Genomic DNA, 115,500 nt, shown 5'->3' with positions numbered 1-115,500 from the left:
TTTGTTTTTGTTTGGCTCCTTTAGATTTGTTTGTGTTCGCTAATGGCTAGTTCGAAATTTTATATGAGTCGAATTCGAGCAAATATTTTGGCCCGATAAATAATCGAAAAGAACACGAGTTCCTTCACGAACATGGGTTAATTGTTATTTTACAAAATTTAGGATTAGTATTGTATTTCTTAACGAGTCAAATATAAACATAGACGGAAAGTTCAAATACTACTGAATGAACGTGAAACTTATTCAAGTAACTTAACAAACAGAATTCAAACATTAGACATTCGGCTCGACTTGGCTCGTTTATAATGCTAATAAGGAACCAAATTCCAAATTCAATAAATTATTAAGCTGAAGGTGACCAAATGAGTATTCCACTATTGAGTAGTTTATTTTCGGCCATAACTATTGCCAAAACCCCGATCCTCTGCCATGGAGCTAAGAAGTGGGGGACTGGATTTAAAAGACTAAAAGAGAGACCGGGTGGGAGACAGGGGACTCATCCTTCCGATGGAAAAGATTCTGAAAAGCGAAAAGGCAGAATCTAACAACCGCCTCTTCTCCTTCCTTTCAAGTAGAAGTAGTAGTATCACTGTTTATTAACTGACAATATTCAAATGTCTGTTGTTACAATTTCTTCTTCCATTCCGGTTTTGCTGCCATTACTATGTTCAACGCCGATACCCTCATCTCGCTCGGTGCTCCACCACCGTATCCGGAATATCCATTTCAACACTAGTTGTGTGCTACCACTAGAATCCAACAACCAGAGTTACTTAACCCGCCACCCACTCGGTGTCGCCGCCAATATTTATCCTACCGGATTACGTTTGATGCCAACTGGTTTATGCTGTTGCTCCTCCTCCTCAGGCGCAATGCCTCTTCAGGCCCCCACCACTTCATTATCTCCTCCTCTTCCTCAGGTCTATCTTCATCTTTTTAACATATATGCAAATACACAGATTCTTTTTAGCTATTCATTGTCGTCGGATGTGATAGTGGAGACTAAGGCTAGTTTATCGTTTTGCCCAATCTTAAACATCGGAACAAGCTTAATACTACTGGTACAATCTTTGCATGAGTTGCCATGGATTGTACGATATCGAGTTTCAGAAGTATGTATATTTGCCTAAAATTTGCTTTCCGCATGAAGAATTTGATTTTCATCAAAATTTCAATTTGAATGAAATTCTTGATGTTAATATAAAATAGGTGTTTTCAAGGTTCAAGTTGTTCATGGCTGGCTGCTCAACATGCTACCTAAATGCATAGACTTTTTTACGGTGCAGGATAGCTTATTGTACTCGAGGGCTTTTTGGGTCAGTAAATCTCTTATTGCCTGGAATGTGGAAGCTGGAAATGGTCCGTGTTATTTGTATGCCAGCGTAACTGCTGATTTATTTGTTGCGGATAATGACATTCAAGGTCTGCACTCTGTAAATGCTTTCTCCTGGTATTTGTAGGTGATTAGCTTTCAGGATTCTAGACTTAATTAATCAATTTAATGAAGCGTTTACATAAGATTCTGATATTTCCATATGCACAGGTTATGATTCAAAAATTGAGCTCCAAGGAGGAGATATTGGGCTTCCACAATGCGTAAGATATATTTGGTTCACTTGGTTGAATGACTTGAACTTCTTTCATCTGTTAGGTTATTCTGATACATTTTATGGTGGTCGGAGTCTAGTCTTTGCATGCATGTATGCTGATGATGTTCTGGTAACTCGCATTCACCAATTCCAGGTGATCGAAAAATTTCCTCATATTCGACATTATAAAGCTTTCAACCTCCCTCCAGATTTAGATGTGGAAAGTCTACTCAAATGCCAACTGGCTGTTGCCATATTTAGCTGTAAGTAGTCAACATTATGGACTTATCTCACAATCTTGATTACTTTGTTAAGGATCAGATTGCCTCCTCGTTGGTAGAAATCTGTAGTTATGCATCTCCTTGCCATAGACTTCTTTGATCACTTAACAAAACTATGTTTTTTTAAGGACAGAACATGAATAACAATATCCAAATTTACTAGGAGTACAGTATTTTTTTCTACTCTTAACTTTTCAATCATCTTATGTCACATCTCCAAATTGTTATGTGTCTTACAATAGTACATCACACCTTCGGGATCAGTGGTTATAGGATCTCTGATATTTCTGCAAATTTTGAACTCATTCAGCTGATGGAAAATGCAGCAGTGCCACTGGTTTGCAGCTACCTGGTGTCCTTGATGATTTATTCTCTTATTGTGGACCTCTGGGCGCTGTTTTCTCAAGTGAGACTATCTCTCTTCACCTGTGGGCCCCTACTGCACAGGTGTATATTATTCTGTTAGTTATTCTGTCGTCTTCACTGAACTGTTTTGGCTCCAGTCTCTTGTCTGAATCTCAATTGGCTTTGTTCTTGTCTTCTTTATTTTGTACGCCTCAAAACAGGGTGTGCATGCATTCATATATAAGGACCTGTCTTTGAGTGATCCCTCAGAAATTGTCCAGCTCAAGGGGCAGAATGGTGTTTGGAGTGCCAAGGTGCCAAGAGACTGGGAGGGTTACTATTATGTTTATGAAGTCTCTGTATACCATCCAAGCACCTTGCAGATCGAAAAATGCATTGTCAATGACCCATATGCAAGAGGGTATGCTATCTCTATTCTAGCTTACTATTATTTGAAATACATAAGGTGTTATTCGTCAAGCATAATTTGTCATTCTTGGATCGCTTTATTTCACATGCTATTGCAACCTTGTCAAGGCACTGTATTCACATAACTGTTGTTGTTTGAATAGGCTTTCAGCTGATGGTCAACGGACATTGCTAGTTGATCTTGATTCTGATTTGTTTAAACCTGAAGGATGGGATGACTTGGCAGATGAGAAACCCCATCTTCTTTCTTTTGCTGACATCAGTATATATGAGTTGCATATAAGAGATTTCAGGTGAAGGTTCAATTGAAACATGTGTTTTTGAGCTCTCTTAGCATTGGTCCTGATTGATGCAGTAGGTCTAGTGGTATCAATTTTCTGGGGACTGTGGGAAGTAGTACACTTTAAACAGTTTTAGAATAAGTGAATACCTTGCCTATCTTTCTTGGGTGGGCGCCGAAAAGCATAAGTCATGAACCACAGCAAAAGATCACTTGTGTATTGTCTGCAATTCTCCTGCTATTCAATGATTGTTTTCTCAATCTTTTGCTGCAGTGCCAATGACTTCACCGTGCATCCAGAGTTGCGTGGTGGTTATCTAGCTTTTACTCTTCAGGTAGTTTGGCTTCATAATAACTATCCCTTGGAGATATCCTACTAATTCCTCAACTTAAATGTCTATACTTGTCATAAATTATGAACCTTGTCTGTCAGAGTCTGATCTTTTACTCTTTAACTACTTGCCAGGTAGAATAACATACTTTTGATTGATTCAGATAATTTTCATATTTGTTATGTGGAAGCCAAAAGACAAATAGATACCATTTGATATTCTGTGGTATTTGATTAGGAAAACATGTACAAAAGCCTTAGAACCAGTAAAACATTGGCATGTATCAATTTTATGGCAAAAAATATTTTTTCGGGGCTGACAGTTAATGAAGTCGCTAGCCCCTTGTTTTTGGTAGGACTCAGCAGGTATGCTTCATCTGAAGAGGTTAGCTAGTGCTGGTCTCACACACGTGCACCTGTTGCCCACCTTTCATTTTGGTGGTGTTGATGATGAAAGACATAAATGGAAGGATGTGGGTAAGTATAGTATTCTGTTGTATTTGTATAAATTTTTAGAAATTGCTGTCTCCTTTGTGGGTAAGTATGCTATTCTAAGTTTGTTAGAATCTACTGCTGCAGATTGGACTTGCTAAATTATAAAGCCATCGATAGGTCAAATATCATTTATGTGTTATTCTCATTCTTTCGTTGCAGTTATTCCCCTTTCTCATATATTGTGTGTTTTTCTGAATTGCATGAAACTTTTGAAGATAGAGAGCTGCTTGAATCATTACCACCAGACTCTGATCAGCAACAGGCTCATATCACAGCAATCCAAGATGAGGATGGGTACAATTGGGGGTAAGATGCTAGCTTTGCGTGTGAGTTCAACTAAGACCTGATATTTTTGTTACACCTTTCTTGCAGATTTCTAACAATTTTTTGGTGGATTTTTTTTTATTTTTTATTTTCATGGAAAAGTTACAATCCTGTTCTTTGGGGAGTCCCTAAGGGAAGCTATGCAAGTGATGCAAATGGCTCATGCCGTACTTTGGAGTTTCGGAAAATGGTCCAGGTAGAACGGTTCCTTTTGCATGCCAAGAGTTGAAAATTTCATATTTTTTCCATAGTTCGGATAAGAGATGGAATAGATTTTGTTGTATATTCTAAACTCTTCAAATTTATGATTTTGTTTTCAGGCTCTAAACCGTGTTGGCTTACGTGTTGTGTTGGATGTTGTTTATAATCATTTGCATGCAAGTGGGCCCTTTGACAAGAACTCTGTTCTAGACAAGGTTGTGAGTTAATTCTTAAGTCTAGTATTGCTAGTTGTTAGATTATCTTTGTGCTCCTATCATCTCCTAGTGAATGTGCATGTCTTGTATTTTAGGCATACAAGTGTTTTCCAGAATCCAAATCTTATGCTTATCACTTAGGCTTTTTGTAAATATATTGGAAAACCATCTCAAGATACTCTGTGCAAAATCTTTAACTCTTAAATATAAGTTGTATGTTGTCAAAAGCACAGTTCGATTAAAAGTGTGTACATCCATTTTGGGACTGAAGCAATCATTTTTGTCCCCTCTTGGGCCAGTAACTCAAAAGCTCAATTAGAAAGAAAAAGAGAAATAGATAAAAAAGAATTATGACTGAAAAGTTATCTGCAGATTGTACCTGGTTACTATCTTCGAAGTGATATTGATGGTTTTATTGAGCACAGCACCTGCACTAACAATACAGCAAGTGAGCATTTCATGGTTGAACGTTTGATTCTCGATGATCTCCTATGCTGGGCAGTTCATGATAAGGTAATCATCTGAGTGGTACTTGTTATTACACTTTGAGTGGAATAGAAACCTATGAAAGGCTAAAATCTTTTTTTTCCCTTTCTTTTTTGTACTTTTCTTAGATGTTTTCGTTGAAAGAGCAGTGGGGACCTATGTTGTTAAAATGATCATATCAGTTTTAAGCTTTTTGTATGTTAAGCTGTATACTGTTTGAATTTTGTATCTGTCAGCTCTAGTACTAGACCTTCTTTGTTATCTTCATACCTGATGCATTTTTGAGTTTAACAGTTTTGTAAGGAGTAAAAGGTGAGACTAAATCTATGAGTGTTTTCTCAGATTATTCTTGTAAGGATTTCATAGATTATCTTGATTAACACAGAATCTTGCAGGTTGATGGATTCCGCTTTGACCTGATGGGTCATATAATGAAACGTACTATGGTAAGTTGCTCTAAAATTGTTTCTATCAGAGAACCGAAAAAAAGGAACTGTTGTTGTCTCCTATGTTAGTTGCTCTTAGAAGTTCTAGTTTCATGCTTGTTTTGTACTGCTTTGTTAGGTGGTTCTAGTACTTATAACTAATGCAGTAATTTTGGGCCATTTCTAATATCTCCTTTTGGTTTGAGTTACAATGTTGATGACAGCGCAACAGCTAATGTTGGACATTGGATAGTTTTAGTTTATGGCTGGACTAGCCCACCTAAATGTTCACTGAGTCTTCGGCCTTTGGATATACTTTTTTCATTTTCTTTGTAAATGTTGCATTGCTTATTATAAGTTGATACCTATAAAGGAAGTCAATTCATGGTGTTAAATCTATCTATCTCAGGGAATAATAGGTTTGTCAGGTGCTTTAGGATATGTTAGTGTATTGGCTTAAAATGGGATGAAACTTGTGTTGGGTTCTACCTTTATTTATTGTCTTTTAGATCTACAAGGTATTTCATTTCTGATTGTTGAATCCTAATATCTTGACCTGCATCACATTTTTTCTTCAAACTAGTAGTGCCTTTGCACTGTTGTTAACTAAAAATTTATCCTTCATAGATCTTCCATCAGTTGGGCTCTTAACAAGATCACGTAAGAAATTAAAATGTCAAAAGGCAAGAAAGAGAGAGACAATTAAGCATGGAAAATAAAGCATCATGTAAAAGAAACAAGAAGTGTTTGATACTTCTAGTTTATTCTTTGACTAGGTACCTTAGTCATTCTACTAATATGGGTACTGCATGCAGGTGAAGGCCAAGTCCATGCTGCAGAGTTTGTCAATGGAGAAAAATGGAGTTGATGGCTCAAAAATCTACATGTAAGAGTTGTTGTTTGTAATTTTGGCCTTCAGTAAATAAATGACTGCAACCTCCTTTATTTTAGTTTGGAAATTGCTAATCATTTTCTTCTTAGTGATTATTGTTGGTTGAAGTCCTTTATCATCTAACACGTACTTCAACAGAACAATCAGAACCCATGGCACTCTTAAGGAGATATATTTAAAAAATTAATTTTATCATATGAAGAGCTTTTATATGTTCTTATGTGTAGATATGGTGAAGGATGGGACTTTGGTGAAGTTGCAAAAAATGGACGTGGGATAAATGCATCACAGTTTAACCTTTCTGGAACTGGAATTGGGAGGTATTACATAATTCCTCATTACTGGCAAGCAACTCTTTGTCCCTCTACCATAGCAACCAAATCCTAGTTCTTCTTAATGTAAAAGCATGAACCTAGAACTTTGAGAAGGATGCATATGTTTGAACGCATTTGTTTCAATTTGGTAAGACAGATGGGAGCATTATTTTTGTAATACTTTTGAATTTCTGGAGGAAATATCTTCATCTTGAAACAGACGCTAATATGACCCATTGTCTTTCAAAATTATAACTTATTGTTTGAGATACTTGGTGCGATTATCATTCTGTTTCAGTTTTGTTTGTTGGTCACTGTAATTTTCATCAGAGGCCAACTTATTGTTGGCTGAAAGTTGGCTATGAGAATATTACCAGGTGAACATGGTTTTCTTTCCTAAGAGGAACAACATAAACTGACGGCATCTCTGGAGTATTAAGTAGAGTTAGTTAACGCAAAATAAATGTAAATGCTCTTGAAATGACATTTGCTCTGAGTTTTGATGTTAGGTTCCGAATTTTGTTCTGTTCCTTACCATTTCTTGACCTGCAGTTTTTTCCTACTGTTTTCCTGCTTATGGAAATTTATCTGTTTTAGTATCAGTAGCTCTGTTTTCCAGACAAATTATATTATCTGAATCTACAGCATGCCAGAAATAAGCAAAGCAATAGCTGCTTTGCAATTTAAGCATCCATGTAGTCAGTGGTGGAGCCACATAGAATTGAGGGTGGGCAGTTGCCCCCACCCCCTCAAATTTTGATAAAATTATACAATGGTTTTGAAATTTTTAAGATTTTTAAGTTTGCCCCATATTTGCAACCCCGGAATTTTATCAAATTCTTTCTTTTAGTTATATTGCCCGCCTTAAACTTAAGAAAATCCCTTTCTTTATGTAGATTATCCTTTGAAGTTTTGGGTATTCCCCTTATTCTGCATTTACACCCCTCCCCCCCCAACAAAAAAAAGATTTTTTATTGATTACCTCTAACAAAGAATTTGAATCTATTCTAAATTAAACATTAACGACACTCTAATGGGAAAAAAGGATTTGGCTTTTTAAATCAAAGTACATCGTATATTTCTTATATAAATCTAAAAGCATGATTTACGGAGAAGTTGACCGTTGCATCCCCTCACCACGGTTTCCTAGCTCTGCCACTGCATGTAGTCTAATAATTGCTTTTACGTATTCAGCTTTAATGATAGGATTCGAGATGCAATGCTTGGGGGATCTCCATTTGGCCATCCTCTTCAACAGGGATTTGTCACTGGTCTCTCTTTGGAGGTATTTGTAATTTTGTTGTTTTGTGTTTTCAGTTGTTTTGAGTTGTTATTATTGCAATCCGATTGTAATATTTCTGGATATGAAATTTGTTTTTGTAGCTTGAGTTATTTATTGCTCCAATCTTTCTTCTTTTTCAGCCAAATGGTCATGACCATGGTGATAAATCTGCTGCAGAGCTTATGCTTGCTGTGTCAAAGGATCACATACAGGTCAAATAGATAAGACTATATCTTGTTTCTGATTATTGACGCGTATGCTATGCATGAATCCTTGGCTTCCCATTTCTGATCCTGGTTTTTGATCTATTCTTTTTAATGATACATGTTTCCCCTAATAGGATTATACAACTTTCTTTTTAGGTTGGAATGGCTGCAAACTTAAGAGACTTTGTTCTGACAAGTTTTGATGGTCAAGAGGTAATATTAACCTTTCCATGGACAAATTTGGAAGAGGCTTTAATGTGCAACATCTTGAATTTTGCACTATTTTCATGTATAGACATGTTTTTACAAGCCTAACTTGTCCCAGAGGGAAACGTGATATTGTCTGTATTTGTTTTGATTTACTTTGTTTTTCTATAGGGAAAATGGTAAATGGATTTTATTTCTCTTTCTTACATTCATGATCAAAATAAACCCACACTGTATACCTACTTTTGAACAGTTTGATATCTCCTGCCAGATATTTGTCAGAAATAAAGGCAAAGAGTTAAATCTCAATTCTCGGTCATTCTCTTTCAGTTCCCAAGGAACAGAAACATCTTTAGAAACATTGTCATCTCCTTTTTTACTTTATTATAAAGATGCCAAAGTTCCAACCTGACTGCATTCTGAAAGAAGTAAGGAAAATTAGTTTTGTGATAGCATGCATATCTAACAGCTACGGAGACTTAACTGGGTTGAAAATTGTTGATGAACAGCATCTAAACTTCGAGTTTATATATAAGGGCAGACAGAATTATTAGGGAAATAGTTTTGTAACTTAACACTACCTGTTATAGCATTTTGAATTAATTATAGTATGTTACATCAATTGTAAACTACTTGGTCTGCAATAGAAAAATATTTCCAGCCCAAGCATGTGTGAATTCCTTGCATGCTTGCATAAAATATTATCTATGTACTACCAGTTAAAATGGATTTTGTTATATATTGTTTACTGGGTTACATTTGCATGATGATTCTGGTGTTTATTTGTTTATGTTGAAGATATGTAATCTGATATTATGGAAAGATTTGATATTGTAAATATTAGGAAAGATTAGATTTGATTGATTATAGTATCATATGATTATAGTATCATGTGATTATAGTATCATATATTAATTAGGTAATAGTATGATTATAGTATCATATGATTATAGTATCCACTTGTGTATATATATTTGTATATTGTGTAGTCCAAGAATGAGATGAAGAAGAGTATTTTTTGTCTCCCTTTTTTTTTTAGTTTACATGGTATCAGAGCCAGGTTCTGTTATCAGTTTGTCTTTTGACGTGACCCTATTGAGTCACTTTTAGGTCGTGACCCTATTGAGTCACTTTTGAGAAGAAGGTGGGACAAGATTACCGTGTTCGTGATTTTTAACCCGTTGGGATCTGTTGAACCTTTTGTGGGATTTGACCCGTTGGGACCTGTTGAGCCTTTGCATCTTGGTTCGTTGGTGGCTCGTTGTGGTTCGTTGGGACTTTTGTGGTTCGTTGAGATCCGTTGGGACTTTTACGGAGAAGGTGGAGCTTGTTTGATATTTGTCTACTATTTACCGATGTTGGATACACGTCAAGGTGGAGATTTGTTGAGTATGTCATTGTATCCCACATCAAAACTTTTATAAAGAAATATCTCATTTTGGTGGTTATAAATATAGTGGAGTTAAGTGAGTTTAATTGTGCTAAGGGCACCAGCCCAAGTGCCATGTGCACCAGTCCAAGAGAGTTTTGGGGGCCTGTGCCCCAATCTGAGAGGAGTTTTGGTTTGGCATTAAACCAAAAGAGCAAGTCATGGGCTTTTGGGCCATTAAGCATCTAGTGCTATACCCACCCGTTGATGGGGAAGAGAAGACGGTTTGGCTAAGGGAAGATACAAAATTATTTTTGCACCAGTCATGTGAGAACTGGAGAACAGTTAGCTGATATCTTCACTAAGCCTCTAAATGGTCCGAGAATTTATTACATTTGTGGCAAGATGGGCATGATTAATATCTATGCTCCATCTTGAGGGGGAGTGTTGAAGATATGTAATCTGATATTATGGAAAGATTTGATATTGTAAATATTAGGAAAGATTAGATTTGATTGATTATAGTATCATATGATTATAGTATCATGTGATTATAGTATCATATATTAATTAGGTAATAGTATGATTATAGTATCATATGATTATAGTATCCACTTGTGTATATATATTTGTATATTGTGTAGTCCAAGAATGAGATGAAGAAGAGTATTTTTCTCTCCCTTTTTTTTAGTTTACAGTTTACTTTCTGGTTTAGGAATCCCCTAGATCACAGGCTATATTGATTTTGATGGTTGAACAAGACATACTATTGATCAGACATATTTGTCTTGAAAGTTATTGCGACATACTTTGCTAATGAAGTAATTCATGGTTCTGATTTGAGGCAATTGTTTTTGCAAAAAAATCATAGGTTGTGTTGAATCCTACCTCAGTCTCTTACCGCTTTAAGTGTGGTAGGGACCCCTAAAGACTTGGAAAATTATAATAAATGACTGTAGAACATGTTGCCATGCTCACAAGACAAGTCATCTCTCTGTTTTTTCTTGGTCTTTGCTGTAGCGAAGTGTAGTATTGAGTATTCTGTTTTGATTATTTAGCTGATAAAAATTGAGATTGTAGGTGTGCAGTGATGGATGAAAAGGACAATTCCAACTGATAATGCCTACTAGCATTTGATTATTCTTTTCAAATCCATATGTTTTGTATATACTATTGGCAGAGCAGAACTAACGATATTGTCAAATGCTTGACACCTAAAATACATTGATTTGCTTTTTCTGTTCCCCCTTTATCTTTTTAGTATGAAGTTTTCTATGCTAATCCAAAATTTGCTTGAAGTCCATTTCATCTGTAGTAGCTAAGGTTGGCAATTCCCTTTGACCTCAGGTTAAAGGATCTGAAGTTTTAACACATGATGGGGTTCCTGTTGCATATGCATTATGCCCCACCGAAACAGTAAGATTTCTAATGCCTCTTTTAGTGAAGCAGATGACTATCCTCTTATAAATTAGATATTCGTTTCTTATTTTTGCTCATTGTGTCTCTGTGAGTTTGTGTGTAGTATGTTTCTGGACATGTCTGTGTGCAATGCATACATGCGATGGCCACCATTAAAATTCCCTTATCTTGTCCAATCTAAACCTTGAGTGTCTTATTTTTCAGATGAATTATGTTTCTGCTCACGACAATGAGACACTTTTTGACATCGTGAGTTTGAAGGTACATCCTTTCTTTGATTTGAAAAGGTACAGATCGTGGAAGTTATTTTCATTTAGTGTCTGACTCTAGTCCTTTGCTTTAATAGACTCCAAAGGATATTTCTTTGGATGATAGGTGCAGGATGAACCATTTGGCAACTAGCATGGTGGCACTATCACAGGTTGAACCAGATATTTATATGATTTGCATTTTCTTGGAACTTAATTTTTTGGACTTGTTATCTTTAGGTTTAAAATTAATGATAAAGAATTTTAATGCTTCTCTAATAACCAAAATTTCAAGTTTAATGTTCTTTTTTTGTTGAGTTTATGAATGTTTTGTATGTTAGAACAATGTTTTGGCCTTTCATTTAGAATTTTGTGCCACACTGCATGATGTCACATGCAAAGCCAGGTTTACAAGGATATATTGTGCATATCTGCGAATTCTGCCAATATGAACTGCTGAACTGCGCATAGCTGGAAGAATGTGGTCCTAAGTTGCAGTTGTCGCATATGCACCATATAAATCTTTACATTTTCACCATGTTAGGAAAAATTTTGTTTACTAAACATTAAAGTGGAGAGCTAGTTTTCTATGGGTGAGCATGTTCGTAAAGTATTCGTATTTTAATTGAAGCTCTTGAATGATGTGGAAATATAACACCTCCAACCAAAGAAGTGGGCTAGATTGGCTAGTTTTTCCTTCTTGTCATACTAAAGGAATTTGAATGGATGAGTGGTGCACAGTTAGCTTGTTCCATCCAGGTCCTCGTGCTCTTACCATTATGCTGCCTCATGTGCGTGCCTTTCATAATGATTCCATGCTACTTATGCGTGATCTGGGATCTAGGTTATGTATTCTGCAAATCATTGGAGTGGAAAACTAGTTATGAGGCTTAGGAAGTGTAATCACCTGTTCCACTAGTGAGTAAGACATAATGCAAAAACAGTAGTGACATATGTGAAATCTAGATTCTTCGACTATAATACAGTTGTGGAATCATTGATGTTCAAGTGCAAATTTATCTTTATCTCACAGGGCATACCATTTTTCCATGCTGGTGATGAAATGCTGCGCTCAAAATCACTTGACCGTGATTCATATAACTCTGGTGATTGGTTCAACAGGTTCACCACAAAGCTCTCTGTTTTGCTTTTTGTTACTTAGCAATCTGAAGACAGTTTCTTCCATTTATTTCTCTATGAAGCCAAAGTGACAGCTGGCTTCTGGAGTTAGGACGATAAACTCGTAACTAAAGGGCATTATTACCATCAGTTATTTGCCAGAAATTTGATCTTTTTATTGGAAATTGGAGAGATATTATGGCTTTATTTGGGTTCCCAAAATACAGAAATCGATTTACAAATAGACCTTATAGTCGATCTTATTGGCGTCGAATTTAAAGTTGATTACTTAGGAATGGACTTGTTTTTATCTTGTTCTTCTTCTCCACTATTTGCTCTCCTCATCAACTGTATTCTTCAGTTCTTCCAACCAGGAACCCCATTCTATTGATGCAAAACCCCCATGCAATACTAGTAGTACTAGTTCTATTATTAAATCTTCCACTTCCACAGTTTGTTGATTTGAGTTATCCATCTTCTTCTGCTGCTTGTGGATTTCTATTGCTCCTGACGACAATGACAAGGATGAGTAGGGATTCTGTTTTTGTTGCTGCTGCATTTTGGATTTGAAGGCAGTCAGGGACAGCCTGACCCAACAACACCAACATTATTCTGCCTGCACTCTACTTAACATCTTTATCATGGCAATTGCAGGCTTCTGGGATGTGGTTGACAAAGCAAATGAAAGAAGGCACCTCTGCTGTGGTAGTTTGAGTTCTGATCATGGTTGTCGTGGTTGTTGTGGAGGGAATTATTGGGCGTGAAAGATGCTGGTGGAGGCGCGGCTTACATGGTGTGCTTTTGTGGCTGCTCTACTACTCTATTCTTCTATTCTTGTATGTGGACATAGAAATTTTGGAGAAGGAGAAGAGCGGAAGGTGAGGGAGAAGTTTGATAAGAAAAAGAACGACAGTAGTACAAGGAGTAGAAGATATGGAGAAAGAAGAAGAAAGACGTCTGACTTTAAAGTCTATTTTTCACAAGTCAATTTCTCTATTTTGGGAACCCTAATAATACCAACCAATCAATATGTGTATAAATAACCTGCAGTCTCATAGTTCTTCCCCCCTGACTTGAGTTTTTCAGTTTCAGCATCTTTCCTGCAAAATGTGATTCTCTACTGCTATTTTCAGGTTAGATTTTAGCTACAATAGTAATAACTGGGGCATTGGTCTTCCTCCAAGAGAAAAAAATGAAAGGAACTGGCCATTGTAAGCATCCAGCTAAGTTTAGCTGTCCATGGAAATTTCTCATTGTTTCACATCTGCTATAAAAATGCTTTTCAAAATTGTTTCTCATGTCCTGTTTCAGGATTCAACCAAGACTTGCCGATCCAGACTTCAAGCCGCATAAGAGTGAGATTGTTGCTGCTGTTGAAAGTTTTTTGACTTTCTTACAAATAAGATACTCTTCACCACTCTTTCGTTTGAGAACAGCAAATGCTATCCAGGTTAGAGGAAAATGCAGCTCAAGAAGAATTACCTTTGATAATTATTCTGTTCTTTGAGACAATAAGTTTTTGAACGAGTGTGGGTGTGCAGAAAAGCATTATTCATCAGATTGAGTCTTGTGTCTGGTTTAGCAAGCCAACACTTCCTAGAGACGTATTGTAGCACCCAGCAGTTAGAAACTGATAGTCCTACCCTTGTTAACTTGAATCTTGATGGTTGACACAGTTTTAATAACTAATAATGCTCCAGTCATCCCATATTTGGCTAATATGATTTGATAAGTTCCTTTTGAGCATAGCAAAATTTTTCTCCTCGTTAATGTTGTTTTTGGATGGTCGATACCTCATGTCTGTTGTCATTAGTAGCAGGTTTTCCCCCTGGTTCATTTAAGACATCTCCTTTCCCTTAGCAAAAGGAAATTAGACAGAAGAATATCTTTCTTCAATCTCTCCCTCCCTTCTCCCTCTCTGTCTGTCTTTGTCTAGCTTAACTTTAAATCAGGTAATGTCAATTATGCTATAGCAAAATATTTGCGCCATTTGGTGGTTCCTAACCTCTCCAATGTCTTTTTTCGTTTTATCTACATGTCAGGTCTAATCATTTACTTGATTTGATCAGTTTTATTTGTTAGTCCCCCCCCCCCCCCCCCCCCCCAAAATAAATATGTTGAAAGTACAATGTGATCTCCACTTAAAATATCTAAGCCACTCAAGAAGAGTGGCAAACTCATTACTTTTAGAATTTGGCTTATGCTCTAGCCTTGCTTGCTAAGAGCAACTTGATTCCCTCTCTCAATCTTGTTAGATGGGAAGCAATTACTTGCCATTATTTTTTGATTATCTTATAAATCCTTTCTGAAATACATTTATTGTTCAGCATCCTTCCATTTTCTTCTCATTTAACTGTATGAGAAAAGGTCAAAAAAGGATTTGGTCTCATAAGTGGTGCTTTCATACAGGAGCGAGTGAAGTTTCACAATACTGGTCCATCATGGATTCCTGGTGTCGTAGTAATGAGCATTGAAGATGGTTATGAAGGGGTTCCAGGGCTAACCCAAATGGATGAATGGTGCGTAAGAACGAAGTTTGTGAATTTTTTTTCTTCAACTATTCTATGCTTTAATGCAATAATTGTGGTTCATTTTTCGTTCTGAACAGCTACTCATTTGTTGTTGTAATCTTCAATGCTTGCCCCACTGAAGTTTTGTTTAGTAGCCCTGTTTTACGGGCAAGAGCTCTTCAATTGCATCCAATGCAGGTATGTTTACTGTTCATGATACATCCAAATGAGTCGTCTCCCTGTTCTTCTGTTGCTTCAATTTAGAAATTCCGTGACGACACGTACATATTTTTTTAGAATAGAGAATTCAGGTTAATTAGATTTTAAAGCAGGCTTAGTGTCTTTTTTAATGGGAAAAAATCGATTTGACTACTTCTGAACAAAAAATGAGTTCTTTTTATGGGTTTGATATGGCTATGAAGGCATCTATGTTCCAAATGTCCTGCTGTAAATGTGTCCCAGTTTCTTTTCCTGGTCATTTCAGTTTTCCTTGTGTCAAATCAGAATTGTTGACCAATGTCGTAGAAAATGAATACGGTATTACTAATTGATTATCAAACTTCTGAGCTTCGAGTCCACGGAGATTTTGCTGTGCCTGCTGACAATGTTTTGTGTCATGCAACCATATGATTCAGCTGAGGTCAAGCGATGATATTGTCAAGAAGTCAAAATATGAAGCATCCTCGGGTTGTTTCACGGTTCCTGCTAGAACATCATCTGTGTTTGTTGAGTCTCGAGATGCCTGAGTATTTTGTCTCTAAAAATGTATATAGTTGCTTGGTTCATATAAACATAAACATGAGTACTTTGCCGCGTCCTCCCTGCCATGCAAATGCTCGTGTACTCAAATACTCATAATAGAAGAAAAGTCTTTTTGGGTTAAGGTCATTAGCCTTTGGAATACTCTGCTAGTTGATGATAGTAATGGATGGTATTGTTGGTATACAAGTGCTTCCTTAAAAGAAATAAACAGTCTATTTAAGTAGTGTAGTCCTATAGTTGTAACTAGTGGGAAATCCACACCCCATGTATGTGCAGATTAGAAGAAAAATTTATAAGGAAAAATATGAGCTGTTATTAAAAGGTTTTATTAGGTTGTGTAACATGATTTTTTTTTGGTGTTGTTAAACAAAAAACGAAAATAAGTTAGTGGCGCTGTTGTAACTAGTGGGAAATGCACACACATAGATAGTAAGATGGGATATTAGAATGACAGAAAAACCCAATTGCACCTGTAGGGGCGGTCGGTCATGCTCTTTTGTTCGAGTTCTTGATGGTAATTTGGCCAAAGTAATGAATGGTATGATATAAATAACGAGGCTTTAACTTATTTGGCCTTAAATGAAAAATTCAAGTAGTTTTGTCCGACACAGATTTGGACAACTTCATTCTGGTTTGTTTTCGTGTAAATAACGAGGCTGATTGTAGTTCACAGTGGAAACTCCACTCTGGAATCTAAATTGGTTTGTCTTATATTTTCTTTCGTAATACAGGCTTTTTTTTTTTTTTTGGTTTTTCCCCCCTTCACAAATAGTACACCTGTTTAAAATTCATACCACTTCAATCTATTCACAGATTTCACTGATTGTGCTTCCTTTAAGCATTAATGTAATCGTAGTTGACTTGAAGAGTGAACGTAACTCCATGGATTCCCCTAAGCACATTCTATAATCTTAACCGGGTGGCTTCCATTATTCTTTGATTCGGTTGCATTTGCCTTAGTTGCAGCTCGCAGCTAACAAGTCAGTCTCATCTCCACTTGCTCTCAAGTTTTTTCTTTTCTTTTTTTGGGTTTTGCCCCCGTCCCTTCTCCCACACCCTTTCTATCCGCAACTGTCAAGTACGGAATTCGAATCCTGAACATGATAGTAGAAAAACCTTAGAAGACCTTTTCTAACCTTACTCTTAATCATGTAACCGATACACAAAAATTAACAATCATAATAATGTAAGCACCCCCCCGCCCAAAAAAAAAAAAAAGAGTCTGCTCTAAGAATTTCTCTTCTCTCTCTCTCTGTCATTGATGATCTGTGAAGCGAATACTACAGTATTTTAAGTTCTAAATTTTTAAAGACTAGAAGGCGGGTTGCATATATGTACACTCGCACTACTACTCTCAAGCTGGAAGTGGACACAATCACTTTCAAGCATTGGCCAAAAAAAATAATTGGGTTAATCGTAGAGATGAGGATTAAGGAAAGGATCCCATGACGTGAGATGATGCCTTGCTTGTCCAAGACCTACCGGGCTGCTACTACTATATTACGTGCAGCACACAACCAAGATCCTTAATAATTCCTTCACTCTTTCTCGTGGCAACAACTTGCCCGCCTTACCTTGACCTTTCCATTTCTGATGATTCTGATCGGCTGCTCAATTATCAACACTCTCCTCACCACACTGGCAACCCACTAACTCACCACCATTTCCTTGTGGAGATGATAAATCTGCACTTTGCATGCATCAGCAACAATTCAATTAACTAGGAGCTCCAACACAATCATTTAGATTTAGATTTAGAGAGGCTCCCTTTGTTCTTGGGACAATTGATTCCTCACGAGATGAATTTTTGTAATCTTTTTCCATCTTAGTAGATTCAGTTGTTATTTGGGGTAAACTATGGTACTAAGCACATGATTCAAAGAAACAAGAAGGTATACTACACATAAACTCGAAATTGTGATACGCACAATACTATAGTTGCAAAGTACTACAAATAGACATTTCAGACAATGATTGAACCATTGTAACCTACCATACTGGTAGGTGATGATAGTTTCTTTCGTGTATTTAATTACTATGTTGAAAGAAGTAATTAGTTATGATTACATTAGGCTCAATTATGCATGGAGTTGCGACCCATGCCAGGGTGAACCTGCAAGTAGATAGAAATATGGGTTATTATTACTTTACCCCCTTAACGTTCGATGTCACTATCAATTTCCCCCTTAACGTTATCTTTTAGTCACTTTACCTCCAACACTAACGGTCAAACTTAACGGAGTTTGTTAATTAAAGTGAAAAGACAAGTTTAGCCCTTAAAGTTATTATCACTTTACCCCCATAAACTATGGTCTCATTATCAATTTACCCATAAAATTATTTTTTAGATAATTTATCCCACCATCAAACTAATTTAGCAAGTTAAAAAAACTTTAGAAGAAAGTACTCTCCTCTTTGTATAATAAAAAAAATAAAAAATTTAGAATGACTCTTCTCGTCATTAGTATCAAGAAAAAAAGTCAAAGTATTAATTTTTTTCTTCTTGACAATCTTATTAATATTAAAAAAAAGAAAAATGGTGAGGGGGAGGGAGAGAGAGATAGAGAGAGAGCTCAATTCTTTTTTTTAAAAAATACAAATAAGAAAGAATTAAATACTTTTATTATTTTAAAATTATTTCACTTTATTGTTTACTACTAGATTTTAATTTTAATCCCAATAATCTTAAATTAATACAATATTATTAGACTTTTCTTTATTTTTTCTTTGCAAAATCTAATTTTCTGCCTCCTTCTTTCCTATCTCTTTTTCTTTTCCTAGTATTAATAAGTGTGAAAAAAGAAATTTGAGAAAATCTTTTTATTTTTATATTTTTGGATCTCTTAAAGTGAAAAAAAAGAAGAATAATCATTCCAACTTTTTTGTTTTTTATTATATATATAAGGGTAAATATATTTAAAAATTTTTGAACATACTAGTTAGATTAACGATAAAGTAAAATGCCTAGAAATAATGTTAAGAATTAAAGCAATTATATCACTATAATTTAAAGAAATAAAGTAATAATAACAATGTAGTAATGCTATAGAATAAAAGGGTATTTTTGTCCAAAATTTCTTAACATGTTGAATTGAATTACTTATGGGGGTGAAATGACTAAAAGATAACGTTAGGGGGTAAACTGACAGTAGTAATATAGTTTAAGGGGGTAAAGTGATAATAACCCTAGAAATATTGAATAAGATAAAAATACTTTAGACCTCTATTATCAACAAGTTGAGCAGGCCAATACTAAAAATTAGTGTTGGAACCCTAAACAAACTACGTATCTCTGTGGGATGACAGATAGATAAGTGGATTTGCATACACTTTGGATTGAAATGGCACCATATGTGGGACAGTTTTGATGTCCATTGAAAAAAAAAAACATAATCTAATCTTTGATCAAATTAATTAGTTGCCATTAAGGTAGTGTCCTATTCCTCCTGGCTGTTCATTAATATTTTCTCTCCCATCAATTGACAGTGGTTAAGTAAGTAATTGATAGCGTTATTGACCTGTGGTGAGATTTATCATTTTATCCTGCTGTACCTATGTTTCCTATTCACAGTTTTTCCTGTAGTTAGATAATATTTATCTCACGGATGGTTACATTTCCTTGAAAAGACCCTGATTTTTCTTCAGAAATTTTTAGAGTTTAAACATGTCCCTTCCTTCTTCCTCCGCTTCTTAAATCTCACCCCGCTGCTCCTGTGCCAGAAAATAAATTTAAAAAGAATATCAGTAATAAAAATGATGTCCCAAGACAAGAAACTAACCAAAATGCTCGAATTAGTTTACATGATCAAAGAAAATGAAGAAATATCAAGTAAAGAGGAATCATGTGTAGCTAAAATATTGACTAGCTTCTTGCAGTATCTACAAAGCAACCTATCACATGTTAAACCTTTGGATTTTGTTTTTGTCCTTTTCATCAAGGAAGTATGCCTAAAGATCTGCTACTAGAGTAAAAGGAAAATAAATAGCATTTCCTGGGAAGAAAAAATGGGCGAGCTTACTACTATACATCAAATGCAAAACCAAGAAAATATTGCTGAAATACGGTTCGGGATCTGCTGTGCAGTCCTGACTTCTAATGGTGATTCAGAAAATCTTCTTCTGAGAAGAGGCATAAGAGGGTAGTCCACATTTCTCAATTTTTTTTTCTTTTTTTGCCTGATAATCTTTTCCAAGACTTAACATCATGTAAGTTACTAAAATTGTTGTTCTTTCTTTCCAAAAAACTGAACAATGACTGGAAAAAAAAAAACATGGCTGACACAAATGAGAATACTATTTACATGCGGGCCCTAGACATCTAGTTTATTTATTTAAATTGGGAGAGCGTGTATCGTAAAAATTTGGAAAATGGGGATGCATCCTAATTAATCAAAGATGTGAGGGGTGGAAAGGCAAAAGCGTATAATTACACAAGGGTCCGCCGCAGATTCCGTAGTTCCAGGCTTGCGCGCCAATCATCTTCCCACTTCACTAGAGGTAGTTCGCTTATACAGGGAATGTGTCGTTGCCCCAAAGTAATGGTTCTTTCTTGCTGTACCCAAGCCTCTATTCTCACTTTATTTGCCCCTTAAGATTTACTAATTCTAGGAAACTTGACAACTCCTCGTGGAACAAATACCTCTCTCATAGAACCTCCAAGTGCCCCCTTTTTCTCGACTCCCAAATTAAAATAGATGGAATAAAAAAGAGAAGCATAATGTACCAAGCACGTAGAATAAGTTTTGAGTTCAAATCTTATCAACTGTATTTCTCATCTCACAAAATGCTATACAAATCACATCCGACAATGTTGTCACGAGAGTTCATTAGTCTTATCATATATATATATATATAATCATATACTTTAGAAGGAAAATGACCTGCATACCTTTTTGGACAACGTGTTAAAACTAATGCTAATATGATATAGATTTTACGTTTCATGTGATGGGTAATATGTTAAAAAAACAGGAAAATTAAAGAGCTCAAGAGAAGAGAAGAGAAGAGTAAGAAAAGAACTATTCTTCCATTCACTCAAACAAAACTTCAGTTTTCTATCAAAGCACTTTGATACAAAAGGGTTACTTAAAAAAAATGTAACTAACCATACCAAGCTTAAACAAATAAAGCTAGTTGGCAAATGTGAGGAAAGTGTGTTTGAAAATTGAAACGGACTTGGTAATTACAACCACAAGGTCCCCAACCCAACCTCCCAAGTGTATTTACTCTAGCTGTGTTAGCAGCAGTTCAGCATTAACAGTCCTTATTTGTCAGTTACAACTTTACAAAAGTCACCTGTGGGTTCTCATCTCGTCTGATTTGTGCGTTCCCTCTTTCCAGTCTATTCCACTTTACTCTCGTGCTCACTATTTTTTGATGTGCACTTTCTAAAAATAGGCCTTTTCATTCGTTTGTCACATACATAACCTTTTCTTGCAAATATTTGGGGCACCAGTCCGGAGTTACTATCCCATCTCCTCCTCCTCCTAATGTGGTGTCTTTTTGACTCCTCCAACTCTCCAGAACCTCTCTTCTTGGCTAGTTATAAATATGCAACCACTACTCTTTTGTCAAGCTTCGTTCAACCGCCTGTTTCTAAAATTTTTGTCCCTCCCACGTTCCATTCCCTCGACTCCCTCTCCCTAAGTATCTTTGGTGTTTTGGTGGTGGCAGAGGCAGCGGAGGAGGCGGTGGCCGTGGTGGTCGTGTGATGGTGGAGGCCGTGGAGGAGGTGGCAGGTCCTCAAGACCTTCCCCACATCGTAAAGGGTAAAAGGACCAAGCGCCAAAGGCCTCAATCTCCAATTCCCTTCACCATCACTACACAATATTCATCAAGCGGAGAGGGAGGATATGTTAGCAATGGAGATAATTGCATCAACAATGTCAACAACAATACCAATACCAATAACAATCACAACAATTCCAGCTCTTCATCAGCTGAAGAAGCCCGCCCCGATGATCATGCTAGCAACGAGGAAGACGAGTACACCGCCAAATGCCTTATCCTTTTAGCCCAGGGCGGCGATGTCATTAAAGAACCACCAGCGATAAACAAGTTTGATCAAGCTCAGGAATTTGGAACCGAGAAATTTAACAGCAAGAGATACATTGAGGCACCTATCTCCGGTAATGGCAAGGCTGGGATGTACGTTTACGAGTGCAAGACTTGTGGCCGCACCTTTCCTTCATTCCAGGCACTTGGAGGTCACAGGGCAAGCCACAAGAAGCCTAAGAACATGGCGGCAGCCGAAGAAAAGAAATTATTTTTTGACATGTCTGATGATGAAGAGGAGACAATAATATTCAAGAACGGCAAGAATAAATCCAATTACAACAATTCTTCTCCACTCTCTCTTGAACTCATTAACAATAACAACAGGGGAACGTCCAGCAATAGCAATTTGTACAAGTCTGCTTCTTTTCCTAAGATCCATGAGTGTTCCCATTGTGGCGCTGAGTTTCCGTCTGGACAGGCCTTAGGAGGGCACATGAGGCGCCACCGCGGGGCACCTGCTATGACCAGCACAACCTTGTCTCTAGGCCAATTAAGTCCGGAGACCACGGATCAAGACTCTGATGAAGCTGAAGCTAATAAGAGGACAAGCAACGGTTTGTCTTTGGATCTCAACCTTCCAGCTCCAGAAGATGATCATCATAATAAAGACCCCAATAAGTTTAGTTTGGCATCAAAGCATCAACAAATTCCATACCAACACCAACAGCAGAACCAAAAAGAAGAAGAAGAAAAAGAAGCAGAAGCAAAACCGGCCCTTGTTTTATCCTCCACCCCCAAATTAGTCCGTTGCCACTACTGATAAGGTGCAACTGATACAGTATATTTTTTTTTACTACATCCATCTTCTCGAAATACTTTAGAAGGGCAAGATGTGAATCGACGACACTCATTCTTTCATTCCTTACCCTCTCCTAAGACTGTCAAACAATCAATTCTTTAAATAGTGTTTACATCCTAATAATGCACAAATTGATAATGAAATTCTTTGAATTTTTTCATTGGTGACACTCGTGGTGCTCTGACTGTCAATAATTTATAATTACTACATGACTGCAATCGTTGTCGAATTTCTATGCCTTCCATTTGGGAATTTCTTGAGGTACCTACTATACATAGCAAATGAGGTATTTCTGCTCAAAAGTACTAACTGATTTTAGCCCTTTTAGGTAAAAAAGAAAAAAATACTTAACAAATTTTGTAGCCCTTAAGAGTTGAGTTGAGACAGAGAGGTTAGAAGGGGAGTAAGGAACAGAGAAGAGACATTGACATGGAGGGTGTCACCACCATGGCACCATCACCTCCTTTATGTTTAAATTGTGTCAACAACAAGATTAATCTGTTCTGGCTTATCATTGATGACAATGTTTTAGCTAATGCAGTCCTGCAACTTACTTCCCTTGCCCAATATTTGTCTCCTTTTTTTTTTTTTTTGGTGGCATGGTCACCAATTCTTTCAATTCCTGAAGTTCTATTCTACTATAATAATTTGCTCAGGGCTTTCACCACCATTTGCTCAAGGCAGATTTACAATCGAGACATTGCACTTGGATTTTTTATGAAACACGTTGTAAAATGAACATGTAACTGGTGAATAATCAGTAAATTGTTTAAGCTAATTAGTTAGCTTTAGGACCAAATTTATGTACAGGAAAGTTTGGAGAGGCATAGAAATGCAGTTTTTGTTTTTGGCACTTGACATAATAAAGAGACATGGACAGCATTGGATCACCTCCAACTGGACAATGCTTACAAGACCATGTTGCTAGCTAGGTTCAATTAGGCGTTCAAATCAATCTTTAAGCAACATGAAAGAGTCTTAATTACGTTAAGCATCGGGACTTCATTATGGCATGTGTTGAGACAATGAGCTGTACTGCGAGGTTATGTCTGTTCGTGGTTTGTGGCTGTTTTTCTGTTTTCTTTGCTGTTGATCTATTTAATAGCTAATAGACTAATTTCAGAAATCCAACATGCAACATGAAACGTATATAGTTCTTTTTTTTTTTTTGCCTTTTTTTTCCTTCGCACGGCTGAAGTTGACAAATGTTATGTAATTCCGAAATGTCAAGAGGAAAAATTGGTACTCATTCATGACTCCTTTTTTTTTTTGTGATTATTTAACCATTTCCTATTTGTAGTTGGGAGTGTAGGTGAGTATGGGGCAGGAGGGTTCTAACTTTCTGGTCGTTAATTATGATTAATCTTTCATCGTAGGAATTCTTTAGACTAGCAAGTGTTCGTATAGGAGCTTCTTTTACGTAATCTATATTTTTTTTTTCTTGTATTCTTTGATTTTGTAGATACAGGATAAGGGATGGGGCTAGTGTTTCACTTTCTGCAATTAGGATTAGAGGTCACTAAAATTTCTCCCTTTACGTAGGTATTATATGTAATCTATATTCACGAATAGGGCATAGAATAGACCAAAAAAAAAAATTCATTACGTAATTATGATATTTAATTAACATTCAAGTATATAACTTTTTTCTTTTACACTAGCATCTCGTGTGACATGCATTTAAACTCGCTTTTAAATTCTACTTACGTGGCATACTTCTAAACTCACTCAGATTGTGTGCGAAAAATTTTCTATATTCATCAAGGATTTTCAATTGGTCAAAAAAATTTCTCCACTCACCCACCCAAAGACTGTCAAATTGGTCTAGTTTTCAATGAAACAAAAACCACCTGTGAATCTAGAAATGGCCCTCATCTTTCTTGCACAAAGTTCGGTCCCTTGCTAACCTGTTTATTTAAACATGAATTTTTGAATTGTCAATTTAGCCACAAAAAAAAAAAAGAGAAGGATTTTAGACTTCAGAATGTTTAATGTAGTCTATGATGATTAGCACAACAAGTACAAGAAATCAGCAATATGCTATTACCAATTCTAATGTTAAAAGATTGTAGTCAGATATTTTTCACTTCTTTGCATCACAAATGTTTTGACAAAAAACATCCATTCTAATAAATATATTTGTATCAACATCTTACATTTTCAATATTTACATCTTCATAGAGGAATAATTATCGACATTGGCATTAAAATTTGATTGAAAAATTTGCAAAACCATAAAAAAAATATATATTGTAACATCAACACTAATTTCAAAGCTCATATCAAAATTAGCCAATAGAACATCAATGTTCATCAACACATAAACGTCAATTCAGCAGTAAATCTTTTAGACACTAAGTAGTAAATCTTCATCGGGACATAAATGTCAATATCAATTCAGCAGTAAATCTTTTGACCCCTCAGTAATAAATCTTCAATAGTAAAATCGTTTGGTGTTGCTATGTACGGGCTACTGAAACTTCCATTCACAAAGCCATGAGAAGGCCAACAAGCAACAGAAACCTGACAAGGTGAGGAACATCAGTATAATCAAATCAAAATGCTAATCTACAATTTTTCATGAAGTTAAATTTCGGCATTTCATTTTAAGTATTAGGATAGTAAAATTGCCCATATCGAAAATTTTACCGATGAATATGCAAAGTTGTTGTGCCGGATTTCTGTGGATTTGGTGTTGCTGCACTATCCCTTTCTGGAGCTGGTGGTGTCAATTGGAAAGATAGGGGTGGAGGAGCTGGTACAGAAAATACAGATGGAAGTGTATGCACTTTCCCTGCTCAAATTCCACCAAAGGAAATCATTATGCAGCAACTGGCTATGCGAGACAAGGAAACCACCATAGATGAAAAAGTAGCAAGGTTCAAGAAAACTGTACCACAATAGAGTAGATTTTCTGGGGGAGGCCGTTCTTTTGCCGGATTGGGATCGGGGTCATATACTCTAATATAGAGCTCTTGTCCTAAATACCAATATTCCAAAATCTGCGACCTCAAGTTCCACATCCCTGGATTATCTAAATACGCATAAACTGCTGTCCATCCTTTAGGGTATACCTGCTCATAATCACCATAATATTTTATGAGATGTGTAATAATGTTTTTGGGGTTTGTGTTTTTTGCGAAGAAAAACTCACCTGAACTGTAGAACGAACTACTGGATTGATAATGTTATATTCAGTACGCGATTGTGGAGTCCAGCTTCCATTTCCATACCTAGAGATTGGGACAAGAGGCCTTTCAACAATGTAATTTAAGTAAACTAATCATGCTTTGTAGCTATATAATCATGACGAATGAATCAGATAATAAATTACTAAATCTTACCCAACAGCCCAGAATCCAAATCCATCCAGGTGCCAAGAGTCTATTGCTTCATGATTATTGACAAATACAATTTCAGCATATGCTTTGTGAATCCCACTAACCACAAATGTTCCCTTAACAGTGAGGGGAAAGGTGTAGTTGGCAGGATATTTATCAAGAGAATAAACACCAGAACCATTTAGAGCATAATCAGCTAGTTTCAGAGGAGTGTCTGGAGTGAGATATGACACATTATTTACTGTGTAGCCAAGAATGCCATTAAACTCCGCAGCTAGTCCTCCATGAAGATTGAAGTTTTGGGATATTGTGGCTTTAGATATGTTGAATGAGCCTTGACTATTAGGCCTTGCAGCTCCTGCTGTCAAATTCCACCTATATCCATGAATTGATTGTGTAAGTACGATACTTTTTATATGATATTTAGTTGAATCTTGCTATAACTCAAAAGCAGCAGAAATAAAATACTCTATTTTTTTTTTTGTCAAAATGTCGTATAATATTGCAATCATATAATTTAGTCTGTCCAAAATATTTATATATTTGCGATAACACAATATTCTTTACCCCGCTATAACGGAAATTTCCACTTATTTTCCAATATAAATATATATTCTATTTAACACATTGGATATATATATATATATATATATATATATATATCCAATGCGTTACGCATACTTGTTAGCTGTCAAGTCCATTAAATAGAGAGATTAAAGGAAGCTGAAAGCATAATATAGATAGAATTAATTTTATATACATTGTCAGTGTATACACTATCACTATTAGATATATGATATATGTGTAAAAAATTTAAATTTAAATTTTAAAATTTACTTATGCATCATCCATCCAATCATGATAGTATACACATTAATAGTGTATATAAAATTTACTTTTTATACGGAGTCTTTGGCAAATTTGGGTTTATCTTAGAAAATATACTAAAATTTTACCTGATCTGTTTTGCTTGGTGCATGGACGACAGAATGTCAAAGGGATCAAGACCTATAGGAAGGGGCCCATTTGGAGGTGTATTGGAGCCGTTATAATGCAGAACTGCAACAGCCACGAGCGAGGCCTGATTAGTCTCATCTACCAATTTGGGGCTGGCCACTATGTAGTAATCCGCAACATTTTGGTCCATCGTGACGAGAACAGAGTAAGACTGGCCCACATGCACATCAAGAGAGTCCAGCAGAATTTGGTCGGTGTAGGAGCCTTCAGTTTCTACTAATAGCAGCTTATGATTCTGGATTCTGAAATTCAAGCTGAATGTTGTGCCAACATTCGAAATCCTAAATCGATATGTTTTTCCTAGGGGAAAAAAATCAAGTGAAAAATAAAGTTTAAAAGTGAGATATATGCATAAAAGAATTTTCAAATGACCAAAAATGTTACTTCCATGTCAAAAAACTTGAAATTGGAAGTCTTTGTATTGAATAAGTAACTATTACTTCAGGGAAGGGGAGATGGCAAAATTTTTTACAACAAATTTACAAAATTGGTTGAGAATCTGCACATCCACAGAGAAAGTTTTGGTATCGATAGAAAACAAAATTTTCTACTAATAATATGATTTGTTACATTGACTGAAAAAAAAATATTTGCAAAGACTTCTGATTGGTCTCACCTGGGGAGGCGGTGAACGATTCATGGGCTACTGTAAGTGGATTGCCGAAAGGGCCTTTTCCGTTGATAAGAATCCAAGTGGGAGAATTATGTTGGCCCGACGAAGAGCCCAATTGGGATCTAACCTCCTGCCCATTAGCAAGTGCCAAGAACACACAAACTTGTAAATTCCCAATACAAGTAACCACATTTAAAAAAAAAAAAAAAAAGGCTACCACATAATAAATGGGGTAACCGAGACCAATAATAAGAGATATTCATTTAATAGTAGTACAGTACTTGTTACCTTGTAGCTCTGATTGTACCAATCGCCAATGAGAAGATCGAACTCATCCTCGGGTTTAGGAAATGGCACCCGGATTACAATGCGATTATTGATTCGAATTGGGCCAAACCCTCCCGCGGCCTTTTGGAAATTCGTTGAGGGGAAGTAAAAGAAACTGCCAATCTGATCCTTCATTTTGAAATCGTACGTCCAATTTTGTCCGGGCTGTATTGGACAGTTGGTCCCCGAAACTCCATCTTGCCATGAATTCAGCCGTTGTTGAATGCCATTCCTGCATGCATAAAAGATTATATATATACACCGAGTTTGAGAGAATTACTTATGTATTTGATTACTGAATTTTACTTCTAGTAGCATTAGAACGGTCCAAGTACCAGGAAAAAAATTTGGTACAATGATGGCAATCTTGAATTGTTGGAAAAAAAGTAGTACAGTGCAAGTTTTTGTTTTGTTGTGCAACTCGTTATAGATTTTTTATTCACTCTTATCAAAAGAAATATTATTCGCACTCCATTTTTTGTTATTTGCACTTCGCCATTTATTTTATCATAAAATTTAATAAAAATTATTAGAATGATAGTAGGAATGTGATTAACAAAAATGGATGAATGGGATGCAAGTAACACATTTCTCCTTATTAATTAAGGAGTATCTAATTTAGAAGTATCCACCCATATATACATAAGTAAGCAATAAATGGTAGAAGACTAGTTTGTGTTGAACTGTATAGAGGCGTTTGCCTTCTAAACAGGAGGCCGAGGCCATGGCATGCAAATCTTGCAGCATAAACAAGAAGCGAAATTCAGGCTAGAGCATAAGAGGAGCGTTTACCATGTCATGAGCAAAGGTTCGTCCAAGTGGTTGAAAACATTAACATGAACAATATCATTCGTGGTAGAATTCAGAAGAGGTCCCGGAAACAAGCCGTTGATGGTAATAACCTAGAAGAAGACGTGACATATTTATGATATGCCCTCTACATCGAAATCACAGAAAGTTCAAACAAAAAAAGAAAAAGAAGAGGATTTGGAGCATATATATACTTACAGGCTTATTGACTGAAATAATTGGTTTAATTGTTGTATCAAGAGCAACATGCCACTCTAGGAAAACATCCTCCCCTCCCGCTATAGCCACCAAGAACATGCACCAAAACCAAACCTTGCAAGAGAGTCTGCATGCAACATCACTCAAGTTGGCCATTTTTTTTCAAAGGAAAATTGAACTAGACTAGGCTTTCAGGGAGGAAGTTAATTATGGCCGGTGGAACACACACTTATGATTTATTTATATGTGTTGGAGTGGAAAAAGAACTAAAGAAGTCGAGTTGGCTTAATAAGTGTAGGTTTCATTGACAGAGTTGTGGGTTTTGATAGGTTCATTGAAAGATTATCCTATTTGGACTAACAAGTGTCCTAGACTTCTTAGACCACTCCACTCCTCTTGAAAATGTATTGCTGTAGAAATTAACTTTCCTAAGAAATTGACATCTTTTAGGTTTCTACAATGGCCTACGAACAAATCCAATAAATACCCACGAAGATAATCCAATTTCGTCCCCTGAGAGGTACTTGACCAAAAAAACATATATATATGTCTTGGTGATTGAAAAAATTAAGGTTAAAAATAGGGAGAAAAAAAATGTTACTATTAATTACTTCTCAATATATATGTTCTCCTGAATTAGAGTCTACTACTACTACTACTATGTCAACTCTCACTTTGAACAAACCACCACGCCTTTTTTAACAACTTATTTGCCAACGCAATTAATGGATGATCTGTCTGTCATTAACAAGTACTAGAATTGGATGAAAAACTATACAATCTCGTGGTTGAAACATCAAAACTTAGCCAATATTTAGTTTGCCGTACTAATTAGTTTGCTTGAGGTGCTTTTTTAAATTAATCGTTCTTCTTTGTTTGCTTAAGAACTAACTATTCGTTTCCGTCAAACTTTTTTGCTTTTAGGCTGCAAGATTCTGGAGCTAAAGAAGATATATATATGTCAAAAGGCAACGTTATTAATAATCCTCTATGGCTTACCCCCTCCCCCCCCCCCCCCCCCCCCACCAAAAAAAAACAAAATTCCTCTATGCGGTGATACTCTTTCACGTATCTACGCTAAACTAATAAAGCCTCTTGGATTAATTAGCATAACATTAGTTTAAAAAAATTAAACTATACTATTATGTGATTAAAAAATTTGACGTTATACAGGACGGATATGCTAACTCATAATAGAACTATGTAAGTCTAGATTATGTCGATGAAAGAAATGCCTGGATTCAAGCCTTTATTTATAACTTCCTGCATCATACCAAGCCGTGATTATGGATTTTATGCAGATTCATGCGCCGTACTAATCAATATAAAGCCTAATAAAATGGTCCCTGACTAATAGTGATAAGCATATTTCTGTAAATATGTGAAAACAAAGATTTAATTTTCAGGCCATTACTTAAAACAAGGATTTAACTGAACAATCTTCTCTCAAAAAAAAAAAAAAAAGGAAGAAGAAGTTGAAGGAAAATGATTTCCATTATTTAACTAAATTTGGTTTGTTTGGATTGGGCTTTATTTCCCTAAATTTATTTGCTTACATCATCATTACAATTTTCAATACACCTTTTTACCTTCCCAATTACCTTTTTATTTCACATACATCACATCACAAAAAGTGCTACAGTAAAAATATTTCTAATAATTCACAATCCAAACAGACCTGTTCATGTCATTTTCCTTCAACTTCTTTTTTTTTTTTCCCCTCAAAATCTTAATTCATCTACTTATTGCCTGTCTAATTACCTTCAACTTTACTTTTTCAAATACCTAATTAGGGAAACAATGATTGAACGTCCATTCTAAAAATTCGAAATACTATATTTTGGATTAATCTTTCCTACACTGACAATATATATATTATCAGTGTTGGATGAATGACAACTATGCAAAATTTGAATTTGAAATTCAACTTTTGCACACATGTCATGAATCCAACGATGATAGTATATACACCGTTAGTGTAGGAAAGATTTACTCATAAGTTTTTAGTTGTAAAAGTTTTGAAAAACCAAAAAACTACTTCAAAAAGCTACTTTTCAGCAACAACTTTCTTCTAAAATAATTTCGAAATTAAAGAAAAATGAAGACTAATGAATATTATAAAAATTGACGGTACATCTCAAAATAACTTTTAACTCGAAAGAACTACAAGCAACTTACTTTACTCAATCTAATTGAATGTATATAAGAACCTGCAGTTTAATTACAATTTGTTGTGATCCGTGATCTGGAGTGCACATGTATTTTTGTTGACAACTTTAACTTGAAAGAACTACCATCAACTAAATTTACAAAAATGTTAAGGAACCTGTTGCAACCATAAGCGAAGGTGTTAAGATTCTAATATTGAACATCCAAGTTGCTTTCATACCTTTCTTTTTCATTTTTAAAATTTTAAACCTCCTGCTTCAAACTATTAGATTCAGGATTCGAACGTGAGACTTAAGTTTTGGAGGACACTTCCTGCCATTGAAGTGAATCCAAGTGGTTAAATCTCTTTAGATGTTTTATGATACAAAAAAAAAAAAGATATATGAATTTTACCTAATCGATTCTACTACGGAGTAAAATGCAAGCGTAGATATGTTATCTTACGAGGGATTGCATTGATATTGAAGTCTATATATGCCGGAACGGTTCAACAAAGTTTCTGCATGGCGCAGTGCTTGATTAGTGAGGAGCAATTACATACATCAAAATTGGTTTGTCCTCCAGAAAGTTCAAAGGGCAAAGCCAATACTTACACAGTTCTACTTCTAGTCTTTTTTTTTTTTTTTTTCCGGAAACGATAGAAGTTTTTATTTCTACTAATAGAGAAATTACACTATTCGAGCAAAGGCTCAAGTTTTTCTTTACAAAAGTGTACTGAGACACTGAGGATCGAAGAATTCCTCATCAAAATGTAAATGCATTGCCTGCTTACTCAGTTTATGACTGAGACAATTAATGCTATGATTAGCGGACTGAAAATCAAATGAGCATATCGTAAACATTAAGCTAAGATCTGTTATGTATTGTATGTGGGCTGCTAGTAGCATGTTACAAGAAACTTGACCGTTGAGAAGCTTGTAAACCTGAAGGCTTGGTGTCTGAAGTTTGATACTGAAGCAGCCACGTTCCATAAGCTTGCAAAGTGCTAACCGTATGGCCACAAGGTTGTCCAGTACTGGTGATCTAGTGCTTCTTTCTTTCATCAGCCACACTGCACTTAGTTGATGCAATCTGTTTTCTATTGTAATGCCGATTCCCATGTTCAGACCCTCGAGATACTGTCTCACATGTACACTAATAGTCAGTGTGTTTGTATCTTCGACCACCCTCTGCTCTTGTACATCCGCTATATCTGTTTCTGAGATGCTCACTTGCTGTTTAGGCTGTTGAGATTTCAAATATTCCTCTCATTCCATAACTGCCTTTGTAATCACTTTCATTGGATGTCTCTCTTTGTCTTCGAACTCTACTGTATTCCTGGCTTTCCAAATTTGCCAAAGAATGTCCACTGTCAATGCTATATGTTCCCTTCCTTCCTTCCTATCTGTGACTTCCATTAGTGTACTCCACCATTTCCTGAAGTCGCTTGTAAACTGCTGCAGACCATCCCATTGCAATGGAGCCATCTTCCAGATCATCCTTGCAGTCCTGCAGTGGAAGAAAATGTGCTCCACTGTCTCACTGTTCTCACCACATTGCTTACACATTAGGTCTCCCTTTCCCGTTCTCCGAAAGATTGCCTCTCGACCTGGTAGCACTTGATGCAGGCACTTCCATAAAAATACCTTGTGTTTGTGCTTTACTGGAAGACCCCATAGCTGTTTCCAGATTTTACTATTTCCCCCTGACCAGCTTGTTTCCCCCTTGCCGTTCAATTGCACTATAGGCTGCGTGGTAAGACTTGTGAGTGCTGCATATGCCGAGCTGACCGTGTAGTTTCCTTTTTTGGTATAAGACCAAAAGTAGCAATCTGGTCTCCCTGTCAAGCTTATAGGTGTTCTGAGTATATGAGCAGCTTCGTGTGAACTAAAGAGCCTGAAGATGAGAGTTGATTTCCACCTAAAGTTGGCTATCAATTCACTAACTGTTGTGATATTTCAACCAGGGGGTTTTGAGGATTCAATCTTACCGTCCTTTCCTTCCAACAACCAAGCATCTTCCCAAATTCTGGTGTTGTTCCCATTTCCAATCTGTTTCCTAGCTCCGCATTGCATCACCTCTCTTGCGGACATCAAACTTTTCCATATCCATGATGCATTACCTTTGATTTCGCAGTTGAAGAGGGTTGTTTTGGGATAGTACCTTGCTTTCAAAACTTTGCTAAGCAAAAGGTCGGGGCATGTGAGGAGCCTCCAAATCTGTTTGCCTAGCAAAGCTTTATTAAAGCTTTGAAGATATTTGAAGCCAAGACCACCAGCTTGTTTTCCAGTTGACAATGTCTTCCATGAAACCCAATGCATTTTCGTTTGACCGTTCTCCTCCCCCCACCAAAATCTTGCCATCAAAGAGTTGATGTCTTTGCATAACCTCACGGGCAGCTTAAAACACGACATGGCATAAGTTGGCATCGTCATAGTAACAGCCTTCAGCAACACCTCTTTCCCTGCTTGGCTAAGCCGTGTATTTCTCCAGTTGAGGATTGATCTTTAGCATTTGTCTTTAATAAATCCAAAGATTTGCGTTTTGGTTCTTGTGATTATCATTGGCAAACCCAAATACTTCCCCTGCTTCACCACTTTAACCTGTTGTAGACTGCTGCAAATTTCTTCTTGTACTTGTTTCGCCACATTTTTGCTGAAGAAAACTGAAGATTTTTCCATGTTGATCATCTGTCCGAATCCTTTTTCATATGTTTGCAGAATTTTCATTACTTCTTGAGCTTGCTTCTTATCGGCTTTGCAAAAAACTAACGAGTCATCAGCAAAGAAGAGGTGAGTTAGTGAAGGTCCGGTTCTACTAATATGTATTCCAGTCAATTTTTTGCTTCTTTGTGCCTGAGCCAGCAAGTTGGAAAAACCTTCGGATACTAGTAGAAACAAGTAAGGCGACAATGGGTCTCCTTGTCTAATCCCTCTTGACGGTATCACATATCCTTTAAGCTCACCATTTATGTTGAAGGAAAAAAAAACTGTTGAGATGCATTCCATTATCCAGTTTATCTAGGTATCACAAAAATCCATTTTAACCATGATTGCCTTCAGATATCCCCACTCAACCCTGTCATAAGATTTAGACATGTCTAACTTTAAAGCCATAAACCCATTAGATCCTTCACTTTTGTTTTTTAAGTAGTGCAAGTACTCATGAGAGATAATAACATTGTCCAAAATCTGTCTTCCAGGTATAAAAGCAGCTTGGTTTTTGCTAATGCAGTTTCCTAAAACTTTTTTCAATCTGTTTGCTAGGATTTTGGAAATGATTTTATAGAGTACATTACAAAGACTTATAGGCCTAAACTGCTTAACCTCAGTGGGATTATCGACTTTGGGAATGAGTGCTATGGTTGTGTGATTCAAAGCCTTTAACATATGACCCGAATGAAAGAAACTTTTGATTGCTGAAATGATGTCATTTTTAAGAAAGTGCCAATATTTCTGAAAGAAAATTGGTGTCATGCCATCAGGGCCCGGGGCTTTGGTTGGATGCATAGAAAAAAATGCATCTTTAATTTCTTTTTCCAAGACTGGTTGGGTAAGAACAGTGTTCATGTGATCCGATATTGACTGTGATATTCCCTCCAGAACCAACTCAGTTGGGGTACCTACCTTGCTAGTAAAAAGCTCGTTGTAATGTTTAACAACTTCTTCTCCTATTTCCTCCTCAGATGTGGTCCAAGTTTTGTCCTCCCTTTGTATTCTTTGCATTTTATTTCTCTTCTTCCTACCTTTAACACTAGAGCCGAAAAAATGAGTATTTTTATCCCCTTCCTTCAACCATTGCACTCTAGATTTTTGACTCCAAAAGAGTTCCTCTTCATCGTATGCCTCCTTTAATTTCCTCTTGAGCTCCTTAGTAGCAGCCTTTTTGTTTTCGCAATCCTGTCCTTGAAGGTCTAGCACTTGTTTTTTCAGGCCATCAAGCTTGCTTCTAGAGTTGCCTTGGAAGATATTTTTCCATTTCAAAAGAGCCACTCTGCAATTCGCAATTTTCCTATGCACTTTGAACATATTCGAACCAGTTTGTGCCTCCTCCCAAGCATGCTTTATGACTTGTTCTACCCCCTCTTTTTTCATCCATCTCTTATCAAAAAAGAATCGTTTTTTTTTCTTAACCTGTATAGGATTGGAGTCTATTAACAACATACTATGGTCTGATCCCAGGGTCTCAATGTGTTTGACTATGGTTCTGTCGAAAATCTGGCTCCAATCATGACTTACCAAGGCTCTATCTAATCTTTGCTTGATTTCCCCTTCATAAGACCAATGGTTACTCCAAGTCCAGGGGTTACCTTCAAATCCAATGTCTATGAGTCCATTATGTTCAATGAAGTTGTTAAAATCTTGGAATGACCCCTGCTCTCTTTTCCTACCTCCCCACTTTTCCTCATTTGAGGTAATGTCATTGAAATCACCTGTGATGATCCACTTATGACCCCATAATACCTTTCTTCGTTGCACCACTTCCCATTGCTTCCTCCTAATTTGATCATCAGTACCAGCATAAATGCCAATGAACCACCATTCCTCATTCTTTTTTGTATCCTTGATCTGAAATTCCATAGTGAAAGCCGTACCCTTTGAAAGAACACAAATTGCAAGGCATTGTGGGCATCAAATATCTATTCCTAGAACATAATAAGAAGGAAGAATAAAATAGGAAATGTTAATCGATTAAAAGTAATTAGTACAATTATGAAGTTGTACATCATCGCATAAAGCCATATCTATATGAATATGGCAATACTAGCTAGTATCCCGTTTATTACAATAGAGAACTCAAGAGTATAGTAGTATAAGATACTATCAGGTTACAAGATCACAAGAGCAGTGTTGTAAATACGAATCATCAACCAAATCAAGCAATGTTTATCCTCATTGGGGAATAGGAGCAATGGGTCCCGAAAGAACTGCAGAACAGCCGTCTTGAGTAGCTAAGGGCTTGGTTGTGCAACTGGCGAACTAATTGGTGCATTGGACTTTTCAAGTATTCCTGTAGACAGCATCAGTGAAAAAGCAATTTTAATGAATGGTTTAGATGAAATGCGGTATTAGGACTAAGCTGCAATTAGGCACAAGCTGAAAGGCGACTTCACTGACCACATAGGAGGACGTTTTCAGGGGGTGGGTTTTCCTTGGCAGGGTTGGGATCACCGTCATTTACCCTGATGTAAAGTTCTTGTCCCAGATACCAATTTTTCAAATGCTGTGATCTTAGGTTCCACATTCCGGGATTGTCAAGGAACACATACACTGCTGTCCATCTCTTTGGGTACACTTGCACAGTGGATCTAACAACAGGATCAAAGAGGTTGTATGAAGCTCTTGATTCAGGTGTCCAATCTCCCTCACCAAATCTGAAAATTTAGAGAATTTATCATCTATTCCTGTTATGATTCACAAAAAAATAACAATACTGCAAAGTCCAAAACATGTGATGGTACAAGCAGCTTACCCAACTACATAGAACCCAAAGCCATCCAAGTGCCAAGAATCCACCATGCCTAGATCATTCTTGAGCACAATTTCTAGCCACCCTTTATGTATACCACTTGCAACAGAAGCGCCGTATGCAGCTGCATCATTGATGGCCTGAGTAGGAAATGCATCAAGTTGGTAGACACCGGATCCATTAACAAATTCATCAGCAAGTTTAAGTGGGGTGTTTGGAGCGAGATATGACACGTTGTTCACTGCAAATCGTGGCAAACCATCAATTTCGGTAATTGATCCATGGAGAATAAATGTCTGTGACAGGGTTATATTTGTTATATTGAAGGTGCCTTGTGGATTAGGCCTTGCAGCTCCTGTGGTCAAGTTCCACCTGTTCAATTAAAAGGCATATATAGACAGCATAGACATGAGATTCTGAAAAATTTTCATCGTAGATGTTGATTGACAATTCACTTGAGTAGCCATGATTATTCCTTTAAAGTGAACGAAACAAATTTTCAAATGAGAAAACTGCTAATTAACCTGATTGATTTAGCTTGACCAACTGAGAAATCAATGTCATATGGATCAGGCCCACTTGGTAGAGGTCCGCTCACTGTGTTAGCAGAATTGGCATAGTGTAGCAGTCCTTTTGCCACAAGGGGGCTACCATCACTTGCATTGAGTAACTTCGGAGTAGCCACCATGTAATAATCGGATTCATCTTGATCAGCAGTAACAAGAACAGAATAAGACTGACCTACATGAACGTCGAGAGACTCTAGAACTACTTGGTTTGTGTAAGATCCTTCAGTCTCAACCAATACCATTTGATGATTTTGAATCCTAAAGTTGAAACTGAAAAAACTTCCAACATTTGAAATCCTGAACCGATATGTCTTCCCTGCAATCATAAAAGTGGCTCTGATATTTATATTGAAAAAAAAAAAACAAAGTGAAGGTGAGTTACGGAATCAGTAGATTGTCTCTTCACCTTTTGTGACAGTGAAAGACTCGTGTGTTTTTGAGTCAGGGTGTCCATAAGGTCCGTTTCCATTCATCAGCATTACATCAGGAACAGCACCAAATACAGGGAACTTGCGTTGTGTGGAAGATCTTATAACCTGAACCACATTCCAGAGGTTGAATGAACTAAAGGAGTGTACTTTTGTGCTCCAGTTTTATAATCTATTTAAATTTTATGTTGATTACCCTGTAGTCAACATTAAACCAGTCACCAATGAGAAGATCAAACTCAGCTTCTGGTTTTCCGAAGGGGACTGAAATTACCACCCGGTTGTTAACTCGAATTGGACCAAATCCTCCAGCAACCTTCTGAAAATTGATGGAGGGGAAGTAGGTGAAAGTTCCAATCTGATCTTTGGTCTGAAATACGTAAGTCCAGTTTGTGCCAGGTAGAATGGGGCAGTTGGTGCCTGAAACTCCATCTTGCCATGAATTCAATCTCTGCTGAATGCCATTCCTGGACAACTACCAACTTGAATCAACTTAAGCATCCCAATGATAGGTTAAGATTAGTATTCTTACTGCTATTAAACCGCAATATGCAGTAATGTTTCTTAATGCAGTGAAGCCTTGATTTGGTCTGTCATCCTGTCAAAAGGTTAGAACATTCTTCAACTAAAAGCAGAAAGTACGCCAGGCATGAAGATCATACCATGTTATAAGGAAAGGTTCGTCCAGGTTGTTGAAGACATTCACATGAACAAAATCATTAGTTGTGGCATTGATGAGAGGTCCTGGAAACATTCCATTAATAGTTATAACCTGCAAAATACATCAATCTATGCAGTTAACAAACCAATCTACAAATGTCACACGACTGCTATTCAGTATGAAAAGGTCTAGCCACCTACAGGCTGAGGAGATGAAACTGGTTTAATGGTGGAATCCAAAGAAACCACCCATTCATGATAGATGTCAATGCAATTTGTTCTAGCAAGAAGCACAGGAAAAACTATAGCACATGTCATTAGCCACCTGCAGTGGCTCAAAGTTGCCATTTGAATGTAATCAAGTGCTTTTCTCTAAATTCTTGTCACTCGCAGAAGATTAAACAAGGTTAAACAAGAAGCTTCTCTTTCAGAAAATAATCATCTAAGTGAAAAAATGAGCAAGGAGAACCAAACAAAAGTGAGAATATCAATGCTGCTTTGTCCTCTCTATAGTATAAAAGCCGGCAAAGTGAAGATCATGGAGCACTGGTGTTTCTTACTTCTTAAATTCTTCAGAAATGCTAGTCACTTTGTCCAGCTATATTTCTAGTTGATTCCATAGTAGCTTTGAATGCTTCTGCTGTGGCATATCATATCCGAGATTCGCAAGGCTAAAAATCTCATGATCTTCACTTTCCCGGAAACAAACAACATAACGTTTGATATTGCCCATCTGTTTTCTTGCAGTTGGAGTTTTTTCCCGACTGGCAAATTGTAAAGCTTGACAGTTTCAAACACTAGTCACATAATATAATTATGTCCTCGACCTTATTCCAAATCTCTCGATTATGATAAAATCATAAATTTCTGATATCCACTTTTTTGTGTTCCGACTCAGTCAGGGATTCAATCCAGAATGATCAGAATCCCATCCAATTTACCCAAAAACTTATTAGAAGAAACAAAAAAGCAGACCAATAGCTTTGTCTAGGTAACACACAATCCACAGTGTCCAAACCTCATTTTTCTTCTCAGAAACTAAATGGATCGGCCAACAAAAAGATTTTTAGTACTAAATTTGAAGGAAGGAAAAAAAAAAAAAACAAGAATAGACTGCTAATTTGCTGGAGAACATAGTTTACCAAAGTTTAAAGAATGGAAACAAAAGATTGTGCTAAAAGTGAGGTTTATTGTAGTGAACTACTGTGGATTTCAGCCCTACGGTTATAAGGTAATCAGACATCAAGATGAGTTTGTAGTACGTTAATCAAAATCCTGAAACTTAAGTCGGCCTCCTCAAGTCTATGTAAATATCATCTCATACAAAACCAATCGATATTTGTATTTGGTCTAGTACTAATCTGGCCACCGTTATACTGTTTGATTGACAAAAGAACATAATTCTATTTCACTGCAGTAATGGCAAATTAACGTGCAATCAAGCAAGTGTAACAGATAAAAGAAGAGAAAAATGTTACGGCACTCTCTTTTGTACAAGCCATGATGATCAATTCATCACGTACTTGTATATGAACAATGCTGTGTTTAGCTTCCGCTCGAGTTACATGACAAATTTTATCCTTCCAAAAAACCTGCTAGGTAATTAAAACTTGATGAATAAAAAAAAAGTCAAATTTACAAACACTATATGCTATAAATGAACCTCATCTTGCTTTACAAACAACACCACTGGCACACTCTTCTTGCCTTCCAATGCTAACAACGCCAAAAGGGATGCGAGTGTCTACATTTTACTTTTCCACCCATAATCATTTTAAGAACAACAATTACTTCTACTTTCAGCCTGGTAAAGCTGCTTATTTTCTAAAATCTGCTTCTTCACAGCTGTAGATCCTTTCTCCAATAAACTAGGAGCCTCAAGTATCTGCAAGTAATAGAGCAGTTAGCGAAAGTACTAAGCAAGAAAATACCACCCTTCATAATCACGATGGTAGCACCAAGAACTGATCAAAGTTCTTTAAAACTAATGGCAAACAAAAAGAGCCAAAATACAGTAAGAATTATACAGTTTTCAAAATTTGGAGCTGATGTTTGAACACAATAGATGTTAAAAGAATAGTCTGTAGTGCAAAGACACAACACCATCTAACCTCTTAGCTTAATAAATCACCTCAGCTGAGAGTCTTTCAGCTTAGAAATCTAGGTCAACTCTACCATTTTGCCCAATAATTATGTAAAGCTTGAACCATTTGCATTTTGTCATAAAATCCAGAATAAAAAGACAACTTTGAATCATGCAGAACATACACAAAAAAAAAAAAAACACACTTACCTTAGATATAAGTTCTTTAAAACACTGCTGCACATTTGCTCTGGTCTTAGCACTACATTCAAAAAATAAACATTTGTGCTCCTGTGCCAGAGCCATGCCTTCTTCTACGGTTACAGCCCTCTCACAATCCTGAAAATGAGTAAAATGAGGACCTCCCATCCTTTTCAAATAACCATGACAGAACCTTAGAAAAGGATATTTGATGATTCTTATAGAATTAGTAAAGCAATTTCTATAAATATTTTCTTAAAAGGTCATTGCATATATCTGCACTGATTGATGCATTTTCTAGAAGTACACCGAATTTTTTGAAATCACCAGAATCTTTTATAGAAAGAAAGTTTAAATTTCTTAAAAATATCCTTCCTTCCAACTATATTGTCCAGCAGAATCTTAGACGGATCCTTTTGTGATGGCAGAGGTCGATTCTAATCTTAAAAATATCCTTCATATTAGTAACTTTGGTAGAATCTGAATATGTTAAAAAGGGTAGGCATGTAACTCACCCTATCGACTTTGTTCCCGACTAAGATCCTGATACAATCATGATTTGTGGAGTAAAGCTCTACTTCCTTTGCCCAAATTTCTGATAAGTTTGTGAAAGTCTCTCGCCTTGTTACATCATAAACTAAAATGGAGCAACAAACATTAAAGCAGTTATCTTCACCAATTAGTGCAAAGACCCCCACAGAAAACCAAAAGGAGATAATATTAACATATCTTACAAGGGATGACTAAATAAGTGGTAGTTGAACAACTTCTTACAGGATATTAAGCTTGTATATATTTCTAACTTGAACTCGAAAATGCTAACTGAAATCTTAGTGAAACCCTGGATTTCTTTCTTGTGTCTGCTCTTCAATCACTTGCACGCCCAAGGATGTACCAATAGATTAAAGAAACTAAAAACAAACTTGTCATTAAATTTAGACTAGAACCCTGCTTTGGAACAGAAGGGTGCTGGTCATTTAAGTTAATAAATATAGATTATGATGCAACGTGGCCACAAGGCTGGCATACTAAGTATGATATGAGAGCTCAAAGCCTCTTCATTGGTTTCTCTCCAAATCCAAACTCCTCAACAGCATGGTCTCTTTACGAACTATTACAGATTGTTCTAGCTCCAGAGGTTAGACAATTAATAAGATATGCCATCACCAGACAACAGTTCATGCTAAGACATATATTAGCACCTCGGTCATATAAACTAAATGAACAAAGCTCAACCTCAACTACTATTTGAGCTATGTAATCACTCAAAAAAGATTCAGGAAAGGGTTTGATATCTTACCAAGTATAATTCCATGTGCCCCTCTATAGTATGAGCTTGTTAATGTTCCAAATCTCTCCTGTCCAGCTGCAGTGCACAAACAAAACATGCATTTACACCACCCCTCTAAAAGAGAAAGACATTCCCATGTGACCAGAAACATTACGAGGCAACAAAAGAAGAGAGTATGCATTTCAAGAGTACAAAAAACAATTGTTTGCATTCTGGTCTGCGATCTAAAACACCAGATTCCATTTCTAGTCTTACAATTCTATTATCACATAGAAGTTTGGTTATGTAAATCAAGCATTATCCCTTGTTCCTCCGTCTCAATTATACCCTTAGCTTTGTAGGAGGAGATTTAGCCTACAACTGTTAGAGCACACAGCTCTTATGGGCATGACAGATGCGTACAAGTCTTCCCATGTCAGTGCTTTCTCAAGCTCTTTCAAATTTTTTGGGTGGAATACTTTCGACAAGAAAAAGAAAAGCAGGGACGAATTCAATTGGAATTGTGAGAACTGCTAATATGGAATAATATACAACGTTTATGTAACCCAATTACAAATCATATATCTAGATGAAATAGAAATGAAAAGCAGTAATATCTACAAGAACTCCAATTCAGCTTTACGTATAAAAACCTGTATCCCATATGGTTAGTTTCATTCGCTTCCCTCCAAACGTCAGCAGCTTTATCTTGAAATCTACACCTGCAGATGTTACATCATCAGCAAGACTTAATACAGAAAGATTGAATTCTGCCGTTTAAGGAATGAAGCTCACCCAATTACACCTTATGTAAAGTTCATTACATCCCAAACAAAGAAGTGTATCATATACTCACGGAATTCACAAACCAAAATTTAGATAAATCAGAAAATTAGAAAGCAAGTATACATACCAAGAACTACCATAAACTTTTATATTGAATCCAAAAATCCCAACAAAAAAAAATGGCCCCTAATGGACAAAAGCTTCCAAGAACCAAGATTGAGTCCTCGATGAACTCAAAACTAAAAATACTAACGATACTGAGCTTTAAACCAATAATTCAATTTAGTCGCTAAATAAATAAGCAGAGAGCAGACAGAAATAAAAGGAAGTAAGACTGATTGTACCAATGGTGGGGGAGAGATCTTGCAGATACTGTTGCGAAATAAAACTGAGCACCAGACTGCTTTTGCCAACACCTGAATCACCTATTAACAAAATCTTGAACGAGTAGTCATAACTATTACTACTATTACTCCTACTATAATTCTTCATCGAAGCCATCTCAATTTTCTATGAACTTCGATCAATGCAAGGAGAAGAAGATCATCATTATCATCGAATTCGAAATTTTGAAGTTCTGGAGAAGCAGTTGGTATAGAGTTGGCGCCTGGGCTGGCCCCTGGCTGATGCGTGAGACAGGGAGTGAAAGAGAGGGAAATTTTACGAAATTCGGACAAACGTCGTCTTTTCCTTGAGACGGTTGTAAGTTGTTTGCACACATGGCCGCATCAGGACTTGAGAGCCGGACCCACTTGACAACACATTGAACTCTTTTCTTCGCTAAACAACATATTAATTCAATCGACAGGCACTTTCCGATTTGGCCTCTTGTGAATCAATGAATGTGTCCGAGCTTTCGTGGATTTCATGGAATTGCAAAAGTCTTTTGAATTCTTCCTCGTCTTGGCATTTAATTTTGAGAATGATGAAAGATACTTTCATGCGTGGATTAATTATAGGGTTAATCACATTTTATCCCCTTAAAGAATACCTCATTTCTCAGTTTACCCCTTAACCTTTAATTTTGCTCACTTAACCCCTTTAGGACAAAATTGCCCTTGCATTATTTTGACTTTTCATTTACCTTGTTTTTCTTTCTTTTATTTCTTTTTCTCTTTCTTCTTTATTTAATTCATCCTCTTTCCCACAAAAATCTTCACCTTAATGATTGAAATTAAAAAAGAGGAATTGCAGAGATCTATCTTCTCCTTAAATGATTAAAAAAATATTCGAATCACTTTCCTAAAATACAATTTTTTTAGCCTTTCAATTCTTTTAATTTTGGGTTTTCCTCTTTCCTTTCTAGTTTCTCATTTTATTCTCAAGAAAATATCATAAGATGAAATTGTTTTCCTTTCTTTTATTTCTTTTTCTCTTTCTTCTCTCTTTCATCCTTCCCAATAGAAATTTCATTTCAACGAAAATTTTTGTTTTGAGTTTGTAATTGCATATTTCTGGGTGAAGATTTAAAAGTCATCAATAACTAATTTTGATTTTTTGTATGATGTTACGTGTTACAAATTTCAATTGATGATTATTAATCAGGTCACAATTTCATCTTAAGATATTTTCTTGAGAATAAAATGAGAAACTAGAAAGGAAAGAGGAAAATCCAAAATTAAAAGAATTGAAAGGCTAAAAAAAATGTATTTTAGGAAAGTGATTTGAATATTTTTTTTAATCATTTAAGGAGAAGATAGATCTCTGCAATTCCTCTTTTTTAATTTCAATTATTAAGGTGAAGATTTTTGTGGGAAAGGGAAAATGAAATAAAAGAAAGGAAAACAAGGTAAATGAAAAGTCAAAATAATGTAAGGGCAATTTTGTCCTAAAGGGGGTTAAGTGAGCAAAATTAAAGGTTAAGGGGTAAACTGAGAAATGAGGTATTCTTTAAGGGGATAAAATGTGATTAACCCTTAATTATATTATCGTTTCAGGTTTGATCGTTTATGAGGATAAAGTACTACTACTATCAAGGAACAGTAAGAGGGAGTTGTGTTGAACAATTCATGGGAATATTTGTAAGAGTTGATGTGGTAGGTAATATACTGTATGTAGATTCTAATTTGTTTTAGTTCAAATGCTAAGTCAAATCAAGTCACGCTCCGTCCTAATAGTAGCCAAATTTGACGATTTTGATATCTTCATCCAGCAGTTCAACTACAAAATGGTACAAACTGCTAGCTAACCAAGTATGATGACAATTAACAAACTTCGGCCTTGTTTGGTAGACAAGTTTTTTTGCCAAGTAGACAAGTTTTTTTGCCAAGTTTGTCTGCTACAAGTTTTTTAAAAACTTTAACTACGATAACATCAAAAAACTTCTCAAAATTTTTAAACTATACACTTCAAAATATTAAAAAAAAAAAAACACACTTCAAAAATATTTTTAAAAACTTCTGCAGTAAGTTACAGTAACATTTTAGACAAACACCCAAAAAACTCACTTGCCAAACGGGGCCTTGATGTTACATGGTCTCCACATTCAATCTCTGATCATTTTGTTTTTGTTTATTGCTTAAGTTTTATTGTTATTTTTTATTTCTTAAACAGCAAGGAGTTTTAACTTTACTGTAGGTTTAAGTATGGAGTTCACTTGTCACTATCTTTGAAAATAGCATGAAATATTTAATATTTGTTATCAATCTTTTCTCTCTATTTTGTTTTGGAGCATTAATACTTTAACCCCTTAAACAAATGAGGTAGTCACACGTTATCATCTACCTTTACACACAAAGTAAAAGTTTAAAAAAGAGCAAAAATTTTCGCCAATCATTAAATTATACCTCGCGTTAACTTTTGACTATCAGACTATTTTTAGCCTTAAATTACCCACTTAGCTAACTAATCAATACATTTGTGATTATTTCATCTGATTTTGCTCTTAATCTACAAAATAAATTGTGCAATTCACATATCAAAATCTAAACACTTTTAAATTGTTTGACTATTTTCTCTATCTGCCTCTCACATACACATACATATTTTTCTTTCTTTCTAAATGCACGAACAATATAAGAACATGATATTTTTGTAACATTTCAATTCAACATTATAATTTAATTAGTTATCAAACTGATATAATTTAATCAACTCAATAACTTAATACTTTCGGCACTTAATTTATAGAATTCAGATTTCATATTTTAATTTTATCAAACAGATGCTAAAAATCATTCAAAACCTCTCTAGAGAAATCGACAAACTCTCAAAAAAAAATCACCTTTAATTCCGTCAATTAACAAATGATTCACTGCAGTCTGAATTCAAATTAAATTCATTATTTTTTCCCCAAGATTGAGCTTACCTTATAATCAGAGAATCGCATGAGCTTTGTCCCAAAATTTTCATAGGACTTTGTGCAAAATGGTGCTCTTATCCCATGCTGACGCCTTGTATCTTCACTGGATTTTGTAGCTCGATGAAACTAAAGCAGTTAAAGGACTAACTGCCGCGATTCATTTGTTTTAATTGGTCCACAAAAACAAAGAAGCCCTTTTGACTTTCCTCTCTTCTACAAAATGTAACGAATATACAGCAAAACCCTTTTGTCCAATCTAAAAAGTCTAATCTAATGTTGCATCCTTTGGATTACGGAACTACAAAGCCGGACTGCGGTCTCTTGAAAGCGGGCAATCACCCATTTGGGCCAATCAAATCGAATCAGGAAACACAGCACGGAAGTCGTTGCCGTACCCAATACCCAATGGCTTAGTGGGCTGCAAGTCGTGAAATTCCAACGGTCCCATGCCTGTAGTCCACGACGACTACCAAACACCATGCAACTGGCAGCTCTTCTCAGACGTCCCACCTTCTGACCAAAACCGTTACAGTGGCGGCGTGAATGATTTCCGGGCAAAAGTATCAAGCGTTCAATCGCCCTTCTAAAAATCAAAGATTGTAATTTTTTTTTTTTTTTTGTGAACATATTTTTAAATGATTATTTTTTATTTCATATATTAAATCCTTATAACATATTTTTTTTTTTTTTTACAAAATTTCAAAAAATAACAATCCAAACGGCTATAATAAATTCATCCCAATGGTGATTTGTCATTTGTTCCGGTGTCAGGGATGTAACTGATTATCTGCAGTGCTTCGTATCAGACTAGTGTTGTTACTACAGTATATCTTGCTACTAGTGCTGACAATTTTTTGTTCACCAATGCAATCACACATATGAGGGGTCAATCTTGACGTGGATTGACAAAGAAATCATGATCATCAAGCATTTGAGTGCGGTCAGGGGTCACAATATCTGGAGATCTTTATCATTATCCAGCCGCAAAACGGAAGAAAACATATAAATAAAACGCCAACTTCGTCTGCTGCAAGCAATCCCAAGTCCCCAACAATAATGTTGTGATACATTCATATGAGCGGGGAGCGTCATTTATCAACCTAGCCAGATTTGGAAACACGTAGTAATTTTTGTGGACTGATGTAATTAACCCATTTAAGCCTAATCCCCCAACCACAAGTTTTTTTCTTTTTTAATTATTATCTTGGTGTTGAATCACGGTCTTATCATGCTTGTGCAGAAACATCAGACTACTACTTTTCATAATAGTTGTGATAAGTTTCCAAAAGATAACTTTGCGAGTGCCGCCGAGTGTTATCCTATGTTCCTTCGCATGCTTCCAAAAATAATTAGAATTAATTTGGTATACGTTAGCACTCTTAAATACGTGTCATTTACTATCAATTTGAATTTAAATCTCATTTTTTGCACATATAATGTACATCTAAGGATATCAATATATACAGTGTCAATATACAAAAGATTAACCCAAACAATTATCCGCTTCACTTTTATTTGAATATACACTTCAAATCATGGACTAGTTTGTCATTTAAGTAGTACTTTATCCGGCAAAAAAAAAAAAAAGCTGTTGTGGCTTCAAATGTTACCTTAATTACAAGTTCATTTGGTGAGCGCGCTCCATATTTTTAAGATCTCTGTAACTAATTCTATATATCTGACATGCAATTTTGGTTGAAGGGCTTAGAGGGCATCATATTTTTAATGAATTTTTCTAACAGATATCCATAAGACATTCGTTAACATACTTAACATTCATCTAACTTATTAATATATACATATATTAACAATTATTACCCTCCCTTACATTTATTCATTTTGTATTTTAAAAAAATAATACCTGAAATATAATTTAACACCGAGATTGACTTACGAGTGCCGGTTAGATGGAATTTTTTTTTTTTTTTTGTGTGAAATGAACACTTGGCCAATTTCCTTAGCCGAGATATTTTCAAGTGACAAATGGGCTTTGTGTGATTACCCTTTTTGACCGTTATTTTGGTCGCTGTCCCCCTGCTTTAATGTGTTGCGACTCTGCTCGTGAGTTCTTGGGGCCCATCTTAGAGTGGAGGGCCACGAACCATTAATTCAATCACACGGATAATCATTTGCCTTGCCATGCATCTATTGGGCCAAACAGAAAAATATTGCTCAAAGTAGAGCCCAATTCCTAGAGTGTTGACGAGCAATTACTTTGAGATTACAACTTGCGAGTGCTAGCATTTAATCAAGATTCTGTCTCTGTCATAATTATCAATATTATCATGCGAAAATTACACCACTGTTCTAGTATTTTTCTTCTTTTGAGTGCTTTTTCTTTTTACATTTCTAAAGTCCAAATCTAAACATTGTTTTAAAGAAGTAGAATCTAACCGCTTGAAACTATATATATTCTTGTATCTAGAAATGTGCTAAAGATTTATAGATCTTGATATTTTAGCCGTGTCTTCTATTCCACGTTATAAGTATTGATATAAAATATTTATCTTTTGACAATATTAAGGTAGATTAAATAATTGATCGAGGGTTTCATGCCTCGCCTAGTCAGGATTCGAACTTGACTACCAAATTTAGTGACAAAGCAGGATTTTTTCTGGGGAGGAAGAAAAAAAAGTGATAAAAAGGTAATTGATCACTGTAAATAAAATAGGAAGTGGTAACATAAGAAAAGAAAGGGAAAAATATATAAGGTGTTCATCATATAAAAATATTCTCTGATTGGATGACATGGTAGATTGATATACCTCTTTCTGTATAGACCAACAATGAACGGAAATACTTTAAAGCCAAGTGACTTAAGCACACGTCAAATTACGGTCATCTAATACTGGTTTACAGTTGATTAATTGTTCCAATCAAATGATACAAAAAAAAAACGAAGTTAAAACAAGAAAAAATAAAGAAAGAAAGAAAGAGAACTGAACACGGCCGGCTTTCATATTTTTCCTACATCGGCGATGGCGGGCGTAAACCTTTTTCCATTAACGGGCCCTAGCGTTGAACGTGCTAGATCAAACGACAAAAGAAATCTCCTGCTATTTAATTTCCGTATTTGAGCAATAAGTATGATAGCTAAAGCTGAAATGATTTTGCATTTGCAAGTTATATATGAGCTTGAATTGGAAGAAAAGGGATGGGGCCCACGGGACCACGAAGGGAAGTTCCTTGTTCAACAAGAAGGTCTTTACTTTTATCTGGATTATGAACAATTGTCTCGTGGCTCTCGTTCCCGGAGAGAAGTTGACTAATGCCCCAATAACTTGTGAATGCAATTATAGGCGCACACAAGCAATCTTTCATTTTTTTTTTGCCTTTCTCAACAAGTAATCTTTTTTAACCAGGAGTGAAATTTCTATTTCGTTAAAGGAATAAGGCCACTCTTCTTTCGTGTAGCATGTCGTCGCTACCCCAGCCACAGTAAAAGAATTTCTCTCTTTCTTTCTTTTTTTTTTGGTTGCTAATTAAGTTAATAGTATCTTACTCCTACAAGAAAGTTTGGACATTGGCCCTCGTGGAATTGGCTGGATTACGTTTCTTTTCACTCAAAATTTTGGTAATCTGTACGTTTTTTTTTTGAAGGATAATCTTTACGTTTTCAATGATGAACTGCCATTTTATTTAACTTTATACTGATTAACTTCTAATTTCTTCTAATAATTAGCTTCAATTGGAGATTTCTTCTGATTATTAGCTTCAATTGGAGTATATGGTTTTAAAAGGGTAGGGCCTAGTGTCACAAGCACGCTAATATGCATGAGCTTCTTTCGAAACTGCTATATGGTTTTTTCAATTCTCCTTTTTCTAGAGGCTAAAGCTGATATTTCACAAATTAGAGATCCTGGTTTCAAATTTTCTTACTCTCTCCCGATTTCTTAAATCTCTGACCAAAAAAAAGGCTTCGTCAATGATGAGGTCAGGAAACTTGCTTAATATTTTCATGAATCAGGCATTGCACGAAATAGCAATTGCCGTGAAATTTAGTGGGTCTCCCCCTTAAGTTGGTTGATTTTCAAGCATTGTTGAAAAGGCGTTGCACGAGGCCGGAGTATAAATTTCTCGAATACCAGGTGATTTGGATTTTTTTTTTTTTGTTTTTTGCTTTTGGCCGCAAAGAGAAGTGATTAAAAAAAAAAAAGGCCTTATAGGGCCTTGTTTGGAAAAGAATTTTTTCATCAAAAAATCTTTACGTTTTTTCGTGAACACATTTATCAATTACCTTTTTACCTTACGTATATCAAATTAATACAGTAATTAAATTTCTCAATGTCATGGCACGGCAAAAGAATTTCTCAATGTGCCCCGCGAACAACAGCATTACCCAAACACGCACTGGATATGATGATCCTTAACTTAAATGGTCCAAGATGCCAGAGAACCGCTCTCCAGTCTCCAGGGGCCAAGTTGTTTAATACATCAAAGTAACGGGCGTAAAGTTTGGGGGTAGAGATATTTCAAGGATCGAATTAGAAGAGTTGAAATTTGGAAGGAGAATTAAGACAAATTGAGATTAACCTGGTTATTTGTGCATGTGATATCAAATTAATTACTAATATATGTTGTACACTTGTGACAAATAGAATGCAAAAAGTTTTACATCAGTTGAGTGTTAATGTGTTCTTTTTTGAACAGTTAAATTGGTGAGCAAATTAACCAATTACAAAATTAAAAGTCCGTTTGGATTGCTATTTTTTTAGAATTTTTATTAAAAAAAATTACTTTAACAATTTAATGTTTGTAAAATAAAAAATTAATTAAAAAATGTGTTTATAGAAAACATAAAATTTTTTTTGAAAAAGACGACAATCAAAAAAAAAAAAAAACCCATGACGTTGTGTATTACCAAATTGTTAGATCCACCTCCACTTGCGTGTGTTCCTGTTTTTTGCTTGAATACATACCAACACCATGCCTATCCTGCTCCAACAAAATGTCAAAAACCCATAAACGTTATGTGTTATGCAGACGCCATTATGCCCACTTGTTTCAAGTCTTTTCTGATGGCTGACACCAGTAATTTTCACCCATCTTAATCTACACGCATATAAATGAACTTGTTACGTTTCTATCTTCTTGATTAAATCACAACATTACAGCTAATTATTTACCAGTGCTTTGCCTTCTATATTTTTATGGGATAATATCAGAAACCTCCCTTAAAGTTTCTCTTAATATCACTTGGCACTCTTAAAGTTTTAAAAATATCACTTATCTCCTCTAGTAATGATAAAAAGACTATATTAACTGTCACTTAACACATAATTCACAACACATCAAATAAATGAAGCTCAAAAAATTTAAAAAAAAAAGAAATGAAAGTCACTTTTTTCTTTTTTTCCCTTTGCACCATCATTCTCTCTTAATCATTTTTTGGATGATTATGGTGCAATATTTTATTTATAAATTATAATAAATTGAATTTTATTTATCTTTTACTTTTTGTGATTGTGCTAAAGTGGGATGTGATTTATTTGCTTATTTTGAATTGATTTTTATAATGATTGATACAGTTTAATGGTTCGAGCAAGAGTTGAGTAGATGCTAAAAAAAACATATAACTTCATAAGAAATCGTTTTGTGAGCATACAGAGTTAAATTGATACAAATGTGTTTCTTTTCAAATATCTTTTTTATTTTTTAAATTTATATTTTTATGAGGTATAACATTATGATGTGGTAGTATTTCAAGAGATTGTGTTTTGAGGTGATGATTTTTTTTAAAGTGAACAAAGTGGTTTAGGAATGTTTCTATTTAGAAGTGAAGAAAGTGATATTTAGGCTCTCCAATTAGCCTCTAGCACTTTTTAGAGGCTATATATATATATATTTAGTGGATGAATCAGAATGCAAGAAACTAGAAGGGAGTGCGAATATCAATTTACTTAAGAAATACTGGCAAATAATTGAAGGAGTACTAATAACTATTTCGTACCACTGGCCACCTCCCCCGCCTTGCCAAATGCTGTGGCCGCGGCAGCTCTTTAGATTTCAACTCAGGACTTTTACAAGGATGTATGGACATGCGAGTCAAAATTAATGTAGCACGGCAACCAACATGTTCGACAAGCAAACAGGATGCATAGAGGTTTCTTAACGGACGGGCAATAGTTTTCTTTACTTGTACTCTTTAACTTTATTACACCAGCTTCAATTCATTCATACGTTGTAACATTTTGGCTTCCTCCTGTTAAGAATTATATATATCTGTCTATGATGGGGTACCATGACAATGGGATATTTTTTCTCCTTCCTTTCGCTTTAGCGTTTTGACTTGCAAGGCTGTGTCATTTTCAGGTGTGGCAACAAATACTCAAATGCTTAACACTTCACTTCAAGCTTTTCTTTTTTTTTTTTGTAAGTTCTCATGAAACAAGTGTTTTTTCTTGTCTTGAAAGTCCGGGTAAGAGATCATGTATGATACATCATCATCTGACTGGTGATCGATAATCAAGTGAATGTATTTGCCATGCAAAATAATTATTGACTTTTTGAATTTTCTTTGGCTAATGAATATCTCATAGGATAAATAAAAAACAAAAAAAAAAAGAACTAGTGTACGTGTTACCACTTACCACACCAAGAAAAAAGAGAAACGGAAACTTTAAAAGAGAAAAGTCCAAAAAAAAATAATGGCCGTGTTAATTGACTAGTAATGCGGCCAATCTTATCTGCACCTTCTTTATATATATATATATATATATAGTTTGTTATATTTTGCCAGTGTGAACACTGAGGTGAGGTGAGGTGAGGTGAGAACTGGGAACTGGGAAGAAGAGATGACATCATAGAATTGGGCCCTACAAGAAGGTGCCAAATTTTGTAGCATATTTATTTTATTTAGTGGTATTTATGGAGTATTTATTTTGCAAAATTCCTGGGCCCTGGGATTTTAGTGTTTTTTTTTTGTCATTCATCGTTATTTTATCTATATCGTTTTCTATTCTAATTTATCGAAGGAGAGACACAACTGAATCATAAGAGGCAGGTGGGGACTGAATCATCAGCGAATCAAACGAGTACATTACACACCCATCTGAATTATTTAAAAGAACTACTTATTGTGACAATTAATGAAAAGCAAGATTTAAAATCTTGACCCCCTACTCCTCGAAGACTTGAGCTTGGTGGTGACATCAGCCCAAAGCTTGGTGGGATTTTAGTGTTGTTGTTATGGTTTTTTTGTGTTGTTGGGGGGTGGGGGGTTTCTGTTGATGGATGGACACTTGGCTGTATTCACAACTAGTCTAGTAGTAATAAGTTGCAGAGCAGTAACTTTTGATAATGGAGATTGGACTGGTGATGCTTTAGTCCGGTCTGAGGGTCAAATTTACTTTCCACCTGTTGTATCTGTATAGACAGCTTGCTCATGACTTGTGTTGTACTCTTGCCTTCCTACTCCTGTGGCTAAAGCATATGAGCTCTGGAATGCCCTCTGGACCCTTCACTAGGTAAATCTGGTAACGCTCACTTTGAACTACTGCTGGTACTACTATGCCAGTCCATATAAATCCAAAGAACTAACCTTTACCTTTTTCTTTTCCACATGCCCAATAATGTATCCCACTCATTATTGATGTATTTTATATTTTTATGTGTTTGATGTTTCATATTTATGGTGAATATTCTTAACCAATTATGGGATATATAAAATAGCTTATCAATTTCCTTTCTGATGATTATTTTGCCAAATAGGAGATAGAGCAGCAGGATGGGATTTCTTTCATTAAAAAAAAAAGATAGAGGAACTTTTTAATTAAAAAAATACTGTAACACTTTTTTGACGTGATGTGTAAAATAAAAAGATGATTGATAAAAATACTGTAAACAAGTTAGGCCTTGTTTGGATAGTGATTTTACTCAGAAAAATTACTACGTTTTTCTTGAACACATTTTCCTATCACCTTTTTACCTCACATATTTCAAATCGCTACAGTAATTTTTTTACAAAAAATCCAGAAAAATGCAATTCAAACAAGGCCTATGTGTAAATAAAATGCAATCCACACACGCTCACGCCTTCTTCCGCAAAAATGTGCTCAAAAGCTAGCAAAGAAAGAATTTCTTAAAAGGACAGCAAAAGATCTGTAACTTTTGGATTGATTGTTGTTTCATTATTTGTGGTTGTTTAACCAACTCAAATGTTTGAATTGCAGTTTTTCTCTAAAAAAAGATTTATGTTTTTTGTGATCATACCTTTTAATCACTTTTTTTTTAAAATTTTACATATATTAAATTATTATAGTATATTATTTTATAAAAAGTTTAAAAAATAGCAATTCAAATGGATTCTAAGTTGGCCGGAAAATTGATATTGATAGGCGGACCAAATGGATCTGGTTAAATTTCTTTTCAACCGGATATGTTGCTCGGTGCTCGCATTACGTACTTCCAAAGCAAACCACCGCACGAGTGACCATGAAAAAACTTCGGAATAATAATTCATGAATTGAATCAGCCCCCGGAAGGAAATCCCTTGAAACAGCAACTATCTGAGTCCGAGTTGGCGAAATTGTAAAAAGTATCCAAGATTGGCTCTTCCTCTCGAAATCCGCCTAAGTCCCACCATCAATTACTGACCAGATTCAGCATCCCACCACAAAACCAAAACCGTATAATTGAAAAGAAGAAAAGAAAAACACTTCCTTAATTATCTTAGATATATTTCCATATTTAGTGAATAAAATTTCCTTCTTGGACCACCATGGCTAGATTGTCTTTCCCTAAAAACGAGTCCAGAGAAGTAGTTAGTAGTGTATTTTCACACCATAGTAAATACATCCTCCACCCTACAAGATAACCACACCCCTTAAACTTTGGTAAAAATCAAACGCAAGAATAGAATCCCCAATTTTGCCAATGGCTGTCGTTATCCACGAGGATTGAATGAGTGAGAGGGAGCGAGGTGAGTGAATGAGAAGCAGAGAAGGAAATCCTCCTCTTCATTCTTCCCCCATAACCATAGCCAGAGTCCAGAGGTAGATAGAGACAGGCTTCTTCCTAAAGTAAACCAAAAAAAAAAAAATTACTAACTTAAACCCAAAAATTAATAAAAAGAAATGAAGTAGTAATACAACAATGAAAACACCACATCCCCAACCCCATCACCAATACCAACAACAATAGCAATAGCAGCAGCCTCAGTGTTGGCCTTTGTCATTGATTTTCGATTTCCGTGTCAAGCAAGCATCCATTTCTAATCCACAACCCACCCCCTCAAACGCCATTTTCCTTTCAGCTTTCTTAACCGATGGGCAATACCAATCCCATTCTCCTCTTCTTTTCTTTTTTCCCTTATCACTAGTATTATTACTATTATTACTAGCCTCAACTCTCCCACCCCAACTCCCTTCACTCTCTGCTTTCCTTCTATCCTATCTTTACTTCTCTTCTAATCATCTTTTTTCTTCATCCGTCAAACCTAACTTTTTCTCACTCGATTTCTTTCAGCATAAAGATAAGATCTTTTTGGTGGGTTTCGGGAATTTTTTGTGGGTTTTTTTGAAAATTGAGGCTTTTTCCGCTTCATTTCGTTTCTGGGTTTTGTTCTTTTTTTTTTTCTTTTTGCTGGCGAGGATGGGGCAGGAGTTAGTGGCTGTGGCGGTGGCACCATCATCATCAACGACGGCCGTTCTGGGAGGAGGAATTGGCGGGTCGCCTGTGGGTGCGCCACCGCCGACTTCTTTGGCTCCTGGGTTCAGGTTTCATCCAACAGATGAGGAGTTGGTCAGGTACTATTTGAGGAGGAAGGCTTGTGGGAAGCCCTTTAGGTTCCAAGCTGTTTGTGAGATCGATGTCTACAAATCTGAGCCTTGGGAGCTCGCAAGTAATTTCTTATCTGCACTTTTTTCCCGTTTTAAGGTTTTATGTTGTCTTTTTTTAAAAACTATTAAAAGTTGTTCTCTTTTTGGTTTGAATTTGTTGGGCTTTTATGTGAGCTGCTTGTTTGGTTTATGTTTTTGTTAAAGATTAATGCTTTGGCAGTAGTTTTTAAATTGGCATTTTATTTTAACATATGCCTTCTGATTTTATGTTCTCCAGCCATTTTCTTTCTTTGATTTCCCTGTGTAAAATTGTTGTCTATGTTACTTTGTGTAGAGGTTTTGTGTTGTTTTGCCAGGAATGGAGCTTTGAAATGAACTGAGGTGTCAATTAAGAGTAAAAATGAGATATTTATGGAGTCCAACGAATCTAACTTGATGAATTTTGAACTACTAAAATGCAATAAATAGGACATCTAAATGAATAGAATAACAAGAAAAAAAGAAGAAGCATGAGTGTTCACAATACTACATACCAGCTGAAATTTTGTGCAATAACGATAAGATTCTTCCCTGACTTTGGGTTATCTCCCAGACTTGGAGCTAAAGAAAGACGGAAAGATGGATGCAGGATGTCTGTTTAATGTTTAATTGAATATTCAGAATAGAGCACAAATCTAGTCCACCTGGTTTACGGCTGTATGCACTAGAATTTTCAGGATGAGTTTATATGTTTTGCTAGCTAATGAGTTTCTTGGTGTTTTTTTTTGATGTAGCTTCTTGAATGTTAATTTTTGGTTTCCCCATTACTTCATGGCTTTCTGCACTTTTCTTGCCGTTCCTAATGAATTGTGTTTGGTGATGACAGGTTATTCTTCCTTGAAAACGCGAGATCTTGAGTGGTACTTTTTCAGCCCTGTTGACAGAAAGTACGGTAATGGTTCTCGACTGAACCGTGCTACTGGGAAGGGATACTGGAAAGCAACTGGTAAGGATCGTCCTGTGCGTCACAAGTCTCAGACAATTGGGATGAAGAAAACGCTTGTTTTTCATAGTGGACGAGCCCCTGATGGCAAGAGGACAAACTGGGTAATGCATGAGTATAGACTTGTGGATGAAGAATTGGAGAAAGCTGGAGTGGCACAGGTGTGAACAACAATATCAGACTTAAAGTTTACCATGTGTATTTGATTATGACCCCCTTTCTAAGTATTGAAACTTACTGCAACGGTTTTTTTTCCTTCTTGTGCGAGCAAAAAGGATGTATTTGTGCTTTGTAGAATTTTTCAAAAGAGTGGTCTAGGGCCACCAAATGGTGACCGTTATGCTCCATTTGTCGAGGAGGAATGGGATGATGATACAGCTCTCCTGATTCCTGGAGGAGAGGCTGAGGATGATATGGCCAATGGTGATGAAGCAAGGGTGGATTGCAATGACCTCACCCCGGTACTTTAATTATCATTAATAGTTTTTGTCGCTGACCGTCCTTCATTGTCATCATGTGTGGTGTATTTTTACGCAATTAATAAGCATTGCATTTTGTCGAGTCACATGTTAATGATTGGAAGAGCAGGGAGCAATGATCACGACAAATTGGGAATGATCACGACAAAATAGGTTTATAACCAGTTAAGGATTGCGACAAAAGCCAACCGGGAAAATAGCGACAAAAGCCAACCAGGAAAATATCCAGTACATTGTTGCTACTTAAGACGATTTTGTCTGGTAGGAAATATATGCAACTGGAAAAAAATATTTGCTGAAATAAAGAGCAGGTCCCTAGACCTTGAAGTTTGACATCTAAGATGAAAAATGGATGGCATATTTCCAGGTAGATGAACTGAATATGCAGCTATTTTCTTTTGGTGTCGATAGATACGAGGCTCCCTCATTTCTAAGGGAGTAAAAGTAATCCAATCCATGGATCTATAGTAAGTTGGGGATTTAAATACAGTAGGAATATATAATTTTAGCAGTAGCTATTTCCATTTTTGCATGTCCATTCACCTCTCTCTTTCTCTCTCTCTCTCATTTTTTTCCCCCTACAAATATATGTGGTGAATTGGGGATTCCCATGTGGTAGGACTTTAATAATTGCGACTAGTTTCTCTTACTAACTTTGCGTACAATATGTTGTGCATGAGGATTAATCATTTTCGTGCTCCTGTAAGGAAATTTGAATGCCCAGCCATTTAATTAATTGCTTATCTATTCTCAATGACCCTGGCAATATGCGTCTGTAAGGATATCGTCACAATATATTCTTGTATATTTTCGCTTCGTCAGGGCTGATGGAGTATGGTGAGCCTTCCACCTTTGGAAGTTTCTTCCATTCAGCCCAAGCTTTGGGTTACATCTGCTTCTGAGTCTGTTATTCCGTTATCCTTTCAGTTATTCGTTTACTCAAATCCTCCTGTCCCTTTGAGTTTTGAGAGCAATTCATGTGAATATACTAGCAGATGGTTCAACTATATCTTTATGAGATTCTTTCTCCTTTTCTGTGGTTAATATGATAGAAGATAGCATTTAGTTTATTGCTGGTTAGTCTGTGAAGCTATATCTGCATACTTCTCCACTGTCTTCACTTGAGGGTACCCCTTTCCCCTACCCCGTCCGATACATAATGCAGATTACATACAAAATATATTAAATGCAAATTCACTTGTGCATCACTTGGTAACCTTTATACAAGGTTGGCAAATATAACAATATGATGGACCTCTGAGTCCCATTATATACTGCCCTCGCATTGCCATTTATGTGTGAACTTTTGCTGGTTGTTGCAGGATATTAATAAGACACCTCGCGTTATTGAGCATCCAAGTGAGCCCCAAGGAATACCATTTATTTGCAAGAGGGAGAGGTCAGAGGATCCAGAGCCTCTTTCTTTAGGACAGAATAAAAGGTCGAAGCAAGATGACCCTAACTCCAGCCATGCCAATGGTTCGGAAGATTCAACTACTACTAGTCAGGATCCTCCTCCAACGATGATGACGACAAATTTTTCATCTGCCCTTTTGGAATTTCCTTTACTAGAATCCGTCGAACCTAAAGAAACCCAGCCTGCCAGCACAGCTACATTTGACTCGTCAAATCTTGAGAAATCTGTGCCGCCTGGATATTTAAAATTCATCAGTAACTTAGAGAATGAGATCCTAAATGTCTCCATGGAGAGGGAGACTCTAAAGATTGAAGTGATGCGTGCCCAAGCCATGATTAACATACTTCAATCACGCATCGATCTTTTGAACAAGGAGAATGAAGACTTGAGGAGACTTGTTCGAGGAGGCTAGGCATTTGGGTTAAGTAGTAAGTACCTGTAGTTTTGTAGTTTCCGGCTAGAAGTGTTGCTGCAATTTTCTCAAGTGGCATCTGATCTTCGGAACAAGGAAGATTAGTTGAAGAGTCATTTGAGATGCCTAGCAGTTTGTTGCACCGCTGTAATCTTCTTCTATAGTTGCTTTCAGTATGCTGAACAAATGTACCTTAGTTAGTTATCGTACTCTGCCTTTCTAAATAATTTATTTAAAATAAAAGTCCAATTTTCAGCTCCGTTTTTTGGAGGAAATTCAGGATTGTGGAGTGTTAGAACCCTCCAGTTGAAAGCATGCCATCAGATTTTAAATGGCATCTGTCTGCCCCTGGAGGGACATCATCAAGTGGTGGTCCTAGAGTTGTGGGAATTACAGGTGCTTTGATCTTTTGCAGTTCAAGAAAACGTTTACCTTGAACCTACTCCGGGAATAAAACAGGGAGGACTTTCTTGGTTGCAGAAAGTCTGGATACAGACTTTAGTAGCCTTAACTGTGTGGAAAATTGGGACTTAAATCTGTCATCAAAGAAGTTGCAACTGGATGCAGATTGGAATTTAGATCCAAGCTTTGGGCTTTTCTTTCAGAATGTGGTTGCAAGTTTATGGTATGATCTTCTGAACATTTTGTTTTTTCCATAAACGTTAACATTTTATAGATATTAACACTTGATAATACAAGAGTGTAGCTAGCTGAGCACAGCTTGCGCAGGATTTTCTTGGATCATGTTAAACTGCTAGGAGCGGCCGTTCCAGCTAAGTGGCTGATGCGGATGGCGAAAATGCAATTTATGAACCCAAAAACGCAAAAAAAAAAAAAAAAAAAGGGCATTCTTCACCATGATTGATGACTAGTCATTCTTTTGCAGAAGCTTTTTGTTGCAGAATTTGAGTGCATTCATCCAGGTCTTTAGAATCTTGACGAGCATAGGTTGGGGAAAGATCATCATGGTTCTCAGCATTTTAAGTGAAAAAACTTCTGTGTTGTGCATGTTATTGTAATAACTAATAACGCCCATATTTATTATTTTTAGCATCTAGTTTGTGTTGGTACCTACTATTGTAGAGATAATTACCACTATTAGCAATTGTAGAATCAATCTATCCTTTTCATGATAAGATCTGGCATAATGCAGATGTTGATATATACTCTTCTGGGCTAGCTTGGCACGAGGATTTGGATTCCGCAGGTTGGATGATTCGGGATAAGGAGTCTTATGCTGAAGTAATCTTGCAATTTCAATCATGCTTTATTTAAATTTAGATTATAATTGGATTAATCTTCTAGACATTACACTGACAGGGTATACACTTTTATCATTAGATACATGACACATAATTCGAATTTAATACTTAAATTTTACATATGTGTCATATATTCAATCATAAGTATTTATAAGATTTACTCGTTATGACTACGACTTATTTTAAAGTTATGACTACGACTTATTTTAAAGTGAATTCCTACGGGATAACTCATTTATGATTATTTATTTATTTTTGGGTCCATTAGCCCATGCATTCTCTTTTAGTGGTGCAACACTCAGATGGATAATGGCTTTTCAGACTCTTATTGCATGAAGTATTCATGCGCCGAATTTTGGGCTTTTTTAAAAAAAAAAAAAACTCTATTGGCCACCAGCCTGTACACTCGAGTCAAGTCCAGATATGTGAAAAAAAATCATCTAGGCTAAGCCTAGCCCAAAAGTTAGGACGAGGTTGACTAGAGTAAATCTAAAATTTTAGGTTTGACTTCATACAACTGCCATAAAGTCAATCTTGAGCTAGGATTTGAGCACGATTTTTTGAACAATGAATCAAATTTTAATAATCAGAAATATCAAAGAAAGTTTACTGTTAATATAGAAACATATATATATATATATATATATATCAATATTCCAAAACATTTATACTCTTCTTTTCTCACATATTTACGAATATACTCTCAATAAGAAAAAAAAAATAGAATTTTTGCCCATTTATTGGAAGAGTCTGATTTTCTAGAGTTCATAAATAAACAAGATGAAATCAAGTCTAAGCTCAATTTAATTGTACAAGTTAGGAAAGACGACCAAAATGAAGTAAATGTCTAAACTTCGAGAAGAGCCTCTCAATAGCCATAACAAATAGAGGAAGTACCATGGGAAAGAACAAAAAGAAGAGAAAAATAGTGGGGGGAAAGTAACTAATGCTAAAAATAGGATCTTAAGAAAACGATACTGATGCAATACTCCCAATTCTTGCCGGATTGAGGTCCTCTGCAATACAAGTGATTGTAAGGTGCAATTGACGATCGTCGTAGAGCGTGAAATTGGATAGAAAAAATTAAATATAAGACTGTATCAAAAAGTTTATTACGTTTTTATATTTTAATATATTTAATATTTACATTTATTGTGTTAATATTTATAGGTGTTGTAATAGAGTATTTATATTAGAGTTTTTTCTGTGGGTGTTTTTAAAGCACGTGTTAGTACACCTAATATTCATCAAACTTATCATACATATATATATATACACAAACTAATAATTATTATTTTCTCTTACATTTATATATATTTTTATTTAATTTCGCTTACTCTCTTTTATATTTATTTTTTTATTAAATTTATATTTTAAAAAATATAACACATAAAATATATATTAACGAATGGACTATGAGCATCGTTAAACAAGCCAAGCGTTTATATTATACCGCGGAATTAAAATCTAATAACAACTCGAGCCCATGATCCGTCGTGGGCGTTTGTGAATAGTCAATGTCAAGGACTGACGCACAACACTCGCTCCTCTTACCGTCTTACGTCATATCCTTAATCCTGAAGCAGGCGCATGCGCACACACCGACGCCTATGTGTGCAAAAAGCAACGGAAGAGGATCCGTGGCTATGAATTTATTTGAACGGAGTATTATTTAAAATAATTATTATAATATTTTTATGATGTGATAGAAAGATGAATGAAAATATAAAAAAATAAATTTATAATATAAATAAAATATTATTTAAAAAAATTTAATATCCAATCATAATCAAAATTTAATTTTACTTACAATCCAAGTTTACACGAGTTACTTGGAACTAATGGAATACATGATAATTTACATACAACTCTGTATAAATTTTGAAATTATCTTTTTATGTTTCCCACCTTAAAACCCACTGATTAGAATAATTCTTCACCCTATCAATAAAATATTTAAGCTAAAATGTTTAACTAAGTACATAATTAGATTTTGTACAGAATACAACTCTACACTCAATCCCACAAGTGTCGTGTTGGAATTTTTTAAAATTCTTTCATCCCTTTCGACATTTTTTCTTCTTTCAACTGTTACATGTAGTATTCGAGCATTGAATTGGATAATAGAAAAAAACTGCTTCCTCTTTATAATTAAGTCAATTCGGTTGTTGAAATTTTATTCTTTAATCAGTATTTCCAGTTTAGATGAGTGAAATTTTCTCTTGAATACAACTTGCATAGTAATCACAATAACATAAACTCAATTCGAACATAATTTAAATAATGTAAAAAAAAAAAAGGTTTTTTAATTAAACGAACTGCATTGTACTTTCTTGGTAGAATCCTAGATGGAAAGGAGTAGAACCACGTTATCATGTATTCAGATTGTGCTCGCGCCTGGCGACGACCCACTCGAGCGACTTTCAATCCGAACGCTCTGGTACATTCTGGAACCGGCTTTCTCTTATCTCCACGTATACAACTGTGACCAAAGTAACATCACCCACCCGTAACTCAAACAAGAAACACCTCCTCTCCGTCAGGGTTAATTGCACTTTACGCCCTTAGACTATTCCCTTTCGTGACTTTACTCCTCAACTATTTAATAGCAGCACCATGATAACTCAAAAGTTTCACTTTACATTCGCAAAGTAGTGCAATACATCGGATCTGTAGATCGAATTTAACGACTCTTTCATGGGCAAAAAGTCAAAAAGAAGCTTCATCTTCTTGTCGAGAATAGAAATTTTATGAAAAAATAAATTTTTCTTGTGAATATAATTTATAATTATTGAGTATAGAGCATCTATTATGCTTGTCAAATTTGTTTTATTATGGAGTTTATTGTCCTTTTCAATTCCAAAAGATAGCTAAATTCTATCGTAAATTGGGGCCAATTGATAATTGTGAACAGTTTAGGGGTTTGAATTACAACTAATCCTGATATTTTTCGACTTCAGTCAACATTCATCTTCCCTAGCTAAACACTACTCTTACGGTGTTGGACTTCATTTAACCACTGGCAGCGCTCTCCTTTCTTAAATTCCACCAATCCACCAAAAAAAAAAAAGAAATGAAAAAAGAAAAGAAAAAGTGAAAAAGCAAAAAAAGTAGAGAAAACCCACTAAACAAAATTTAATAAGAGTGAGTTCTTTCCTCTTTCTTCTTCATTTTCACTAGTACTACCTTTCTCTCTAAGGAAAATTCTATCGGTCTCTCTAATGTTTTCGAAAACGTCGACGTCTCTAGCGCCGGGTTTCAGATTTCACCCGACGGACGAGGAATTGGTCCGATACTATTTAAGGCGAAAGCTTTGTGGGAAGCCTTTCCGGCTTGATGCAATCTCAGAGATCGATATTTACAAGGCTGAGCCTTGGGAACTTCCAGGTAATATATATATATTTTTTCTATTTTCTGGTTTTGTGTTCACGAGTTGTGTCTCTTTTCTGGGTTGGGGTTTATGTTTCATCGATTGTTTTAGCCGGGATTGCGCTTAATTCTTTTTTACCTACAGATTTGTTATTGCTCGGTGCTGAATTTTGCGGTTAGTTGAGAGCTGGGATCTTTGGGTTTATTGTCTAATTTTCTGTATTATGTAAAAAGCGTTCTTGGTAAATTACGTTTCTTTCCGGATTTGGGATTTTTTTTCTAATGAAGCCTTAGAAATAAAACTAATACAATATAGCTTGACACTTTCTTGCAGGTTTAAATCCACATACCTTTAGTCATGTCCAGGGCTTGTGTGGTTTCCTTCTGCTTTTTCTACCTGTTTGGATTTGGGTTTTATTTATGCTGGATTAACTAGATGGGTGGGATTAGGGGATTGAGTTAACTGGGATGAATTTGAGGATTAGTTATGTTGATTTGAGTGGATGAGGGGAGTTTTGAATTTGATCTGAGGATGTTTCAGAATGCATGGTAAGCTAAATCAGGTGGGACATATTTGACTAGGAGGCAGGTAAAGCTAGTTATTTTCCTTACGTCTTTGCAGTCTAGTTATAGTACTTTATCTGTTAAAACATTTAGACCTCGTTCTTTCTCAAGTGCTTCTGATTGTGTAAAAGCTGATTTTAGAAAATCAGAATTAAAAAGCACCAAAATTGATGTTTCTGATTTTCAGCTTTTTTTTTAAAATCCCAATTATTTAAATTAAGAGTATGAAAAGCAGCTTAGAACACAACAATATAGCTTTTCCCAAAATTAGAATCTAAACTCAGGTTTTGAAAATCAGTTGCGAATGAGGCCTTAGGCTTGCTAGCAATTTTGACTTGACAAGTATTTTTATTATATCGTCTGTTGAGGATTTCTTATCTGAACTCTATTTGACTTGCTAGATGTTTCTTTCTTTCATTGTATTATTTTTCGTCCTTGTTAATCTGACCTCTTACAACTAACATTCAATGGATGATTTCTTTTTGGCATGTGTGGCATTGTCTCAAGTCATTGGTGCATTGTGGATATATTGCCTTCACAATTTCTTACTTCTCATGACTTTGTTGATTTGCGAGTTATTCAATTGTTTCCATATTGTGGTTTTTTAGGTAAATCAAGGCTGAAGACCAGAGATTTGGAGTGGTATTTTTTTAGTGTACTTGATAAGAAATATGGCAATGGATCACGAACTAATCGAGCGACAGAAGAAGGTTACTGGAAGACAACTGGCAAGGACAGGCCTGTCCGCCACAAGTCGCAGGTTGTGGGGATGAAGAAGACCTTGGTGTATCACAGTGGTCGTGCCCCTAAGGGTCAGAGGACTAACTGGGTCATGCACGAGTACAGACTTATTGATGAAGAGTTGGAGAAGGCTGGAATTGTCCAGGTGGGGGTTGTTATATGTATCATTTCCACTTGTTTGCTTTTGAGTTCTTGAAGCTTATTTTGGTTGGAAAAAAAAGGGGGGGAGGATGAGGGTGCAAAGAATCCTTGCCCCTTCTTCAACTACAATCTCAATTCTAACCAGTCTACTCTTGGATAATTTGGCGTCTTTGTAAGTTTGCAGTGTCAAAAACCTGCACATCTTGTTGTCTTATTGTGCTAGTTGTCCCAGAGTTGAATTGCTGAGTATTGCTGATTTATTTTCTTTATTTCATTTTCTGTTTGCCCTCTCCTTTTTGGTGGAGAAGGATGCATTTGTTTTGTGTAGAGTTTTTCAGAAAAGTGGCTCTGGGCCAAAGAATGGAGAACAATATGGTGCGCCCTTTGTTGAGGAGGAATGGGAAGAAGATGAATTGGAAATGGTTCCCAAGGAGGAGGCTGCAGAAGAGGTGGAAGTTGGTGATGATTCTTATTGGGATGGAATTGACCTTGATCAGGTCTGTTCTCTCTCTTTTTTGAGTTCACTTCTTTCTAATTACCTTCTCTCTCTATTTTTTCCATCACTTTTATAAGCTTTGCTGGAAACCTCGTAATAGGCTGCATGATGGTTAACAGTTTTGGCTGATAGTGAATGGGTTCTACTTCTGCAAGTAACAGGTTTAAGGATTTAGAGGAACAGCTGGTGTATTTAATACTGTTGTCTGTTTAGCATATAACAAACTATACTTGTATGAAAGGAAATGAACTAGATTGCTCTTTCATGTTTTCTCGTGTTAAAAAAATACGCCTTCCTACCTAGAAGTCCATGCCAAACATATCAATAGTAGTTTTAAAACCCTGGACCTCTTGGTTCCATACATGTTGTTGGGTGCTTTAGATTTAAGTGAGTGTCAATTATATATAGTGGCGAGTAACTGCTTCAAGCTAAAAGTTGGAAGGCTTAACAGAAACTAACATAAGTTCTAGGACTCGATTGATATTTCATGAGACATGTAATACTTCTATTCATATGTATCATGTAAATTTTTATTTCAGACAGCATTCACAGGACTTGAAAGCAGATAAAGACAGTTACAACCTCTTTATTTTGTTCAATTGGCATAATTTGGAATTCAAGAAGAAATTTTGTTTAGATGGCATTTTTACTGTAAATATTTGACTGAAGCAACAAAAGTAAGGTATATTAACTGCAGCTGTAATGAGTATGCTTACAGCATGAATCATTGATGTTCATGAAAGGGTGTAGCACCTACAAATAAGTGAACTATTTAACTTTAAGCATCTTGTTGCATGGTGTGCTCAGTTGTATAGACTACTGATTAAAAAGGCACGTGTTTCTAGAGTGGCTTGATTCTCATCTCGGAAAGTGTGCTGATATTTTAGGAAACTAAACTTGCAATTACAAATGAAATTAGCCCACCAGCTTTTGGACTGTAGAATGTATATGTTTTGATCTTTGTAGTATTTAGACCTGATATGTAGCAAAACAGGTACTCCATTATAGAAGCTTGATGGACATGTTCCACCTTGGTGATTAGTGAAATGATTTCTGGAGAACAACAAATCTGATTTGGCATAGTATATAGATAGTGCACCATTGGCTTGTTTCTTTTTTAGATGCAGGTTTCGTTTATCTTCTCTTCGTTTTAATGTTGCCTCTGCGCTTCCTAGTGGGAAATGTTTGGTTTGTGGATTTAATATCCTTACCTCTTAGGTCCTAATGTTTTGTTAAAAGTGTTCCATTTGGTGAGGCAGGTCAGTTTAGGATAGGGTGTCTACTAAAATTTCTTGCATGCACTTCTCATTTTGATATTTACCTAGTTTTAGACATTCATTGAGATTAAGGTTTGTGGATGGTTATACTAAAGAAAATGATTGTGGGAGCTGCTCTTTTTTGCTGTGTCTCTTCCTTTTTTTTTTGGGGGGGGGGGAGGTTTGTCATCCAAAAGATTGAAACTTGTGTTATTATCCATTGAATTACATGTGATGCTATGATTACTGATCTTATAAAAAGGATATACCAGAATGTTTGGATATTCGTTTTCTTGTTTGTAAATGTTTTCAATTTGATTGGCGGTGTTAGTGCTGCAGAAGTCTGAAATCTCTCGGAGGGAGGGAGGTCAGAGAGAGAGAGAGAGAGAGAGAGAGATGAGCTTTTATTTGTTTAATCAAGTGTACTTCCTCTGACAGGCGTGGAATTTTTTTTTTTTTTTTAATCTTTTTTAACTCAGATTCTTGGAACTGAAATTTCGCCTGATAATGATCACATGTTGAATATTGTTGCTGGTGAGAATGTCGCTTCTGTCGAGGAAAATACGGATTCAAGCAATGATCCTCAGAAGTTATTGGTTAGCAACCTTCCTTTGGAATTCTATTCTGGGGAGAATGTAAGTGGCGGTGAGGAAACTACAGGTTCTAACAATGATTCTCAGAACCACCTGGTTGGTGCTGGTGAATACAATTGTGTGCCAGAGCAGTCTGATGACCAGAACTCATATAATTTGCCTGTTCACTATGACTTGCATCAAAAAGCAGTCAAGCGTGAATACATTGGCGAACCAAGCAATGCACTGGATGCTGAAAATGTAAATTATTTGCTTGATGAACCTTATATGGATGCTCTGGATAATCTTCAATTTGATGATGGAGCATTCCTTGAAACTAATGACTTGTCAAATCCGATTGCTGCTGATACTTCTGCTTTTGGCATGCTGGAAGAGTATCTCAATTTCTATGATGCCGATGGTGAAATCCCACCATATATGAATCATGATCTTCCAGAGATGATGGGGATTAATGAGACCCTTGTTTCTGGACAAGCATCCATTCTTCCAAAGGTAACACTAGGATTCTAGGAATTTATACTTCACTGACTACTGCATTGACTTATTGATATTTGGCCTTGACTTGGACAGTGTTGTCTTTGCCAGGAATCGGAAGAAAAAGCTCAATCTGCTGAAGAGTCAAGCGAAAAGCTTTTAGGCCATGGTGATGTTGCATCTTCTTCAAAGGAAGAGCCAACTAAAGAATGTAGGACAGTTTTTATAAATGCTGAATTAGTTCGAGCTAGCAGCTGCTTTCGATTTTTTTTTTTTTTGTGTTTATAGTCTACCAGCACATTTTTTACCTGCCGCCTAATCTCTAGCTGCCTTCTGTTTTTTTACAGATTTTCAATATCCATTCATCAAGCAGGCAAGTCGTATGTTGGGCAGCATTCCCGCTCCTCCTGCATTTGCTTCAGAATTCCCTTCAGAGGATGCGACTCTTCTTCTGCATCCCTCATCTTCCAGTACGGCTCACATTACTGCTGGTATGATTCAAATAGGGAATATTGGTCCGGGCAGCCATGGAATGGACTGGCTGTTTGGAAAGCACGGGAGGTACAATGTTGTCCTTTCTTTCGGCCTATCAAGGGGCGATGATAACTCTACTACCTTGGAATCGGTTGTTAGCATACGTCCAGGGAAGGCTGCTGCCTCTGGGATGTCCAGGGGTTGGTTCTGCTTTATATTCTTTTGGGTCCTTGTTCTGTCTGTGGGCTTCAAAATTGGGACCTGCATTTGCGCCAGGTAATGCTGCGAAACATGTGCAAAAGATGTGGCATCTGGAATAAGGAATTCTTTTGTACTTCAGGTGGAAGTTAATTGCTGGACTCTACTGCAGAGTCATATGGTTTAAGATTTTCCACAAGAAGATTACTAGGATGGAAAATTAGATTATATTTAAATGTAGAGGAGTTTATGAAGGTTTTTCGCTTTGGATTATGAGACTCGAAGCTTCTTGCTTAGAAGCTCTATGGTCAGAAAACATTTTGTAGTTTGTGATTCATGTCAATGTAGAGCACATCTTTTATTTGACTATATTATATTTTGCCTCAAATTGGCTTTGGAGTTTTTGACGTAGTACGTGTTTGATAAACACTTGGAACTAACAAGTTCTTTGATTTTTGTACCATTAAGCTGTTTGATAACAATTTTCTAATCTCTTTATGGATCAATTCATAGTACGCTCTGTCTTTATTTGTCTTGCACACAATCGTCGTCTGGTGTTGGGGGTTTGGAGAATGAGTCAATAAACCACACACCTTTTTATCGTCTTCTAGGCGTGAAAGTTGTTGATGATGTCCCGTTGAATGTAGCAACCCCGCTCCAATAAAGCATGAGTATGGCAACCCAGCTCCAATATCATCATCGTTAGTTAAAGCGTGAGATTTAAGAAGCTGCTAATTGTTAGGAAGCATCCCGGGTATTATTTAGACTTAATACAGGTCCATTATATTTGTTTTCTTGAGCTTGGATTTAATTTTTTAAATTTAAACGCTATCAGATTAACACCTTTTAAAAGAATTATGAGTTTGAATAGGGTTTGATTTTGTAGAATTAATTAATTAATGCTCAAATATAGACCCAAACTTAAACGCTACCTAAACTTGAAGAAAGTTGAGAAATTTGAAGTGCATACAAACTTCGATGTTGGCTATCGATAAACAATTTTCAATCAACTAGAGTTATTTGATCACATTTCATGCTTTTATTTCATAATTTTTTTTGTGCGTAAACATTATTAGATTTTGATCGTGTTATCTATAATTGTTATTGGACTGCATTTCTTGATTTTGATTGTGTTTCTATAATTGTTACCCGGAGAGTGCGCACTGGATAAATTCTGTCCCGTGCAATAGCCGGTCAACCACATGAAGGGGTAAGACGCATTAGGCAAGCCTTCTGCGCCTATTTCTTGCTATTTTTGAACTTCATATGTTTTCATTATTTGTTTAATTTAATTTTTAATTATACATTTAGACGCACCCAACCAAAGATACCTATTGGATATCAAAACTCATAAGCATCTAGATCTGGATTGAGCGTTAATAAACTCACTGCTGACTCTCGAGTCTTGGCAATAGGACAATGGGTTTGCCTTCAGAAATTTAAGGTAGAAGCAAATAATTAACTGAAACGATCAGAAAACACCCGAAAATTTTGTTTCCTCATCCATCTGTTCAGTTTAAGGCTTTAAGCACCCATCTGTTGCATCTTTTAGTCGGAAGAACCAAATTCACGCATCTGTTTCTTCTGTGGACTGTTTGTACACTATTAAGAGGTTTTCCCGTTCACGCTAAAGAAAACACTATTTCAGCAGCCAAAAATCTTTAATGACATCGCATATTGGTGTGGGTGGGATGATAGAAGTGTATTCAGCAGATTAGCACCCCATTTAAACAAAGACTAGCTTAATGCTGGTATCATATTTTTTGAAAAAGTATCATATCATAAGAGACTGCAAAGAATGGTTGGCATCGGACTACAAGAACATATTTCGCACAAGCACCATTTTCTATCACATAATAATCAAGTTACGCTCAGGTTCAGAAACTTTACCTTATCTATCTACTCCGTTTTCATTTTCATCGTGACTTGTTCTAGGTAAATTACAACAATGGAAGACCAAAGGTCGTATCGATTCAATTTGGAAGTCTTCATGCTACGACCTGAAAGATCCTTGGGAATGCTCTATGCTCGGTATCTCACATTTCTCCAGGAAGCATTGTATCTCCGGGTAAATCACATACAGCAATACCCTAACGACAGGAAACGATGATGCTCAAGTACTCGTTACAATTACAAATAGATAGAACAGGGTAGAATGCTAATGAGATAGATACTAACCTCTCCTGTAAGATGCGCCACACATCTCTTCTCTGCAAGCACCTCAGCTTCACTCTACATAAAGAGGAGTACTAACATGTCAGTACCTAAAGTTTAAAGAAGAAACACCATAAAGCAGGGATTATACTGTGCTGCTCTATTAAGTGCAGGTTCTGATTGCTGCAGCTTGACAGAAGTGACTCCATCTTTTGCATCTTTCAACAGGAAAATTCTCTCTTCTTTAACTGATTCCAATGCTTTTTTTTATTACTGTAGTATTTATTTCAATTAATCTGGTAAAAGGAAAATGGTGTACCTTCTTAATTCGGCTATGAAGAAAATCATCAAAATTCACATCCTTCACAAGTTCATAATCACCATCACCCTGAAAATTGGAAATAGCCCAGCAGCACGGCTTGAGAATCTTAGCACAGAATATGCTTCTACAGAAATCAACGGTGAATCACTTACATTTGATCTACATGGCATGCTGAAGACAATATTCTCCGCTACACCATAAGGGTTTCCATTGGTATACACCTAGATTGGCATTTTAGCTAATGATCAAACCCCATAAACATAATGATACAAGGAATACTGTAACACGAGCAAAGTACGTATTTGACATGAGATTCTAACTACAGTAAAGATTCTGTTCAGTTGTTATTGTACACAGAAGCAATGAAGTTTTAGACATCATTTGGGTGATACACGACATAGAGAACTGCCGTACAAGCTCATTTTCAATGTATTAAAAAAATGTATTAAAAATATATCAGTTTGAATTGGCATGATGAGTCTCATTTAAAAACTGCAACGTCTGTTAGGCACTGCTAAAGATAAAGCTTTAGGCTCCATGGACGATTGCCTATTTCCACCATCTCCCCCATGCCCACCTCCCATAAAAGAAAAAAGGGGGAGGCGGGTTGTAATGACATCATATCAAGGCAAGCATATAGAAAGAATGAAGTAATTGTTTTGAAGCAATCAAGTGTCAAGGAATTACTCCAGAAGAGAACCAATCACCCTCAGGAGTAGGGGTTATGAGAGATTTGATAGCATCAACTACTGACACAGCAGTTGATGCAGCTGAAGATCTCCCCCACTTCTGAATAAGGACACCACCTCTCTGAAAATGCATGATATGAGCAATCAGTTATAATGCTCAACAGTTAATTGAAAGTGCAGTGCAATGGTTATCTCTAAATTCTTGTACCTTTTGAACCTTCTCAGTGAACTCCTGCTCTAACCACTTGATGTCTTTTATGACCTCTTTGACTGGTAGACCATTAATTCTAGCATTTAAAAAGTCAGGAACCTGATGAAATCCAACAAAGATGACTTTTAAGATCGAAACCAATATAATTAGCTCGTAGAATCCTATCATAAAGCTCCACTAAACAACCTGAGTCGTTGAGTGGTTGCCCCAGATGGTTACATTTGAGACTTTGTCATAGAATACTCCTGCCTTTAGAGCAAGCTGCAGAAATGACAGAAGATTGATTATGCTTTAGATCATGATGGACTTAAATGTAAAGATAGGCTTCATTGATGGGCTTGTCACACCTGGCATTTTGCTCTGTTTTCATCCAATCTAGTCAAGGCATGAAAATTTTTTGCTGGAATGTCTGGGGCATTTTTCATACAGATCAAAGCACTTCAAAGGAAAGAAAGCAGATTAGCAATCAAATGTATTAATATTGCAGACTTGGTATAAAGCATGAGAGTTGTACTGAATTACTTGGTATTACAAGGGTTTCCCACTACTACCACTTTGACGTTACGCGATGCAACAGCATTGAGAGCTTTTCCCTGTTAATGTCCAAATAAAGGAGACATAGAAACCTTATCAACAATAATCTTGTTCTCTGTAAACTAAAACCAATAGCATATGCTAGATATTAGTGTTACCTGCTCAGCAAAAATCTGACCATTTATGTCCAGCAAGTCCGCCCGTTCCATTCCAGGGCCCCGAGGCTTTGCCCCAATCAGAAGTGCCCATTCAGCATCTTGGAACACTTCATAAGGATCTATTCCTATACTGACTTCTCTTAATAGAGGATATAAAGAGTCTTCAAGTTCCATAGCAACTCCTGCGTGGTTATAATATTAGAAATTAATTGGGTAGAGATGCATCAAAGAACTATTAGGTTCAAAAAGAAGAAGTGTCTAACTTTCCAAAATACTGCATTGGACAGGTGGTCTGCTTAATAGCTAGTATAATGGATATTTGGATGGGACATCACTAACTTCACAAAAAATTCAAATCCATACCTTCAAGAGCTTGCAACGACCGTTCAGACCCCAATAGTTTTAATGCAATAGGTTGATCAGGGCCAAAAACCTCACCAGATGCAAGCTGGTGCAACAGAATAAGTCATATTACTCGAGAAAACTTCTAAAGCTGCTAAAGAAGAGATAACTTGCTCTCCATTAGAAGTTACAAGTTAAAAACTTTGGATGCTCCAGAACAGCCTCAAATTACAAAGCTGTAGCTTCACTTTTAAAGTTGATATGATATATGCTTTAGCATTATACCATTCTGCTTTCAACTCCTAAGCTCAAATTTATTTCACCCATCATTGTATTTGGCTCTTAGAGAACTTGTTTATTGATAAAAGGTTATTGTTAATTAAAAAAAAAAAAAAGAGATCCTAACTGGCATCGTTTAGTTGGATCCTACGATGAGTTTTCCGACGTCACAATAGACAAAATTTTAGTCCAAATACAGCTGGTAAATACTTAGAGAAACTTATTGAATTTTTTACAACAACTAGTGATATTGACACCAATATATATATATAACTTTAGATCCTTATAAGTAGAACTTCAAGTGAAAAGGCAACTGATATGCAGGTGCTCTAGCTTCAAAAAGTAAAATAACACGAAACAATTCGTACTTTGAAAAGAAGATGATTAGAAATCATCCCAGCGGCACCTGAAACAGCAACATTAACCAGTTTCTTCCAAGATTTTATCTCATCTTCCTGAGGACAAATATAACAAAATGGTTACATTCACATATAGGCTAGAAATAGTTGAAGTCTATGAAGGAATCAATATAAATTCCTTTCCCGTTCTAAGAAATGACATTTTATTAGCATACTTTATTTTTAGACAGTACACATTTTAAATAGTTAGATCTTCAATTTATGGAGTTAATCTCTTTAATTACAACAGCAAGACAAGTAAGAATAAAATTCAGTCAAAGGATTAAAAGGTTTCGATTGTATAGATCATCACAATGCAGACGAATGTGGTACAAGCGTAAAAGCATCTCGTCATGAAACGAAAAACTCAGAACTACACGTCATTTCACTTAGGATGCAGGGATTTGAAGACGGTATGAATAATCAATTAACTATATGGAAGACAATGTTAGGCAAACATAAACGAAGAGAAGAATATTGATATGGTCTGAAGGTTTTTGCCAGCGGATTTGGTGAATCAACTTGGTTATCAGCTCCATAAAGTTAATTTCACTAGCTTAAATAGATACGCCAGCAATATTATTTCCCAGAAAAACTGAAAATTAAACCAAAAACTTTGTGCCCTACAATTGTGGAGCGTACAGTCACCAACTGTTTGCACCAACGCCGCCAAGATGACAATGGTCAGCGTCGAGTCAAGAGAGGTCATTTTCTGAATGAATTAGATAACAGTCAGGAAAAAAAATACAAGTAATCGATGCTAATGCTGCTTTACACGCAATAAGACTGGTTCTGTTTATGCCATGAAAATGAATAACTGCACCCAAGTCGCTTTTAACTTTCACACATGTTTCATATATTCTTAGGCTCACCATTCTACTATGATACTCGTACACTTCTTTGGGCTTAAAAAACAAATAAGTTTTTTTTCCCAAATAACAAATAAGTTGCTTCTCAAAAAACAAACTTTAAATGAGAATCTTAAGAGCATGATGAATTGGGTTAACTTACAGCCTTGAGATCGTAAGTAAGGCAGAAGACTCCATAGCATTCGGGTTTCTTCTTGGGATCTTCAGTCTGCAAAGCAACTGGTGCTTGAGCTTCCCTGAACCCAATGGGAAAATAGTTTCTTAGGATTAAAAAACAATTATCCACATATAAAAATGGAAAGCTAAACAAAGTTGATTACTTTAATGCGAGTAATTGAAAAAGCTGCTAGGATTGCATTACTTACTTGACAGAGCAACGTGTTCTAGCATTCTGGTTGGTTCTGGGGTAATGAGGCCTTAAAGAAATTCTCCGGTAATTGGAAAGGCGAGTGGAAACGTAGGAAAGCTGTGAAGAATAGTATTGATAACGATGATGGGTTGTTCTGGTAGTATACAAAGATGGAGTACCAGTTAACTCTGCCACAGCCATGGCTTGCAGCTGCTGCTGAGACAGGGGAAGAGACGAACTGACAAAAAGTGAGAAGTCACTTATGGGCTTGAGATAAATAACAAGAAAAACAGAGCAGTGCGAGTGATCAGTGATGATCGAGTTGGGCGGGAGTATAATCTAGGGGAGACGTGTGTGGTTTTTTGGAGGGTTGTAGGGAAGAAATGGAAGGGAGAGCGGATGCGTGGAACAAAAATGAGGAAGCCTTTCTGGGGATTGAAAGGGAAGCGAAGACGAGTGGATTGAGAAGACTAAGGCCGTGCATGTGACACTTGTCATTTCTATCCCATCCCTACAATCTTCCTGTCGGAAAGCACAGTCGGAGACTCGGAGCGGATTAGAGGCTCCTACAATTATCACGAAAAACTGCACCATGCAGGTGTAGGCAATTACCCAACAAATGTAAACATTAAATCAATAAATGTAGGTATCAAAATAAATAACTTTCCAAAAAACATAACAAATCTTCTTTCCTTATATTTGTGTTAAAAAATTTAGAAAATATAATTGTTTATGCTCTCATTTTTATTAAGAGTTTTTTTTAAGAGCGTCCGTTAACACACCTAACATTCACCTAACCTATTGTATATATACACATATTAATAATTATTATTCTCTCTTGCATTTATATACTTTTCCTATTCAATATTGTTTACCCTCCTTTGTATTTATTTATTTTTTCTAATAAATCTTATAAGTTTAAAAATATAACAGTCAAAATATATTTTAAGAAGTGTCCTATGTTCACCCGTTAGACTCACCGTTTTATTAATTACACTCTTACTATCATTTTGATTATACAGTTTTCATTTATTAGATTATATGATTTAACACTTTCACTATCATTTTAATCATATAGTTTCATTTATTGGACTATATGATAAAATAAATGATGGGAGTGCAAATAACAAAAATATAGTGTAAATAATATTTTGCAAAATTTATTGTACTTTTACGTGTTATTTGTTATACCATTCTCTAAATTACACAGTGCAGTTCCCACCCTCAATTGTAAAAAGCCAGTGATCCGGGTTGGATCGGATCCCCGGAGGCAGGGATGCGCATAAAAGCAACAAAAGGCTCATGGGCCCTAAAGGAGGGGGAGAGGCTTGTGGACTGTTTGCAGAGTGGAGCCGGCATTGTCCCAAGGGCCCAACTGGACATTAGAGGCTAGTACCATGTTTGTTTGCGTTCTCCTCTCCCTCTTGTTTGGTCTAGACTTTAGAGTTTGGAATAATTCTTTTTTTCTTATCGTTAATCAAGACATTACACTTTTTTATCACTCAACCACAAAAATGTACATTTTGGTCATTCATCTAATCCAAGCGTATACTTCTAGGTCCCAAAATACATGTTTTAAGTAGCTGAATAACTATTTTGGCTAAATAAAAATTTTAGTGACCAAAATAAAGAATGTTAGATAGTTTAAGGACCATTTTTATTATATGCTATTTGTTGTATATCTGATTTACAAATCAAATAAAAAAAAATGGAAAAAGGTCCTTAAAACAATTTCGGAGAAAGGACGAGCATCTCAGCCTACTCAATTTTCAAAACCCACACAAAAATCTTAAAAAAAAAAAAAAAAAAAAACTGACATCTTAACTCCACTAGGCGAATTGCAATTCTTATTCCACTCCAAATCAGCCCAGCTCAAAAGACGACCTTGTTAAGCGATCCAAATCTCAACAATCAAAATTAACCATCATAGCCGGTTTTCTTCCTAAGAGCTAAGACGATCTGCCTTTATTTATCTACTGATAGTGGCGAAAATTTCATCAAAGTCCAAGGGTTGCACCATCCGAAGGTAATTGTTTGATATGTATTTTACTCTATTCTCTTTAAACACACGCGATGATGATATAATGTGCTGCGCTCCTATGTATTAATTGGAGGAGGAGACGAGATGGGCCTAAGGATTCCTTCAACTGCTTTACTAAATAGGTTGATACGTTCCGATACATTTGATAAAACCCGAGAAGCCAAGTCCTTGTGCTTTTGTTCATTTGTCAGCTTGTTTAATCTCCAGTTTACGAAAAACAATACCACTTTCCTTGAGGCCGAGTCCATGTTCCTACTTCCTAGAGGTTAAGTTGCAGAAGAAAATGTTTTGGCCAATTTTTGACAATCATGTTGAATTCCTACGCTAAACAAGATTATCCCACATATGCTGATCAACTAGTGAATGTGTTCTGCCCGTGAACTGCAATACTTTCCAGTACAAGTGTTTTTCTTGCAAAGTTAGCAGCAGCTTCTCATTCTTCCTACTGGTTTGCTTGATTCCTATTGCAAATGAAATGAATACTCCAAAAAGACGAGCTACAAATCGCACAAATTATTTAGTACTCAATCTTTTCTACTTTTCCAGTAATAATTCCACCCATCATCTTGCAACCTCTACATTTTCTGATGGCAACGCGGAGAGCGAGGTTTGTTGTTATGTGCCCAATTCCTCTAGACTAAGACGATGTCAACACAAGAAATTCTCATGACCAACTCATCTAAGCAATTTGTTAGCATAAATTGGAATGAAAAGAACAAGGTGCTGTAGTTCAGGCGACTGTCCAATTTAACCACAGAGAAAAATACAACATCTATCTACAGGCGAAAGGTGAAGCTATCTAACTCTGTTGCAAAAAACAACAGTAAGGTGTCAATTACAGTCTCCATCTATTAATCCAACAACTTTGCAGATCACAAACATATATGGACAGCTGTTCTAAACCAATGCGCGTGATTCAAGCATAAGGCGGCAAAAACAAGTTCCCAACCCTCATGTCACGTACGATGGCGACGTTAACAAGACCGTGTTTTAAGATGAAGAAATTCCTTTGTTGTGCCGTTTTATAGCTGTTAATGGTTGCAAAGCTGTGAAATCCCAACTGATAGTTAAGATGAGGATGCTACAATTTCCATGACTTGGTCGAATAAAAATTGTTAGCCGGCGAGCATACAAACAACTCTTACATGCATCCAGAAGCTAACGGGTTTAACAATAAGGAAGATCCAAGCCCTGACAAAGTCGCAACCAACTAAATTGACTTGTTAATTTGTCCAAATATTTAGGGAATTTATATAACTATAGATGCAAAAACTAGTTTTCAAGATTAAGTTAATGTAATCAGCCTTGGCTATTTTTTGCAGCCATGTCAAGTGAAGAAGGATGGATAGCTCCCTTTGAAGAAGAACTGGCAGCTAGTCATCCGTCATCGACTTTACAAAGAGGTGGATTCGATCCACAAGCTGGAATCTACCATTCATTACACAAACTCAAAGGGACTAATCAGAAGATCCCAATTAGGCCTAATCTTGATACAGCTGCATTTGTTCTATCACAGTTCCCACCTGTTGGCCAAGCTGAGAAACTCGTTGCGTTCATTGATTCAGCTACTAACCAGAGAGTCACGTACGCTCAACTCAAACTATCCATCTACAAATTGGCCACAGGTCTGTACCATGGACTTGGGGTGAAGAAGGGTGATGTTATCTTTGTCCTGTCACCAAACTCTCTTTTGTATCCAACCATATGTCTTGCAGTACTCTCTATTGGGGCGGTCCTAACCACAGCCAACCCGCTTAACACTGCATCAGAAATTGCAAAACAAGTAAGGGACTCGGGTGCAAACCTTGCCATTGCCACCCCAGAAGAGGCGGATAAGCTGCTTCCAACCGGAGTGCCTACCCTCCTCACTTCGCGTAGTAAAGATGGTGTTGCACTTTCAGTTGAGGAGTTGATTGATTGCTGTGAGCCTCTAGAATTACCATCAGCTCGGCCAGCTCTTTCGGACACTGCTGTCATACTTTACTCTTCAGGGACTACTGGAGCAAGCAAGGGTGTAGAAATAACCCACTCAAATTTGATGTCCATTGTGATACTCCTCAGGTGGTCTGCAGAAGTGTCATCATCTCTGGATGATGTGTTTTTGTGCTTCATTCCCATGTTTCATGTCTATGGCCTTGCATTTTTTGCTCTGGGGTTGCTTGCTTGTGGAACGACTAATGTGGTAATGCAGAAATTTGATTTCCAAGCAATGCTGGAGGCAATTCAAACTCACAAAGTCAATAACATTCCGGCAGTTCCACCAGTGATACTTGCCCTGGTTAAGTACGACCAAGGTGGTTATGACCTGTCATCCTTGCGAAGGGTCGGATCTGGGGCTGCCCCGTTGAGCAAAGAAGTTACTGATGGGTTTAGAAAGAAGTTTCCTGGGGTGGAGATGAGGCAAGGCTATGGACTGACTGAAAGCTGCGGTGCAGCTACATTCTTTGTGTCAGATGAACTAGCTAAGACTCATTCAGGCTCATGCGGACAATTGATTCCGAGCTTTACTGCCAAGGTGGTGGATGTCGAGACTGGCGTGGCACTGCCACCGTTCAGAAAAGGAGAACTGTGGTTTAAAAGCCCAGCAGTGATGAAAGGATATCTGGGGAACCAGGAAGCTTCGGCTGCAACAATTAATGCAGATAGGTGGCTGCAAACAGGAGACCTGGGTTATTTTGATGAGGATGGCTGTTTATACATAGTTGATCGGGTAAAGGAGCTTATCAAGCATAACGGTTATCAGGTACAAAGAGTTGATTTGAAAAAAAAATTCAATTGCTAGAGAAATACCAGCTAATGGGAGTAAAATCAACTGCACTAAAGACCAGGAAGAATTGATCCACGTTCTAATGCAGGTAGCTCCGGCAGAGTTGGAAGCGACGCTTTTGAGCCACACTGATATACTGGATGCAGCAGTTGTGCCGTATGTTTCACTTTCACCTGAAATTTAAGCATATTACATGTTTCCACACGCCAAACCAACCTGCACCCAGGCCCCAGATATACACAAGTGCTATCTAATGATTAAAGAATCATGCAGGCTAGACGATGAAGAAGCTGGACAGATTCCAATTGCGTATGTGGTAAAAGCAGCTAATTCTGAACTCACAGAAGATCAGGTCATTCAATTTGTTGCTAGCCAGGTTAGTGCAAGTCTATTAATGCATGGTTTCTTATTCACTACGAAAATATTATTATTCCTAAAGCCAAGCCCATGTATACCAGGTTGCCCCATACAAGAAAGTTAGAAAAGTGAGTTTCATCGATGCCATACCAAAGTCAGCAGCAGGAAAAATTCTGCGGAAGGATCTTGTTTCACAAGGAAAACAGAAATTTGTATCCAGATTATAATGAATCTCACTTGATGTTCTTGCTGGATCAAACCTTCTTTCTCATTCTGTGTATTACCTATGCGAAGAGAAAGAGGACGTAAAATATGTCTCGGCATCATCACTTAGAAGCACTTTTATTAGCACAGGATGTACGCCACTGCGATAGCCTTGAGTTCAAGCTCTACTCATGAATGACCAAGCAGCATCTTAACGTTGCAATGATGAGTGAGAAAAATAGAGAAAGGATGGTACAAGTGAGAAAAAGAAAGCAAAGTACTAATACATTGTAAGGTGTTACTTACCAGTTGAATAAGAAACATAAAAGAGCCAACAAATTAGCCAGAGAGTGCAAGGTTAGTACGTGTCTGAAACCTCATCATCAAGTATAAATTCGAAAGATTGTTTACATTATTCAATGTTAATTAATCCACCTACATTTGGATTAAAGTTCGACCTAAGAAGTCAGAATTCTCTGAAGACCTTGAAAGTTTCAAATACTTGGTGATTCACGTAGAATGGCAAATAGCAAATCACGCGCTTTGGGAAGAAAAAATATACCAGATTTTTTTGGATCAAATTTATTTATTTGCACCATCAACACATTTTTCCATCATCTTTTTATTTCATATATATCAAATCAAAAAAAATGCTACAGAAATTTTTTTTTTTTTTTGAAAAAATTATCTCAAGTAATCTACCATCCAGACACATTAGTATATTCTTGCATGATTGTTTCACATTTTTCTGCTTAAATCATCTCCTAAGAGAGTGCGGATCAGGGAATCGATTTTTGCAACATTATGCTAACAAATGCATGTCCCCTGCATATCGATTACATACTCACCGTATGTTGGAAGCAACACATCGTAGAATCAATCTGAAGGTATCCCGTCTCGTAAAAAGATAATTGGATTTAAAACTTGTGGCCTTTTCCACTATTAGGAAGAAAAAGAAGCAGTGTTACTAAAAATCGGCACACAGATACTGAGAAAGAAGAGTCACTCAAACAGCAGGAAAACCGAAATAGAGGCATTTCGGCATGTAAAGAACTGACAGAACAATCAATCTTCAAATTTCTTTATCTTCTGACATCAAACATAACCACTCCACCAAATAATGCACAAACTCTGGGTCGAATCACCAATATGCAAGACAATAATGTCTTGAAACCAGGAGAGTCATGCACATCTGATCGGTTACAGAATAAAAGATTATTCAAGAGAAGCTGCAGGGTGAAGGTACGAGTACAACAGCAACGTTGGTGTCAACAAAAAAAAAAAAAAATGAAGCCAATCGTGTGACTTTACATATCAAAAAGAAATAAATGCAAGTCATTGGAGGTGTAACTGCAGTAAATATTACATGAGGAAGGAAAATAAAAATGGAACCTTGATATCAAAAAGTTACATTCATGAAGATAAAATCGAAAGGTCCAACAAGGTAACTAGAACAATTAAATGAAACTAGATTGCCGCATCTTCGAGATACACGTCACTCCATGATCCTTCTCTGAGCTGTTAAATACTTCCTAAAGGAAGTGTATCAAGTTTCTTGCAACCGTGTTTATGGAGGATGACTTTCCTTCTGCAGGATGGACCGTTAGACTATATAGCGCTGACCTTAGATCAGAGTAGTACTACCCCAACTCATCCTGCAATCCACCTCCAAACACCAGAATTTTGTCTCTGGGCACTAGCAGCAGCAAGTTCCATTTCACGCTCAAATTCATCTTTCTGTTTCCTGAGTATTTGAACTTCCTCCTCTACGGGCTGCAATGACTCCAGATTCTTCTGTAGCTCAGCTATAAGTGCCTAGCATGCCATTAAACGTGAAGAGGAGAATTTCAACCGCTCATACAACAGAATAAAAAAGAAATTGCCTTAAGACAAGAACGGATAATTTTCTTGCCAACACGAGCATGAAGCACATGAGAGAGTAGAATAGAATTTAAGCCAGTAATATAATCAAGAGGAAACAGTTCTGAAAATAAAATTCAAGATGAATAAGAGAATAATAAATGTACAACCTCAAGTTTAGCACATCTTGATCTCTCATCCACAAGTTGACCTTGAACAGATTGGAGTTCCTGAAAAAAGTAGGACGGATCATATGCATGAGAATTAGCTGACTAACAAACACCAAGCAATTTCTAATGATGATCATACCTTTGACAACTCAGCATGAGTTCCATTAATTTCTTCAATCTTAGCCTTCAGAGAAGAGTTTTCTGATCTGACCTCTTTAAGGGATAACTCCAACAACCTTTTTTCTTCTCTAATTGAACTGATCTCGACTGAAAGATCCTGCTGGGAGTGATCCACCTGAATGACCTTGAAATTTGAATCTTCCCTTTCTGTCAAGTCTAACTTTTCAGATTTGGTCAAAGCATATGCAGCAGTAACAGAAGCTGCAGCAGCTGCAGCTGCTGGGGATTGGAATATTTTGGGAAGTAAATTGTCCTTCAGTTTAGGCCTCATAACAAAAACCTAGATTTCAAAGAGAAATGTGAACCGTGTAAGAAAGGTGTTGGAGGAACCAAGTCATCAGGCAAAAGAGAAAAATTGGTGCAGCTTAGCAACAAAGAAAAGAGTCTTGAGAGAGAGAGAGAGAGAGAGAGAGCGGGCAGAATTGTGTTATAGCAAAGCAATAAAAAATTTTGTGCAGAAAAAGTGTTGATAATGTGTACAGAAAATGGAGCTTAAAATTCGCAAAATGTCATGCAAGTTAATTCTGCCATTCCAGAAAATATAGGAATTCAAGATGGAGAGTTTTTAGCTCTAATATTCCATTGTTTTACCATGCATCTGGTATGCCCATGTATTTTACTATGTGATTGCACTTCACATTGTGCTAGTCATCGCAATGACAATATCCACCTTCAATTTTGAAATGATGTGAAATGTATTCAACAATTGATAATAAGTTTATCCTCGATTCCAGGGCAACAGAATGCATCAGTACCTCAATGATTACATGTTTTTCTCACGTCCTTTATTGGCTACATTTCCTAAAGCATGCCATGCAGGTAGACAAAAAGAGAACAGGGACCTATACAATTTCTTCCTTTGACCCTCAAATACTTTGATAATCGAGACACAAATCCCTGGGTCTCTAACTGAAAGGCTTTAGGTGCTCAAAGCTCCCAACCCCCCCCCCCCCCCCCCCCCCCCCCCCCCCAAAAAAAAAAGAGAGAGATAGAGAGAGATGCAAAGATCATCACCCTAAGCAACCAGTCCAGAGCTTCCCTTCACTCTTTCTTTTTTCTAATTTAACATCATTTAGTCACTTGCTTCACAAACAATTCAATAAGATTTCTGTAACTAAGTACTTAATGACTACCTCACTATCTTCCCAAACATATTGACAGAACACCCTCTACAAGAAGAAAAGACAAAACATCTATATCCCTTTGCTGCCTATGCCATCACTGAAGTTCAGAACTAAGCATCCAAGTGTTGAACCGAAACACTTGGTGTTTAAATACAACATCTGTTCAAGCTAGAGAGACAAACAAAGTTTTCTTCCCTTATCCTATGAAGCCAAAAACTAAATCCCTCTTGATCTTATTTAATTCCTACAAAACATAATCCTCTCACTAAACTGTTTGCCACCCAAACATAACATTGTGATCAGCTACTGAAGTGCGTCTGCGTGTGTGTATATTGTGCCAGCTAAGGGACTTCTAAAGACACAACCAGCCAGTAGATCAACCACAGAAAAAAGATACCTACAAGAGCAGGGTCAGGTTTATATTCATCCATCAGACCACAATGGGAAAATAATCACATAAGTAACCCTTTTTTTTGGACTCATAAAGCTACATGTCAGTGGTCAAAATGTGTTGTTATACATAAGTTACATTTGGCGATCTAGTCAGTAATTAACATGAATAGAATGCTTTAGAGAATATTGCATACTTGGAGGACAACAAGCACCATCAAGTAGTAGTTACATCTAGGTGGAGATGAATTGCAAGCGACAAATCTCTACATCTTCGCAGACTAATGAAAGTAGCACACTATACAGACATGTATAGAGAAGATACCTCATTATTATATTTTCCATTATAACCACCAAAGGCAACCAAGAACTTCTTGGTGTCTAGCACTGCAGAGGAAACACTAAGGCCCTGTATTCAGAGTTTTGTCAACCATTAAGTGGTAACCAGATTATGGATTTAAAAAAAGAGACAGAGAGAGAAATATAGAAAGAATAAATGAATGAATGAAAAAAAATTTCCATGCTTGCAGCATGATTTCATCTAAAAATTTGAGCCTAATAACAAAAGGAAGCAAATTGAGCTGCAGATTGTGAGGTAAAAACGAACAACATAATCACATGAGAGAAATAAAAACACTTGTACATGAATAGAAAGAGCAAGTTTCACTGAGAAATTTGCAGGCACCGTGTCTACTTGGTTGCCGAATGTGATAAATTATTAAGAAATTTAATTCTGATACTTTAATCAAACGACGTCACCAATAGAACTGCCTCCTTCCCCTTCAAGCAGGAAATTTTTCATGTCTGGAAAATGAAGTTTTACCACAGCATCATTCTTGAAGAAAAAAATAGATAGGTGGTTTTCAGTATCAAATATATAATCCACCAATTTACAAGAAATGTCAACTCATCACACAAACCCGAAGAGCATTCCCGGAAAACAACTCTCTTTAGTGATTTAGTTGCTATGACCCTAAAGCTAAAACTTTTCACTATAAATACACAACACTCCAACTGCATAGAGACTTTCCGACAAAAGTGGGGAACCATTTAGGAAGTCAGCATCCGCAAATTCCAAAATTAACCAACAAGGATTTAAAGCAAAAGAAAGTAACCTCACTGGCTAGTGGCTCTCTCCCCTTTACACTTGTCAGCACTGACACAGCAAGCTTAGACATATCCAGCAAAAGAGTGTCTGGGGCACCTGCAACAGAAGTCCAAATAATCAGCAATGGTATGTGGAACTGCGGAAGGAAAACAAAGCGAGCCAAGAGTAATACATATATACCACTTCTATTATCTCCGCCACCAACTATATACCAATTCTCATCAAGGGTGACACCAGCATGACCAGCCCTCGGTCTCATCAGATCCCCATGAATTTGCGGTTGGGACCATTGCATCTGCAATATTGCAAGCAAGATGATAAACTTTCTGATACATCCCAACATGCTCTAATTGGCAGCAATATTTAACTAGAAAATACCTAATTGCACCAAAGAGGAAAGAGCCAAAAAAAAAGCATGGCAATATTTCCAAGCATATCCTTTTCAGACCTATCTAACCAACCCTAATGATAAAATACAATAAGCTGGAATAACAGAAGCCAGATATCTAACACAATTCTGAGTTGACTTCTTGCAACAAATATTGCAATTGTCAATCTGTGGTCACAGGTATTGAGTCTCGCCCAAATGCAGACATGCCAAATAAATCTAAGAAGGTCATGGACACATCAATCAGTCTCATAGAACCAAAAAATTTGCTTCTAAATCCTAACAGTCAAGGAAAACACAGAGTGGCTTATGACTGACCCAATAAATAATGCAATCAATAAAAGACAAAATCAAACAACAACCATCAAGGAAGTTTTACATGAATATTCAAGTGATGAATTAAACATTAGATATGTGCCAGAATGCAAATATAGTAGTACAAAGAATGAAGAACAATTAAAAGAGAGAAACTCTTATCCTTGAACACAACAGGTCAAAGGCATGCTGCTGCATCACATAAATTCTTAAAAAGTGTGTTGCCATGGAAAGCCAACTAGGCTTACAGCAAACAAGTATTTACATCTGAATGTGCTAAGAAATTCACAGACAAGGCACACTTACTGTTTCCAAGTCCAGCACATGGAGATCACTAAAAAAGACTGAATGAGAACAACCGCCAGAAATCAGAAGGTAGCGCTCTGTATGCAGTGCAGCTGCATGATCAAACCTTGGAGCTGGAGGTGTCTGCCTATCAAGATAGATGCAAAGTGAAGGGAAACTCTTCTACAAGCATAATGACAGCAACTAGTAAACACTCAGACACATACGTAGTCTCCACAGAGCTCCAAGTCATGGTCTCCAAATCCAATATCCGAACATCATTGAGCAGTCTTCTATTCCTGTCTTCTCCGCCAAACATTACAAGCTTAGAGCCAACTAGTGTAACAGATTGCCCACCACGAGCTACCTGGAAACAGTATGCGCACAATGGGTCAAGAGTACCAAAAACTTAATCTAGGGTCTCCGCATGGAAAAAAGAACACCAAGTAAGACCTTTTCTCACTGACTGAGTTTGGTTGAAGGACAAAAATTTTTTGTAAAGAGTAAACGTGGGAACAAAATCCTGAAATAGGCAGCAGAATATTCACTTACAGGAACCTTTCCATAGGTCTCTATGACACCACAATTATGTGTTTCAAGGTCAATAAAGCGCACTGCAAGAATTAATCAACTAGGCAATAAGTCAAAAAACATAAAAATGAAAACATCAGAGTTTACTGCTCAGGACAAAATTGATCTCAAATAATAAACCTGTTACACCGTCAGAAACATGCTTTGAATGACCAGCAAGAAGCAACAGCTTGTTTTCCCACTTAATCTGCAAATGGAATGTAAAATGGTTGCATTATTTGTGAAAATGCACAACCACATTCTGAATGAACTAAAATCCATTCAAGCTTCAAAGTCAAAAAGTCTAATTGAATTAAAGTTGAAGTAGCACCAAAAAAAAAGATCAGACGATCAAAAAGAATACTTTTAGGCCTATATCTCACCATACTGTGACCAGCGATTGCAGGAAGACCTTCAAACTTGATCCCATCATTCATCTTAACAGCATTAGATTCCAATTTCAACTTTACAGTGGACCATGTCAGACTTTTAAGGTCAAAAGCCTACAAAATAAATTAACTAATTCACAATGTGCAAGAAAAAAAGGCTTTGAAAATAAAATGAATGATCAAGATCAATACCTGGACATCAGATAAGTAGCGCCCATTACGGCTTCCACCACTAATATACAACTTCTCATCAACGACAGTTGCAGCATGCTAGAGGTGCAAGAAGGAAAGAGCATAGGAAGCAGATAAGCCACTAGAACATAGATTACTGAACCATCAACAAGTCGCAATCTTGAGCAGGGTTTTGTAAGATAAATTTGGTTGTGAATTAAGGGAACTGAAGATGCTATATTGTCACCATGACTTTGCCAAAAAAAATTTAAGATTGCAGAGCCAGAGGTATGAAAGAAGTAAGAAAACGAGATCAGTTTCCTTAAAGTCCAAGGACCTAAAGAGACTTCTAAACATTGACAGTACCTTGTAGCGAGCAGCAGGTCGTGGACCGGGCACTGGGACTGCTACCCATTGATCAAATGATACATTCAAATGCCAATTTTGATTATCTGTTCCCATAACAGCTTAACCCCTCTTCACCAGACTCAACAGAGTTTATTACTGCAGACTGATGTAGCCACAAAATCAGAACAAAAATAAAAATAAAAAAAGTATCAGAAGAAAAGAAATAGCAAATGACACAAACTTAATATCCAAAAGGAAAACCAAAAAGATAATAAAAAATAGTGCTAGAATAACAAAAGAACAAAGTACCGGACAAAACTGATAAGTCTGCTGCATAGAAATCCATCACAAGGAAACATTCTAAATCAAGTTCCAATAAATGATTGTCTGTTGAGAACATCGACTTCTTCTTCCCATAACAAATTTAATTTGTGCATACAAATCTACATAACCAGTCTGAATTTAACCTCTTATACAGGTGTGGATCTCGATTTCCAGGAAAACCAGACCTCAAGAAACCCAATAAAGTACTTCAGTGCCTGGGCTAACAGTATACAAGTTAAAGTGAAAAAAAAAAAAGGCAAACCAATACTAACAAAAGTAATCATAAGAGGCTATGAAGGAGGAATTAGATTGAGAATAAACCCAACAGGAATTGTTTAGATCCGGAACCGTGAAACTAGAGAAGGCTGCACTTGAGCTAAATGAGCAGGGATATAAATCTTAGTCATTGGAAGCCCCAGAAGAACTCTACTATAACCCAACCAAAATGCGTGACATGAATGTGATATGAAGATCGTTTTTCTAACACTATACGTCGAGTCATTTGTTCCCTTTTGCCTAACAACACCAAGAATTAGCCGGGAATCAGAAAAGTTCAAAATTCTGAAGCAAATAAATACCCAATACAATTTCGAAGCAAATGTATTCATTTGCATCTTGGTTAGAGCAAGAAATTTACACTAAATACGTAAATCCCTTGATTGATTAAAAAAAAAAGTATAACTTCACACCGACATTTATTCAAACACGATCAAGACAAATGAATTTTGCATCTCAATCAGAACAGGAAAGTCAAAATAGACATTCATAAGTCAGATATAAAAGCATTCGTGCTGCACAAAGATGCAATAAGAAATAAAAGAACAAAAATACCTTGTCGAAAGGGAAGGCAAAAGAAATATAAGAAGAAAGGATCAATCGGTGTAATAAAAAAACTCACTCAGAATTTAGGGGGAGTTGGGGATCGGGTGGATCTCCCGCCCCGAATTTGACGACGACGGCGGTAATCTGTCGGGGGCGACTTTTAGATTTAACGTCAACTTTACTTGTCAATGGGATTTCTTACACTACAGCTGGTTAGCGATGTCGTCGGGTCTAATAGATAAATAGCTGCACTACCGTATCTGTGCGTAACGGTTTGGTGCTGCCCTGCTGCTTTTCCTTATTATCCGCGTTAAGTATATTTTTTTCTTTTTTCTTTTTTTTTTTGCTAACACAGAGTGTTGTAATTAGAGGTGTCACGATGGATAATTCAAGATTAAGTAATTAGTGTAATTAGATCAATTTTTTAAATTTTATTTAATAAATAGGTCAAAATGAATCACTCTAATCCACTTGAAATTTTACTTTTTTTTAAAATTTTTTTGCATGTTCTATGAAAAGATATAATAACATTTTATTGTTATCAGATTGGTAGAAAATTCAAATTTATCTACCTAATATTCACTAAAAATTGTGTTTAAGTGTATAATTATTTTAAAATAGGTATAAATGGGTAAGTCTAGTCAATTCACTACTCACAATTTAAATGAGTTTAATTCAGTATCCATTTAGATTCATTCTAAATTCATTGAGTTTGTTTGGACAAAAAGAATTTGGAAAAAAAAAATTTGCCTCATAAATCCCAATCACCTTTTTATCTCACATACATCATATCACAAAAAGTGCTATAGTAAATATCTCAAATAAATCATCCAAATAAACTCTTATCCAAACAAACTCATTGCATTTCTAAATCTATTTATTAATGGGCGTATCAATATAATTGGGTTATGACAGACACCTCTAAGTAAAATTTAAGAAACGGGGAGTGGGCAATTCTTTATTAAAAAAGTAAAATGTTTTAGGTCGATAAAAGATAAAATGTTTTACCTTTGGGGAAAAGTAAAATGTTTTGGACACAATTGTGTATAATCATTTTGGGTTTCACGTAAAAATAAAATTGTACGGGTGAGATCTAGCTGCCCATGTCTAATTCTTTTTTGTAGGAGGAACTTAATGTGTTACCTTTTTCAAAAAAATAAAATTGCAAAAGTGTTTATATGAAAGGAATGTGAATTTATGCATTCAGATACATATATTAATAAAGAGAATCTATTTTTGCAAAAGTATCTGTCAAAAATTTTTTTTTTTTTCAATTTGTGAGATCAAAACTGAACAGCATCAAAAGGGCCGCAAGCTTTTTTGTGTTTTTAATTGTTTTTAGCTAGTATTTGGCTACATAAGTTTTTTTTTTTTGGTGGCAAAAATGTCATTATCGGATTCTATCGAAGCAAACGCCGTACCAATTACACACATGCAATGTATAAGGACATAAGCAACAGCTGGTCAGCTGCCACGGCCGACACAGTTAGGCCCGTCAGGGGAAATTTGAAGCCTTTCGTCGACCAAAATGTACCTACTACCGTCATGATTATGAGTTTTAATTCTATCAGATGTTCCGAGGGACGATTACGAGTTATAAGAACTCAAAAGAGAGTTAAATTAGGTGATAAGAGGAAAAAGAATAGTAAAATCCTCGATTTAAGACTGTCTACTTAAAAAAAAAAAAAAAAAAAAGAGGCAATCCCAGGCACAAATGACATAATTGTGCCGGCTTTTGGGTTGACTTCTGGGATTAGATTTAATTAGTCAAATTTTCGTTTCTCGAAAGAAGACATAATTGCGAGTTCTAAGAACTCAAAAGCCCTCTGCAAAGGAACTCAACGTTGACGTAAATGCATAGGGAACAAAATAGAGCATTACAGCCTGTTGTAGACTGGCGAAGCAAAGAATCATACCTTGATTAGTTTAGATTCATTTTAGTTTCGGTGGCCGCAGAAGACACTGCACAAACCTGATTAGCATAGCCAATGGAAGCCAATCCTGCTTCTAACTGAGCAGTTTACATTGAACTCCCAGGTCCATACAGCTAATAAAAATGCACAAACCACCTGCTGTAATTTATGAACCATGATGCGATGGGACTCAGGTGAAAACCGATGATATTTCTGAATCAAGAGAAGGCTAATAGGATTTCAGATAAATATAACAAATCTACCGTCATCCTCAACCTTGATTTTGATTGCTGCATTTCAGGGCCAGTATTCCCTCAAGGAAAGTCAAGGTGCATTAAGACCTTGTTCATAACAAAGCTATATGCATAATGGTACAACAAAATTCTAGAACTGACAAGAATACATTACATATTCCAAAAGGAAGATAGGATGACGGGATAAAAAATCAAATGTTTCATCTGAAATCATTTTACTGCAGAAGCTCCTAATCACGATCAGCATCCTCTACTTCTTCATCTTCTGGAACTCCACGAATATAGAGAACATTATTACATCTACAGAGAAAAAAATATGTGCATCAGATGCTGAAAGTTATCCTACACAGTAATAAAAGCACAGTAACATGCATCAGAACATTGTTACACGGTATTTCATGATTTGAACTTTCTACCATGTACCACAATTTTTTTCCATCATTAAGACTGATCTCATCCAGAATCATGGAATAAAAGCAGTATCTAATTGGAAATGCAAAAAGGAACCCCAAAAACTATTAACTGAAAGCAACGTTGGAACTACAGTTAAAATACATTCAACCATTTAGGAGCGGCCCAAAGTTATAAAGACTTAACACCTCCCATATACTGGCAAAGGTTCTCAGATGATTCAACAGCATACCAAATAGGAGTGTAAGGTTTTTAGATTAAACAGAAAATATATTAGCAGATAAAATTACCTGATCAGAATCTCTCCAAGATTTCCAGTAAACTGCCCCTCAATATATTCCTCAGCATTAGCTAGCTGAAAGTATAATGGTAAAAGCGAACAAGTGATTTCTTTTGTCACAATATGGAAACAAATTCACAGACTAAAGCTATTTATTCAAAGTACTACACCAACAAAAACACATGTACTATGAACTTCAGACCATGCTGACTAAAACACAATCTTAAACTACGTGAATTGACTAACAAAATGCTTCTTCTGCAATTTTCAATGTCAATAAATTTTCTAATAAAGAAAAGCAACATGTATCCAGTTACAGGAGCAAACTATTTCACACAAAATTACCCTCTAAATCACTACCTGCAAGTTCATGTATGAGTCCACAGAGACAAGAAACCCTGCAATGGATTCAAAATGAGAAGATTTAAATCTTTTGGAACATAAGTTTGGACACAATTAAAAAAAAAAAAGCTTGGACACAATAGCTCAGAACCAAAGAATACTCAAAGATTTATCAAATCTTGCAAGCCAAAATACCTTTGTACTCCATACCCCACTTGAGCTTTACCATAACAGGCTGTCCAGTAAGATTGTTCAGGAAAGGTTTAGGATTAACTGGTACAGTCTGCATCAAAACATGCCAGGAGAAGATTAAGCTTCCAATAAAACTATAGATGCATAAGAAGTAAATGCAGGTAACCAATAAGGCTGCTGTCATAGTTGCCATTATACAATGAGTGTATAAGCATAATTTGACCATTAAATGGACAAAATACTTCAGGCTATAAAAACTAAAAATACTCCAGCACTGACTCATGAATAAATTCAACATGGAAAAACATGAAACCACATTACAATGATATCCTTACGCTGCTTGAATGATTATGGAAAGAGCCTTTAGGTAAATCAACAAAGCAGTATCAGAAGCAATCTTAAGCACATACTTCCAAAAACAAAGCAGACAGAATATCTCAGGTTGTACTGGATAAACTAGACAACTGTGTCAAAGTAATGACTACATCCTACATTCCAGTTGCACATTTGAATAAGAGTTCATTTTGGGTGGGACAGGGAATTCTACAATTTAACGTGTGCTATTGTTTAGCAATACACCATTCCCCCTGAAAATTTTGGACAGTGTAATACCCCTAGGTCATAACTACCATGGCCTACCTTCCCAACTGGAAACAACACAAGTAGAGATACATTATTTCTTGACAACTGTTTGCTCATCAATGCATTATTAAAAAAAAAAAAAAAAAAAGAACAACTCCACAAGCACAACTGTGTAGTGCATCAATCAAGGATTTTAATTATTAAGGCAGATGAAGCCAAATCCCCATAACATAGAAATAGTGTTACTATAAACAACTAAAACTCAACTCAATAAGTTGAACTTGAAGGTCACAAGTAATGGTAGTATAACACCGGAAATTTACTCCTTTCCAATCTGAAAGCTATGACAAACATTTCCTTTCCCCTCTAAAATTTCCCATCAAACCACATTATCTGGAAAAAAAAAATCTCATGATGCCTACCCCATATTAATTATGCTCTAGCTCCAACTGTCCAACAGCGTCAATTAGCAAACTTTATTCCACATAACCCGGCTTCCTCTAATTCATTATAACCAGCATTACGTGCCCTATACAACCTTAAAATGGCTGGCTCAACGGCCCAGCCCCGCCCCGTATTACTGGTAATTATTTTATGCGATTTTTCCTTAACCATTATGACAATCCAAACTTTTAGCAGGGAAGACAGATTTGGAAGGAAAAACGGGAAGGGAAAGGGCATAGAGAAGGCGAGAGTCCTACCTCCGTCAAAAGACGAGGTACATAAACTCAGAACCCGAAGCTAATCAAATTCTCATTCTTAGCTCTCAAATTTTTTTCCCTCTGTTCCTGTTTTCCCATAAAATTTTCGATTTGCTAAGCAGCTACAATACAGAACACAGAATTGTAATTAACTTCACCAATTAAACGGGCAAGACAAAGTGAAAACGACCAATCGAACAACTTCCAACAAATAAATTAGCCAAATCTAATCACAAGTCTCTTAAACGAGACAAGGAAACGAAAATGGTGATACTTACAGCCATTATAGTTGACTGGAGAGCAGCGGAGCTTCTCTATCACCTGCAACGGCGGAGACGGGGGAGTTTTAGGGTTTTCGGGCTGAAAAAGAGCGAAAGCTGAAAGGGTTTTAGAATTTAAACTGCTGCTCGAAGGAGGCACGTTGAGTCGTAGAGCATCCAGATAACGACGACATTATTTGGTAGAATTAGTTTCATTTTTGGTACTCCAAATTGGCCAAAAAGCATAATTTGGTCCCTCATACTGAAGAGATCTCAATTTGGTCCTCCAAAGCAGTAGTGCGTTTCATTTGGTCCCTCAAACTAAATAAAGTTTCATTTTAGTCCTATAAATTATAATGAAATCTCAATTTAATCCCTCAAACTAAAAAATTTTCAACTTAATCCTCCAAATTGGGAGAACCATTCCAACTTGTCCTCCAAACTTATTTTTGCTGGTTGAGAATTTATCTTTAAGATGCTTTTTTTTTTTTAATTCCAACTTAGTGTGTTTGGATTGCTTTGAAAAATTGTTACATTTTTCGTGGACACATTTTCCAATCACCTTTTTACCTCACATATATCAAATCGTTACAGTTATTTTTCTACAAAAAGTCCAGAAATATGCAATCCAAACAAAGCATACTACGAACTTGTTTTTCCTTCCTTTCACAAAAAATGAAGTGTCTTTTTGAAGAAGATTCCCATGGAACGAGCTACAATCTACCATCCTGCTAAGCTTATTAGGATTTTATTACTATTTTCATATTGATAGATAAATTCTAAAACTCTGTCAGTTGCATATCTTGTTTCATTGTTTCTTAATCATGCCCATCACTTAAGTTAATACAGCAGTCTCAGACTTGATCCAACTAGATTCTTTCTGCGATTCAACTAGATGCTTTTGGTTTTGCATATATGCATGTACCTATGCAGGTATCTGCATATATGTCTATTATCATCGCTTAAACATCATTCTTTTAAAATCTTTGCAGATAATTACTTCGTAAAAAATTAATCTACCACACCTTGCTTCTCAACCACAATCACCCCCTACATAATCTCCTATATATTCCTTTCCCATTAATGATTTGGTGACAATTCATGAAGTCAACTCATCAACTTAGTTGAGACATTTAACGTGGAATTATTCGCATTCTCAAATGATTAGAAGATTGAAGGAAGTGGATACTCGGTGTGGATATAACTTATAAGCATTCAAGTCTTGTCTGTCTACTGAAAGGACCAATGAGATGGAAGCAAATTCTTAGATGATGACAAGAAAAGAATGTGGGGATTTCATAACATACACTAGAAAGCTGCCGCAGCAATGATTAAGTGCAAAGTGCAAGCTAGCGTGCTTTGCAGTTTGCATACGCCCACCAAAGCAGGGTAGAAGGTAAGATTACAGATGTCATTTGATTGAAGAAATACGATAACGTACGAACGAAGCTGGGAGACAAAATCCCCCCACCACTGACGAGGGATAATAGACATATTGATAATTGACAGCGGAATATGGGTTGGTGACCATAGTGGATTGTATTTTGTGTCATCGTTTTATAGGATTTCCAGATGAAAACTACATGTTCAAGGGTGAAGAATGAAGAGGGCGTCCAAGGCTGGAGACTGTACCATACGCGGAAATGTTAATTATGTGTCTTCTACTAGTAATCAAGTCAAATCCACTCTTTTCTGTCGAGAAATGGAGAATGAGATGGGAAGCCAAATGTTAAAACCGAAGCCAAGAAAATTAGTATACAGGTCTATAATCCGTTGGCTTTACGCATCAAATTAATGGCATAGATAATCTAATTAAACCATAATCCGTTGATGCAACAGCACACTTACTGAGACTAATTCGCTGATTAACCTAGTCAACGAACTAATTGATGAGGTAGTCTTTTATCAAAACTCGTAGAGTGGACTTTACACCCACACACACACATATACACACACTAGTATGTTCTTTTAAATTCATAAATCATAAAGAGGTCGCTGATGCACTAGTTGTAACGTTGTACTCGTGGGCGTTAATTCATACAAATTTGTTGGCTTTACACAATTACTTTGCTAAATGTATAAAAACAGATTGCACGACTAATCATCAATCGATTAAAGACACTTTCCAATGGTTAAATCCGACGATTATTTTGTTATCCATCGTCCAAACCCATATGTAGGTGAATTCTTACGAGTCGGGTTTTGTTTGCTTAATATGCTTTCATTTGAAGGTCTGAAGTTCGCATCAGAGTATGTGATTTACGCAAACTGGAAGGCTGGGAAAAGATTGCTCTAGATGTCCGTTCCACGGCGGTGCCCTCACATATTATCCGGCGACAAACATATGCTCAAACACAACCCAAGACGCAATCGAATTTTCTGATGGATTTCACCGACAACGAATTGGTTATTCTTAAATGTGAACCTGAAACCAGAACAAAAAAATTTGACAGAGTTAGGAAAAATGTGAACATTGAGACAAAGTTGAGATCAGATAATGCATCCCACTGATCCCCTTATCTAAGTTCGTTAGGAGCCTCAAGTCAAAAGTGGGAGCCAACTTTGTGGAGAATCTGCATGAAAGGCTAGAGGATCAGAGGACAGGCAACCATTATCACCACGCCACCAACACCACTATCACTGTATCACAATAGACCGTTCCATTTTGCAATCATAAATAGTAGTATTGAGAAGCTACTAGAAAGCCATGCAACTTAAGAATGTTGGCTTCGAAATGCCTATATAAAGGACCCCCTACCTTAACCTCATTGGCAAGCATTCCAAACCTCGTTATGTTTTCAGTTCCTAGACATTCTTAATTAAGCACAGAAAGACACATATAAACCAATCCTTATACTACTTGTTTGCATATTGGGAGTTAATTTGAAAATGGCCCATCCCAAGTTGATAGCTTATGCATTGTTGGTTTTGCTTCTTGTGGATCTTGCTTTTGCTGCTAGACTTGGAAAGGTGGCCATTGACGCAGGAGGAGGAGGACGTGGTGGGAAGGGGCGCGGTTCAGGTTCTGGTTCTGGTTCGGGGAGTGGCTCTGAACAGGGTAATTATGACGAGGGACATGTAAGCGGTGGAGGTGGAGGTGGAGGTGGAGGTGGAAGTGGTGGTGGTGGTGGTGGTGGAGGCTCAGAGTTTGGTAATGGTTCAGGATACGGATATGGATCTGGTTACGGCTCAGGCTATGGTGGAGGAATAGGAAAGGGAGGAGGTGGTGGAGGAGGTGGTGGCAGAGGTGGAGGAGGAGGCGGAGGTAGTGGAGGAAGTGGTTCAGGCTACGGAAGCGGCAGTGGTTCAGGATATGGAAGTGGTGGTGGGAGAGGAGGAGGCGGAGGAGGTGGTGGTGGTGGTGGAGGCGGTGGAGGTCATGGTGGTGGTTCTGGATATGGCTCAGGTTATGGGTCTGGTTATGGATCAGGATATGGTGGCGGTGACGGAAGCGAGGAGCCATGAACTACTGCAAATGCATAGGACTATCTCCTTCATACTACCATTCCATCATCAACATCTGTAATTGCAAAAATAAGTTGCATGCTTGTCTTATTTGCATGTAGGTATTCTAAAATACTTGTGATTTCATTCTGTACTACTATTACTCTATCATTTGAGGAACTTTTTGGCATTTCATTTTGAAAGCCTCCCATTTATTTTGTTGAAAAAAAAAATAGCGAGTTATTTGCAAGTAGCAATACGACCATTAGTGAAGTAACACCGCTATATAACCATGAAAGCATCACCTTTCACCGAAGACGGAAAATTCTAACGGGACAAAACAATCTTGAAAGAAGCAAGAACCATCGAAACAGTTGATATTGAGAATTGGACGCCAAAACAAATTTTCAAAATGAAAGTTTATTATCATTTCTTAAGACGGATCTCAGCAAGGTATTTGGTCCCCAGAAAACAATGTAATGAATCGAAAATCTAATAGCTAATAAGTGGCATCTAGTGAATTTCACCTGCTGCATGTGTGAGTGTTCAAAATTTGTCTGAGAGCGCACAAACTTTTTATCTTTTGCAGAAAAAAAAATATTAGGGGCCGTGATGGGGACTGTGGAAATAACAAAATGCGGATAATTCAAGAATCTGTACCAAACTTTTTTATAGCACTTAAATATAAGCACACCAAAATATAAAATGCGACGTAGGCATCAGCGTAGTAAGCATCTTCTGGCAAGTGCTAATTTAAAAAGGTAAATGTTTTTCTCTCATCCAATTTAAAGTATCTTCAAATTCCTTCCTTCCACAACCATCCCAGTCCCCCACCCCAAAAGAAAAGATAGACAAATATGAGAGTTCCAATATTAATTTAGCCACTAGTAATGTAATGAAGAAATAATTTAGCCAAATCCCAAAAAACTCTCGACATAGAACGTTGACTGAACTTACCTCAATCCTTCTAAAATCTAAACACAACAAATATAATTAATTTAGCACTAGTAATGCAATGAAAAAATGATCAAACAGACAATAATCAATCGACCCCAGATCAGTCTTGAAACTAATCTGGCAATGGGCATCAGCAACTCCAGCATTGAGAATTCCCCAAAAAGTTCGGGCTAATTTAGCAGCTTAAGCCTTCCAGATGCTATTGGAAATTGAAACCGCAAAAAGTACAAATACCAACAAATGCATGACATATAATGTCGAAACACCATACCAACAGAAGGGAGCCTCAAAATTTTTAATCTCAAGCCTAGTATCCGAAGAATACACCTCAGACATAATAGCTCTAACTTAATGAATTACATTTATATGTTATCCGTAAAATGTAAGTATTATATTTTGTCTAAGGAGTCAGTTATAATGTCCTACTCTGAATATTTTTCATTTAAGAATAATTTTCCACGATGTTCATTAGGAAAGTGCTCTCTTCCAAAGAAACCGTGATAAATCTTCTGCAATCACCAGAGTTTTAACGGACTAACCACAGCAAGGAATGTCCATAACTAACAAAAGTTATGGAATGTGCATAGACAAGGTAGGACCACTCAGAACTCCAACGAGAACACATGAAAACCTGCTTCATCACCTCTCAGAGACTGGTGATACCTTTTGAGATATCATAGCCTCAGCCGCACGGATAGCTCTTTGGGATCCCGTGATAGTAACTTTCCTGCAGAAAGGACAAAAGCTTTAAAACATCCCAGTAGCAGAATTGACCCAACATCAACAAAAGTGAACCATTCATACCTATCAGATGTCCCAGACATGAAATCACCCCTTTCAGAAATTTTAATTCTTGCCCCGCTAAGCTGCAAAGTTAGGAGTCCATTTAGTAAGCTGCCTCACAATTGTCAAATCAAGAGAAACTTTCTGCATAATCAGCAAGATAAAAGACAAAAGTAAGAATGAGGAATTTCTACCTGACTAATTTCAAAAATATTCCTTCCACCCCTGCCAACAACTAACCCTATATGCTCATCTGCAACACCAATTGTTACAGAATTACTCCTCTCCTCCTGCTGATTATAGAATGACATATGGTCAGCCAAACTAAGAAAAACAAGAAACTGTGTAACTATAAACAAAAAGTAAGTTTAGAAAAAGAAGCAGATTGCCGTCATGCTTTGCATCAAAGAACATGAGCTCCTCTAGAGTAGAAGCTGTATCCTTGCCATCAAAGGGAGGGTGTCAAAGGGGGCCGCCACTCAAAAGGTTAAGAACCACACTTGTCCCGTGTACAATTACACATATCTAAATTAATTCTCAACAACTGTTACATGTTGTTGCCTGACATTCTTAGTTTTATCTTATTATCAATCTTCCTGAGCTAATGGTCATGCTAGGTATGTTCAGGCACTGCCATTGCTTATTAAAAAAAAAATGAATCTTTATGTTTTTCGCAAACTTGGATTGTAAATAAAATGAACCTAGAAAAAAACACAAAGTACACAGTTAAAAGAATATGGTAATGGAAAGAAACAAGTACATTGATAAAGTAAGCCATATAGAAAAATCTACAGTTCTGTAACTTATTAAGTTCAAAGTCGGGAAGCGACTAACGAAAAGAATATACACAAAAGCATCTGCACAGTGGGGTTCTGAGAAATCATGACTTTAATCTGACAGAGAAAGTGTGGAGCATAAGGTAGTTTTTTTAACAAAAAGAGGCACCAAGATGCAAGAGATGGACAACAGAATATAACTCAAGAGGCCAACCTTATTCTGAGACCTGGCATTCTGAAATTTCCCTCCAACTCCATTTGATGCATAGTTCATTCCATTGTAGCCTACTACTGAAACCATCCAAAAAACCAAAGGAATAGGTTGACTACACCTTCAAATTGATATCGTCAAAGTCAAGAATCTAGTATCTAATGAACGTAGCATCAGATGTCAATTATTCCAAATACATCAGATCGTATAAAAGAACAAAGTACACTGCAAAGGCCATTAACTTCCTAGAAATAAAATTAAGAGGATATCTTTAAAATCCCTGACAGTTAATTTCGTGAACATATAACAACCTCAACCACCTAAAGCAGTGCACGAACAGAGACAGGAAAAAAGACCTCATCGCCCTTGACTTCAAAAAAATTGCTAAATTGCCGTCCATGACGATGTTCTAATGTATCCAGCATGTAGAAACCACAATGTAAGCCAAAAAAGGCATATGCAAGTACATTAAAAGAAACAACCTTTTAAAATTTCCAGAAGGTAACAGGTAGAAGGAGAACTCACAGAACTTAAAGAACAGCTGATGTGTTGGCTTCAAAAAGGAAACAAATTAAAGAAACACAAACTTGGCATTTCCTTGTAAAACTTCAGTTTGAATCAAGCATCTATTCCCAAAAAAAGTATATTTTGAGCAAAGAAAGAAACTAAGTCCGCTTAATACAAGTTACTTTGATCCTGAAGCCTTCCTACCAGTACAATGATCTGAAGCATGAGCCAAGCTGTTGGTGATGCCTATAATCAATAAGCAAGGAACCTGATATAGATTGGCTTGCACCAAAACTGTTTTTAGTTAGGTGATTGCAATAACCTACGAGTAAAAAACACCCTTTTCCAAAATTTTTTACTTCATCCAACCATAGAGCTGTTTCCAGACAATACAGACTTCAAATGAGCAGTCTAAGCTAATTTAGAGACCATTTGGAAGTATGGTGTTTCTTGCTAGAAGCGCTCTTCTTTTCCAAAGGTTCTTCTACAGGTATTCAGCTTAAAATCATAGTTACTCTTTGGATAAATTATTTGCTTCCAGAGAAGCTCCTTGTTGGAGCTTTCAAAAACCACTAAAAAGCCACACACTCCCAAACAAGCACATATAGGATGTTTTTTATTCTAGGATTTCATTCTCTTTAGAGACTTCAAACAACCCCAAAAGTTCTTTGTAACAAAACAAGTGAATCACTTACAATTCCTTTAAATCCACAGCAAACCATTTTGGAAAAACTTTGCAAAAAAGAAATAATTTTCAAAAATAAATGACTGAGAAGAAAAAAACATGCAATGAGAATGAGCAAATACTAGTAGATCTACTTAAATCTTAGACAAAGATTGTCTTCTCAGCAGACTATCAGTACCTGGATACGGAAATGGTGCACTGACAGATTGTACATAATGGAGGTCTTCTGCCAACTTCAACAGAATCAACTCAATCGCCCGCATCTGTTCCCTTAGAGTGCCATTTACTGTTACTAGCCTATCATATAGGCCAGGGTAACTATTATCTAGAGGGGATATTTTGATGCCGGCATGAGAATCTTCAATAAGTGACCTAAAAACAAATCAAGCCAGAATGTTTTAAGACATGTGATACTAAAATCATCTAATGAGTATTAGCAATGGTGCCATAAAAGTGGTACAATCTTTGCCTCAAAATACACTTGTCTCTGTGCACAAAAAGAGTTGCATGAAATACTTCTTCTACAATTTATGAGCTCCTCCTTAATTTTTTCAACTGCTTTTTCACTTAGATTTGGGTAATGCTACAAAGCCAAGACCCTATAGTGATTACAAATATCTATCCCTAGACTATTAGTAACTATACCGATGTCCATATCTACAGAAAATTCACATTCACACAGAAAAATAGAATAGAATAGCAGCGAGATTTTGATATTATTTTTTAAAACCCAGCCATATTTTATTCATAAATTCTATCAAATAAAAAGGGAAGTTTGAACCTAGATGCAAACTCCAAACCCCACCCCCCGGCGGGGGTGTTTCTTCCCTGAAGCACCAAATTCATAATTCAAATAGTAAATGAATCAAAACCATGCAAATTGTTTTATCCTATGCCAATAATGTATTATCGCATGCATGTGTTAGATGGAGAGTCCATCTTGGAGATGCCAAGTCTCTAAGATTTTTGATAACCAAAAGCTACATTAATTTGCAGCAATATTTCCAGAACTCCAGTCACTGCTGAATTGAGTGAACTGCTAAATACTATCCTTTTAGAGCCCCAGTTGTCTGATTAGCTAATGAAAATTATAGACCAGATGAGATAAAACTATGAATGTCAATGTTATCAGAGAAATTTAAACTACCAATGCACTGTGATAACAAACTACTGAATAATATGACATGGAGCACTTGCTCCATCGGGAACATCTCTATCATTTTTTAAGTCAAGATACAAGTCAATCACCAATTTCTCACTTACATTACACACTTTCTGACATAACAATGCTCTTAATAAATGTGAACACAAGAAACTTCCCAATGAAAATGCTTCAAACACAAAGAATAACAACAACAACGAAATGAGGAGTATTCCATACTTTATAATAGAGCCTCCCTTTCCAATTATTCCACCACAACAGCCATTTGGAACAACCAGCCTAACTTTAAATCGGGGATCTTCTCCGCCTTCTTCAACATAAAACTGCATAAGAAAAGATATTTATGTTTCACATTCAACCTCAAACAATTTCTGAAACGAATATTAAGTAACTCAGATCACCTCATCCAGCAATTTAGACAGGATAAGATCGACTGCCTTGAGAACATCATCAATTAATCCAGATACCATAACAATCCTATCGGATGTCCCAGGAAAAAATTCAAAATTGCGTGATAGTTGAATTCGTGCTCCAGACTGCGTCTGGAAATCATTTATGGTTGAGCCACCTTTCCCTATGACAGACCCAGCTTCAGCATTTGACAGAAGAAACTTAATGTGAGTTGTCTTCTCTTCATGATCTGAACAGAAAGTGAAAGAAGTTAGGTACTGATGCAACTAGCAAAGACAACAAAATATAACCGACCAGAACTTAATAGGGAATTTATATCATCTAGATTCTACAATCCTCATTACTCATGAATTTATGCTTCTTACCATGTTTTGATCTTCATATAAACCTCATTTACTAATCATTTTATAAATCATGATAATGTCCCTTAAGATAACTTCATTAAGGCCCCATCATCTAATACCTATAACTAAAATTACCTCATTTTGAGTTTAGTATGACACGTGAACGACAATACTTCTATTACATCATTTGCATTCATTATTCATTACTGTGCTTCTTTAAAATATGAAATTACAATTCCAAATTCTGTCCTCTCTCTTCTCATGATTAATATTTAATTCTCTATTCATGTTATACAACTCCATGTTTGCTGATTAGTGATTAATAACAATATGCAAAGTAAATAGTGCATTAACAAACCAAACAGCTAAGAATACTGAAATTGATATCACTTAGGACAGAATTAAGCCTACACAAAATATTGAGCAAAGCACTTTTCACTCTTTCAGCAGTCATAATTCTAATTCTTTTCTCAAAAGGATTACATGCATACAAACATCGTTATTGCCAGAGTGGTCGTAGCATTTGCATTGACATAAACACATTTTAACGGAGATAGCAATATTTCTTACTAAATCATCTTCTACACACAAAAGTGTCGTATTCAATGAAAACTAAAGCATGAACCGAAACACAATGATCCCAAACGTTAAACCTCTGGCCTTCCTCTATACAGGACAATTCTAATTGTGTCTGTATTTCTTTTAGTACCATAGACTGATTAAGTGGCCAAAAAATAACAAAATTAAAAGAACACAAAATGCCATTTCGCCACATTCCGACTGTTCCTAGGGTTTGAACTTTCAATAACACACAACCACCACCATGATGAAAAAAAGACCAAAAAAAAAAACAGAAAAATAAGTAAACCTCAGGTGTCTCTTACGTCACATTTACAGATGTCATAGGCAATTGTAACGCCAAATTACAACAAACTGTGAAAATGCGAATTACAGATCATCAAAAAAATTCAAATGCAAGTCAAAATTCAACAACAAATCTACAGATCTTTCAGAGGAAACGGATAAAACCTGGAGGAGAAGGAGGAGATTTGCGAGGCGAAGGAGACTGATTCTGCGAACCGTCAGCAGACGCAGCAAATCCAGAATCCGCTCCTTCCATTGACATATTTCAATACCTGTTTATTTCAATAACGAACTGGAAATTACGTAAATGTAATCTATATAATTTAAAAATTTTAGACAATAGAGATAAGAGGAAGAGTCAGAGCATTAGCAGCGTAGAGTCTGCAAAGAGGAATGAGCAGCAGAATGGAGAAGAAGCAAAATTTGGAAATGTCAAAAAGGAATGCGGGCGAATGCGTAAATAGAAGCGTATCGAAGACAGAGCAGAAGGCAGAAGGCAGAAGGCAGAAGGCGGGTGGGGTTGGGCTGTGGGTTACTTAGGTGTTGAAATAGCCGCGTCACCTGGGTGGGAATTATAAGGGAAAAGAGCAGGAGAGGAGGGGAAGTATCATGTGACTGTGCAAGGTTATTGAAAATTTTTGCTGAGCTGTGGGCAGGGTTTGGCAGCTGGTCTATGCCTATTAGGAATTTAGCTATTGGGATCACCGAATTAGCGCTAGTACAGGTTTTAATAGGGGTAATCTTTGCTCTTTTATCTTTCCTTCTTGATCGTTTCTTTTTCTACAAGGAACGGAGGTTTATTTATTTTTGGCTTGTTTGTGCGAGCTGTGTCTGAACCGGAGATGAGTTAGATAGGACTATGGGATATAAGAAAAAAGTGAACTTTTGGGGTTATGTACCATATAAGAAATTAGTTGTGATATTATTGTACTTAATGACGAAAGGTTATGTGTGATCAACCTATCGTTAAAAGAATGGTTATGGTAAGACTTTAAGAGTTGAGCTATTCCAAGTCAATGCTAGAATGGATTGTCAAATACTAGTAGATAAATTTGATGGTTGAATTACAATTAGCTTGAAAAAGATTTGCCAGACGATTGCGTAGGTTTAGCACGTTTTTATTATCAAAAGCATTTTACTTCTTTTGGTTCATATGACAGAATGGGCGAGTTTAGTCAAATAATCTCTAAAATCTTTTTTTTTTGGGGGGAAAATGGTAAGCCATTTAAAAGCATGTTATTTATTTATATCTTGTAGTCATAGATATTAGCCACTTGCATTAAATATTCACCGTTGCATTTGCAGTTTTGGCCTAGTGTAAATTGTTGCCTGACCTCATGCCATACAAGTGGAAAAGGTCTACGAGTGTGAACAAATCTAATTAAGTCAAATTCCCTAGAGTTTAAACTTGTTTAATTATTTTAACGAATTCGAATTTTTGTTCAAATTTAGCTTGTTTATTTGTTGAACCGAATTTGAATAAGCTTTTTATCGAGTTTGAATATTATCGAACATAGAACGCTGTTCAAACTTAACTTGACTAGTTGGCAAACCAAGTTTGAATAATCTCTTATCAGACTGAATTCGGTTCGAGTATCGAGTAATTTAATTCATGTTTCAACTCTAAAGATGTTTCATAAGATCACAATCAATAAAGCACTGAAAAGGAATATATGTTTTGTCCAATAATGGGAGCAAATCCTTATATTAGGGTTACAAACGAATCAAATCGAGTCGAACTTTAATTTAATCATGCTGAGTTTCAACTCAATTTTACCAAGTACAAACTTGAGTTCGAATTCGACGGGATTTCAATAAAAAATTCAAATTTGAACTCAACCTCAAGTTCGAGCATAACCGAACTTGAGGTCGGGGGGTCGAGCCTGTTCAAAAATTAAAATAATAAATATTTTATTTTAAAAAATAAATAAAATAGTCATTTTTTGTTAATAATTTATAAAAATTTAGGGATACATGCATATACTAGGTTTCTCGACTTATCAAGCCAACACGATCGTTATATATTTTTAATAAATTTTTTATTAGTAGAGAGATTAAATTTACATCCCTTATTGTATTTTATTTATTAAAGTAAAAATAGGTTTTATCCAATTTTAAAATATAATATATTTTTTATTTTAATTTGACTAAGCTCAAACTTGAGGTCAAATAGGGTTGAACAGCAATTTGAACTCGGGATTGAGTTTTTTACTTAGAGCTCAATTGAATTCAAGCTTGAGTATAAGATTACTAAAGTTGAGTTCTATTCGATTAAGCCACAACCCAATTTAACTCGGCTCATTTTGCAAATTGTGCACGCTATATTTAGTATCTTAAACTCAATCTATCAAATTATGCATTGATCGCATATAATTTTTTCCCTATTAATGAATAGGGATAATTTCAAAAACCTTCCATGAGGTTTTTGACTATTTTACTAACTTTTCTCCAAATTTCAAAAATTACACTAACCTTTTTTGAGATTAATTATAGTGTAATATTTAAATATAATCAATGATTAAAAAGTGATATTAAATTTCATGTATTCAGATTTTAATATATCCAGATGCGTTTGATTGCAAACAATTAAATATTTGAATTAATTAAGTGCCACTGAATTTTCTAAGCAAAACTTACTCTAAAAAATAAGTGGTACGCTATTTATTTATTATTAAATGTGATATATATTCAAATATATTTGATTTAATACTTAATAATTCAATAATTTAATAGGTTCAAACTTCATATTTCAGTTTTCAGATATCAAATTTATCAAATGCACCCTTAGTCATTCTATTCTTATACTAAAATATCAACCACGATCTCTATCTTTTTTATTACTACCACTATTATATTGGCAAAGAAAATGAATTAGGATAAATTTGGTTATTCAGGTTGAATATAAACAACATTGGATGCATGTCCTACTGATAAAAAGAAAATGAAGAGTCCTCAAATTTAAATTTCAAAATTAAATTAGGTGAAAAATAAGAAACTTTGAGATCATCAAAATTTTGTTAGTTACCAATGAAGTACTTTTACAAGTATAATGTAAAATTACCAAAATCGCCCACAATTTACAGTGTGGAACTGCGGATTAATTTTCTTGGCCGTCCAAATGAGAGCTTAAAACCGTTGATTATCAATTTCCAGCTTCGCTTTTTCTTATTTTGTTTATCCAGAAAAGCTCGTCTGGAAAATCTCGCAGATCCAAAAGAAGTTTGGGCACCAAACCAATCCTTGCGGAAAGAAGCGTGCGAAATTCAATTTTCAAATCTCCGGCCAAAACGTCCAAAATTCCAAATCCAAGACCCAAAACAATCCATACCGTTCTGTACTCATCAAAATCGACGGCTCACATCCATGATCCGCGTCATATCATTTCCACCAATCAGGGCTCACCCGGATTCTCCTATATAAACAAACCGCCTTCTTCACGGAACCATATCTGCCCTCTCCGGTCTTTAAATCAAAGCCCTCTTTTCATCCTTCCCGTCAAAGTCTCTCTAATTTCAGCTTCAACAGCAGCGATGGCACCAAAGGCGGAGAAGAAGCCGGCTGAGAAGAAGCCCGCGGCCGAGAAAGCCCCAGCAGCAGCCGAGAAGGCTCCGGCAGAGAAGAAGCCAAAGGCCGGGAAGAAACTCCCGAAGGAAGGCGGAGCCGCTGCTGGCGACAAAAAGAAGAAGAGAGTCAAGAAGAGCAGCGAGACCTACAAGATCTACATCTTCAAGGTGCTAAAACAAGTCCATCCCGACATCGGGATCTCCAGCAAGGCCATGGGTATCATGAACAGCTTCATCAATGATATTTTCGAGAAATTGGCTCAGGAGGCTTCCAGGCTCGCCAGGTACAACAAGAAGCCGACGATTACGTCGAGGGAGATTCAGACTGCTGTGAGACTTGTACTTCCCGGTGAATTGGCCAAGCACGCCGTCTCCGAAGGCACCAAGGCTGTTACCAAATTCACTAGCTCTTGAGGAAATTGAAGAGAAAACGGTTGATTTCTAGGGTTTTCTTATCTTATTTTGGGCTTTTTTTTGGTTTTTTCTGTTTCTAGAATCCTATGTTTAGAGTTGAAATTAGGGTTTGATGTCCGTAGTAGTTGTTAGTGTAAAAATGGTTGATGAAGTCTTTCGAATGTAATGAATCTCTGGTTCGTAATTGATCAAATCTAAGTTTCCAGGCATAATCTGTGACTAATTTCCATATTGATTGTTCTAGTATTGGCGCGACGACGTTTATGGCGCTAATCTATGCTGAATTATCCGGATTAATTAATAAACTTACTGACTAATTGCAATCGAAATCGGGTCGATAAAACTGAAGAATGCGTGAGGAATGAGCTAATTACTACGGCATATTCATATGTCTAACTGGATTTTGTGACATCAGCAGTTGTTGCTTATCTGGGACTTGCGTCATCTTTAGTAGGCGTAAATTAGCCGAAACAGTGGGCCCATAGCCACAATGCGCCGGATGTTTTCGTCGCCACCTAGCGAAAGACTACCATACCCTCGTGGTCTTATCCTTCCCCGCATCTGCTCGTAAAACTAACTATCACAGATCCAATTAAACGAGATTTCTTCTGAAAGAAAAGGGAGAAGATGAACATGGCTTTGAGTTCATCTTCAACGCATTGGAGCTCGCTTTCGTCCCGGTTTAGATACCCTAGGTTATCTGCCCGAGTACTCTCCAGTTTAACTGACGATTCGTCGAAATCTTCAGTTCGCATTTCAGCTGATTCTGCTGCTCCAAAGGCTCGATTTGTGGCAAGGCGGACGGAGTCCGTCTCCGTCCGACAGCTCCAACGTCCTCTGAGTACTATTTCATTCCATTTCCGGCTGACTGATTTTTCTAGATGCTTAACTAGTGTAAAATGTGTTCAAGTGTTTTTGTATCTCTCTTTTTTATAAATTGTTTTTTCCAGGCGAGTATATGAGCTTGCCTGCTAGTCAGTACTCGGTGTTGGATGCGGAAAGGATAGAAAGAGTAGATGATAGCACCTTCAGGTGTTATGTTTACAGATTTAAGTTCTTTGCATTTGAAGTTTGCCCTGTGTTGTTAGTCAGAGTGGAGGAGCAGCCTGATGGTTGTTGTATTAAGCTCTTGTCTTGCAAGGTGAACATATGTTTCGCTTTATTTTTTGTTGTATGCATGAATTTTTGTTTCTCTAAAAAAATTGGTTCAATGTTAATTTCAGCTTGAGGGTTCGCCAATTGTGGTAGCGCAGAACAACAAATTTGATGGTAAGTGTCTTTTAATGGTAAGATGATGCTGTTGAAGTCCAACTTGTTAGACTTTGGGGAAATATGGTATTGATTATCAACATGCCTAAGATGGGCTTAGCTGTTTTCCTGATTTACTTATGATAAAAGCAGAGTCATGAAATGGTTGTACTTGTTCTTTATACAATGTGCGTGGGAGATAATGCTCTGAGAAAACTTATATGCCAAACAGACATCCTGGAAACTGAGAACGACAAGAAGCCTTTCTGATGTATTTCAAATTTTCATGAAATTTGAGTTTTCATTTAGTATACACGATACAGTGTGGCACCTGAGAGAATGTAGTTCAACAACGTAAAGCCTTCAATTTGGTTTAAGGGTTCTCTTTAGAAATTTTAAGAATAAGGATCTCTCTGCTGGGAGAGTGATGATTCTCGTGTTGTTGGATTCTGAAATTCATTATATAATTCTTTCAGGAGAGCTTTGACATTGATTTGGTATGGGCATGCAGCTTCTATGGAGAATAAAATCAAGTATGATACCTCAAAAAGCGAAGTACCAGTGCAGCAACTTACCTCAGATGCAGTTATTGAGGTGCTGACCATGATTTGGCCTCTGTTTTCTATGTTGAATCACTGGTTTTGATTCTTGTGTATCCTGTTAACTGATTCTGCAACTGGCATGTGGTATGCAGGTAAGCATTGAGATCCCTTTTCCCTTTCAAGCACTTCCAAAAGCAGCAATTGAATCGACTGGCACCCAGGTCCTAGGACAAGTTCTAAGGATCATGCTTCCCCGGTTTATGGCCCAGGTATGCCAAAATGTGCAAAGATTTTGGAAATAAATTTGTTGGCATAGCCTTTAACTCTAATTTCAGTTAAATCTGCTCAAGATAGTTGGTCTCTTTTATGATTCCTGTGCATATATGCCTGTAGCTATTGTTCTCTTCCATTTTTGTCGTTTGACTTGTGAAGTCTACCTTCTTTACATACTCTAGCTTTATGAGTGAAAAGATAAAATACTCAGGAAAGTACAATGGAGGACTTGGATTTTGGAATACGACAAATTAATTGTAACTGTTTGGTTCCTATCCTGCCTAACTGTGAAGTTTGTTTATGATGTTTACCCGAAAAACGTGAAGGCCATTCTATGGAAGGGAAGGGGAATTTATTATATGTTAAGGCTGGCATTTTGAGGTTTATGAGTGACCTCTATGTGCATGTACTACTTGTGATGTGACATTAAATGGATGGGAAGGGAATTCATATTAATACGAAGGCAATGTTGCAAATTAGGATTGATGTTGAATTTGTCCAAAGTTACCTGGTTTGGAATAACTAACCTTCTAGATTTTGGTCATGGTGGGAGAGGAAGGGCATGGGGTGTCTTTTGGGAAAGGAAGGTTCTTGTGCATGTTGCTGAGAGGTGGAACAAAATCTGTCTTAAGCTGTTATTTTGGCTGTCAGCTCATATTGTGGTGGGGAGTGTTAAGTTGGTTTTCCGATCTTCCACATCTTCTTAAGGTTGCGAGTAGCTTTATCACAGTCACTGATTGACTTCCAGAGCTTCCGCATCTTCTTGCCTTCTTGTCTATTGTGGCCTGTTTTTCCAGTATCTTCACCCGACTAGAGGTATAGTGGGTTCTTTGGTTTTATGTGCTGCTGCATTCTGTGCCTTTGTTTTTTTGGCACCCTTGGTTCCATAATTCATACAAAGCCTTTTGCCAATTTTACCTTTCATCAACCACTTCCTGGGGAGAAGCTTCATGCATTCAATAGCGCTCCTGAGTGGGCCTTACTCTTCCCACAAAGACTTAACAAGAGTTTCAGGATCTGTCTCCCATTAAACAGCATGACTGTTCTTTAAATCTCCAATTAAAACCCTGAAAAAAAAAATCTGACCCTCTTTCCCCCGTCTTCTTTTTGCCCCTTATTTTGGTTTTTTTTTTTTGTTGGGGGGGGGGGGGGGGGTTAAGTGGGTGGGTCCTTTTGAAGTCTACTGAAGCTAGTGAATACAGAACTAGTGTCATGTCCCCTTGTCTGAGGCTCTGAACTTATCCTTTCATGTCTTCTGTCCCATTTGAGGTCTAAACTAGTCATTAAACTCGAGAAGTTTTATAAACTTCATTAGGTTTATTAGTTGTTCCAGTCACTTGCACTGTCTTCCATCATCTGCATGGTCCAGATGAAGCACAGCCAAGGAAACTTTTTCCCTCTTGAGAGTAGTTTAAGGCAGTGAAGTTACTCTAACCATAGCTCCCCATAGTTCTTCCCTTTCAATTTTGTGTGTAATGGTGTAAAGCTGCATCATCTGCCTTGGTCATTGCAAGGGGCTGCAGATAAAAGGATTGATTTGCAAGGGGATCCTTAACACATGCAAAATTTGGATTTCAAATTCAAATTTAGATCAATTGTCATGCATCCACCGGTGATAGTGTATTTGTTTTCAGTGTATAGAAGATTAATCATTTTATTTAATGCGTACTTTGTCCCATTAGTTAACTTCTTACCTTGCTCAAGTTGAGGACTGCTTGGTTAACGAAATACTTCCCACTACCACTTGCCATCCAAGATTATAGAGGTGCAAGAGACAAAAGTAAAATAAAAAAATTTAGCTTCGTTTCTATAACATGATTATTAATGTCTTCAACCTATTTATATGTTTAGAACCTACGTTGTTGTTATCAATCTATCATTCCTCTGTCCGGATATCCTTGACTTTTAATTGGTTATTTTCTCGCTGCTGGGTCTGGTCATTCATCTCTGGTTTGCAGCTGGTGAAGGATTACCATGCGTGGGCATCAGGGGACACATCTAGGCAGCCTCTTGGAACGGGTAAAATTTAAGGATATCGAGTGTAATGTTTCTCTATTTAGCGTAATTAGATTAAGAGTTGGTTTGTTTAATATATACTCTAGTCTCCAATTCCGTCATCATATTGCACACCTGGTCCTCCTACATGTTGGGGCGGAATTTACATCTCATAGTTATTTTTTTTTTTTATGTTTATGCACGTTCAACAGTACTGATCCAATTCCATGTCTAAATATCTGTTGGTAATGAAGACTAAGTAAAGTAGTTCCTGTTATTAAATCCAGTTTCATGCCCAAATGTCTGTTTGCTTTTGGGGTTCTGGAAGGATTTAAAAGTGTTTGTTGTTTAGTCAACCTCAAAGTGCCTCTGTAGTAGTCGAAGCACCGAACTTGGTCCTATTTCTTACTATTTATACTTTTTTTAGATTAGAAGTCGTTGGTATGATAGCAGATCAATGGGCGTGGGCTTTTGCTTATTGGGCTGTTCTGATTGTGAAGGCTATGGTAAAAACTAGTACTTTTTATCCACAAGCAGTTTCAAAATTTCTGCAAAATTATATCCATAGCATTTACATTTTTAAAATGATTCTTGAGACCTTCATCCGGCATATCAGCCATAGCAGTTCAATTCCGGCCAGCTAGCTTTCGGGAAGTTTCCGCCCCAACAAGACGGACTCTTCATCATTAAAGAACCATTGATCCATAGCTTCCACTCCCAGTCCCAGCGTATCGTTGATTCAATCAAGACCGAAATCAAGGCATGCAAGAGCTTGCTAATAAATATGGGTTGGGCCGGTTATGCAATTGATTTGGGTATATTAACAGGGCACCCGTTAAAGAAACCCTTGTTTTAATTGCATTCTAGTTCATCTTTTAGCAGTATACACAGTATTAATGAAAATATAAAAAACTTTAAGTTTTTTTTCCTTTTTTTTAATGTACTAATACTTTATGAAAATAAAAAAATAGTAGCCCAACTTTTTCCACGGTCTTTAGATACCTAGCATTGATTATTCACATATTTTCCCGACAATAAGCTAGTCAATCAAACTGACATTTTATGTGTGGGACGGGGATGGGAGAGGGTTGGGTTAGGTGGTAAAATGGGACTTTAGATGTTGTAAATAAGAGATTTTGGATTCAAATCTTCTCACTTACAAAGAAAAAAAAAAAGTGGGATGAAGATAAAAATGTCTGAGAATAGAAATATGAGCTCCAGTTTCACCATTTTGTATGACCATTTGATAATCCTTACACTACTACGACTTTGCAGTTTCAACCCCTGAATTGTGCCATTTTCTGAATCCCAAATTCAATTATTTTTAGTCCCTCGTATTTCATGTTCTTTTGAGTTAAATGTACATGTCTCGTGAAAATATTTTGCCATTTGTGAAGTGCGGAAGAATATTTTATGCACTAGAAACCCGAGTTCTAGAAAATAGGCAAACGCAAATAGAAACACAAGTTGAAGGAGTTCTCTGATATAGTTTGCCACATTTGAAGGACAAGTGATTTTCACCGTACCGCAGGTGGAATGATTTAATTAGCTACTAGTTCATACCACAACTGTCCAAATGTTTCCACAGGGGAGTACAAGCACATGTGCAAGGAAAAACTACAAGCACATAATCAATAGTGGTATTGAAGGTGTCACACGGGTAGAGAAGTGCTACCATGTGTTGTTGGTGTAACATGATGATTAGGGCTCGAAAAATCATTCTGCCACAACGTGATAAAACGATTTGGACATGAAATTTTTGGTTTATACGATTGGACTCTACTTTGAATCTGGGATCAAGAAGAAGCAAGGCGCGGAAAAGGGGTAAGAAACTGGAAGTTTCTGCACCATCAATATCTGCTGTTGATAAGATCTGCAACATAATTCTATCCTTCTCCAAGAACTGGACATTTGCTACGTTACTGCAATGCTCAAAAGTTCACACCGGGTGGACCCAAAAATGCCACATTTTTCTTCAGTTGAGTTGTTTCTGAATGCCTCATCATTAACTTAGGATTCTCATGTCAATCTCAACAGTTGCAATGTGATTTTGTTCCCAAAGTAGCCACCCATCCTTACCAAACTTATTCTTTGTGGTGACCTACACTATGTAATTCCAAGAGTGTAATGGGCGATGGAAAAGAGAGGATTATGGCTTCTTGGAGATGGAGTTTTGCTGAACCCCTAGAAGTTCATTGCGTATATAATATGAGGAGGGGACAACAAGCATGCAGGTGAAGAAAGTATGACAATTATAAAATGATTTGGCACCAGATTTCGATGTCCCTATCCCGATGCTTTTGTCTTGATGTTAATGGACACATACATTTTAAGCAAACCAAATCCTTGTTTGTGAGACAGGCACGAGTCCTGGGGTATTGACAATCATGCCTTCCTTTTTCTTTCTTCTAGTTTTTGTTGATGGAAATCATGCTCATCCATTCATCTCAAGCTCAACCATTGGTACATAAAAATTCGGCAAAAGAATGAGCGCTCCTCCATTCACATATAGAAGAAGATGAAGGGGGGACAAGACAGATGCAAGAACAGAATATAAGATATACTTCATTTGAGTGATGTTTAATTATGTATGTTTAACATGGTAACATATTAGTATTCCATTTTTAAGCACAAAAATCCGTCTAATCTTGCAACATTAATTATTTCCTGGACCGATCAAAGTCAAAATTCGAGTCGGTCAATTCTCAGATTTACGTCTCTGTTCAACTAGCCCAGACCCGAGAGAGTACTTTCAATTATTAGTAAATTTGAGAGCAAAATTTTGTTACATTCCTGAAAAAGTTAAAAATGGAGAAGATCGGACCCATATTTCAGATGAGTTTGGATAACAATAGAGCTCCGCTGCATATCAATCAACCCAGGATTATGTCTTAATTAATATGCTTGTGTTTCATTGGGTAGAGATTTATCCGTAGTCTCGTCAAGTTCAGGAGCTATAGATTAATACTTAATTACCGTTCATTAATTTTAGCTCCACTTCGACTTATTTTTCTTATTCAATATTCTTAAATTTAATGATTACATGCGCATGCACTTCTATAATCTTGTTCTTCACACTTGCTAAAGGTTTCTTCTAAAATAATTGATTGGTGGAGAATTTGCTATTTGGTGAAGGAAGATTATATGTTTCAGCAGAGAAGCACAAAATATTAGAATTGACTTGGAAAAAAAAAATCTAAAAAGAAGTTAGATCTAAAAAATAATACATCACTGCATGCAATTGATTATCTTGTTCAAGGAGATTGAAACATTTAACAAACAGCCCTTTATCTACTACTACCGATTGAACAAATCAAATGCACCCACCGATTAAACAGCCCTTTTTTTTTTTCAAAGAATTTCCTACTTCTTTTCTGATCACTCATCAAATAAAATGGGTAATGCTTTGTGGGTTCCTATGATGAGAGACCAAAGAAGAAAATTACAAATATTAGAACAAAACAAAGAGAAAAGGCAAAATGTCAAATATTAGACATCCTTTACAATATGTCGGCAGGTTATAAATGGAAAAGAACATTGAATTAATTCATCCTACAAATTGAAAAAAAAAAAAGTCGAAAATCAAAGAATAAATTCGTCAGGATTCAGGAGTTTTATGGGAACATGAGTATATATATTCAGAAAGTGATGTGAAACTGAATTGAAATACTAGTAGAAAAGGAGCAAATACGTGCACTGGCGTTTTGTGTTTATGGGTTTGTGACCATAAGTAATTACAAAACAAGCTGTGAAATGACAGCAAGCCAATGATATTAACTCGATTGGAGATATCAATTGGTCAGATAACGACCGAAAGAGCCTTAT

The 115,500-nt window shown here is 36.4% G+C and overlaps 14 protein-coding genes and 1 long non-coding RNA gene across 24 annotated transcripts; 8 read left to right on the top strand and 7 right to left on the bottom strand.

The window, feature by feature from the left end:
* Positions 1-293: 293 nt before the first annotated feature.
* On the top strand, positions 294-15,870 carry LOC140003968 (pullulanase 1, chloroplastic-like). 4 transcript variants are annotated; one of them, XM_072078734.1, is made up of 28 exons: positions 304-920; positions 1,287-1,422; positions 1,544-1,596; positions 1,744-1,852; positions 2,181-2,317; positions 2,437-2,636; positions 2,788-2,937; positions 3,199-3,259; positions 3,612-3,732; positions 3,966-4,056; positions 4,177-4,270; positions 4,395-4,490; positions 4,863-5,003; positions 5,372-5,422; positions 6,217-6,287; positions 6,521-6,613; positions 7,802-7,892; positions 8,030-8,101; positions 8,252-8,308; positions 11,019-11,087; positions 11,295-11,351; positions 11,437-11,511; positions 12,372-12,460; positions 13,591-13,668; positions 13,769-13,907; positions 14,867-14,976; positions 15,066-15,165; positions 15,603-15,870. In XM_072078734.1, the coding sequence occupies exons 1-28, from the start codon at positions 615-617 to the stop codon at positions 15,711-15,713; spliced, it is 2,958 nt and encodes a 985-aa protein (XP_071934835.1). In that variant the 5' UTR covers positions 304-614; the 3' UTR covers positions 15,714-15,870. The 4 variants fall into 4 exon arrangements, 3 of the variants coding, with proteins under 3 accessions (XP_071934836.1, XP_071934835.1, XP_071934837.1); XM_072078736.1 differs by having other exon boundaries at positions 694-920; positions 1,210-1,422; XM_072078735.1 differs by lacking the exon at positions 4,395-4,490 and having other exon boundaries at positions 300-920.
* Positions 15,871-21,186: 5,316 nt separating this feature from the next.
* LOC113733486 (uncharacterized) lies at positions 21,187-22,745 on the top strand. Its single transcript, XM_027259854.2, has one exon. It carries the CDS (start codon positions 21,440-21,442, stop codon positions 22,544-22,546), a length of 1,107 nt encoding a protein of 368 aa, XP_027115655.1. The 5' UTR covers positions 21,187-21,439; the 3' UTR covers positions 22,547-22,745.
* A 2,063-nt stretch (positions 22,746-24,808) lies between these two features.
* LOC113728515 (monocopper oxidase-like protein SKS1) lies at positions 24,809-29,047 on the bottom strand. The gene is made up of 10 exons (XM_027252915.2): positions 28,892-29,047; positions 28,676-28,785; positions 27,845-28,115; positions 27,560-27,686; positions 26,883-27,243; positions 25,930-26,301; positions 25,740-25,818; positions 25,482-25,659; positions 25,235-25,379; positions 24,809-25,108 (listed from the first exon to the last, which is right to left on the bottom strand). Exons 1-10 carry the CDS (start codon positions 29,045-29,047, stop codon positions 25,072-25,074), a joined length of 1,836 nt encoding a protein of 611 aa, XP_027108716.1. The 3' UTR covers positions 24,809-25,071.
* A 6,666-nt stretch (positions 29,048-35,713) lies between these two features.
* LOC140036625 (monocopper oxidase-like protein SKU5) lies at positions 35,714-38,740 on the bottom strand. The gene is made up of 8 exons (XM_072078732.1): positions 38,367-38,740; positions 38,168-38,277; positions 37,702-37,972; positions 37,484-37,613; positions 37,033-37,393; positions 36,512-36,880; positions 36,157-36,413; positions 35,714-36,049 (listed from the first exon to the last, which is right to left on the bottom strand). The coding sequence occupies exons 1-8, from the start codon at positions 38,511-38,513 to the stop codon at positions 35,991-35,993; spliced, it is 1,704 nt and encodes a 567-aa protein (XP_071934833.1). The 5' UTR covers positions 38,514-38,740; the 3' UTR covers positions 35,714-35,990.
* Positions 38,741-39,621: 881 nt separating this feature from the next.
* Positions 39,622-43,205, bottom strand: LOC113728512 (ras-related protein RABC2a). The gene is made up of 6 exons (XM_072078733.1): positions 42,850-43,205; positions 42,373-42,441; positions 41,750-41,815; positions 40,965-41,086; positions 40,459-40,587; positions 39,622-40,050 (listed from the first exon to the last, which is right to left on the bottom strand). The coding sequence occupies exons 1-6, from the start codon at positions 43,004-43,006 to the stop codon at positions 39,940-39,942; spliced, it is 654 nt and encodes a 217-aa protein (XP_071934834.1). The 5' UTR covers positions 43,007-43,205; the 3' UTR covers positions 39,622-39,939.
* Positions 43,206-54,833: 11,628 nt separating this feature from the next.
* On the top strand, positions 54,834-59,150 carry LOC113730755 (NAC domain containing protein 50-like). Its single transcript, XM_027255643.2, has 4 exons — positions 54,834-55,647; positions 56,451-56,728; positions 56,843-57,028; positions 58,369-59,150. The coding sequence occupies exons 1-4, from the start codon at positions 55,398-55,400 to the stop codon at positions 58,873-58,875; spliced, it is 1,221 nt and encodes a 406-aa protein (XP_027111444.1). The 5' UTR covers positions 54,834-55,397; the 3' UTR covers positions 58,876-59,150.
* Positions 59,151-63,214: 4,064 nt separating this feature from the next.
* Positions 63,215-68,845, top strand: LOC113730754 (NAC domain-containing protein 78). The gene is made up of 6 exons (XM_027255642.2): positions 63,215-63,524; positions 64,679-64,956; positions 65,261-65,449; positions 67,184-67,789; positions 67,883-67,982; positions 68,119-68,845. The coding sequence occupies exons 1-6, from the start codon at positions 63,359-63,361 to the stop codon at positions 68,523-68,525; spliced, it is 1,746 nt and encodes a 581-aa protein (XP_027111443.1). The 5' UTR covers positions 63,215-63,358; the 3' UTR covers positions 68,526-68,845.
* A 1,424-nt stretch (positions 68,846-70,269) lies between these two features.
* LOC113730753 (malate dehydrogenase [NADP], chloroplastic) lies at positions 70,270-75,205 on the bottom strand. The gene is made up of 14 exons (XM_027255641.2): positions 74,765-75,205; positions 74,542-74,635; positions 73,501-73,587; positions 72,875-72,959; positions 72,512-72,693; positions 72,342-72,412; positions 72,167-72,257; positions 72,006-72,080; positions 71,817-71,918; positions 71,607-71,729; positions 71,072-71,140; positions 70,917-70,985; positions 70,622-70,675; positions 70,270-70,533 (listed from the first exon to the last, which is right to left on the bottom strand). The coding sequence occupies exons 1-14, from the start codon at positions 74,947-74,949 to the stop codon at positions 70,480-70,482; spliced, it is 1,341 nt and encodes a 446-aa protein (XP_027111442.1). The 5' UTR covers positions 74,950-75,205; the 3' UTR covers positions 70,270-70,479.
* A 1,462-nt stretch (positions 75,206-76,667) lies between these two features.
* Positions 76,668-80,598, top strand: LOC113728511 (probable CoA ligase CCL5). 2 transcript variants are annotated; one of them, XM_072078731.1, is made up of 5 exons: positions 76,668-76,774; positions 78,112-79,532; positions 79,645-79,712; positions 79,830-79,932; positions 80,015-80,598. In XM_072078731.1, exons 2-5 carry the CDS (start codon positions 78,114-78,116, stop codon positions 80,138-80,140), a joined length of 1,716 nt encoding a protein of 571 aa, XP_071934832.1. In that variant the 5' UTR covers positions 76,668-76,774; positions 78,112-78,113; the 3' UTR covers positions 80,141-80,598. The 2 variants fall into 2 exon arrangements, with proteins under 2 accessions (XP_071934832.1, XP_027108713.1); XM_027252912.2 differs by lacking the exon at positions 76,668-76,774 and having other exon boundaries at positions 78,067-79,532.
* Positions 80,599-81,317: 719 nt separating this feature from the next.
* Positions 81,318-88,829, bottom strand: LOC113730752 (acyl-CoA-binding domain-containing protein 4). 3 transcript variants are annotated; one of them, XM_027255639.2, is made up of 14 exons: positions 88,638-88,829; positions 87,434-87,578; positions 87,089-87,166; positions 86,891-87,010; positions 86,649-86,715; positions 86,490-86,551; positions 86,165-86,304; positions 85,959-86,085; positions 85,130-85,244; positions 84,957-85,045; positions 84,167-84,250; positions 82,287-82,607; positions 82,148-82,207; positions 81,318-81,932 (listed from the first exon to the last, which is right to left on the bottom strand). In XM_027255639.2, the coding sequence occupies exons 2-14, from the start codon at positions 87,527-87,529 to the stop codon at positions 81,768-81,770; spliced, it is 1,524 nt and encodes a 507-aa protein (XP_027111440.2). In that variant the 5' UTR covers positions 87,530-87,578; positions 88,638-88,829; the 3' UTR covers positions 81,318-81,767. The 3 variants fall into 3 exon arrangements, with proteins under 3 accessions (XP_027111440.2, XP_071934830.1, XP_071934831.1); XM_072078729.1 differs by having other exon boundaries at positions 88,571-88,710; XM_072078730.1 differs by lacking the exon at positions 84,167-84,250 and having other exon boundaries at positions 88,638-88,813.
* A 1,910-nt stretch (positions 88,830-90,739) lies between these two features.
* Positions 90,740-93,655, bottom strand: LOC113730751 (probable small nuclear ribonucleoprotein F). Its single transcript, XM_027255638.2, has 5 exons — positions 93,515-93,655; positions 91,957-92,044; positions 91,780-91,817; positions 91,430-91,494; positions 90,740-91,028 (listed from the first exon to the last, which is right to left on the bottom strand). The coding sequence occupies exons 1-5, from the start codon at positions 93,518-93,520 to the stop codon at positions 90,959-90,961; spliced, it is 267 nt and encodes an 88-aa protein (XP_027111439.1). The 5' UTR covers positions 93,521-93,655; the 3' UTR covers positions 90,740-90,958.
* A 4,465-nt stretch (positions 93,656-98,120) lies between these two features.
* Positions 98,121-104,316, bottom strand: LOC113730750 (protein BTR1). 4 transcript variants are annotated; one of them, XM_027255637.2, is made up of 8 exons: positions 103,806-104,316; positions 102,423-102,661; positions 102,241-102,344; positions 101,038-101,231; positions 99,671-99,744; positions 98,875-98,970; positions 98,702-98,763; positions 98,121-98,624 (listed from the first exon to the last, which is right to left on the bottom strand). In XM_027255637.2, the coding sequence occupies exons 1-8, from the start codon at positions 103,900-103,902 to the stop codon at positions 98,537-98,539; spliced, it is 954 nt and encodes a 317-aa protein (XP_027111438.1). In that variant the 5' UTR covers positions 103,903-104,316; the 3' UTR covers positions 98,121-98,536. The 4 variants fall into 4 exon arrangements, with proteins under 4 accessions (XP_027111438.1, XP_027111437.1, XP_027111436.1 ...); XM_027255636.2 differs by having other exon boundaries at positions 98,875-98,973; positions 103,806-104,314; XM_027255635.2 differs by having other exon boundaries at positions 99,671-99,747; positions 103,806-104,311.
* A 2,415-nt stretch (positions 104,317-106,731) lies between these two features.
* Positions 106,732-107,829, top strand: LOC113730749 (histone H2B-like). The gene has a single exon (XM_027255632.2). The coding sequence runs from the start codon at positions 107,171-107,173 to the stop codon at positions 107,615-107,617; it is 447 nt and encodes a 148-aa protein (XP_027111433.1). The 5' UTR covers positions 106,732-107,170; the 3' UTR covers positions 107,618-107,829.
* A 327-nt stretch (positions 107,830-108,156) lies between these two features.
* On the top strand, positions 108,157-111,957 carry LOC113730748 (uncharacterized). The gene is made up of 6 exons (XM_027255631.2): positions 108,157-108,458; positions 108,568-108,758; positions 108,841-108,886; positions 109,377-109,459; positions 109,560-109,676; positions 111,639-111,957. Exons 1-6 carry the CDS (start codon positions 108,245-108,247, stop codon positions 111,708-111,710), a joined length of 723 nt encoding a protein of 240 aa, XP_027111432.1. The 5' UTR covers positions 108,157-108,244; the 3' UTR covers positions 111,711-111,957.
* Positions 111,958-112,101: 144 nt separating this feature from the next.
* On the top strand, positions 112,102-112,430 carry LOC140036624 (uncharacterized). The gene is made up of 2 exons (XR_011840183.1): positions 112,102-112,181; positions 112,292-112,430. It is a non-coding gene; the product is annotated as an uncharacterized lncRNA (long non-coding RNA).
* The last annotated feature ends 3,070 nt before the right edge of the window (positions 112,431-115,500 follow it).

The sequence above is a fragment of the Coffea arabica genome, chromosome 2e (assembly GCF_036785885.1).
Source record: "Coffea arabica cultivar ET-39 chromosome 2e, Coffea Arabica ET-39 HiFi, whole genome shotgun sequence".
Taxonomy (NCBI): Eukaryota; Viridiplantae; Streptophyta; class Magnoliopsida; order Gentianales; family Rubiaceae; genus Coffea; species Coffea arabica.
Note: the sequence above shows the minus strand (reverse complement) of the source record. Positions and strands in the feature narration are given on the sequence as shown.

Coding starts and splice junctions, on each gene's coding strand:
- LOC140003968 (XM_072078734.1), top strand. CDS start 615: ATGTCTGTTGTTACAATTTCTTCTTCCATTCCGGTTTTGCTGCCATTA. Junction 4,057..4,176: donor GAGGATGGGTACAATTGGGG/GTAAGATGCTAG, acceptor TTCATGGAAAAG/TTACAATCCTGTTCTTTGGG. Junction 11,088..11,294: donor CATTATGCCCCACCGAAACA/GTAAGATTTCTA, acceptor CTTATTTTTCAG/ATGAATTATGTTTCTGCTCA.
- LOC113733486 (XM_027259854.2), top strand. CDS start 21,440: ATGGTGGAGGCCGTGGAGGAGGTGGCAGGTCCTCAAGACCTTCCCCAC.
- LOC113728515 (XM_027252915.2), bottom strand. CDS start 29,047: ATGGCCAACTTGAGTGATGTTGCATGCAGACTCTCTTGCAAGGTTTGG. Junction 28,786..28,891: donor TTATTTCAGTCAATAAGCCT/GTAAGTATATAT, acceptor GTCTTCTTCTAG/GTTATTACCATCAACGGCTT. Junction 25,660..25,739: donor TAGTTCGTTCTACAGTTCAG/GTGAGTTTTTCT, acceptor GATTATGAGCAG/GTATACCCTAAAGGATGGAC.
- LOC140036625 (XM_072078732.1), bottom strand. CDS start 38,513: ATGGCAACTTTGAGCCACTGCAGGTGGCTAATGACATGTGCTATAGTT. Junction 37,973..38,167: donor GAACCTTTCCTTATAACATG/GTATGATCTTCA, acceptor GTAGTTGTCCAG/GAATGGCATTCAGCAGAGAT. Junction 37,614..37,701: donor GGTTTAATGTTGACTACAGG/GTAATCAACATA, acceptor AATGTGGTTCAG/GTTATAAGATCTTCCACACA.
- LOC113728512 (XM_072078733.1), bottom strand. CDS start 43,006: ATGGCTTCGATGAAGAATTATAGTAGGAGTAATAGTAGTAATAGTTAT. Junction 42,442..42,849: donor AGATCTCTCCCCCACCATTG/GTACAATCAGTC, acceptor TAACATCTGCAG/GTGTAGATTTCAAGATAAAG. Junction 40,588..40,964: donor TCGGGAACAAAGTCGATAGG/GTGAGTTACATG, acceptor ACTCATTTTCAG/GATTGTGAGAGGGCTGTAAC.
- LOC113730755 (XM_027255643.2), top strand. CDS start 55,398: ATGGGGCAGGAGTTAGTGGCTGTGGCGGTGGCACCATCATCATCAACG. Junction 55,648..56,450: donor TGAGCCTTGGGAGCTCGCAA/GTAATTTCTTAT, acceptor TGGTGATGACAG/GTTATTCTTCCTTGAAAACG. Junction 57,029..58,368: donor ATTGCAATGACCTCACCCCG/GTACTTTAATTA, acceptor TGGTTGTTGCAG/GATATTAATAAGACACCTCG.
- LOC113730754 (XM_027255642.2), top strand. CDS start 63,359: ATGTTTTCGAAAACGTCGACGTCTCTAGCGCCGGGTTTCAGATTTCAC. Junction 64,957..65,260: donor AGAAGGCTGGAATTGTCCAG/GTGGGGGTTGTT, acceptor TTGGTGGAGAAG/GATGCATTTGTTTTGTGTAG. Junction 67,983..68,118: donor GGAAGAGCCAACTAAAGAAT/GTAGGACAGTTT, acceptor GTTTTTTTACAG/ATTTTCAATATCCATTCATC.
- LOC113730753 (XM_027255641.2), bottom strand. CDS start 74,949: ATGGCTGTGGCAGAGTTAACTGGTACTCCATCTTTGTATACTACCAGA. Junction 72,960..73,500: donor CTAATCATCTTCTTTTCAAA/GTACGAATTGTT, acceptor CTGTTGCACCAG/CTTGCATCTGGTGAGGTTTT. Junction 71,919..72,005: donor GCAACCACTCAACGACTCAG/GTTGTTTAGTGG, acceptor GGATTTCATCAG/GTTCCTGACTTTTTAAATGC.
- LOC113728511 (XM_072078731.1), top strand. CDS start 78,114: ATGTCAAGTGAAGAAGGATGGATAGCTCCCTTTGAAGAAGAACTGGCA. Junction 79,533..79,644: donor TCAAGCATAACGGTTATCAG/GTACAAAGAGTT, acceptor GTTCTAATGCAG/GTAGCTCCGGCAGAGTTGGA. Junction 79,933..80,014: donor TTCAATTTGTTGCTAGCCAG/GTTAGTGCAAGT, acceptor CATGTATACCAG/GTTGCCCCATACAAGAAAGT.
- LOC113730752 (XM_027255639.2), bottom strand. CDS start 87,529: ATGGGAACAGATAATCAAAATTGGCATTTGAATGTATCATTTGATCAA. Junction 86,552..86,648: donor TGTTTCTGACGGTGTAACAG/GTTTATTATTTG, acceptor TAATTCTTGCAG/TGCGCTTTATTGACCTTGAA. Junction 86,086..86,164: donor TGGAGCTCTGTGGAGACTAC/GTATGTGTCTGA, acceptor CTATCTTGATAG/GCAGACACCTCCAGCTCCAA.
- LOC113730751 (XM_027255638.2), bottom strand. Junction 91,495..91,779: donor ACTCATACATGAACTTGCAG/GTAGTGATTTAG, acceptor TTATACTTTCAG/CTAGCTAATGCTGAGGAATA. Junction 91,029..91,429: donor CTTGGAGAGATTCTGATCAG/GTAATTTTATCT, acceptor TTTTCTCTGTAG/ATGTAATAATGTTCTCTATA.
- LOC113730750 (XM_027255633.2), bottom strand. CDS start 103,902: ATGTCAATGGAAGGAGCGGATTCTGGATTTGCTGCGTCTGCTGACGGT. Junction 102,662..103,805: donor ATCTCCTCCTTCTCCTCCAG/GTTTTATCCGTT, acceptor CTTTCTGTTCAG/ATCATGAAGAGAAGACAACT. Junction 101,232..102,240: donor AAGGGAGGCTCTATTATAAA/GTATGGAATACT, acceptor ATTTGTTTTTAG/GTCACTTATTGAAGATTCTC.
- LOC113730749 (XM_027255632.2), top strand. CDS start 107,171: ATGGCACCAAAGGCGGAGAAGAAGCCGGCTGAGAAGAAGCCCGCGGCC.
- LOC113730748 (XM_027255631.2), top strand. CDS start 108,245: ATGAACATGGCTTTGAGTTCATCTTCAACGCATTGGAGCTCGCTTTCG. Junction 109,460..109,559: donor CCTCAGATGCAGTTATTGAG/GTGCTGACCATG, acceptor TGTGGTATGCAG/GTAAGCATTGAGATCCCTTT. Junction 109,677..111,638: donor TTCCCCGGTTTATGGCCCAG/GTATGCCAAAAT, acceptor TCTGGTTTGCAG/CTGGTGAAGGATTACCATGC.